The 138,807-nt window shown below is 30.7% G+C and overlaps 13 protein-coding genes and 1 non-coding gene across 22 annotated transcripts; 5 read left to right on the plus strand and 9 right to left on the minus strand.

The window, feature by feature from the left end:
* Positions 1–4,907: 4,907 nt before the first annotated feature.
* Positions 4,908–8,824, minus strand: LOC137816459 (B3 domain-containing protein Os01g0723500). Of its 4 annotated transcripts, none has more exons than XM_068619598.2 (8): positions 8,648–8,776; positions 8,308–8,560; positions 7,484–7,799; positions 7,256–7,381; positions 6,826–7,001; positions 5,862–6,351; positions 5,425–5,594; positions 4,908–5,331 (listed from the first exon to the last, which is right to left on the minus strand). In XM_068619598.2, the coding sequence occupies exons 2-8, from the start codon at positions 8,392–8,394 to the stop codon at positions 5,017–5,019; spliced, it is 1,680 nt and encodes a 559-aa protein (XP_068475699.1). In that variant the 5' UTR covers positions 8,395–8,560; positions 8,648–8,776; the 3' UTR covers positions 4,908–5,016. The 4 variants fall into 4 exon arrangements, with proteins under 4 accessions (XP_068475699.1, XP_068475700.1, XP_068475697.1 ...); XM_068619599.2 differs by having other exon boundaries at positions 8,308–8,537; positions 8,648–8,769; XM_068619596.2 differs by having other exon boundaries at positions 7,256–7,799; positions 8,648–8,824.
* A 1,888-nt stretch (positions 8,825–10,712) lies between these two features.
* On the plus strand, positions 10,713–13,585 carry LOC137816461 (signal peptidase I). Its single transcript, XM_068619601.1, has 3 exons — positions 10,713–10,979; positions 11,075–11,386; positions 12,661–13,585. The coding sequence occupies exons 1-3, from the start codon at positions 10,887–10,889 to the stop codon at positions 13,408–13,410; spliced, it is 1,155 nt and encodes a 384-aa protein (XP_068475702.1). The 5' UTR covers positions 10,713–10,886; the 3' UTR covers positions 13,411–13,585.
* Positions 13,586–22,599: 9,014 nt separating this feature from the next.
* On the plus strand, positions 22,600–29,018 carry PDE135 (Xanthine/uracil permease family protein). The gene is made up of 14 exons (XM_068619602.1): positions 22,600–23,076; positions 23,469–23,566; positions 23,671–23,847; positions 25,392–25,492; positions 25,619–25,694; positions 25,803–25,862; positions 25,954–26,141; positions 26,237–26,333; positions 26,559–26,645; positions 26,759–26,817; positions 27,543–27,634; positions 27,714–27,791; positions 27,880–28,040; positions 28,605–29,018. Exons 1-14 carry the CDS (start codon positions 22,923–22,925, stop codon positions 28,821–28,823), a joined length of 1,647 nt encoding a protein of 548 aa, XP_068475703.1. The 5' UTR covers positions 22,600–22,922; the 3' UTR covers positions 28,824–29,018.
* Positions 29,019–31,699: 2,681 nt separating this feature from the next.
* On the minus strand, positions 31,700–35,378 carry LOC137816463 (putative disease resistance protein At4g33300). The gene is made up of 5 exons (XM_068619603.2): positions 34,485–35,378; positions 33,478–33,872; positions 33,001–33,356; positions 32,678–32,889; positions 31,700–32,588 (listed from the first exon to the last, which is right to left on the minus strand). Exons 1-5 carry the CDS (start codon positions 35,182–35,184, stop codon positions 31,777–31,779), a joined length of 2,475 nt encoding a protein of 824 aa, XP_068475704.2. The 5' UTR covers positions 35,185–35,378; the 3' UTR covers positions 31,700–31,776.
* Positions 35,379–37,139: 1,761 nt separating this feature from the next.
* Positions 37,140–41,218, minus strand: ADR1-L1 (ADR1-like 1). Its single transcript, XM_068619604.2, has 5 exons — positions 40,367–41,218; positions 39,368–39,762; positions 38,771–39,126; positions 38,459–38,664; positions 37,140–38,034 (listed from the first exon to the last, which is right to left on the minus strand). Exons 1-5 carry the CDS (start codon positions 41,040–41,042, stop codon positions 37,214–37,216), a joined length of 2,454 nt encoding a protein of 817 aa, XP_068475705.1. The 5' UTR covers positions 41,043–41,218; the 3' UTR covers positions 37,140–37,213.
* A 5,206-nt stretch (positions 41,219–46,424) lies between these two features.
* Positions 46,425–49,480, minus strand: LOC137816466 (protein OSB1, mitochondrial). 2 transcript variants are annotated; one of them, XM_068619606.2, is made up of 4 exons: positions 49,038–49,480; positions 48,780–48,918; positions 47,746–47,821; positions 46,425–47,218 (listed from the first exon to the last, which is right to left on the minus strand). In XM_068619606.2, the coding sequence occupies exons 1-4, from the start codon at positions 49,349–49,351 to the stop codon at positions 46,950–46,952; spliced, it is 798 nt and encodes a 265-aa protein (XP_068475707.1). In that variant the 5' UTR covers positions 49,352–49,480; the 3' UTR covers positions 46,425–46,949. The 2 variants fall into 2 exon arrangements, with proteins under 2 accessions (XP_068475707.1, XP_068475706.1); XM_068619605.2 differs by having other exon boundaries at positions 48,768–48,918.
* A 2,806-nt stretch (positions 49,481–52,286) lies between these two features.
* LOC137816467 (mitogen-activated protein kinase kinase kinase 5) lies at positions 52,287–57,802 on the plus strand. 3 transcript variants are annotated; one of them, XM_068619607.1, is made up of 12 exons: positions 52,287–53,049; positions 53,893–54,011; positions 54,095–54,629; positions 54,737–54,824; positions 55,494–55,556; positions 55,653–55,816; positions 55,922–55,997; positions 56,182–56,241; positions 56,321–56,446; positions 56,623–56,838; positions 57,110–57,210; positions 57,306–57,802. In XM_068619607.1, exons 1-12 carry the CDS (start codon positions 52,724–52,726, stop codon positions 57,481–57,483), a joined length of 2,052 nt encoding a protein of 683 aa, XP_068475708.1. In that variant the 5' UTR covers positions 52,287–52,723; the 3' UTR covers positions 57,484–57,802. The 3 variants fall into 3 exon arrangements, 2 of the variants coding, with proteins under 2 accessions (XP_068475708.1, XP_090154046.1); XR_016518291.1 differs by lacking the exon at positions 55,922–55,997; XM_090297920.1 differs by lacking the exons at positions 57,110–57,210; positions 57,306–57,802 and having other exon boundaries at positions 56,526–56,701.
* A 717-nt stretch (positions 57,803–58,519) lies between these two features.
* Positions 58,520–59,139, minus strand: LOC137815339 (transcription factor MYB73). The gene is given in 2 exon segments (XM_068618484.2): positions 58,520–58,695; positions 58,697–59,139. Coding segments are annotated over 2 exon segments (567 nt in total). The 3' UTR covers positions 58,520–58,571.
* A 2,803-nt stretch (positions 59,140–61,942) lies between these two features.
* AR781 (DUF1645-domain containing protein) lies at positions 61,943–63,375 on the minus strand. Its single transcript, XM_068619609.2, has one exon. It carries the CDS (start codon positions 63,114–63,116, stop codon positions 62,286–62,288), a length of 831 nt encoding a protein of 276 aa, XP_068475710.1. The 5' UTR covers positions 63,117–63,375; the 3' UTR covers positions 61,943–62,285.
* Positions 63,376–72,351: 8,976 nt separating this feature from the next.
* On the minus strand, positions 72,352–76,594 carry LOC137816469 (uncharacterized). 3 transcript variants are annotated; one of them, XR_016518292.1, is made up of 11 exons: positions 75,984–76,462; positions 75,423–75,507; positions 75,207–75,323; positions 74,821–75,088; positions 74,571–74,704; positions 74,104–74,462; positions 73,897–73,996; positions 73,675–73,750; positions 73,476–73,559; positions 73,282–73,398; positions 72,352–72,684 (listed from the first exon to the last, which is right to left on the minus strand). XR_016518292.1 is itself a non-coding variant. In XM_068619611.2 (11 exons), the coding sequence occupies exons 2-11, from the start codon at positions 75,498–75,500 to the stop codon at positions 72,385–72,387; spliced, it is 1,617 nt and encodes a 538-aa protein (XP_068475712.1). In that variant the 5' UTR covers positions 75,501–75,507; positions 76,338–76,594; the 3' UTR covers positions 72,352–72,384. The 3 variants fall into 3 exon arrangements, 2 of the variants coding, with proteins under 2 accessions (XP_068475712.1, XP_068475711.1); XM_068619611.2 differs by having other exon boundaries at positions 73,675–73,734; positions 76,338–76,594; XM_068619610.2 differs by having other exon boundaries at positions 73,675–73,734; positions 75,984–76,580.
* Positions 76,595–90,757: 14,163 nt separating this feature from the next.
* On the plus strand, positions 90,758–96,133 carry LOC137816470 (serine carboxypeptidase 1). The gene is made up of 8 exons (XM_068619612.1): positions 90,758–91,270; positions 92,835–92,942; positions 93,718–93,992; positions 94,103–94,345; positions 95,119–95,225; positions 95,445–95,531; positions 95,622–95,727; positions 95,818–96,133. The coding sequence occupies exons 1-8, from the start codon at positions 90,886–90,888 to the stop codon at positions 95,965–95,967; spliced, it is 1,461 nt and encodes a 486-aa protein (XP_068475713.1). The 5' UTR covers positions 90,758–90,885; the 3' UTR covers positions 95,968–96,133.
* Positions 96,134–96,464: 331 nt separating this feature from the next.
* LOC137816471 (polyadenylate-binding protein RBP47C') lies at positions 96,465–100,692 on the minus strand. Its single transcript, XM_068619613.2, has 6 exons — positions 100,027–100,692; positions 98,466–98,931; positions 97,688–97,743; positions 97,466–97,596; positions 97,269–97,365; positions 96,465–96,987 (listed from the first exon to the last, which is right to left on the minus strand). Exons 1-6 carry the CDS (start codon positions 100,360–100,362, stop codon positions 96,826–96,828), a joined length of 1,248 nt encoding a protein of 415 aa, XP_068475714.1. The 5' UTR covers positions 100,363–100,692; the 3' UTR covers positions 96,465–96,825.
* Positions 100,693–105,428: 4,736 nt separating this feature from the next.
* LOC150029455 (uncharacterized) lies at positions 105,429–106,081 on the minus strand. Its single transcript, XM_090297080.1, has one exon. The coding sequence runs from the start codon at positions 106,033–106,035 to the stop codon at positions 105,700–105,702; it is 336 nt and encodes a 111-aa protein (XP_090153206.1). The 5' UTR covers positions 106,036–106,081; the 3' UTR covers positions 105,429–105,699.
* Positions 106,082–116,471: 10,390 nt separating this feature from the next.
* On the plus strand, positions 116,472–126,423 carry LOC137816472 (uncharacterized). Its single transcript, XR_016518293.1, has 16 exons — positions 116,472–116,780; positions 117,707–118,114; positions 118,214–118,439; positions 118,519–118,764; positions 118,887–119,002; positions 119,985–120,083; positions 120,202–120,289; positions 120,527–120,756; positions 122,372–122,553; positions 122,760–122,959; positions 123,728–124,060; positions 124,173–124,274; positions 124,424–124,721; positions 125,139–125,287; positions 125,363–125,647; positions 126,073–126,423. It is a non-coding gene; the product is annotated as an uncharacterized LOC137816472 (transcript).
* Positions 126,424–138,807: the final 12,384 nt, after the last annotated feature.

Raw genomic sequence — 138,807 nt, forward strand, 5'->3', positions numbered from 1 at the left:
TCATTAAATTTAGCAATTATAAATTTTATTAGTATAGTGTGATTTTTATTTTATAGTTTTGATTAGCAATTATTATGATTTTAGCTTAAATTTAATTTATCCTTTTAAAATTAGATGTTTGTGAAATTATATATAGATTATTGTTAAAAAAAGCTAGTATTTACTGTTTTGAATAAATATTAGAATGAATTCAGCTAAATATATGTGGTACACTTTGAGTTTTTAAATTTATTTTGCAAGTAGAAAATATAGATAATAATTTGTATTAAAAAAATACTATATATTACATTATTTATATGTCAAAAATGAAAATCGATGTAGAAAAATCTTCTTAGCATCGATTATTGACAAAAATCTAAGTATAAAGAAAAAAAAATTATGTTGGTTAGAACCCATTTATGTGCACTTAAAATATTTATTAACACCTTACATACGCCTAGAAAGAGAATAAAATTATAAATTTACACATATGGTAAGAGAAAAGAGATAGGAAAAAATATTTAATAAATATATATCAACTACATATGAATCATCAACCTATAAAAAAATAGATAGAGAACTAAATTTTAAAAAATTGGGAATAGTAAATATGCAATGTTTTTATTTGTTTTTTACTTAGACAATTTAAATTGTGTTGAAATTTGAGGCATGTAACTTTAATGTTTATTCATGTTTAATTTTTATGTTGGTTTATTATTATTTCGTAGTTAAATTATATTTTACCTAGGATTAAAGTTGTTATTTTATCTCGAATACGCACAAAGTAGATATAATATTAAAAAAAATTATATTCTACCTCGAGTATCATAATCCAGAAAAAATATAGATTATCTTTATTATTTTATAGATTATCTTTATTATTTTATAGATTATTTGAATATAAATGTAGAATGAGTATATATATTCCACGACCAATATAAAAATAATTGATGTAAAAATATATATTTTATTTTATATTTATATTCATGAGTGACGTTAAATATAATTAATATTCAACACCAGTGTTTACATTAATTTTGAAATCAGTGTATCATAATAATACTATTGATCTTAATTTCACTAGGTTTGAGAAGCACATTACACTATTTTTTGCTCAAACTAATTAAATTCAAACATAATTGTTAGTACTTTTTGAGACTTCACCTATTTTTTGAATATAAAATAATAGTATAAATTAAATGTCAATGTGGTAAAATTAAATAGTGTGATTACAATTAAACTAATTCTCAAAGCATCATCCTCAAATTCTGGTTACCATGATTTAAGGGACCAAATTAATGTTTTTTTTAAATTATAAAATATATACACACATTTTAAGCAAATGGATAAGTTTCACTCATGTTTAAAACAATTCAAACCTAACACTAATTAGAGTTTAAAGTAATCTCATTTAAAATGTTTAAAAATATTATATATATACCTATATATATATATAAAATATTTGAAAGTTAATTAAAAAAATAATTATAAAAAATTTGGATAAAAAAGATTAAAAGGTTATTTATTTGTATAGGGTTTGAAATATTTTAAATGATAAAAAATATGAAATTAAATAATTTTAAATTTTATTTAAATTAGAATTAGAATTCTTTTTTAAATCATATTTTTTACTTGTCCATGCATTATGCATTATGGATTCATTTATGATAATTTTTATATTTGATATGTTTATTGTGTAAAAGTTAAAATACTTTAAGAAAATCGTAAAATAGAAATTAATTTTTAGATACCAAAATAATTAGTTGAAATATTAACTAAATTAGAGACTATTTTAAAAATTAAAAAAAAAATGTTTCTAAATTAGTTATATTATTGTTAAATAGTTTTTAAATTGATATCTAATTAACAACCAAGGTTTTAACTACCAATTATTTAGATTTTAAAATTTTAGTTTAATAACAAAAAAATTGGATGCTAATTAAATACCAATTTAAAAACCATTTAACAATAATAAAAACTAATTTAGAAATCAAAAATTTATTTTATCCTTAAAATATCTCTAATTTAGTCACTATAACAACTCATTAATTTTTTTTCTCTAAACTTGATTTCTATTTCATGATTTCCTGATAGTGTTTATTTAAATAAAAAATTAAATTATAAATAATTTAAAATAAATAAAAATATAAATTCAATTTAATGTATTTGAATGATAAAAATTAGAAAACATGTTTAAACTTTTACATTATTTTTCTTGTCATCATTTCTAGGGTTCATCATTTCTAGGGTTCATCACTTCACCACATCCTCACTGCCACACACTCTGTCATCAAAACTCAGGTCCTATTTCCCAGAAACTGAATCTGAAGAAGTCACATTGATGCTACAATTCAGCACATTATTCCTCCACTATTCAAAACTCTAAAACTCTTTTTATGTTTTTGCTGTATAAACATCTTCAAGTATAAAAAACATCTCTACCAAATACCAAATCATGCAAAAAAACATTCTTAACTATAATATTTTTTTAAGAAAGAAAAAAACCCAGTTAATCAAATTAAAAGCACATAGTAAAAGAATTTTGTTGAAGATGATTTAGACATAGGAGTAAATGCTGTTTTATGGTAAAAATAGTTTCCTAAAAAGATGTGTAATTTGGTGTTGGGGTGTGTTAATTCAACGTGCAATTATAGTTGTGAAGAAATTTGAAAGTAACGAATTACGAAGACTTATCCACCCATTGAATCACCTTGGTTTCACTGCATGGCAGAAGAAGAAAAAGTTCATCATTTTAAAAATAAAATAAGTAAATTTAAAAGAAAAAAACTTCTGAAAATATCACTTATTTCCTTAAATTTGCAAAGAAGGGCTCAAATTATCATTTAATGAGGTATCATAATGTACAATTTCACAATGCAGCACTCAAAAAGGCTTTTATGCTTTCAGTGTTAAAAAGTTGACTAATTTATTATTTATTTATAGAATTTTTTTTTATTCCATTTAATCTGTTATTAGAATTTTTTATTAATAGGTATAGTCTACTTATGCATCGTTTTTGTTAACATATAAGTTTTGATATAGTTTCCTATATTTTTGTATTTTTTTTTTAATAATATTTATTTTATGTGATGATAAATAATTGTTGTTACTTGAGATGTTAACCTAGCTGAGATGTCAAGTAGTATAATGATCTCTAACATGAAAATTTTTTATAAAAAAATGAAAATAGAAAGAAAGTAAGGTGATTTGAATTAAGTTAAATAAAATATAAAATATAAAATAATTATGAAAAATTATAAATAATGTGATGAGTCTAATTGAAATTATATTTTATAATTAAAAGATTATTTTTCAGTGTTAGAGTTGTAATTGTTTATCAGTAAAAAAATAATAGATACAAACAACTTCAATAATCTTTGTAGATCCGTTATAAGAAAACACTATAAACAAACACACTCTTAGTTTGTTTGAACAGTCAAATAGAAATAATAATATATTTAGAAAAACGCTTGAGAGTGGGAATAATTGAATGCTTTAATGTAAAATAAATTATAGCATTTATTATTTTATTTAAATTTATAAGTAAACAGTGAATAAATAATCCATTAAAGGCCTTTATTCAAGCTTTGGAATAGATGGTATTTTACTTTTTAAATTTTGTTTAAAAGATCTATTACAAAAGTTAACTATGCAAAAAATATCATTAGCAAAAAGAAAAAGGTGAAGGGTTCAGTCACATGGCAAACTCATAGCTGGTAGTAATCATAAATTAAAAGACTATTTGTGGGAAATGAAACTTCAATCATGGTGAAGAGAAAGTGAGGGAGAAAAAAATTTGAAATTTTAATAGAATCAAAATTTGATAAAAAAAAATGGTTTTGTTTAAAGAAAATTTTGGTTTCTTTAAGCAAACCAACAATATATTATGTGTTTTGTGTCTTCTCTAATTATTTGCTAGCATCAAACATTCTTTGAGATTAACATTGCTGATGAGTTGAATATTGATATATAAAAATAATTAACGGATTTTATAATTATTGATTTTAATTGTTAATATTGTTGTGCATTTATTGATTTAATCTCATAGAATAAATGAACTGATCCTTATAAGAAGTGAAGGATTAATTTGATTCTTTAAAATATTAAATGTTAAATTAATTAGTACAGATAAATTTTAGATTTTTGTTAATTGATAGTTATTAAAATTATATTTTCCATATTACTAGAGATCGAATAATTTAAGAATGCCTAATTCTATGGACCAGATGTTTATTAATAAATACTATCTGCATTATAACTTAATCTAAATTTAATTAAAATTAAAAATATCAATAAAAATATAGAAATATAAAAAAAATGTGTAAGTAATGAATTCTAATAAAAAGGAAAATATAACTGGCGTTAAACATAAAATCATAAGATATATTTAAAATGATTAATAATTTTAATTAATATTAACATAAATATATAAAAAAACATTTTAAAAATTGAGATAAAATATACCAATATTTAAAAACCTTTAAATTTTAAATAAATAATAATAAGCTTTAGCTTTTTCTTAGTGCCATCTTCTTGCAACTCCATTTCCATATTCTTTTATGAAAAGTCTAATTTATCTTTATTATAATTACATTTCAAATTGTATTTTTTATGAAAAGTATAATTTATCCTTAATATAATTATATTTCAAATTCAGAAATAAAGAAAACAAACCAAAGACTTTTTGACCTAGGGTAATTTTAGAATTAAAAGAATTATGGAAGTGCATAAAGAAACTATGGAGGTGCAGGAAGAAAAGGCCTATCCAACACCTACCTCAACTTGGCTTGACTAATTAATAAACTGGTCCAATTAAAATAATTTAGTACACAAACTTAGTTTGAAGGTTTTTGACTTTATATTTGTGATTTTCCAACCTCTGCAAACGCCTTGTACTCTTAGATGCTTCACCCAATTTGCTAATATAATAGATCAAAGAGGATGAAATTACTGAAATATGTACATAAAACAAAAAATCTGAGTCTCTTAAGACAGACATCCTCAGTGAAGATTGATTCTCAGAAACAAACAAGAAGGTTAGCAAGTAGATGGAAGGTTAGCTAATCTATCAAGTTTTATGTGCCCATTTTGATGATCAGGCCCTTCCTTTCCGACCCCAGATATATACACCTGCATCTCAGATTGAGTAACCAGTTCAAAAATGCATGTGTCTCCAAAATTGATGTCATTGTCACGAACAAAGGCCATCCATCCCCCACAAAAGGTGTGAACTGTTCGGCCTTTTGCATCTGGGACAGAGTTCACAGTCCAACATTCACCTCTTGAATTACGTAGTATAACTTCAGTTTTGTAAGTTGGGAGATGTGCAGCTGAGAACTGGTATGGGATTTTCTACAATGTAACAGGCATTAACTAACTTAGCACTCATATTAAGTAAATTCATATAGATATCAATACAATGTAAAATAGTTGTGCATTACTCACCAAAGTGTATGACCCACTGACATTGAACTTCTTCATGATTTTAACAAAACTAGGAAAAGGGGAACTAAAAGCTTGAGCTACTCTTTGTTCATCCAATGCAAACAACATTCTCAAACCAGCTTTAGCCTGTGAGCTTAGCTCATCTTCGACCCGATGTCTTCTCGGAGTAGCTGTCATTGTTTAGAGTTCAAAACAGAAGTCATGATTTGGAAGGTAGAAACCTTAATAGAAGGAAAGCATTCAATATTTATCATTTTTGTTTTTCCTTTCAATAGCAAAGTGACAAAATTCCAATTCTAAAGGAATTGAGTTATGCGGTTTTCCTTTTTTCTGAAAATGAAAGAATTTCATAGATGTCTTTTGTAAATAAGATATAAATCGACATAGAATTGGAATGTGAATGGATCATAAATTGGGCAAACAGAGAAAAACCTTACCCAGCTTTTTATGGGCAACTTTGGACTGAGGGCAAAGACCCATGTGCTTAGAAGCATTTGAAGCTCTACCAGATTTCTTAAGGTCAATGGATAAAACAGTTTCTTGACCAATCTTGGGCCATTTTTTATTTGATACATCAACTTTTCTTATGCACTTTGAGTTTACTTTAGCATTAGTTGGCATATATCTGGGAGGTCCAACATGTCCTGCATTCACTCTTCCAACCTGGCAGTCTAACCCATCATTTCCAACCCCAGCAATGTGAACACGTAATTCACACTTGTGCACAAGCTCAAAAATACAGATATCTCCAACCGTAATGCTATTACCACGAACAAAAGCCATCCATCCTCCACAAAGTGTGTGACTAGTATGTACTCTAGTTGTTGGCACAGAATTAACAGTCCAATGTTCTCCTTTCAAATTATGAAGAATAATCTTTATCTTGCAATTGGGAAGGTGTGCCATTGAAAACTGATATGGAATATTCTGCATTACAAAATTTGTAAATCAGCATCAACAAGAAGTTGATCCGTGTGCACACACATAGAGAGGAACAAAAATAACTTCTTCAAGGTTAATGGCAGGCACATTGAATAAGAAAAAACCTTCAATTACTATACATAGTTTGACAGACAAACTTATTTTAATAAATATGCTGGGTGTAGGAAAATCAGTCCAAGATGTATTTATAAGTGAAAGGAAAATAATAGTTCCAATCTACCAAGGTTGGCATTCACTAATTAGGACTTATATGGATGAAAGTTTCATTGAGTTGAGGTCATCTTTTAATGGTATACATCTGAAATTCTGTTCATCCTCTGTATATGAAGGATGAATGACTTTCAAGGTAAAAGATAATATATATCAGTTCAATTTCTCAAGCCAATGAAACGCTACCCAAGTAACTTAGAAGTAAGTGCAGAGTCATAAAACAACAGTATTTGGAAACTAACAACTCACCAGAGTATATGAACCACTGACATTGAAGCTTTTCATGATTCTAACAAAATACGGATAATCTGAAGTAAATGACTGAGCAACTTTTTTCTCGTCTTGCGCTGATACGTTAGATAATGAAACTCCGCCTAGAAAATAACTACCATCTTCCTTTCCACTTCTATACATGATGGCAGCCTCTGCATTGCATTGAACAATTCAAGCAATCATGAGTTTATGACTTTGTCAATATATTGTATTTTAGACAGCATTTTCACATATAAAACTTAAAGAAGCAAGTATTAAAGAAAAGTATGATGTGGCATATATTTAATGATTTTAATGCAAAATAAGTTTTTCTAGACAGGTACAGACTTATTATGAAAGATTACATTACATCAATTTTAATAGATCATTTTGTGTGAGAACCAGAATTTGATCAAATTACTTGTACCTTCATTTCTATTGTCCGTGTGAAAAGGCACAAGGGCATCATTAGCCAAACACGCTTTAGAGGTTTCTTCAGTCTCTCTGAACATTCTAATCGGTCTTACTACCTCATAACGCAATAAATCTTTACCTACAAAACCGGGTTCATGTTCCTGATTCTCATATTTACAACCTCTCATTTTCTTTGAAACACCATCAAATGCAATGTCCAAAGAAGAACTCTCCTTCGTACCTCTTTTCTGTCCCGTAATTGCCTCAAAGTCACTCGAACTTTGACTGCATTCAGAAATAAATGCTGCCTCTTTCTCACATGCATCCTTATCAAATACTTGAACGGTAAAGTGCAAGTGACCTTCGTATCTGAAAACCAAAAGGTCACCACATTCTAGACTATGATCCACCACAAATGACGACCATCCATGATGGAAGAAAAGATCATTGTCCTGCTTAAGTAATTGCACTGTCCATACATTTCCACTGGGACCAATCAATGAAAGTGACCCATACGTCCTTCCCTCCATGCGACACACAAACCCATCCGGAATTTTCTGCAAACAAAATAACTTACTTCAAAACATAAAAATTTCAACAAGCAATTTATGATAAACATTATTGGATAAGAAGACTAAGCGACATCAAACATCTCTGAAGCCCTATTTAAGACACAGCAAGACTAGAACAAGAGTAGGATACTCCAACTAAGAGTGTATCCGTTCTTCAATCAACACATTTTTGTACACAACTGATAACAAATAGTGTCTTTCAGGAAAAAAAAAAAAAGTTTAGAACTTTCAGTAACTTAGAAAATTTTATTAAAAGAAAAAAAAACATTTTTTTCCCATTTAAACACACTTTCTTTAGCTTGTTATTGTTGTAGAAGCAGAAAGATAATGCATTGTGCAAAAAAGGGAAACCAGCGCCATAAGTTGTAAACCCTAATTTTCAGATTGAATCTCCTTGTTTCATTCATAAGGATAGTTACAACTATTAGAACATGAAGCTAGGTCTAAGAGAACAGCAGAGAGTGTGTGTGAGAGAGATAAATTGGAGAGTTACCAGTCTGTGAGAGCTGAAGGCAGAGGAAAAAACCTCATAAAAATGAGGCTTTCTCAAATTTAACTTCCCCCCACAGTCACACCCCATCAATCAAACCCTATCCCTCTTTTTCTCTATCGATTCCGATTCAGACAACGAATTTTTGAGTAATGTGTTGGCACTTCTCAACATCAACAACCCCAAAGCGTCTGAATTTACTTTTATTTCGTTTTCTGGATAATCACTGGGTCCTGAAAATCGCCAAATCACACATCTGATGGAAAGAAATGTGAAAAATTTAGGGAATTGAAAAACAAAAATAATAAAAATGAAAAGGAAAGAGAGAGTGAGAAGAAGGTACCTTTGGGTAGTTTCGTGAAGGAGCTTGCAGAGTAGAAGCTGTTTGATCTATGGAGCAAGCTTGGTGTGAAATTGGTAATGCTAATTTCTCTTTCTTCTTCGTTTTCGTTTTCATTTTTTTGTGTGTCTCATCCAATGCTTGTGCATCAAATAGTTTACCATTGCAATGCGAGCGCGTGCAAATCTACGCCCATGGAAACGACGCCGTCTCTATGCTCCGCAGCCCCAGCGCGTGAGACATGGATTGTCAATCCAGCGAGTAGAAGAGCGATGAGTTGCTATTATGAGAAATAATAAAAAATTAATTACTTATTTATCTTTTAAAATTATATATATATATATATATATTATTTTAATTTCTAAATATACTATTTTCTATTTTATCCTCTAAAATTTGTAGAAATAAAAGATAATAGTATAAGAATTAAAGTAATATTTTTTTTATTACAGAACTAAAAAGTAAAATTTGGACTAGTGATGATAATATAATACATAATTTATACCATAATAAAATTATAAAAAATATAGTTTCGGCTGTGAATTTTTTAATTATTTTATCAAATTTAGTTTGTAATAAAAGGTTTAATTTATTATTCATGATAATATTTTTTTTTTATTTTCATCTCTATGATACATCACATATTCTATCTCATATTTCTCTTTCTATCATTTTTTTATTCTTGTAAACTTTATCCTCTAGATAACATTATTCTTACTTATATCTATCTTATAATGAATGTATGAATTTTTTTTATGTAATGGTTGAGACCAAGAAACACTCAAACATTTACTAAGACAAAGTTGGGATTAAATATTGTGGTGAAACCTTATAATCTTGAAGAGTTAATTTTCAAATATACTTGGTAAAAGAATAACTTTTATGTTTTTTTTTGTGACAATGTATTTATAAAATTAGAGTTATTAACATACTTATTGTTGTCTATAACTAGTTAGGTTGGAACAATTGGGCCATTGTTCTTAATTAATCATATAGAACTTTTAGATAAAAAATTATAAAAAAACACGAATTTGTTTCCTTAATTATCTTTACCTAAAAAAAAATACCTCTATATCAAACTTATAATCTCCATAACTAGATGAAAATTAAAATTTTAAGCAAAGAATAATTTAATTATCACCTTAAGTTATATCAATTAAGTACGAGATGTGATTCCATAAGGTTAATAAAATTTAAATTTGAAGGCATGAAATTCAAAGTAAACATGAATATTTATATAATTTCAAGATTATTTTAAGATATGGTGTAATATAATCTAAATACTAAGCAATTTTATTTCTAAAAGAATAGAACAGAAATGTCCATAAAATATATAAAGAAGTCCATTACTAACTACACCCAAAAATTGTATATAGATACTAATAAGCTTCACTTCAAACAAGTACACATTTTAAAATTTGTTAATTATTAAAAAAATGGTACATGAGTTAATTTTGTGAAAAAGAGAAGAAGCAAGAAAACCATCACCAATCAAAAAATAAATAGAATGAAAAAAAAAGCTAGAAGAAAAGAAATACATGTAAAATGTAAACTTAAAAATTGTATAATTTAATAAAAAATAAAGAACCATGAATAAAAATATTTAGCAAATAATATATTTAGTCTCACTAAATCAATTCTATATTGATCCTTATCTCTTCCTCGTACCTAAAACACCATAAAATAAAGATAATTTTTCCTTTCACTCTATCATTTAAGACGAACACTTAACATAAAATTTAAAACTTTAACATTGTGTTTGACTTTATATTTACATATAAATGGGAAAATTTGAAAATATTGTTATATGTTTAAATTTAGATATGTTTATGTTTTATTTAAGTTTTTAGATGAAAGTGAGTATAAGTTTCAGATTTTCAGAAGAATAATATGTTATAAATAATCTTTAACTCATGTTTATTTACATATCTTAACATTGGGATAATCATTTATATCATCGCTTTTAAATAAAATCCGAAGTGATTTATTAGTTTCCTTTCGGATTTATATATAAAAAATTTCTGATTTATTCTACATATATAAATATCACAATTTTTTAAAAATCATTAAAAAGAAATGGAACATTTTAGATTAGTGTATTGAACATTTCACAGTGTAGATTTGAATTGATCTGCAAGCATAAGCCTAAAATAAATCATAATCGGAATTAGCTTGGCGAATCTGCAGTTCCCATCACGACACCTCTGCTTTCGTCGGAGCTATCCAACGTTTCGCAGCGAGGATGATAACAGCTCGTTTTCCTCTCTCCTTCTTCATACTTCTCCTTCAATTCACCGCCTTTGCATCTTCTTCCAACCTAACCCACATTCTCCAGGTACCCCATCACACACACACACTTCACTTTTCAATCTTTTTTCTTTTCAATTTTTTGAATCTGTTCATTCACTTTCACGATTTGTGGAAACCAAGGATGTTCTGAGGGCCGTGTCGGCGAAGCAGAAGTGGGATTCGAACGACGTTAGAGTGGCCAAGTTGGATGCTGCCAAGGTCAGATTCGGAACTTCCCAGAGCTACGAGTTCCGAATCGGATTGGGCACCGGTAACTTCACCCTCAAATTCGCCGACCAAGTTGCCACGTGGAACAAGTTCAGAACACCCTTTCCCGATTTACCCTCTCTTGTTCATCGTCTCGGTTCCTTCCCACTCCTTCCCACACTCAAATTAGAAGGCCCCTTTTCGTTACGTGTTGATTCCCTTCATAACCTCTCGCTATTCCTTCCCGTAAGTATTTTTTTTTCTTGTTCAGTTTAGATCTTTGTATGCTACGTCCTAAAGTTTTCTTCTTTTTTGTTTATTTTTTCATTTCGAATTTGTAGTTTTTTTTACTTTGATTGCTGAAACTCTTATCCAGAAACGAACAAAAAGCTTACACACCAACATGTAGTGAGAAGTTTTTATTTTTATGCCCTATAGTGTCAAACCATTAGAAATTTTGATATTATATAAGTCAATAAACTGACCAACTCACAAGGTCTGACCCAGGAAGCTGGTAGCGTGTTCCTCTAAGCATATATCAGTAGTTTGATTCTTAGCTATGCGAATGTAGCAATATGTAGGTGGCATAGTTGTATGTGAATTGGTACTCTACTTTCTCGCATGCATTAGTCTCATGACTTTTGGTTTGTGGGATAAACCATTGGGTTTAATCCCTGTTCTAAAAAAATCAATAAACTTGTGATTAAGTGATATTAGGCGTGAGGGTGTGTTATAGAGATCTACATTGATTAGGACATTTCATGATTTCATGATATTTAAGTGAGTGCAAAACTCACTTTATAAGTCGATTTTATGATATTGAGTTAAAGTTAAAAGTCCACTTCTTAATGAATGATAATATAGAAACTCTTTATATGGTGAATGCATACACCATAACTCGTATACATGTCTATGTGTAGACGTTGAGGGGAGTATGTGAGTGAGCCAACGACAGTCACAATACTATAAGTGAGATCAGTCACTAGTCCAATGAACTAGGAGAAACTCGTGAAAGAACAAAAGAAAAGTATTGAGAGGAGTAAATATCAGCCTTGTAATTAACATAGATGATTAATATTAATATTAGTTGTAACAATCTTGACCCATCTAAGTATGGACATATGGTCAAGATTCACTTCTATCACCACTCGTGCATCCACTACAGAATAAAGATTGAGTCTTATATAACAATAGGTGTGTTGAAGACAATGAACAATTTTGTTTTTCTTATGTGTTTTTGTTGTAGGCTTGTAGCCTTAACTATTACTTCAGATTTTTTATTGCTAACAGCCTAACATAAAAATTTTCGTCTGTAGAGTGATGTCTCGAAAGTTGAAGATAGTTTGCTATTTTTTTATGTTGTTCTGCATTTAGTTCGTTTGGCAAATTTGACGATTGCCCTGCTGTTGTTAAATGATTTTTTTTTTTCAAAGCAATCTATGATATGTTCAAGTTAATTCTATGGATAACGAGTGGTCTTGATATTTCAATAAAATCTGAGTTCTGACTCTGTCTGACAGATGAATGTTTCATACACTGGTTTGAAACAAATCCTTGTTGGTGAGGGTATTACAGTAGAAGTGAAAGGAGCTCAAGAAATCTCTCTTTTTTACTCTTCTGATATTGATCTACTAATGAATGGAAGTGCCATGTGTAGTGGGGGAAAGAGTGACATTTGGCCCTTTCTGCATTCAACTTGCATGGCTGTGATTCCCATACGCATATCAGGGTCTGCATCTTTGGTTGCTTATAGAGCTCGAAACCCTTATGCACACATAGCAACTACATTGATTTCAGAGGATGCTATTGAGATGCTTCCAGAAAAATGTTACCATGGTCGTATGTTTAAAAAACAAGCATGTCCACTTGATTCCGTAAGTTTGAAATTAAGTATGTTGGAGAAAGTTTTGAGGAGTCTTCTTGGTCGTAAGATTCTTCAAGGTCAGTCTTTTGGCCTTCTCAAAGCAAATATTAAAGCATCAGCTGTTGTAAAGTTCCGCATAGAATTAGAAAGAGACATAAGGAATAATGTTACTCTTAATCGTACGATTCCTGATTGGAGAACAAGGCCTAGTTTTGAAAGGTTTTGGTTTGAGATACTGGCCAGAGTGGAGGAAAACAGGCTCAAACCTCTTTCAATCAAGAAGGTAAAACCTTTTATTGAATCTGTTTCGGTTTCGTGGGCCAATTTGATGTCCAATATGTCATATACAATGTTGAGACCCGTTTTTCTTCCTCCAGAACCTCTTACACTGGATGTGAAATGGTAGGAGAAACAAAGTTATAATATCTTTTTTAAGGTGTTTTTAGATCATGTTTGTAGATTCTTCTGCTGATCTTGTTATATGCAAGAGTTCACCAATTCTTGTAAAATATTACTCATGCACTCATGATTGGTCCTGTAAATACCAACATAGGATAGGAGAAAGAAGAGATTTTACACAATTTATACAGTCTTCCAGTATATGGACTTAATTCTTTAAATGGTACCTCTGATGAAGCTGTGTGGACTAAGGTGGTGTGCTACACTGCAGTTATGCTAAGTGGCTGCGCTTCTAATGTGCTTTATGCATGATTACAAATATAATCTGCTAGAACTTAGTTATCCTTAGTGTAATATGTCACTGTTGACATGCTGAAATTTGTAGGAAAGTCTTGTATGGTTGCATATTGTATTTAAATGGGTTTTGGTCTTGGGTCTTTGTATCTGATCTAGAACATGATAGTATCTTTCCCTGTTGGCTCGTGCATAACGAACAGTACATAAAGACCTCAAAATAGATCCAAATTCAATGGCATGAGAAGTTGCAACTATTCACCTTCAATTTCAGCATGATTACCCTCTACATGGTAAAACACCTTGGAGGCTTATTAGATTCTAAAAGTTTGGAACTTGTCCTTCACTGGCCTCTATTCAACTTGGTACTTGGCACACCCTCTACTAACATTGTTGATTATTGTTTAGTAATTTAATGCCACTATCTAAGGAATTGCTATGCTTAGTGACTTCATCCCTGCTGGACTCTGCATTAAAAAAACTCCAGAACACCAACTGAATATACTATAATGGAAATCCAACATTTCTGTTGACATTTTGAGCCATTTGTGATAGAGGCATCTGACGTAAAACTGGATAATATACAGGATCTGATAACTATGACAGTATCAATAAACTTAAAGGTTAGAACACTCTCAGAATGCTGAAAACATGCACGAGTCTCTCTATAAACCCATGTAACTGTCATGAAAATAGCTGAGTGATCCAGATGTTCTCCAGATCTGCTGAAGGTGTGAAATTTTATCTGTAATTCCAATGATTCTTCTAGCAGATAGGATAAAAACGGTAATTCAAAGGATTAGGAACTAAAAAATCAAATGTGTTATAGATTAGGTTTAGGCCTAACCTATGTTGCATCTCTGCCAAGTCCAAATGCTTCAAAGGACTTAAAAAGCAAAAACATTGACCAAAATAAATACTCTAAGAAGTTTTTTTTTTTACTTAACCAATTTAAGGAAACAAAAGGGGTGATTTAGAAAGATGGAACAAGAAATTCAAGCCCCCTGATGTTGAGTTCTTGGTGGTGCTTTGTTTATAGACCTTTGGATGGAGCCAATGTAAACAAAATATATTCTCAAGTAACATTTGAAAGTTTTTTTTTTTAATAATATTTTTTTTATGTGATTACAAATTATTGTTGTTATATAAAAAAAATATTATTAGAAATTGATAGATGTCAATTAAAATAAATATGAATTTGGGTTTTAAAATTTAATAAAAAAAATTAAGGCAAATTTTTCTTGCAATGCATCAATTTGAATTTGTACCGATTTTTGACTGAAATGATGAAAATGACCTTAAATGAAAAATGAAAGGGATGTGGATTAAAAGATACTTCCAGACCCTTCCTATGAAATACATTATCGGTTTTGGATTTCTAGAACACATTTTTTAATTTTAGAAATATTTTTTCATAACGTATTTCTAAATTTTGTGTTTCAGATTTTTTTTAAAATGTATATGTTATATTTCAAATTTACTTTTTATTTTGATTTTCAAATTGTATTTTTTGGATTTTAAATTTTCAAATCTAAAATAGAGGATAATTTTGAAAATTTTGAAATGTAGTTTCAAATAGCTAGCAACGGGTCTGGATACTTTAATATCCACACAATATATTTTATACAAAATTTTAAATGCATTCAATATAATAATAAAAATAATAATAATCCGTAGATATAAACAGAATTGTGAATGATGGTGCTAGTACACAAGTGTAGGTACCACCAAAACTTGAATCCCATCCTTCAACTCATCCAAATAAATAATGTGGGACTACTAGGTCTCACTTTTTACAGATGGTGAGAATGGGTAATTTCTTTTAACACCTGGACCTTTTTTTTCACCTCCATAAATATAGAAAAACTCTAAATTATCTATACATTATAAACATTCTAAATTATATAATCTGAAAATCTATTCTATATTATAACAAATTATTATAAAACATGCTAATCTATTGGTCTAAACTTTTTACACATCAGAACGTTACTAAAACAACTAGAGAATTATTATGTATGCATGACTGATTTTTATACTATTATACAAATGATGATGTCTAATCAATTGCAGATGTAAAAGAGAATCACTCCTAATATTGTGAAAAAAAAATGCTATCTGAATCACACTATTTGATAATCGGAGTAGATTATTACCAAATCCTGCAGAATTTGTGTGCGGTTTGGTTGAATTCAGATGAGGAATGAGTAATGTTTAAACTTACATATAATATTGTTAGATATAATATTGTTAGATTCAATCATCGTATTTAAAATATTGTCTACACTGAAAGATGGTGTTATATTATAATTTTATCTTTAAAAATATCTTTATGAGTTAAAGGAGAAATAAATATATAAATTATTATTGATTTCAATTCCTAAACGATGTGAGTTATCGTAACAAATATCTTTCATTTAACCGAAGGACTTTCTTCCTGTTTTAACAGACGGTGTCAATATTACGATAGATTTGAAGTCGGAACAATTAATAAAAAAAAATAGATTGAGCATTGGATGGTCAAGGTCGGTGCCTGTATATCATGGCATTGAGATTGCAAATCTGAAAACAATAAAAAATTGAAGAGAGTATAGTGATTTGGTATTACACAGATAGCTGGGAATGAATGAAGCATTCCCAAGGATCACATGGCTCCTACATGATCCTGCCATTTTTAAAATCCTTCACAGAGTGTATCTGTCTCACCACAACCACACTTAATTTCCTTCTCTGCCTTCATTCTGCTCATTAAATTATCATTGCATGTGCATCATATTCTCTTATGATTTTAACTGTTATAAAGAATTTTTTGTAAACTGCACAACTCTGAGTGGTAAAAAGGACTTGAAAACCAATGATTTTGAACTGCATTCAACCTATTATTACACCAACTATTATATGTCCCAAGCTCAAGCACAAATTCACACTTTCTGCTACTCATTTTTGTAAGCTTTAGATACATTTTGATATACAAAACACTTCAAACAAAAGTGAATCTAAAACCTTTAAAACAACACATATTCAACATCATCTAAGCATAGTATAGATAACATATACTTAATTAGATGAAAATTTATTATATTAATAAAATTGTTCTTTATGAATAAATTTTTTTATTTATTATAAAAGGTTTTGAAAAAAATAATATCATTTTTTCATTATGATATCTCAATTCATGTAATTTATTAGGTTAAATATTTTTTCAGCTTTTATACTTAATATTACAATTACAAATTTCATATTCCAAATAATTATTTTTCTCAATCTAACATATTTCATTACATACATCAATTTATCGTGTATAAACATATCTATTTAAGAATTACATAAATATACATGTACAATAGATTAAATATTATCTCATATATTTAAAATATATATTTGATATTATTATTATATAAGCGAAATACTCTTATTTAAACAAAATATATTCATACAGTATAAGATTGTTCAAGTTGTATATTGTTTGAATAATTCTTATGATTTCGTTTGAGAGATAATAATTTAAGATAAAAGATAATTAATTTTATGTTCCTTATTTTAACATTCAAATTCACTTTTGATCACACATAGAGGATAAATAATATTTTTTTTTCTCAAGTATCACACACTCTACTAAAAAAATACTAAACATAAAAACTTTATTTGGGATAATATTTTAGGAAAACGAAATTTTTTGAAATTGGATTTTAATTAATATAGTTATTGTTCATTTTGGAATAAGCAAAGTTTAGTTATATTATTTGGTTATGTTACATATCTGATTCTAAAATTAATACGAGTTATTATCTAGTTATGTTATTAAAATTTATATTATGTTGTGAATGTTCATATATTTTTGTAGTGTGCATTATATGCTGAGCTTATTGTATTGAGTTTGGGATGTCCACTCCTAACAAATATATTATTTAATTCTTGAAATTTCATCTTTTAAGTTATTAAACTTGTATATTTATATAATGTTTAATTGAGAGAACCTTGTTTTATCGTCTTATATTGAATATAAAATTGAATATATCTTCAGTTTTAACTATCTATGTGTTTTCTTTCATTTAAAAAAACAAGATGAAAAAGTAATAACATGCAATTTTATTAAATATTAAATGGTCTATTTGGATAAAATAAATCACTTTTTAATAATCCACAAATGCAAATATATTTCATATACTTTGATTTATTCCATTTTGTATATTTGATTATAAATAATTTTGATATTATCATTCACTCGAACATTAATATAAAATACTACCGAAATTTTGTTAATTGATTAAAACCATGCACTTATAAACTATAAAAAAAAAAGTGTATTTCCCTATAAAAGATCCACTATTGGAAGATAAAAGAAGATATTATATTTAGTAAATATGAAATAAAAATACATATTTATTATTTATTTTAATGATTAGATATTGTTAAAAAATAGTTTAGAGTATTGAATAAATAATAAAGTAAGAGGTATCAAATACATAATAAATTATGATAATTTAAATAAAAACAACATTAAAAAAGATTCCAGTACATAGTACAAAAGTGTTATGATATCTTCAAAATTATTTCAGTATTAAAGTTTTTGTGGGAAAATGTTAATAATGAAAAATAATTAAATATGTGTTAAGTTGTTACACTATATAATGGTTGCTTCTTCTTGTACCTTCGTACATTCATTATTGTAGCACCTCATAAGTTTTCTATTCTAAAAATATAGTGTGTAATTTTTGGATTATATAATTTATAAGTTTTTTTATGGATTTAATATTAACTTCTCATTAATTTAAATTTATAAAAATCTTTTAGATTATATTTAGAATATCATTTTTAAAAACTTATATTTTAAATTAAATAATTTGGAAGATATTTTTTGGGAGAAGTTTTTATGGAATTTGAAATATATGTTTTTTTAAAATTTCTTATGAATTCTACAAATTTAGAAAACATTCCAAATCCAAAAATATCTTCAAAATTATATAATTTGAAATATTTTTAAGAACAAAAAAATAAGATATGCTCAAATAAGTAAAAATCAATGGAAAAAAAAAGGTGAAAAACAACTAAGAAACTAACCTTTCCAACCTATAACCACAAACAAACAAATGCTCCCAAATTATGTAAAAAATCACAAAAAAAACCTTCAATAAATACAAATGGGATGATGGGGTGGCTTGCGGTGCTTGAGATAACAAGATAAAATAAAGAAAAAATATAAAAAATATGTGAAAATTTAAGATTAATTAATTTTTTTAATTGAAGGACAATAATGTATTTTCACATGAACAATGAACAGCCTATGGTGGTACATGAAGAGCCTACGGTGGTGTAAGAAGAAGCAGCCTATGATAAAAATAGATATAAAATAGCCATTTATGATTAAAGTGTTGATAACCTAATTACTAAAGATAAGAATGAATAACTATTTTTTAAGTATTATTTACAACTTTTTTGTTTTATAAAAAAATCTATAAGATAATAATGAAATGAATGGATGATTATAACTTTATACATTATTTTATTTTATTATGAAAAAGTGGTTGTTAAATTTTATTTATTCAAAATTAAAATTACGTTAGTTAAAAACGTCACTACTTAAATATATTATGGCGTCAAAATCCTCTTCAATGAATATAAATTACGACAGTTATAACTGACACTATTTACATATAAAAATCGTCACTAGTTACACTACGTTCAAAGTGACGAGTATTGCGGCGGGTAGCGTAAAACTGTCACATCAAATTTGTAACAGCCAATTCTATAACGATTTGGAAAACCAAAATCGCCACAAACGTATATTGTGACAGATATAAACGTCAGTTTATACGAAAATAACCGTGACAATATATTTTTATTTTTAGTGTCACTATATAAAAATCTTCCAATCAATACCTAACCAAATTATCTACTGCAACTATTATTTAAACAAGTGAATCTAATTATAATTTGGATTAATTTAGAGTGACACTTAATTCATGAATATGGACAAAATAATCCATTAGGAAAGATTCAAGATCTTGAATTGTACATGTGTGACAAGACTATAAGAGAAAAAAATTCAAAAAAGAAATGAAAAGAGAGAAAGAAGATAAGAGAAATGATTAAAGTTTCTTACACCAGACAATGCTTTGATTGATTGCTGTTTTGTTTATATGTGTTAAACTTTTGATATAAAATCTTTTGAAAAAGTTATGTTTTTTTATTTGTGTAGTATTAATTATTGGTGCAATTTGTTAGCTATATATTAATTACAATGTTGATTAAGATTTCAACAAGTGGATTAACATGACAAAGCTAGTATTAGGATGAAGTGCACCTTTTCTTACTTTCAAAATAAATGCATAACTAAAAAGTATTCTAATATCTTTCTAATAAATATTTGAAACACTATTATGAAAAAATCAAGTTTAATTTTTTCATATTATAAAATTATCAATTTAGATTTTATATATAAAAAATTATTTTTATTAGTATATTACACTTTCATCTCGTGTTTTCTTATAATTATTTATTAATATGTATAAAGTATTTATATACTATTTTTTTTTAATATATGAATTTTTATGTTTTTTTATAGATATATATTTTAATAATATTTTTTTCATATAATAATAAATGATTATTATTATTTGAGTTACTTGAAGTGTCAGTGTAGTTGAAATGTCAATTAAATGATTATTATTTACTTGAAGTTACTTGAAGTGTCAGTGTAGTTGAAATGTCAAGTTTAATACTGATATTTAACATCAGAACTTAAATTTTATAGTAATTAAGAGGTTGGTAATATTAAAATTAAATTATTTATTAAAATATAACAAATAAATTTGGATGTAATACTTATAAATGTTAGTTTTAAAACATGTTAAAATAAACTGTTCCACTTCCATAATTTTTTTTAAAAATTAGCCAACATATTTCATAATATTTAAAGTAAAATTTAGAAATGAATTTTAGGTATGAAAAACTTGTGATTTTGGTGTGAGGGTATATATGGTAAAAAAAAATGAAAGGTTTGCATCAAGATTACACATAAAGTTTAATACCATTATTACTTTGGGACAAGTTGCTTTAATCATTGAATGTTATAAATTATTATTTGTTAAACAGTCGTTATTTCGATGACATACAAAATTGAAGGGATGACAAAAAGAAAAAATAAAGTCAAAAAATGATTTGGATGAATATTTAACAAATAATTTGTATTATATTTTGAAAACCTTTAATAATATTGTATTTTGTTAACTGTGTGAGTACTTTTTAAATATTTTCACTTAATTAAGAATTATAATGTTAAAAGCATTTGTGTGTATGTATATATTTTCAGTAAATAATATTATTAATGTGCCTTTTTTTCTTTTGTTATTTAATTAACTTCGCAAACTAAAAGAAATGAATCAATCTATACTATAGATTATATTAAGTATTATAGAATAACTTTATATAAATTGCTAATTGGAATAAAAAATATATAGCCTATGTTTTATTTTCATTCATGCTAATGAAATATTAAATAATATTAAATCAGTATAAACTTTTATAATTAACATAATATATCATTCAAATGGTATATTTTAGATGATATTATTTAATAAGAAATATTAAATTATATATGTTTTTTATAATATATTGTCACATTATATTGTTACTCTGATTTTCAATGAGGTGTATTTATTTTTATCAAAATATGTTATATACATAATATATATATATATATATATATCTAGTGACCATCATATTCTTTAAATACAAAGCAGAAAAAGAAAGAATGACACCCAATTATACACAATTTAATTCATTGTTTCTTTAAGCTTTAAACTAAATGTATATGAATAATTAATATATATATATATACATATATATTTGAATATTTCAAATTTTAATTGTTTTTTATATACTATTTTAAATAAAAAATGAATAAAAATAACAGTTTTTAATTAAATTTAATACATGTATTAATTTACATAATAATTCTAAATATACATTTTAATTAATAATTAATATTTGAATATAATACTTAGGTGTCTATTTTTTTACTATTTTTTTTAATTTAATATATAGAAAGTCACACATTTAATAAACATATATTACACTTGATAACATTATGAATACTAATTATATAATACATTTACTAAATACAATAACTAATATATTATTTTAAGAAAAAACTCTTTGGTTATTAATTTCTGTAAAATAATTCATCAATGCTAACAAGTACAACATTAATGTTCATGACCAACTCTGATTTGTTTTTTTAATCTGTTAAATGTGTTAGAGTAGTTCTCATTTTGAACTCTTCAATAGAACCATAGAAATAGTATTTGCATCCAACCCAGTTAATAAAGGATGTGAAATAATGTCACTTAATAATTGAATAGAGTAAACTATAGAGTTAATTATAGACTAAATATTAATCACACAACAGTTTCAAACAACTAAAATTTATACACTTGAAAGTGTAACGGTAGTTTTCACTGTTCACCACATGTTTGATGTTGCTGTGTTGTGTTGACTGGTTTGTGAATTTGTCAAAAGAGAAGAAAAGATGTGGACCATAACAGTTTATGCTTCATTAGATGCATGAGTTTATAACTCTTATTCATCACAGATAATTGCATTGTATCCTAAGAAAGAAGAAAAGAACATTGCAAAAAATAACATTGTTAGAATCAATAAGTGTTTGTTTTGGATGTAAGTGCTTGGTTATAATTTTGTCTTTGTAAAATGTCTCTGTGAAATGAGTTGAACTGTTTGAACAAACTACTGTCAAATGGTAATTTTTGGAGAAATGTTTCAATGCAAAGTGCGTGTAATGTGAGGAGGTTTGAACATCCTCGAAGACTGTAAAGAAACACTGCAATCCACGTGTTCAACCCATACTCTTATTAATAATCTCAAATCCGAAAAGAAGAAGAGAAAAAAAAAAAAACTTTCTTCCTGCAACACGACAACCAGAAAATGCAACCTTATTTACTCCTTCCTCACTATTTCCTTGTACTTTTCTGGAAAAAACAACTCTTATACTTAATTATTCTAATAAGCTTATAACTCCTTTTTTCGAAATCAGAAAAAGACTCAGCTTTCTATACATTTTAATTTCTTTCCTTTGTTTCAAAGTCACCCCTTTTGTTCAGCATAAAAAAAAGCCACACTTTCATTTCCTCCGGCATTTCTCTTCATTACCCACAAACTAAAACGGAACTCTTCTCACAAAGACTTTTTTTTTAACAAAAAAGGAAGATGGGTGAGGAGCACCACCATGCACCGTCACCAGTTCAGGCGCCTCCGTCTGCTCCACCGCCCCCAAATCTTGCCCTTTCTAGAGGTCCAGTGTGGAATCCAGCTGAACAACTCTTGCAACTTCACTTTTGCATCCACTCAAATCCTTCTTGGCGTTAGTATCTCTCACTTTTTTCCAACCTTTTTGATTCATTTTTGTGTGTCACAAAATGGAAAAAAAGATATGCTTGATTTCAAAAGAAGTTAGGAAACAGGAAGAATCTCTTCATGTAAAAGTTCCTTTTTTTTTACTCAGTTTGGTGTCTCTATCATAAATAAAAACAATTCTATGTAACTTGTATATTTGCTGATTGCTTTTTGTTACCTTTATTCTACTATGATTTGATTCTCTTAAGAAAAAAGGTCCTTTGTTTTTTGTTCTTGTCAGTTTTGAGAACCTTTTAGGTGAAAAGTTAATTAATTTAATTCTGGAATTCAATCTTATGATGGTATTGGTGCATGTCTCTTAAAGTTTTCACCTTTTGATTGCATAAAAAAATTTGGCAGCGGAGGCTCTTCTACTGGGTTTTCAGCACTACATTGTGATGCTTGGAACCACTGTTCTGATTGCAACCACACTGGTTCCTGCAATGGGTGGGGACCATGTAAGTGAAATTTATAATATAAAGATTATATTATAGCACTAGTATTCTTGTTTCTGTTGTATAAATTATGGTATAACCATAAGAAATTTGTTATTTTTGGACAGGGTGACAAGGCCCGTGTTATCCAGTCATTGTTATTTATGTCTGGGTTGAACACACTGCTTCAAACTTGGTTTGGGTCAAGGCTTCCAACTGTGATGGGTGGATCATTTGCTTTTTTACTTCCAGTGTTGTCCATAATAAACGATTACGCAGACAGGACATTTCCTTCTGAGCATGAGGTTTGTATATGATTATTTTGCTAATAGCTTTTAACTTGCAACATTTAATGATATATTTATTTTTAAGTAATTGTTGTCATGAGAATATCATTCAAAAAGTAAAACCTTTCATAAAGTAAAACGGAGAAAGAAATAAGTTTCAGTTGGGTCCAATTGTAGACTGAGTTTTGCTTCAGAAGCTCAGTTTGAAATGAAAGTATACAAAAGTTGCTTTTTGCTAACTCCATTTGCAAAATGAAATTCAGTCAAAACTTTTTGTTACCTTTGATCCAAACATGTGTGTTGCTGATGAAACTTTTGTTGAATTCAAATGTTCTAGGATATTCAAGAATATGGAACTTACTTATATTTTAAAGAAAATGAATGCTAATCAGTGCTATAAGATGCTTTATTCAAAATTCAAGAGTGAAAAGTTTATATTGGAATGTGTGGCTTTTTATTATTACCTATGCACCTCCTCCACCTTGATTTCCAAGAAAAGCTTTCTATTTATTGATTTTTCTATGTAGTTGGTAAATATTTGTTTCTTCTTTTTATTTCTTTGTCATCTTCTCATTGTTTCAAGCATTATGCTTGACTTTCTTCAAATGTTTGTTCTGGGTTTTTGTAACTTTTCCCTTAACTGAACTTTTTTTTTCACTTCAGTTTTGGTGGTGTACGGGCTAGGTTACTGATAGGAAAAACTGATCATTTTATCTACTCTACACTCTAGTGCTATAGGAAATACTTTCGAAATTCCATAAAATGGTTTCCTTACACACTAGAACTCTGGTAACAGAAAAAGAAAATCTAACAATAATGCATATTTGTGAATAAGCCTTGCCAATATATCATCTAGAAGCAGATATAGCAATATAATATATCATCTAGAAGCAGATATAGCAATATATCATATAGAAGCATGTTTAGCAATATATCATCTAGAAGCATGTTTAGCAATATATCATCTAGAAGCATGTATGAAATGTGACTATAGGTAATCACACAAGATCCTGCAAGTTGAGTTTCTTTGTAGTCATATTGGGTCAAAAGGTTTGGGCCATATTGCTAACAATTCCTCCACTGGAGAAAACACCTTGAACTCAAGGTTATCGTGTATGAAATTCTTCCCACTTCTCCCAAGTCATGTTTTCAGGAGGAAGGCCCAACTTTTCTGTAACATTGTCAGGCCCAACTGGTCTGTAACATTGTCAGGCCCAATAGGGACATCGACACAAAATATCACATTGTGGCCCATGTGCCAATGATTAGCTACCTGTACGCTTCAGTAACAGAAAAAGTAAATCTACCAATAATGCATGTTTGTGAAATAAGCATTGCTGAGAGAGAGTTATAACAATATATCATCTAGAGGCATCAATGAAACATTACTATAGATGATCACGGAAGATCTTTTCTGTAGTTGGGCTTCTATATGTAGTCATCTTAGGTTGGCCATGTTGCTAACAGTATGCTTTGTCTTGTTATTTGTTGACTGAATTGTTTTCTCTAACATGAAAATGGTGAATCAAACTGCTAATAAACTATCACACTGGCGCTTGTAGAGGTTCATCTACACTATCAGAACAATTCAAGGATCCCTCATTGTTTCTTCTTTTGTCAATATCTTCCTTGGGTTTAGTAAGGCATGGGGAAATTTGACAAGGTAAACCTCTTGACTTGTTTTCCTTTTTTATTTTAAGTTCATTGTCAATGTCTAAAGGAACATCGTTAGTTATTTTTAATTGTAAATTATTAATTAATCTTTTGGCGAGTCTTCTTTTCTGAACAGGTTGTTTAGTCCCATAAGCATTGTACCTGTAGTATGTGTGGTGGGTCTTGGTCTGTTCTCCAGGGGCTTTCCATTGGTAAATATTCCTAATGCACTTCCTTGAATAAACGGGTTATTTATTATTGTAAAAGTAAAAGACATAAATATGAAGAGTTCATAAACTCATCTTTCTTCTTCCGTGCAGCTTGCAAATTGTGTGCAGATTGGCTTACCTATGCTCATTGTACTTGTCATAACACAACAGGTTTATATCTTATCTGAAACAATTTCTTAAAAGAGTTTTTTCTCAGATACTAACATGCCTTTTTTTTTTTTTTTTTTTTTCTGTATGGCAGTATTTGAAGCGTCTTCTTCATCATGCTGCACATCATGTACTTGAGAGGTTTGCTTTACTTCTCTGCATTGCTGTCATCTGGGCATTTGCTGCTATCCTTACTGTAGCAGGTGCATATAATACTGCTAAAACACAGACCCAAGTGAGTTGTCGTACAGATCGCTCATACCTTATGTCTTCTGCCCCATGGTATGTTTGCAAAACAATCAATTCAACAGTTTATTTGAGTTCGAGTGCTGTTTCTGGATCTTTATAATAACAGTTAAATTGCTTTTTTATTGCAGGATTAAAGTTCCATATCCATTCCAGTGGGGTACCCCCATATTCAGAGCTAGTCATGTCTTTGGGATGATGGGGGCAGCACTTGTCTCTTCTGCTGAGGTCTATCAACTATTCCTTAATATTTTGAATTCTTCATGTAGCTCTAATAATTTATATGTTAATTCTTATCTTTGAAGCATTTGACAACTTTGCCCTCTGGAAAATTACCTTAACTTTATATATATATATATATATGTATATATATATGCCATTATTTTCTATCCATTGTCATCTAATTGATAATCTAACGTGGAGTTTTTTCCTTGCTGAAATTTTTGAAAGCAGTCAACTGGTGGTTTCTTTGCTGCAGCCAGGCTTTCTGGTGCAACACCACCACCTGCACATGTGCTCAGCCGAAGCATTGGGATGCAGGTGATTCTTGCTTCTTAACAATTAATTTACTTGTTCTTTTATATTGTTGCAAAATCTGGATATGCATGTAACTTTTATCACTGACTCATGTTTTTCACCCTTCCAAATGCCAGGGCATTGGCATGCTGCTTGAAGGCATATTTGGTTCTGTTGTTGGCACTACTGTATCCGTGTAAGAAAACAATGTCTTAAGAACTTCTCATGTCTGAACAAAGACAAAATTTCAGTGTAAAATTAGAGACCCTAAGCCTGAACATTTCTCCTCATCCTGTTGGTGGTTAAATTACTTCAAGGTTACTTTTTTAATCAAAATAGGTATGCAAAAGCATCAGTGTTGGCTGCAATTCTAACTAGGTTAGCACCCCAGTCAACAACTATCATTTGCAGCATACCTCAAATTTATAGAAAGTAAAAGTAAGAAAAACAGAGTACAAAAGACGGGGTGTCCAAACCAAAACCTGTAAAAAACTAAACAAACCTAAAGAAATGAAGGTTATATCTATCTCTGGAAAAGGCTAAACTAATGAAGGATGACATCATGGCATACCATCCCACCAAAATGATCCCTGGTCTCTAATACCATGCTGATCAAGACCTCCATTGCCTCTATACATGTGAGAAGACTGAAAACTCTAAGGCTATGTTTGAATATCAAATGATTAGTGGGATGTTTTGAAAATGGAAAGAGTTGGGAGCTGGAAGGAATAGAAGTCTGCACACCCTAAGCTTTTGTATGGTTAATTTGTAATAGACATACTTTTTGATATATTAGTTAACATTTGATAACAACCATTTTATATTTAATCTTAGTTTTAAGGAGTGTGAGCTTTTGCCAATTTCCATGTGCAAGAGGAATTCTATGAGTAATAGTATAACAAATCCTTTTGACAACTGCAGTGAAAATGTGGGCCTACTTGGTCTAACACATATAGGGAGCCGCAGAGTTGTGCAAATATCATGTGGTTTCATGATCTTCTTCTCTATTTTTGGTACTATATTCCACCTGAAACTCGTGTGGTTTCTTTCAGTTTTACATTTCCGGTGTAATCATTTTACTGTCTCTTTCAGGGAAATTTGGAGCCTTTTTCGCATCGATTCCCCTACCGATATTTGCGGCTATATACTGTGTTTTGTTTGGTATTGTGGGTGGGTGCTGCTGCTATCCTTACATAAATTACAATAATTTTTACTAGTGGATGCAGGCCTTTTATTTTATTATTGATTTTTTTTGCAGCTGCTGTTGGGATTTCTTTTATACAGTTTGCAAATACCAACTCCATAAGAAACATCTATGTTCTGGGCCTATCCTTGTTTCTAGCGATATCAATTCCACAATATTTTGTCACTAACACTGCACCAGATGGTCATGGTCCAGTTAAAACAGATGGTGGATGGGTAAGTGACTCTTAAAATATCTCATTTCTACATTCCATGTGATTATTAGGCATATCAGCTTTCCTCGATCCATAAGGTTATAATTATGTGTAACATGTTTGAGATTAAGTGGAACAATAAGATGCTACCTTTTAGGAAATAATTTCTTCCGACAACACTATTTTGTTAGATCAGTGAATAGAAGTCCATGAATTATGCAGTAGAAGCTCAGGCAGTATCTAGGAATTTTCCTGTTCCCAATGTTTAACACGAGTATGGCTGCCCAGTATCATTCACTCAGTCGTTTTTCCATGCAAAAAGACTGAAAAGAAAAGTGAAAAAAGATTAACATAAACAACCTTTAAGTTAAGGTTTTTTTAAATCTCAAGGACTAATTTAGGTGGTCACTCTTTGGGAGAAACATGGAAACATACTTCTAGATTAATTTGACAAACTGACTTGTTTTATATTTAAGTGATTTTCCTTGTAAAGTAAGATTGTTGTTGAACTGTTTATTTGCTTGATATTCTACCTTTTGGAAATTCATTCATCTGATTGATTCTACCTTGTTTTATGGCACAACAGTTTAATGACATTTTGAACACCATATTCTCTTCTTCTCCAACTGTGGCTATAATTGTTGGGATCCTTATTGACAACACACTTGAAGGCAAACTTAAAGCTGTCGACAGAGGACTTCAATGGTGGAGTCCTTTCCAGAATAGGAAGGGAGATGTTAGAAATGATGAGTTCTACCGTCTACCTCTAAGGATAAACGAGTATATGCCCACCAGATTTCTCTAAAGTACTCATATATGCTTGTACTTAACCCCCTTCTGTGAGCTTAATTCTAAAATTTTCATGTACAATGACAACCTTGTAAAATATGGGTAAACAAATTTTTCCTCAAGTGGTCAGAACAGAAGCCAAAATTTTACCTTGTATAAAGGGATTGGAATAGTAATTCTTTGGATAAACTACTCCAGAAAGATGCTGAAATTACTTTTCTCCTTTTATTTAAAATACTCTTTAATTTTTTTAGGAGATAAATGAGTTGCAGTTTAGCCCTTTATAATAGGGATGAACTTAACAGTAGTGAATAATTGTTAATGTGTTTCCTTTCCCCTATGAATGATGTTGTGCTTTTTCTAAAGTCTTAGAATAACCAATAACTAATCTTGAAACATTTTGTTATTGGTTTCAGTATGTCATGAGTTAATAAAGTGTTAAATACTTGTATTGTGTTGCTTTTAAAGCTTCATGTATGTGTTCTGTGTTTTGTTCTGAGTTTTCAAAGTTGTTGAAAAACTTACTGCTAACTTTGTTGAGAACTGTTGTGAGGAAAAATCTCTAATAATTTCATCTACATCAGAATAGACTTAATTGTAAGATATTCATCTTTCAAGTAAAAAGAATGTGTATTTCATAATAGCAGCAGAGAAAAATGTAATGAGCATTTTTTTTTACTGCAGGAGAGTGCAATTTATTCCAATTCTTTATATTGTAGTTTCTTTAGTGCAAAAGTTGACTTTGAGAGGGTAGATTTTGTTCATCACAAAGTTGGATGATGCTGATGTTCTAATCAAAGACTTGTAATAGAGTATACTATTGTATCAGTAACAGTGTTATTATTGTTGTTCTTAAGTCTAAACCTTTATCTATTTATAATCTATTTGTTTCTCTACATACTATTTTTTTCTTTGTTTGGTCTTGTTTAAATAATAGTTTGACACCCTAAAAAAACAATTAATAATATGTATACGAATTTAAATTAAAATAAATAAACAAAAATGAATATTTGTGTGAATGTTTTTTTTTGGTGTCATAATATTGCCACTTTCTTGTAAAGTAGAAAAGGTTGTGAAACTTTTGACTATAAACATAGTAAATTTAAAAAAGATATGGTAAATCTGACATATAATGTTCAAATTCATATGTTTTATTTATATATTAAGTTTTAGATCTGATTATTGGTCAGATCATAATCATTTAATAAAGTCTTACTCTAAAAAAATAACCTGACTAAAATAATTTATATTCAATTTAAAAATTCAGTATAATCAGTGTATCTATCACCCTAATAGGATGAAAGAAAAATCAATAAATTGAGTGGTGATTATTTATTTTTCATGTCAATTGTGTCACTGTTTATGGATTGATATATTTGTCCTAGATGCATCATGCATCAGACATAAGCATGGCGTAAGGCTACCCTAAGAAATAAAAATTATTTGGAAAATTTTATGAAGATATTTGTCATTGTAACTTCTCAAATGAACGTTAGCCACTTATTTTTAAATAACATAATATCAACTTAGAAGAAAGAAAACGTTGATAAATAATTTTAAATTCATGTTTTAATCAAATCGTTTACTTTCTCATGAAAACCAAACAGAATTTAAGAAAGTATTTAAGAAAATTTGTGTTATTCATTAATGAAAATATAACTAAAGCATAAAATAAACCATTTTACTTTTTTTTCTCTAAAAATTAGATAATTAGCAAAATATATTTTATAATTTTTTTTATAAAAGCCTTCATGTTAGGTATTATTGTGTAACTTGACATCTGAGTTAACTTGACATCTTAAGTAACAACAATCATGAAAGAATTATAAAAAAAATAAAAGAAATATGAAAAGATTAAATCAAAATTTAGACTATACCTAGAATTATAAGAAGAGATTAGATAGAACTCTATTATACCAATGAAATGATTCTGTATAAAAAAAAATCTTAAATTAGTCAACTTATCAACACACGAATTTCTTTAACGAAAAATATGAGTAATCATAAACTTGATTTTTTTTTAATATTTTATAAATCTTTTAATATACTCCTTATTGGTTAAATGATTAAAGAAATTGAGAATTTTTTATTATCTAAGTATAGAAGAGTAAAAGATATTGTTTTGATTTGACAAACAATGCCTCTGTTATGGTTCTTATTCTATGGTAAAAATTGTTTGAGACTACTCATACACAAGGGTATAAGTGTCTTTGAGAGTTAGACAAAGTTGATGCCAAAAATATTTAGTAGTTTTGATGATGATGATGCTGATGTCGACTTTTGACTTGCACTATATAAGGATGAACAATGAGTGAAGATAAATAATCAAAGAAAGACATTGACCAAAACAGCAACAGTGAGAAAGAAGATAGATAAGAAATGGGGCAAGGAAGCTTCAAGGTAGACACATGACAGCAGCTACTGTGGTGAACTAAAATCCAAAGGTTGCTTTCAGTTTTTGTTTTTGTGCTTCTCTTTACGCGTTTTCCCATCTAACTCTAGAACATGGCCTTTGGGTGGAGGCATGTGATAGGAACTGGTCGCACATGTACATTGTACATGTACATAGATAACGATGGAGGCCTCAAAATTCCAACATTATGGTCTCAACTTTCCAACACAAATGGGAAAAGCAATTCCATTTGGAAATCTGTCTTTTCCATTTTCATTATTTTCTAGCCGCCCCCAGTATTTGTATGTATAATCTTGTTTAACTTATCTCAAACATTGATGGTTTTAGAAATTGAAACTTTTTGTTTGTCATCTAACTAAAGTAAAAACAACCTTATCACTGCCTAATACCAGCAGCAATTCTAGGAATCTATGGCGTCTGAAATAAGAATGGTTGTTATGGTGCTTCAGACTAGTGAAAAGATTGTGCCATACCATGACTTTTGGAAGAAGAAAATTTCCTTTTCAGAATAGATACTATGAACAAGTATATACAATGAATTGGGGGAAGTAATACTTCATTCTTGAAGCCAGCACAGATCAAATTGTGGTTCTCGTACTTGAATAAGGACATTTGACTTGGCCATCTCAACAACATCTCTCCATGTACCATACAACTCCTCATCACAAATCACAAGCTGCAGAGATTGTAGTGACACTGCTGACTTTGGTAAATGCCTAATCATGGGGCATTCTCTCATGTCAATCTTCTCTAAACTTGCTAATCTACCAATGTCATTAGGGAAGCAGGTGAGGTTAGTACACTGAGAAATGTCAATATACTTCAATTTCTTCATGTCACACATGGTAGGAGGAAGTGTTTCTAGGTATGGACAAGCATATAAACGGAGGATCTCTAGAGATTTTAGTTTGCCAAATTCAACAGGTAGTTGAGATAAATTGTGGCAGTCTGTGAGGCTCATGTTTCGGAGTGACTTTATTCCACAAATGCTTGAGGGCAAGTAGGTTAGATCAGCACAGTGATCAAGAGTGAGCTCAGAGAGGTTAGGGAACTGTTTCCCATCCAAACTATTGTTAATCTGGCAGAGGACTATGAATAGTTTGCCCAAGTTTTGCAGGACAGTGCCTGACAACTGAGGGGTGGAAACCTTTTCAAGCCAGAGACTCCTCAAGTTGGTCAAATTCCTAAGAACTGAAACATTGTGAAGGCGGGCATATGAGGTACTGTAGTTTATTATTATCAATGCCCTCAAATTTGGCATCTTGCGGATGAAGGGAGGTAAAAAGTAATCACTGGACGTGAAGTTGATAATCAACACTTCAGCCTTGGGAAAATCCAGTTCATACCAATCCATTTCTGTCATTTCACCTGCAATGTCAAATTCATCACACAACGAGACAGAAAATATTAAGAGTGCTTGAGAGACATTGATACCTGTGTTGATTTATAATACATACCTGTGTTGATTGAAACAATCTGAGCTTCAAAGGGTCGGTTCTGGTATCTTGACCATTCTTTGGGGAGTAGTCCATTTTCTTCTCGTTGAGCCATAACTAACCTTCGGTGTTCTTGAATGCTCCCACGCTTGCTCAAAATAAGAGCAAGGTCTCTCAGTGTATCATGTTGAGTCACAGAAATCTCAAAGGAACTGCTATACATGCCCCCGGCACTGAAAAATTAAAAATGGCCAAAAGGGTATTAGAATAATGGTTATTTTGATAAGAGATAAATGAAATGAACACATTAAACGTGTTGAAATGCATGTTTGCGATTTGCATACCGTGCTTCTTTCACTAAGGTTAGAAGGTTCTTGTTGGAAAGCTCAACCACAATGGCATATCCTTCTGCCTCGCGAATGTCATGGATTTCAACCCACATATTGATCAGAATTTCTAGAGGGATCTTTCTATCCTCAGGAAAAGCGCACAGGTCCAAGAAGCACTCCTTGATCTTTTCTGGCAGGTATTCAGTACTAATTGCCATTCTATCAATCAGATTGATTTCATAGGACTCACCAATGCTGTGACCCTGAGACAGATTACTCTTAACACTCAACCAAAACATTTCGTTCTGGTCACGCAAAGAAGCTCCAATCACCTTCAGTGCCAGAGGAAGCTTTCCACACTCAGCCACAACCTGTTGTTACAAACACAAAACAAGAGAGAAGGTAAGCTAACTTCATATATCACAGGATTCTGGTTTGAAAACTTAATCAATAGTCAGGGACAAAGTTCACAACTTCAATTCCAACCATTACCTGCTTCACCAAACTCACATTAGCACCCAAAGGAATTGACTTCTGTCCAAAAGCATGGTGGCAAAACAAAGAGAGGGCATCCTCTTCACCCAGCAATTCCACATGATAAGTGGCACTAAAAAATGTTGTGAATCTGAATCGAGACACCACAAGGTATTTGCAGCCAGGAATTTTCCACACAAGCTGCTCTAGCACGGAGAGTGACCACACATCATCAAGAACAACAAGAACTTGAGCTTCCCCTTTGCACTCAAACTGTGGCATCCTTTGTGGAACCACGTAATCTCCATTGAAGCCTTGGTTGCCCATGATGTGTGCCCAGATCCTCGCTCTCAGCTGCTCCACATTCGGAGACTGTGACACGGCCAAAAACAAAATCCTGTCCTTGAAATAACCTGCAAAAACCAACTATTACACTCTTGAAACACTTTCTCTCACAAATACAGATTAAACAAATAACAACAAATGCATTCATTCACCCATTCCGAGTTATAAAACTGCAGTCTTGTCACATCTAAATCAGTTAATACACATATATACAAGGATAAGATTTGTTGATTACCATTAAACAAAAAACCACAACTGCAACAATTGCAGTTGTCATCAAACATGAAACTAACACATGACTAAAAGTATTTTTCACTGATTATTATTGTTATTTGATATGTTAGTCTAACTAAGATGTTTGCATAGTGATACCTAACATACATGAAAGCTTTTATAATAAAAAAAGTATTTTTCACGGACTAATCCTGCTCAAGACCACTTATTAAACTCAAACAATTTTGTATCAATTGATTCACGAGAATTACTTGTTAAAAACTGAAACAAGTCTGTGTCAGTTGATTCACGCAAACCCCTTTTCAAACTGAAACAATTCTGTGTCAGTTGATTCATGCGAATCACTTTTTAACTGAAACAACTAATTCAGTGTTCCATCAGCTGCATTCACATTACCACGAACAAAAAAAAAACTCTGTTTTGATGATGAGTGAAGGTGGACTTACATCGGACTTGGTCATCTCTGAGAAGCTCTCTGGCGAGGGTGGTTTTCCCGGAGCCACCAATCCCACAAATCCCGACAATCCAATCAGCATCATTCCTGGAGAAAACCATCTCCATAACCTTGTTCTTCCCGAAGTCCAACCCAACCCCGAAACCGTTATTCCCGTTACACCCTTCCACCCACGTCTCATCTTCCTGCATGCTCTTCACAGCCTCCTCCACCCACCCACCCCCGTTCACTCCGATCTTCATCTCGCCGAGAAACCGCTCCATGCGCCGGTTCGACGCCTCCACCCGGTCGAACCGCTCCGCCATCTCGAACCGCACGTGATGCACATCAGCGAGTATGTGCGCCTGCATCGGAATCTGCAGAAACCTCGTCACATGCTTCTCCAGCTTCTCCATCTTCTTCGCCAGCTGGAAGTTCCGGTACACGTTCCAGCGGCTGGAGGAGAGCGCCTGGTGCGAAAGCTCCACGCCGGAGCGCAGAATCTCCGAGAGGCGGTCCAGCTGCGACTGCCTCGGCGCCGGAAGCTCCACGCCGGAGTACTTGACTTCCTCGATGGTGGGAAGAATCTCGCGCACGTAGGTGATGAGTTGCTCGGCGCTCGATTTGCAGCGCAGGGCCTTTCGGGAAATTGTGATGAGCATTTTCCAGAGATCGGAGGCTATCTCTCCGGTGAAGAGTTCCGTGAGAGCCATGGTGGTGCTCTTCTTCTTCTCTCTTTCTTCCTTCTTTATTGCTATTATAGGAGTCAGCACTTGATGGCTTTGGAAATGACGATGTTGTCCTTCAACTGCTAATCATGGTTTCTCAACTCTCTCACTGCACCAACAGTGTCCAGCCACACGTGACGTTACCAACACCACAAACAGTTAGTTAACTCTCGTACTTTGTTATGTTTAGTAACTTGGACTATTTATTGTTAAATAAGTTTTTTTTTTTCATTATTATTAATTTGGTTTTATATTTTGTAAAAAAATAATTAATGTAATTCATTTTATTTATATTAACTTAGTGTGAAATTTTTTACTTGTAAGTGTTTGATCTCAAGTCCGTTGTGATATCATTGTTAAGAGCAATCACATTTTTAAGGAATTGTTTGTTTTAAAATTTTTGAATTTTGTTACGGTTTTATCTTTAAAAGTCATCTCGAAGATAAAATCGTGAAACACCGATTTTCAAAACAAACAATATCTCGGATGCGGTGATTAATCTTGGTGAATATAATATTACATCGTTTAGGAGTTGAAGATAAAATCAATTTAAATACACATTTCTTCCTTAAGCAAACAATACCTTAGATGCGGTGATTAATCCTGATGAATATAGCATCACGTCGTTTAGGAGTCAAAGATAAAATCAGTTTAAATATACATTTTTCCCTTAACTGATAGAAAAAAAAAATAAACCATTACGGAATTCAAAAATATTATTGATTGATTGTACTTAGATTAGAATAGTAACCATTAAAATTAGATTAAAAGAGAAATTATGATAATTCTTTCCATTATTTAAACATATAATGAGTATGTGTAATTACGTATAATCATTTGCTACTTCTATTTATTATTATGATAAATTATGTAATCCATGTCTCTTTTTATCTTCAAAATTATTTTTTTAGAAAAGTGATGTTACTTCTGTCTTGAAATTCAAAAGATAATAATGTTTATTTCATTTTCAACGATGAGGGCAGGGACTCAAATGTGTAATTTTGACCTAATTCATGCACCCCATTGGTATTTATTTCCAATCATGAATGATATTGATAGAGACTCTCAGTACCAAAATGTTTTGTCAAACTGGAAACAAATTTAGGATCAAATCTTTGATCGCCTTATCATTTTCACTTTTCTAATAACAAGGTCACATGGAAACTTTATTTTATTTTTACATCAAATTTACCTTTTTAATTTAAAAATAAAAACTGCTGTAGAAAAAGTTGAGTGATTAAAGTCACACATTATTTATATAAAGACAAATTATAATCGCACTTTATGCATTTCCACGAAAGTTCTCTTTTGGGGCGCCCTTCTTTGTTTCTATCAACATAAATTTCAATTACCTTATACAATAATAATAAGATAATATTCGTACCATTTTTCCGACAAGAGAGATATTTTTCCAGTAAAAACAAAATTATTCACTCAATTTTATATAATCACTTAAATATTCCTATATCTAAGCTCTTACTTAAATATAATTACTTAAATATTTCTATTTTATTATGGAAGGGGTTGAAATCAAGTGAACGATTGTCTTCCTCTTTAGTCGGTCGGTTTACTCTTCCTTTCTTCGAATGAATTCCTTGGCTCTCCCCACCTTTTTTTTCTTTGTGTCTCCGTGAACATCGAGTTCGAATAATACATGCAAAAGGCACTTTGCCATTCAAGTGAAATTTCGGTACTCAACACTTAGTTGTATTTAATATTGGATGATGACGCACCTAATTCTTAGACTATGTGATTACTATGGATCTTATTATTGAATCGGATTAAAAATGTGATCCATAATTAAAAATGTATTACTTAATGTTTTTTATCATTTATTAATCTTATTAGTCTTCTTTAGATGCGATGGTGTCGATGGTATTTCATTCAGACAAGCGAAACTGGTGGCATGATTTTGAGCATTAGGGGAATTTGGTTTTTGCAGAAAGATAATTTCCATTTGAAATAGAAGTTATGTACAATTTTTCACATCAAATTGGAAAGTAAGACACATGAGTCACTCTTTAAGCCAGTTCAAGTCAAAGTAGGGTTCTGATACTTGAATATGCACATTAGGCTTGGCCTTCTCAACCTCTTTCCAAATCCCAGATACCTCTTCATCACAAATCACAAGTTGCAGAGACTGCAGTGACAACACAGACTTTGGTATATTTCTGATCATGGAACATTCCCTCATGTCAATCTTCTCCAAGCTTACTAGTCCACCAATCTCTTCAGGGAAGCATGTGAGGTTCACACATTGAGAAATGTCAATGTACTTCAATCTCTTCATGCCACATATGCTATTAGGAAGTGTTTTCAAATCAGGGCAAGCATATAAACGAAGGATCTCTAGAGATTTTAGCTTTCCTAGTTCAAGAGGTAATTGAGTCAAATTGTGGCAGTTGGTGAGACTCAAGTTTTGAAGTGAGTTCATTCCACAAATGCTTGAGGGCAATTGGGTTAGATCATCACAATGATCAAGAGTGAGGTCAAAGAGGTTTGGGAAGACTTTGGCTACCTCTTTTTCATCCAAACTGTTGTTAATCTTGCAGAGAACAACAAATAATTTTCCCAAGTTTTCCAAGACAGTGCCTGATAGCTCTGGGGTGGAAACTTTTTCAAGCCAGAGGCTCCTCAAGTTGGACAAGTTCTTGAAAACTGAAATGTTGTGAAGGCAAGCATATTTTGCACTGTAGTTTATTATTATCAATGCCCTCAAATTTGGCATTCTATTGATGAAGTGAGGTAAGAAGTACTCAGAGGATGTGAGGTTAATGATCAAAACTTCTGCCTTTGGAAATTCCAGATTACACCAGTCCACCTCTTTCATTTCACCTGCAATGTGAAATTCATCACAAAAAAGAACAAGAGAAGCAAGAAAAGATAAAATAATAATATAGATAATAAATTTTTTTTAATCAGCAAAGAATAAATAAATTAAAATGAGACACTTCGCGAGTATCCCAACGCTTATACAAATAATTCCAACACAAGCTTCTTATCCCCTACCAGTTGGGGATCCCACAGACATTACAACACATCAGCCACATTAACATACCATAGCAAAAGTACATCAATATATAATTACATCAATCCTTCAAAGGAACACATTCTCAAGACAAGACACAAAAGTCCAACAACTAAACTCAGTCTTTGCCAACAAACTTAAGTAAACCAAACCAAACACCCAAGTGTCAAACATCAAACCCACCCATAACAATGATAATAAAAGCCATTTTAAAGAGTATTTGGGATATACCTGTATGAATTGAAACAATTTGAGCCTCAAATGGCTTGTGCTTGTATCTCAACCACTCTTTAGGAATTCCATTTTCTCTTTTCGGCATTACTAATCGCCGGCGATCATTAATTGTAGCACGGTTGCTCAAATTGAGGGCAAGGTTTCTGAGTATATCATGTTGAGTAACATAGATCTCAAAGCAACTGCTATACATGCCTCCAGCTCTGGTAGTTCAAAAGGGTGTTAGAGTGACCCTTTTTCTTATTCCAACAGGAAAAACAAGAAAAACAGCTAATGAAATCAGTTAAGAAGATTTTTCATGTTGCATACCGAGGCTCTTTCATTAAGGTGATAAGATTTTTGTTGGAAAGCTCAACAACAATGGCATAAGCTTCTGTTTCAGGAATATCATGAATTTCCACCCACATATTGATGAGAGCATCCAAAGGGATTTGTTTATCCTCAGGAAATGAACACAGGTCCAAGAAGCATTCCTTAACTTTTTCTGGAAGGTAATTGATACTGATTGCCATTCTTTCAATCAGATTGATTTCGTGGGATTCCCCAATACTTTGGCCTTGAGATAACCTGTTTTTAACACTTAACCAAAACATCTCAGTTTGATCTCGCAATGAAGCTCCAATCACCTTAAGAGCCAAAGGAAGCCTTCCACATTCAGTGACAACCTATTTGCCATTAGACACAAGAAACAAAAATTAAGTACATAGCACTATACTTATTTAGTCACTAAAGTTGCTTCAATTTTTGGAACTAAAATAATTTCTTAACATAGAAACAACCATGTGTACATTCACCTAAAATCTTTTAGATGGTATTTAACATGATTCTGCATCATCTAATGGGAATCCAAACATGCTATTAATCAGCATGCAGTTGCAGGGTTTACAATTACAAACCACACATTACCTGATTCACCAAATTCTGATTAGCAGCTAAAGGGATTGATTTCTGGCCAAAAGCATGGTGACAGAACAAAGACAGGGCATCCTCTTCACTCAGCAATTCCACTTCATAACTCAACAACACCGTTTGGAATTTAGTTCTGGACACCACAAGAAACTTGCAACCAGGTATTCTACACACAAGCTGCTCCACCACAGAGAGTGTCCACACATCATCCAGAACAATCAGAGTTCGAGCTGCTTCGCTTTTGCTCTCAAACTGCGGCATTAACTGTGGAACCACATAGTTCGCATCCAATCTCTCGTTGCCCATAATATACCCCCAAATCTTTGTCCTTAGTTGCTCCACGTTTGGAGACTGCGACACTGTCAGGAACAAAATCCTCTCCCTGAAATAACCTGCAAAAAAATGTCAAACAACTTTCCAAAATAAGCAAAAAAACTAAGCAAGAACCATCACTTCATAAACTCCATTTTCTCACACCAAGTCCCATTATCTATTCTTCTGACATCTAATTCGATACTACAAACCAATCACATATACATAACTTATTCAAAAATGGACTTTAAGTCTAACTAAACCTCACAAAACCGGCTTATAAGGTGAAATTTGCACCTACTTATATACCATCCTCATCTCTAGTCGATGTAGGATCTCCAACACCTCTTCACGTCGAGAGTGACAACTCGTGCGTGGAACAACATTATGGATAGTTCGATAAGGGTGGTCTGATAAGCCCACCAAACACTCGATTGAATAAGCTTTAAATGACTCTGGTACCATATTAAGAAGTGGACTTTAACCTAATTCAACATCAGCCTATGAGGTTGAGTTAGGCTTAATAAAACTATATGCAAGTTTTTTTTTTCATTATTTTCTAATTAGAACTAAAATTTCATCTTGGTCATATTGCACGAATTACGAAGAAAAACTCTGATTTTGATCATAAGTAACTTTCATGAGCTTAAAATTAAGGAACTTTACTCCACGAGATGAACTCACATTTAACTTGTTCATCTTTGCAGACCTCTCTAGCAAGAGTGGTCTTCCCGGAGCCGCCAATCCCAGAAATCCCGACAACCCAGAGATCCTCCCTCCCGACAACCATCTCCCTTACCTTAATCTTCCCGAACCCCAACCCCACAGCGGCGTTGCCATCAACAACATCCTCATTCACACTCCTCACAGCCTCCTCAACCCAGCCGCCGCCGCCGACACCAATCTTAATGTTCTCGAAGTACTGTTCGAGGTGGCGGACGGAGTTGTCAACGCGGTCGAAGCGCTCGGCCATCTCGAAGCGCGTGTGGTGGACGTCGGCGAGGATGTGGGCCTGCATGGGGCCGAGGAGGAATTTTGAGACGGTCTTCTCGAGCTTGTCCATCTTCTTGGCGAGGTGGAGGTTGCGGTAGACGTTCCAGCGGCTGGAGGCCAGGACCTTGTGGGAGAGCTCCACGCCGGACCGGAGAAGCTCCGATAGACGGTGGAGCTGGGACTGGCGCAGGGCGGGGAGCTCGACGCCAGAGTACTTAATCTCCTCGATGGTGGGGAGGAGCTCGTGTATGTAGGTGATGAGCTGGTCGGCGCTGGCGCGGCAGAGGAGCGACTTCCGAGAGATGCTGATGAGCATTTTCAGAAGCTCCGTCGCAATCTCGCCGGCGAAGAAGTCGTTGATGGCCATTCTGTGGTGTTAGCCGCCGCACTCTCACTCTCTTATGCTCTGTTTTCCTCTGTTTTCTCAATCATTCTTAACACCTTCTTTTCTTTTCAGTTATTTCTCTCTTCTTTCCTAAACTAACTTCTTTCTACAAGTCACTTCCAAAACTTCATTTTTAGGGAAATCATAATTTTGACATTGAACATTTTTTTACATTTTCATTGTAATTAAATATATTATTATTTTATTTCAAATTTTATTTTTATTAGTTAAACATAATATTTTATTTTTAAATAAAGTTGTAAAGTAAAAGTAAGAAAAAAAATGAGAATATAAAAAGGTAATCAACAATTATTCTATTTATAATTAAATTTGGATGGTCTTAAAAATAAGTTTAGTACATTATACACTTCATATCCAACCTTAGTTATCCAAAAATTTAAGCATAATCGTATAATAATAATAATAATAATAAATAGTCTCAAATAACATACATGCAAAAATCAACATGAACTTTTTTTTCCCAAAAGCAAAAATGTTTAGCCAAAAGTTTACTTGTCAATGAAGATGACTCACTAAGTGTCCTTCTTCTTTCTTCTTTTACACTTTCTATCTCACTTAGATATATTTAACAACTATTTTTATAATCAAATATTATATTAAAATAATAATAATAATAATAAATAAAATAATAATTTATGGAATTATTATGATGGTGTGAAATTATCATCATCCTTTTCATTTTTTCTAGATAAAAAGGACATTTTTACCTGTTTGAATGAAGAGGGATGCAACATTCTACAAGATGGTTTAATTTTTCCAAACAGAATAAGTAGATACCCAGTTTAATCTTAAAAAAGAAAAAAAAAAATTAATAAAGGGGAAAATAGATTTAATTAGATATTATGTTTTAATGCAAAGAAAGAAATATTAATAAAAAGAGAGAGTAACCCTTTTCATGTTTGATTTATGAGGAAATGAAAGAGATTTAAAAAATTAATTTATTTCTAAATACTTATAACTTTGTATTTCAAATAAATAGATTTATTTTCATTTTAAAATATTTTAAATAATGTATTTCCTCTCCAAATCCCCTACTATATAAAGGGAGCAAATTTTGAATGAGAAAAAAAAAATACTCATCTATTTTGTGTTTAAACTAAATCAAACAAAATATTTTTTTGAAAATATCTCCACTCCATTCTTTTCTAACAATATAAATAAGAAAAATATTATTTTGATAACCACACAATAAAAAACACAAAAATATAATATGAAATAATGTAATTCTAAAATTATTTTATTTTAATAAAAAAAATCAATTATAATTGATACAATGAGTTTTTAACCTAACCCAAGAAAATGTTATACAATTTTTTTAACTAACCCTATTTATGAATTTGTCTAATCTCATAGGACCATATACTACTATTTATTTTCCATAACAACCACACAAAAGTTGAATTTGTGAGTTGAGTTGAATTGAGATGAGAATGATGTGACAAGTGAGGGTGCATAATAAAAATTCTTGATTGTGCAAAAAATGATAATATAATGAAAGCACACTAACATTACATAGAAAATATAAAATGAAAGCATTATCACTAACTATTGGAAGACATAATTGTTGAAGGATAAGTCATCAATCCACAAAGGACCACTTGACTACTGCAATGACCATTGTGCCCTTCACCAACCCTACACCATGGAAGATGCCTAAACACACACTTCAAACTCCATTGCTGAATTCTACAAAGACATTGATGTGAAGTTTTGTCCAAAGTGATGAGTTTATTATAGACCCATGGAATTTAGGTCCAATTACCATATCAATCACTAGAGGATGAAAGTTTTATTTGAAATTCCTTTGTGAACCTCCTATTTTATACAAACCAAATCAATATAGAATATTTAATTTAACTTTGTAAAGTGTTAAATATACACAAAACTATATTAGGGCAAATTATAGAGAGAGATGAAGAGGAATATTTATGTGTTCTCCTACATATTGGAAGAAATTGAGAGAACGATTACTTTTCTTCTTGGTCGATTGTTTTTTTTTCTTTTTTTTTGTCTTTTTTTTATTTATTTTACTAAGTTTCTTCATTACTCTCTCTGTCATTTTCTCCTTCGCAAACTTCTAATTTGGATGGTACTTGCAAAAGACAGTTCGATACTCAAGTGAGATCTCGGTATTCGGTGCAATTAATACGGGATAATAATATATATTTTTCTTAAAACTTGTGACTATTTATATGACTACCAAAGACCTTTGTTATTGGATCGGATTAAAATTTTAAATCATAATTAAGAACGTATTACCTAATATTTAATCGATGTTTAGTTTTGTTAACATTATGTTAAAGTTAATGAATCTGGTCATGTTAATCGGTACTAATTAAATATTAAATATTGAAACCTTCATCTGTTGTCCGGTACCTTATAAAATATTGGGAAAAAATACATGAAAGTTTGTATATAGAAGCGAGTCTTTAGTGATTATTAATAGAACATTGATACTTTAATACTTTAAACATTAAAAACACTTCTTTGTTGCTGTTTGTGGGGTCAAAGAATCTTTGTTGCTCTTAATAATTAGTTTTATGAGTTTCTTTATTTCTAATGCAATCTTTCTTGTATTATTTATTTATTTATTTGATGTGATGTATAACTTGTTAGATATAGATTCTATTATTCCCTAATGAATCAATTTGGTAGCTTTTAATTAAGACCATATAAAGTGTTTATTAGCCCTTGAACGAGTTTACTAAATTATATCACTCACGCTAAGTTAATCTAAATATAAGTTATTAATATAAATTATTAATCTAAATGTAAATAATTAATATAAATAGTATAACATAATACATAACTGGCATTAACTAATTAATTAGAATTTTAAAATTTCTACCAATAAAGGGAACATGTAAAATAATTGCTGCCAAAATTTTCATTAGTAAATTTGAAATTTATGTATTAAACACCATAAATGGGTGTATGAAAGAAGAAGGGTAAGTTTTCATTATTTATATAGGTAAAGGTGAATGGAACTAGTTTTTTTTTTTTTCAAAACAAAAAATAATTTTGAATAGGAATGGGAATGTGAATCCCATGTGGTTCATCAAAAATAGAAATTGAAATGAATTGATCCATATATAATTAGATAATTGTGAACTTACAACTCAACCTACATACATTTTAAAATCTTGAAAACAAATAAAATTCTTTATAATTTTTTAATTCTAAATTTAAGTGAAAGATTTATCATAGATATAATTATTAAAAGAAAATTCTAAAGATTAATACTATCTACTATTTACAATGAGTAAACAAAGAACTTTTAGGAAAAAATATTAGAATAAATTATAAAATAAAATTTATACTCATACTTGTAAATACATAATATTAATTAGGTGATAAATAAATTATTTAATGATATTTAAAAATATAAACATCTTTACATTAAAAGATTAAAAATAATTTAATACAGGTAACAAAATGAGGTGGATTGGGCATTATCATGTATAATTTGGAATATTTATTGACATATGTGTATATTTAGTATTTGAAAATTATTTATCTTAGAAAAAAAGATATTTGTGAAAAAAAGATAGTAGAAAGAATCAACCTTTAATTTATTTTTGAAAAATGATAAATTCAATAAAATAAATAAAACACAGTTAGTACATGTAAAAAAACCTTCATCAAATGCCAATATTACAATATCTTTTTTTCATTTTTTTTAGTAACAAGTCCACTTCATTATAACATACCTAAATAGCAAGTTGAGAATGTTATTTTATCTCATCGACTTTATTTTATTTAATCCACAATTATATCCAAAACATGATTTTTTTTTTCCTTAGATTGTGGAGCAGTCAAAATTAAGGTGAACCATTTTTTAAGCAGCACACACACGAAAGTGCATACCCCCCTAAACATTGATTAATATAGTTAGCATCAGAAAAGTAAATGTATTAAACTTACCCTTAAAAAGATCCTTAGGGTTGGCATAGCAATAGATGACAGTTTCTTCCTGCACCCTGCGTTTTTCGTCTTGCACCCCCACAATGTCATGCAAAGACAAACTTATCCCTAATATTTTGTAAAAGACCCTAAAATGCACACAGCACCCACATTCTACTATTTCTTCTTTCTTTGCACTCTGCACACACAGCAGAGACCGCATTGTTTTCTCATTGACCGCGCTACTCCGTCTCTTGGCACAAGAAGACGTCTCTCTTGGTGGTGGTTTGGTGATTTGTCTTGACGGTTCTCTATTAGGAGAAGAAGGTAAGTAAATTTTTGTTAGTTTTCAAATCTATAGTTTTGATTTTATTGCGAATTTTCGTTTTTGCAGTACATATGTTGTGATTCCAGACAGTTTCGTTTGTTAGGTTTATGGAACAGAGAATCCACACTTTGTGTTTTGTCTTCAAAATATTGAATTCACAAAACTCCCAGATTGATGTATCCGTAAATCTTCCAGATTAGTGAGTTCGGTAATCTTCTAGATTTGCGGATCCATAGTATGTTTCTGGATTTCAGAATCCATAATACAAAAAATTACATTTCGGATTCACAAATCCGTAATTTAAAAAAAATGCAGGTGCCTTTTTCAAATAAAAGATCAAGGCTAATTTTGAAATTTTAAAAATTGCGGGGTGCAGGAAGAAACTCCCGTAACAGATAGATGTTATTCTGTGTCGTGTGAAAACCGTGTCAGGTGAGTGTGGTTCTAAGAAAATAATGTTATAGATGATTGGTGAATATCGTGTAACAGTACAAACGAATAACTAAATTTTGAAAATAAGTTATGAATCTCTCTAGAATATGTTTTTTCCTTTTAACGACTTTGTCTTCGGGGGGAGGTAGGTTTGCATTTGGTTCCCAGTTGAAGCAACACCATCCACTATAATGGTAAAGTCAATTGAAAAGGATTGAACACGACCACGTCCAAGAGTTCATAATGTGATAACTTTAAGGTTACATTTGCACTAACGTTCAGGAAACTTAAAAAAAAAAAGCACTTCATAACAAGCAACTAGGACAGAAAGTAGAACCACCTCCAAAGAAAACTATGTTGACTATATGTGATCATGATATTGAATTTCCAAGTGATGACCATCCACCAAGACACATTTCCACCCCTAAGTCTTCAATTGAGAAATCAAAGAAAAACAGTATGTGAAGCTTCCACCATTTGAGGATTGACAAACATCATCTTAAGTTCTCAACCTATTTAACAAGGAGTTTGCAGGATTTGAAACCTCTTATCACTGATGCAAGTTTATAGACAAATGTGGTATATTACGGGTTTACCTTACCATACCTGACAATAAATTATCATGATTTATTTTTTATAGAAATAATGTGCAACAGGTATATTGAAAGAATGAACACAAATTTAACAAGAAAACAATTCACAGCATCAAAATTGGTACAAGAGAGATGAAAAAACAATTGTTATAGCAGTGTTACATTAGTGTTTATAAAATCCTAACCCAAAACATAAAGGTCCAAATCACAGGGATGGAGCATCGCACCCCCGCACAGGATCAGTGGCGGGCTCTTGTTTCGGGCCTATGAGCCCGATACAGCAACTAAAACAAAACACTACAAAAATATTTTTGAATATTTCTTCACCAAATTGGTCACATCACAAGCTTTTCATGTTAGACCAAGAATTCGAGTCATCAACTTTACCTCTTTCATTCTTTCTGGCTTCTGAGTAATTATCAACTGGGCCAAGCTTTCTTATAGCTGAGCCCATTGAATATGGTCATCATCATTATCAGCGATTTCCCTTCTCTTACATAAATGGTGCCACCATCACTCTGTTGTACATTTCGTTCCAAATGGTGAGAGTAAGTACAAAGCTATCATGTATAAGTTCCATTACCCACATGCAACGTCTTTTATCGATATCGACTAATCATCATAAACCCAGTTGGTGACACGAGAATGATGATGACCTACTGATCCTCCTGCCATTTTTGAGTCTAGCAATTGGAGTTGTCTTCTAACCCATGGAGGATCATATGTACTTAGCCACAGAACTTCGCCAGTATACTTGTTCTTAAAATCAGGCTGTTTTGGATTTAACTTGCGCTTTCTTTGATCCCACCACTCATTTGGATTGGCAAAAAACACTTGCCAAAGGTGTAGCCGATTTTGATTATTTTGCGTGCCAACATTGGCTATATTTTGTTTATGATAAGGAGAATAGAAACAAAGAAAATGCATTAAAAATTGGAAATAAATCAGTTTAAGATGAATGAAGCAACCACAAAAATTGTACAACCAACTCAATCAAGAACAACAAGAGAAGCCTGTGTGCAAGCAAAAATTTAAAAATAGTTTATCCCAAAATATAGCCCACCAGACTTCTCTGTCTAGAAGTGCACAACAACGCCTCGTCTAGTAATATTACTTCCCAAAAAAAGTGATTACTTAATATGCATAAAAATGCATAAGATATTCTGCAGATTCTTTTTCCTCTGCACTCACTAGATTTACAAAACTAATCAAATTTGTTCTACCAATGGAAAACAAATATTGCCAGTGCTAGAAACTTTGTAAATAAGAATTTGTCTTAATTCTTTGACATCACTAATTACTGACCTAGTTGGGAAATATGTTTTGGCACTTCCAAACAAGATGAAAAATCAAAGAAAAACAACAGTTCTTGGAATTTGTGTGAACTTAAGCAACCAACAAAACATACCTTCAGCAGATTCTAACTTCTTGTGGCCTTGACGACCACACCTTTGAGTAACAAATTTGAACTCCTTCACATCTAGCTGTAGGGAAGTAAATGCAAAATTTACACACAAAAGAGGGAAAAATATCACAGGATGCAGGTTAAAAGAAGTGTGATAATAAGTGAGGAATTTGAGCACACGAACACCATTAATACATTTTCAAGGATAGGAATTTCAAAACATGAACATAAAAACTTAATTAAGAGGCAATTCTCAAGACGTTGAAACAACAGGAAAAGGAGGAGTGCTTTGGTATGGAATATCCATTTAACAATATGATATTGAGAGGGGATAGAAAATCTATTGAGCGAGAGGATATTAGCCATCTAATAGCATCTTTGGGTTTGCTTAAATTACAAGAGAGGATTGCTTTCTTTTTTTCGTTTCTTGTTTCTTTTCAAAATGTCTCTTCAAAAGATATTGAGTACAACCTATTTTGAACATAAAATAAACTAATCCAACCACACACTAAATGAGATATTTATCACAAAAGACTTATTATTTAAAGGATAGAGCCACACAAAGAGAACTTCGTACTGTAAAGTTCAAACCCGATTCATGAGAATATGTAGTAATGCTTTAAACTGAGTAAATCTATGATGAAATAGTCCCCCAAACAGAAAATCCAGGGATAAAATTGCACCGATGGACTACTATTGGTTACAAACAGAAAATGACCAAGTAACAACATTTCAAAATTTCAAAATTTCAATTGTCACTCGTGTATATTGTTTCCTATGGTATTTCGTAAAGATTTTTACTCTATGTATCCAATTAAAAATCATTCCTAGATGCAAATTTCATCAAATTGCCACCTAAACTAACCCCTCTATTTGATTTAAATACATTACACTGATCAGCATCCAAGAAACACATTGACTACTACAATCGTTAAAAGACAATATCACATCGGGTATAAATGTAGTTTGCTCTAATATCTAAAGTAATTATCCCATAAGTTATCAGGCAACTATGAATACATAACTGTGTAAATAACCTTGTAATTCAACCCAGGGATTCCATCTGCACCAGGTTTAGTGTAAGACCCCAAAGAACCTGAAGCATAAATAAAATCATTTGGTTTCAAGTGTTCCAAAGCAAGTTCTGCTACACTGTTCCACATCATCAGAAGCACACTGGTAAACAAAACGCACAGCACAATGTAGTTTCGGTCACAATCTCCCAACCAAATTAATAAAACTGAAAATTTCATCGAATTGAAAATCATGATAATTTCAGGAGAAAAAAAACGCACCGGAAAAAGGAGCTATTTGGTTGGTTGGATCTTCGAACCCTGAGCACAGTATGAGCTCCTAAGTTACCGGTTTTTGAGTTAACACGCGCCGGCTCGCGCGTGACATAGCCGATAAAGCTAGCCGTGTTCTCCAGGCGCGGGGTCCACCGAATAGTGGCAGGACGCTGGAATTTGAACGCGTGGCTATAAACGGCGCTGCATCTCGTAACGGAGTCGTCGAAGGAATGGCGATTGTGTGTGGAGAAGGGAAAATATCGAGAAAATATCGATGGAATTGGATATCGTTTCGAGAAGATGAACGGTTCTGGTTTCATAGGCTCCGACGAAGCACGACGATTCCGGCGATCAGCTTTTCCGGCGTGTCATAAATTTCGCCGGCGAATTAAGGGTAGTTGCTCTTGAAAGTTACACCGTGTTTACACATTTTCCTTTCTCTTTTGGGTTTTTTCGGCTGGGTGGCTGAACTTGTTGGGAGGCTTTTACCTTTTGCACCTCTCAAGATGTCTCCATGCACCTTCATAATTGTTTAAATCCCAGCTCTGCCCCTGTTAATTTTAATTTGAAAAGCCTGCGTATTATTTTTGAAGCTGGTTAGTATGTTTCAATATTTGAAAATGGTAGAAAACTTGGGGGTATTTCTTTCTGCACCCCTACATTTTTTCCCACACCGTACTTTTTCTGAAATACCAGAATTATTCTTGATAATTTTGGGTGATTAGGGAATAGAATTTTTGTAAACAATTTTTTTTTCCAAAATAGGGTTCTATAAGCAAATTATATTTCTAAATTAGGAAATTCAGAAGACAAAAAACTATTCCAGAATATCCTTTTTAAAACACATTTTTTTAATTCTTGGAATGTTAAATTCAGAATTCAAAAATTTGTTCTAGAAAGTATGTTATGAAAATATTTCGAAAAGAGTATTATTGAAGTATTCTTAAAAGGGATAAAATGATGGGGTGCAGGAAGTCATTTGCTGGGGTGCAGGGAGAAACACCCAAAAGTTAGTTAAGTATGTTTCAAAAGCCTACATGCTTGAAATAAAGATAAAGAGTGTGTATGTCAAAATGGGTAACTTAACTTTAATATTTGAGCTCGATTTTAACTCAACAAATAAATTAATTTAATCTCCTCATAAGTTTTTAAAATATTGGTTATTCCGAGTTATCATGAGTTAATAGGTTAGATAAGTTAATTAATTTAATTTAAAATAAATAAATATTTTTTAAATGAAATTAAAAAAAAAATCTCAAATAAAATATAGTTTTAAGTCCTTTATTAACAACATACTAAAAAATATCAGAAAAACAATTTCCTCATGTTAGAGTTCTTTGTGCATCAATATTAAACAACATTGGAATCTTGAAATCCTGGTCATATAAATTTATAACAATTTGTCATTTTTAATATCTATTTTATCTCAATTTATAATAAAAAATAAAAATAGTGTTTGGTAGAAAAGCAACACAAAATTATTAAATGATAAAAAAATAATAACAAAGTAGTGGTGATAAGTTAAAAAAAAATAGTTGGCTCCTCAAAATCGTGTAACAAATTTTAGATTAAATTAAGTAATTCAACATTCTCATGAAGAATGGAGAAACTCCTTCATTAACCTGACACGAAAAACATAAAAGGGAAAGTTTAATTGTATTTTAACTAAATTTAAAATAATTGAGCAAATATCTTCTAGTGAGAAATATGCAAATGATAGTTTTGTTCATCAAATGTTAAAACTGTAGCTCTTCCGTCGTGATAAATTACAACGCAATTTTGAAAACTAGACTAAATTACTTAAAAAATATGTTTTTATATATATTTTTACAATAATTCTCATTTGTAAGTTAGTACACAAACTAATATCATTATAACATAAGATCATGAGGAACTAATATATAAATTATAAGTGTATTAACCATGAATAACTATAAAATCATGACTTAATTTTTTTTTATGTATTTCAAAAATAACTTGTACTGACCAGTTCTCGGATATCGATCTCAGGGGTCGACATCGGACTTCGCTAATAAAGGGAGAGATCGGACGTCGGTGGTTTGAACAACTATAATGAGTCACGTAAGGTGGGCTCCAGAATTACACTAGTTACCGTTATAACATCAGATATGAGAGGAAGTTCTAAGACATGAGAGATCCATGCAGGTGGTGTGCATAACACATTCTGGCGCAGCACGAGTAAATAGTTCTTGGAGGCGCTAAGGCTCGTTAGGGTTAGGGTTTCCAAGGGAAGCTACATGCATGACACATGAACACTTAGGGCACCCAAAGAACAGATGACCCCAAAGATCTGGTACACAAGTTGGTACCCAGGCGGCCACTATGTTAGTCGTTGCACTCCAGTTAAGGGAAGTCCTATGTGCCAGATTATGCTAAGATTGTGTAATAGCGGCGCATGGACATTCTCCAAGGAACCCTATACATGGGTAATAGAACAAAGGTAAACCCTAGTTTCAACCTATATAAAGGAGCCTAAGAACCCTAACAAGGTACACCGTTTCTAAGACTGAAACTACTTTATACACTTATTGTTTCTTTGCCCTAATACTTGAGCGTCAGAGTGCAAAAGACCGTCAAGACGCTCTCTTTGTCTTTGCAGGTGAGACATTATTCCACCTTGAAAGTGATTCTCAGTTGAAAATAAACATACCAGTAACTACTATTCGAGACAACCGACAAGCGAGTCAACCAACGACAACATAACTCTTTCTCTTTCGTTGTAACTAGTAATAATATACTATAAAAATGTAGAATTGACTTAGTGAAAAAAATACATATATTTTTAACTGACAAGAGAAGATAAAAGATAACTTTACAAAAGAGAACCTAATATAATCTAATATAACTTTAGATTAAACCAATATAAAACAAAGTATCTGTTTGGTTGGAACACGTAGATTTATTTAGTTGAAACTATCAAACCTGACTTGTACTTCCTTATGACAGCCATTTTCCACGAATCCGTGTCAAGCTGTCGGTGGTCTTTCCATACGCTCATCATGTCCCTTCAAAAACTTCATTCTTATCACCTTTTTTCTTTCTTATTTTATTCATAATTAAAATTTTTGAAAAAAAAAAAAAAATATATTATATAGTTATGAATTATATAAATTGATAATAAATATATTTTTTTATGTTTGTTTAAAAAGATTTATTTTTTACTTTTATAATCGTAATAAATTTTTTACAAGTATTTTTTTTTAAAAAATAAATCAATAATTTTTTTATGAATTTGGGCAATGTATTTCATACCAACATAGATACACAAAGGATTGTTCGAAGTTGAATTAAACACTTAAGTGATACGTGTGATGGGAGACATAGTATATTATCCCAAAGTAACTATGTGTGAATCTTTTCCTGAGTTAGACATATCCCAAAGTTATGTGTGAATCTTTTGGTGAGTTAGAGATAGTAGAAGGTAGTTAGTGTTAGAGTTAGTGTAAGAAAACACGACTTCAACAGAAAGTCAAGCAGTGGAGTATGCATTATTCAGACAGAAGAAAATCCTGGTTGGAACATGGAAATTATTAGCAATCAAAGTCCACACAAAACACCTTATACGTTCTTTCCATGGTTTTGCTTCGTAATCTTCTGCTGCATTTCCAACCAAACGTTAAATACCCTTCTGCGTGAAACGCACCTCTTTCTCCAACAACCACTACTCTCCAATGACTCTTTCTCCGAACTCGCTTTCCGCCGGACCCCATCAACATGCTCCGCCGCGCCGCTTGACCCGCCAGAGGAAGCTCCACCACCTCACCGACCATGACATTGGTTTCTTCTCCTTCCACTCCGCCAACTCTTCTTCGTCTTTTTCTCTCTCGCCGGAGCCCCGCTCCCACGCCGCTTCCGACCACCGCTCCTTCTCTTCCCTGCCGCAACCCCTGCCTCTTCCCGTAGCGCCGTCCACCCGTCGGGCCTGGTCTGTCGGCCCCGGTTCCTCACATCCTCCCCTCTCTCCTCCCTTAGAACATCGTAGTTTTTCTTCTTCCGGGTAAACATTGCTTCATCGTTCAAACCGCTTGAAACTCTAATTCAACGTCGAAAATTGAAAACAAGCATGCAAGTGAAATAACGTCTTTGAATGAAATTCAGAAGATGTTCTTAAAATATAATATGGTTGAAAAGAAGTGCATGTTAGAAAAAAAAATATAAAGAAATCAAATTAGTTTATGTCTTTTAGGCTAGAAAATGATTCTGCAGAGCTCGTGGAGCTAAAAGGATAAGATACATTAACTAGTGACACAGTTGGTAGGTATTTCACTTTAATAACCTATGCATACCTAATTAAACCAGTATACTTTTTGTTGGTTAGAAAAATGATTCTTGCGTAGCTTGTGCCAATCTATGCCTAGAGATAAAGAGAGAGAGAAAAATTGTAAATGTTATGGGTAATTTTATGTGATGAAGAAAAAGAAGTAGCAGCTAAGAAGGTGTATTGTGTGAACTTTCATATACTGTTATCATAAGCAAAAGGAAAAGAATGTTCTTTATACATTTTACTTTTCTTTTTGTTTCTCACTTTTCCTACCCTAATGGATCCCTCAACCGGCTAGAGTTTGTCATTACTGATGGAAAACTGTTTCCTTTTTAGTGCCATGGTACAATCTGTACACCCATTTTTTTGCTTATATAATAATCAATCTGTAGAATAATTGAGTCTTTGATAAGCAATAAAATTGGTGTGAAAATGGGTGTGGAGTGATTAATCAATGAAAAGTTATTGTGAAATAATGTTCTAAGGCAGTCTAAAATTGTGTATGCTGTCAAATTACATGAATATTTTCTGAGGATTTGGTGGCTCTTTACATGTTGATTCATTGCAATGATTTATCAGGAAGGCATTGCCTCATGATGTAGTGACACGTACAAAACCTACACTCCATTTGGATTCTACTCTTGCAAATTCAAAATGCAATCTGAGAGAGCATATTCCTGCAGCAAATTTCGTGACAGGTATTTTTTTTTTCTCTGTTGTTGTTCTATGCCTCAAGAATTGGATATTTAACATGCTATACCTTCTTATGTTGTAAATACAGATCATAGTTCATTGATAAACCGAAGAGCAGTGTCTCATGGTTATGACTCGGAAGGTAATCCCCACTTGCATTTGGGTGTTTGTGCCAAGCCCAAGAGTGCTCCAACAAGTGTGGTCACTAGTCCTGATACTAGTCCATATAGATCAAATAATAGAGATTTCTTTGATCCTACCTTCACCTTCTCTTTGGAAGTTAATGACAAATTGAGAATGTTATCAGCTAAAAGTGTACACAGTCTAGACCATTCCCCTATTCAGTGCCCACTAAGCCTCACTCGTCACTTCAATCCTAAAATTGAGGAGGGATCTCAGAGCAATAAATTCTTGTCCAAGGTGAGTCCTGAAAATAACCATGTTGATGCACATCCCTTGCCTCTTCCTCCTAGAGCTTCACCGCCTGCACAATTATCTGTGCTGCATCAATCAAGTACCATCTATCACGCTACTGAAAGTATACCTTCAGTCAAAGGTCAATGGCAGAAAGGAAAACTTATTGGACGAGGAACCTTTGGAAGTGTTTTTCATGCAACCAACCTGTAACTATTTAATTCTTATTGTTTTTCCAATACTTACTAGTCTACATCTGCTATAAAGTATACCTTTTTGTATAGTTACTCATGTGCATTACTATTTTATCTAACAGAGAAACTGGAGCCTCTTGTGCAATGAAGGAGGTCAGTTTAATTCCTGATGATCCTAAATCTGCTGAGTGCATGAAACAACTTGACCAGGTTCTTCCCTTAGTTATATATATGTATAATAATCTTATTGAAAAATATGGGTACGAGAAATTAGTATTTAGCTTGTGGTAAGAATTTACCCAAGTCAACCATTGACCCTAACTATTGGTCTACAGTTTTTATTGAAGTTAAACACCAACAACTGCAAGTTAACTTCTAATGTAAATGGTACACAAGAAAAATTCATATATGTTATGGAAAAGTTGGAATATATGGAACATAGAAAGAATATTATTTTCATCCTTAATCCTATGTAATATTGGCAACGACTCTGACTTGTTATTAAGAGAGGTGGACTTTAAACCTAACTCGACCTTATAAAATCGGTTAGGTTTGCACCACTTATAAAATGTCTCTTTAGTCGATGTGAAATTTTCAACACTTGTTTACATCTTTCCCTCGTGTCTACTTGTCTCGGTTTCTTCTTTTACTACATGATGTTTTCCAATTCATTGTTCTGTAAACTAGTATAAATAATCCAAAAAATGATTCCTGTAGAGAAAAGTAAATAGAAGCCTAGAGTTCGAGACCAGGATGATAATTTAGTTTCAGCTCTATAGATCTTAATATTTCCTTTTCCATTGTGATTATATTATACTTTTGCACATTCGTCAAATGCATGGTACATAGACTGCAATCATTAAAAGTTTCTTGTTACAGGAAATCAAAATTCTTCACCAACTAAACCACCCCAACATTGTGCAGTATTATGGAAGTGAAATAGTGAGTTAATTGTTGGTTTTTTAACCTCTTGTTTCAAGTATAATGTATGCTACGTAAAATATAAGATTTTAACTTTTGAGGCATTTGTACTTTCAGGTCGGCAATCATTTGTACATATATATGGAGTATGTCCATCCAGGATCAATCAGTAAATTTATGCGTGAGCATTGTGGAGCTATGACAGAATCTGTGGTTCGCAATTTTACAAGGCATATTCTCTCTGGATTAGCGTATTTACACAGTAACAAAACCATCCACAGGTAACAAGGATTGTTTAATGAATAAAAACCACTCTGTTGTGCTAATTAAACCTGATAGGCGTTGCAAATTGAAGTTTTTTTAAAATGATTGCTATGGTTCTTTAGAGATATCAAAGGTGCAAACTTGTTGGTCAATGAATCAGGCATTGTGAAACTTGCAGATTTTGGGCTGGCAAAAATTGTGAGTTATTAAATTGTATACTTTTAATTAGAAGTACATATACTTTTAGTTGGGCATAGCTGTTCTACTGATCTGGTTATAATCACTTCATTCATGTTTTTTATGGTTTGCATTATTATTGAAGCTTGTTTCTTTCACTTTTGTTTCTGGTGGTTTGCAATCTGACCAATCTGCTTTTTTCCAGCTGATGGGGAATTCATATGATCTTTCTTTGAAGGGTAGTCCTTATTGGATGGCTCCAGAGGTATTCTATCCTCAAATCATCTATGGTGTTTTAGATGAGTAATGAAATGCCCCTTTTGACTCTAATTTGTGCATTGAAGGTCGTGAAAGGTGCCATAAAGAACGAATCTAATCCTGATATTGTCATGGGAATTGACATATGGAGCTTAGGGTGCACCATTATAGAGATGTTAACAGGAAGACCTCCTTGGAGCGAAGTTGAAGGGGTGAGTACCTTCTTATTCTTGTTGACTCGTTTTAATCAAGCCTTATGCATGTTAACTATTGGTTCTCCTTATGTATCAGTTCTCCTTTTCACTTCTTTTGGCATGACTTCATGTTATAATTCTACTCAAAAGAAGAATGAGAAAAACTCTACACTTTATTGTGTTTCATTTGTTAGCCTTCAGCCATGTTCAAGGTACTGCAAGAGTCCCCGCCCATACCTGAAACTTTATCATCAGTGGGAAAGGATTTCCTCCAAAAATGCTTCCGAAGGGACCCTGCATATCGACCATCTTCATCAACGCTTCTTAAGCATGCCTTTGTGCAGAATCTGCATGATCAAGATGTTTTAGTCCATCCACAATCCTATCCTAGAGGAGACCTTGGACCAGGAGTAAGTGCTAATTGTGCTTCATTAATTCTTTCATCTGAATCATTGACAATGTCCAAGGTTATCACCATGAAGAAGGGTCTGATACATTCCCTCATGATGGTTGAAATCTGTGTAGGTCTAACTAGTTTGTGCATGAGAAATTTTATCTAATTGTATTTATCATGCATGATAATGCACAAACCGACACATGCTTGGTGCTAATGCAAAGAGAAAGAAGAAAATGCTACAATAATTAGTCCTTCTTACGTTGTTCAAATTGTTTGTTCTGTAGGGTAATTCAGCTGGTCCTAGAGACACTACCACCAATAGAAGTTGCATAAAACAAGCCTCCATTAGCTCACGGTGTTTCAACAAAATTCAGAAACTAGCGGGGTATTAGTTTTGTGAATAAAAAATGTAAATTTCATAGATTTCAGAAACTGGTGTCTGATTGAGCTTCATTCTCTTTGATGTTTTGCATTTTACAGCGATACTTCCGAACAAAGCAATGCCAAGAACTCTAATCATATTATACCTTGTAGTCACTCTCATGCACCAGAAGTGAGCATTCTTCAATCTTCATTGAAACCTGGTACCCTCAATTACATGTCTGCTGAAAATTCCAGAAACATTTCCACCATGATGAGAACGATCACAAACTTCTGAAGCATGTCATCATAAAAGTTGGAGGAATATTTGCAGCTTAAATGTGTGTTCGTGCTGCTGGGAATGGAGCAGGTGAATGAATCTTGCATAAATTCAACTGCTGAATAAGTACTGCAGGGATTTAAAAGATGGTGATTCATGATTTTTTATGTTTATTAAATGTACTCTCAAAGATTAAGAGGCAAAAGAAATCATAAAATTCATATTGGTTTGTCTTGAGTAATGTTTTTGCTGTACATGAAGAAAGTGAGGCTCTGTTAGAAATTCACGTGTAAATATACATTGAATTATTCGGTAAAACATTCTTTTATACCTTTGACTTTTTGAGTTCTTCCAATACTGTCTTTCGCTTGTTTCAATAGTAATTTATAATTAGGTAAAAAAGATAGAGCATGCTTCGAATTTTGTTTCTTGAATAAAAAAATAAATGTACATGCCACTATAGGTTAGTGTTATTTTTCAATTGATGTTAGATAGAAGTTTTATTTTATAATATTATGGTTTTTTTTACTGATGTTAAACACTACTTTTTTTTTATTAAGGGTTTGCTTTATCAACAATAATGAAATAATATTACGGTCAATGTAAGTAAAAGTTTTTTAAGTCAATGTGATGGATGTTATTTTTTAGTTGAAATTATTAAGATTATTTTTCTTCGATGTAGGTCAAATTTATTTATAGTTATTTTTCTTAAACAACATTAATTGAAATGTTGGTTAAAAAACTAATAATATAAAAAATAACCTCATTTAGTGTTAATTACTATAAACAAAATCATTTAAAAGTAATATTCACCAATATCAATAAAAATGATCTTATTAACATTTGAATAAATCTTGCTCATTTAGTCGAAGAATAACCTCAATTAATATTGACCATAAAACACATCAATATATATTATTGAATTATTATATATTGCTTAATTTTGAAATAAATATTTATTATGTTTCAATAAATTAATATTGACCACAACTTCAATTTGTTTATGTGAATTTCAACTTAATTTTTTTATCAACTTCAAATTCACAATCTTATAAAAAATAACATTTAATATTATAATGCACAAAAACTTATTTCTTAATACATAATTAAAATGGTAATTCCTTGTTAGAGCCAAAGTTGTCGGAAAACGAGTAAGAAACACATTCCCTCACTTCCCGAAACCCCGCCGTCGAACCGCCGCAGCCACTTCCCGGCGGCGCCAGAGTCAACAGTCAACGGTTCATCTCCAAAACGACATCGTTGGGAGGGCACGCGCTTGAGCGTGGCGTTCCAGTGATTCTTAACGGCGTTATCGGTCCGGCCCGGAAGCATTCTCGCAATGGTGGCCCACTTGTTCCCTAACCGATCGTGCGCGTGCAAGATAACCGCGTTCTCGCGCGTGGTGAAGGGTCGGTGCTCCACAGCGGGACTGAGCTGGTTGCACCACCGAAGCCTGCACGACTTCCCAGACCGGCCCTTTACGTGTCGGCTTATCAAGGCCCAGTTTCTCGGCCCATGGGCCTCCACAAGCCCAGTGAGAACCCTATCTTCTTCCACACCCCATGCCCCCTTTTTTCTAACACAAGTATTGTTATTATGATCATTATTACTAGGATTGAACTCGGAAGTAGAAGAATGAGAAGATGAAGAAGAGCATTGTTTGGTTCCTCTCATTTTCATAATCTGGATTTGGTTTATGAGTGACACTGATTGTGGTTATATATGAGAATAATAGTGTGAGGTTCATGCACGAGTGGAATTAAAGGGACCTTCTAGGAAGGTGGGGGTGGGATTATGAAATTTAGGGTTTGAAATATGTGTCTTGCATAGTCTCTTCAATTATTGGAAACTTTAAGTAAGGATATTTAACTCGCTTTATTATTAAAATTAGTATTTTTATTTAATTATATAAATATGTAAGTCTTGTTAATGTAACACGATTTTTTCATACGAGATTGAAATAATTTTATTAAAATAAAAATGAATTCGCATTATAATGTATAATATAATCACTACAAGAAAATTATTAAATAGAAATTAATTATAGAGAAAAAAAATTAACAGCTATAGTGACTAAATTAGATATCATTTTAGAGACTAAAAATTTATTGGTTTCTAAATTAATTTTTATTATTGATAAATAATTTTTAAATTAATGTCTAATTAACTACCAAGATTTTTATGAAGATAACTTTAATTAATGCAACATATTGTTAGTATTAAGTTATGACGATTTTCATTTGCTAAAATTTAATATTGAAGTTGTGGTACTATTAGAAATTTTGTGTAGCACAACCATTATTTTCAAAAGTTATTAATAAATTTATTTTTTAAAAATATTTTACTGCTTAAATTTTTATAATATATAATATAATATTTTTTTAAAAATGAGATAATTTAGGAAAATTAAGTGAGTACTATTCTTTCATGGTCTCCTCTTTAATTAGGAGACTGTTTCAAACACAATTACCTTAAGATAAAGGAAAAGCACTATTCTTATTTCTCCTCCAATTTATTACGCAGAAAAATTTAAATACACTTACGTAAGGTTAGAATAACAATAAACACGTTTTTTTTTCATATAATTGTAATTTCATGACCATATAAAAAGGAAAAAAAAACATTTCATTATAATCTTACAAACAACTGTAGCATAAACCTTAACTTATTACACATTGTTTAATATGTTTTTTAGCACAAATTTTATTGTTAACTTAATAATTTAAACTTTGAAATTAAGTGAGAGATCTATCCAACAAGGAGTAAAATTGATTAAAATATTTGTTCTCGTGTATGAAATTATAAACTAATAGTTAGACTCAATTTTTTTATCCAAAATCACTTAATAACACTTTTTTCATAGAAAAAAATCATATAAAAGATTATAACATCATATTTAACTAAAAAACTTAAAATAATGAGTTTATCAAGTTTTTTTCTTTTATGTTGTTCAACTTCCCAATTTTTAAACAATGTACAATTAAACTCACGTTTAAATTTATTATATTCATATGATAATCATTAATATTAAATTATCTCGCATAGTCATAAGTAGGATTTAAGTATCCGTAGAAAACATTTTTTTTATTCTTTTTGACGGAAAGCAACTTTTATCTTTTTTAGAATTGAAATTGAATCTATTATATAGGTTAAAAGTGAGTGAGATCTTAGTAAGTTAGTGTTAGAAATAGAATCACAAAACTATTTTGCTTTCTTAATTATCTTCCTTTTGGGACAGTCAATTAATACTTATTTATTCAAATTAACAACTCTATGAATCTAGTTTGTTTTTTTTTTTCCTGCTTTAGGTTTAAACTGTTTTTTATTTATTTATTTCTACATCTAGTTTCTCACATAACTGCAATAAAATATTGTTTTTTTTTGTTAATTAGGTTACAAAATAGTCATAATTGTTTAAGATGTAAAAGATTTAAGTTTTTGGTTGAACTTGATTATCCAATGACTAAATTGATTTTGATATTTGTTCTTGTTTGCAAGTTCTTAATAGATTTTTACATGGTCTTATACATATTATTCAACCAAAAGTTAAACACTCCATGCTAATTACGTAACTCAAAATTGATTTTGATTCTAACTCCTCCTTGCCGTAACATATAATCAAACATTAGACTCTCATTAATACCTCAAATTTTAATAGTAATATATATATATATATATATATATAATAACTAGGTCAATTTGAGCTCAATCCAATGGGCCCAATGGTCCATGTAACACACAACTTGTAAGAGATTCCAGTGTGGCCCAAGTCCTCTTTAATTTTAGATGTGTTAGACTAACTCAAACCAACTCATTTGGTAACTCTAGTTAGAATCATTAGATATTTAATGTCATTAAATTATTTTCCGAACATGACATCTGTAAAATTATTAAATAAAAACTAATTTTATAGATAAAAAATTAATTTTTATATTAACTAAATTAAATACTATTTTAAAGATTAAAAAATTATATCTAAATTAGTTTTTATTGTTGATAAATAGTGTTTTTAATTTTTTATCTAATTAACTACCTAAGTTTTAACTACGTACTAATTATTTAGATTTTAAAGTTGGTATCTAAAACCTTGGTATCTAATTACTTTAAAAATTATTTATCAATAGAAACTAATTTAGATAATTTTTTAGTCTTTAAAATAGTATCTAATTTTGTTAATATAGCAACTAATTATTTTTTGTCTCTAAAATTGATTTTTATTTAATAATTTTCTTATAGTAACACACTAATAACTCTTACCATCTTTTTTCCATATACTCAATTTATTGACGAAAAATTAATAGAATACAAGAAGAATGAGTATTTTAGGCTACTCCAACTCTTATAAAAAAAAAATACAAACAAACTATTTAAACCTTTTCCCAAAATTTAGAAGGACAAAGGAAAGAAAAAAAAGAGTTATATGGAGAGAAACTAGTTAAAAAGTAGCACAAACCCTACCACACAACTAACACAACTAAAAGAAGGAAAGTCCTTATACTGTATAAAAATAATATAAACAAATATTTTACTCTGAGTAAAAAGACCTACAGAGATATCACAGAAACCATGTTTGGTTTCTCAGGGATAAATTACATGATTGCTTTGTTCTATATTAATGAAGTAAATGTATACTGATAGTGATGATTTGCAAATTGCAACTCACATCGCTTATAATAACTATCTATACAAAAAAGGAGAAATAATGATTGGGTTCACACAACTTAAACCCACGTATCATATTACAATTTCAACAAAAGAATGCAACATTTTTTAAGAAAAAGAAAAAACCAAGACGTGCTTAGAAACTTTGATCATGGTAGCTAGATTCCAAAACCAGCCAATCTTCCGAGAATCCCTTGTCTGTAAGGCAAAAAGGTTCTCTTCTTCATATCCTCTGACTCTGCTCTCTTCATGGCATAGTGCAGCTCATGTGCTGACTGTCCCTTTCTTCTCGAGGATTCCGAGGATCTGAAACTCGCTGACCCTTTAACTTCCTCGTTCCCATTCTTCTTATAGTACTTCTTCAACGGGTCCTTGCTCGACCCTCTCCCTTCAGAAGCACTTCGAAACAGCAGAAGATCCCTCAACCACCACCTCTTCGAAGAGCCCTTTGAAGAAGAGCTCGAGGACAGCACACTCGATTCATCTTTGTTGATCCTAGGTTGTTGCTGCTGTTGCTGCTGTTGTTGCTGTTCTTTTTGTTGTTTTTCCGCTTCCCATCTATAAGGAGAGTGTGATCGTGTCACCCTACGACCCGAGTTCGACGAGACCTTCTCTTTTCCTCTTCCTCTTCGAAGAGCATCACCGGATTCATTCAAGGGTTTGATTCTTCCGCCGTCGAAGAGCTCCTCGGCTGAACGAGATGACTTGTCGGATTCACAACTCACGGAAAACGCAAAACTGTAATCATCTTTGTCTTCCTCATCATGAGTTTTATTGGCAGCTTCGAATGAAGAGGTATCGGTGGATGAAAAATATTCAAACTCGGAGTATAACTGAGAGAATCTAGAAGGACTTGTGGGTGCGCTCAAGAAGTAGTTTCCAAAACCTTTGGGTGAAGAAGGAACACTGTGATAGATCGAACCCATGTTGCTTCCAAAATCGAAATTATCCATAGTTGGACTACTGGGACTTTGTATCACCACTTCCATCTTTCTTTTCTTCTTCTTCGATCCTAAATTTTAAACTCTAAACTTGAATCTGATAAGAAAGTATCTGAAACTTTAGAAGATGATGAAGTTGTGAGTTTGTGTGTTGGGTTTGTAGCAAAAGGTTTGTGTGAGAGGTGTTGGTATTTATATAAGAGATGGGGTGATGATGGTGAAGGGGTGGGGGAAGGTGAGAAGAAACATCATTGGATGTGGGAAAATTAGGGTTGGAGATTGCTTTGTTGACCATTGGCGTGGGTTGTTTGTTGTGTCATACGTTAATTTAGCCGCCTTTTAATACCGTTTGTTTTTCTTTATGTCAAAAATCTCTCTCATTTGGTGCAAGCTGTGACACAAAATTGTTGACCCACATGCCTCAATTTTATATGTTTTGGTTTGGTAAGCATCTATGTAATAATGGTGTTTACCCTTGCTAAAAATTCATATATAATTACCCATTCCAAATTTTATTCATGAGCACGTTTAAGTAAATGGAATATTTAACAACGTAGCAAAATACTATTTCACCAAACAAACTTATAAACTTTGTTCAATGAGGAATATATTATGTATCAGTACGACCGGATGACTCAGTGAGTCGATCAATACTCGAACCAGTTAACTACCTAATCATGGTGAGAAGGTCACATGACGACCCTTGTCGACGAGTCATGAGTTGACTAAGTCAGCAGGATTAATCCATAATTAAGGGTTGTTTAGCGCAACCATAAACATGAACCAACCTCCTCATCCGGTCCACCAATGAAGACCCATCAAGGTAATATAAATAATACACAAGGAAAAAGGTACGTCATTATCTATAGTACTCTGACACCGAGTGCTAACACCCAAATTGACTTAAGTGTTGGAGTCCATTCTGCAGGTATCACTCTCGCCTGTGGAACCAGACGACTGAGAGGAAGAAGGCGAAGCAGGAAGCTTGGAAAGCCAGTAACCGACCGAAGGTAGAGATAGAAATAATTGTTCTCTAGATCCCAAATCCGTTCGAAAAGATATTAAAAACATTATCCAATAAATCTTATATATACTATTCTCGTATTTAAGTGACGAGATTTACGTGGAATTTTAAAATGTTTAAAAAAAAAGTCGTTGTTATCGTTCCCGTTGCATGCTTCGAGAAGATTTTGATGTGAAGCTATTTATAATTTCTAATGTATTATTTATGTACACGTGTGTGGGTGTATAACATTATTGGGCAGTTTTCAATTGGGTGTTAATAGTTAATTTACGTGATTACCCTTAACTTGGTCAATTGGAAGCTGCTATTAAATAATATAAAACAAAACAATGGATTATTCTCATCTTTGGTGACGGTAAGGGTAGGGGTGTCTTATATAATTTCTTATGATCTAGAACTACTTGCCAATTCAACATGAATAGAAAATAATTAAATAAATAATTACAAAATCAAAACATTATATTTATTTTTTAAAGGTTGTCTTCTATTTTATGGAGTTTGGATAGTGTTTGATTAGGATGATTGTGAAATTCCTGGCTAATAATATAAAATATAAAGACATGGATGTGACGAGCATTTTTTTATTAAATTATGAATAAATACTTGAAATAGAGTGCAATGTGGATTTGCATGAGAAAACAAAGTAGTTAAATACATTTACGTGAAATAAAAATATATTGAAACCTTGTTGTTTGTTTATGTATTAGTTATTGTTGTGTGGCGTGTTGCTTTTGACAATATCGTTCCCACCTTAGGGCTCACAAACATGTGGTTAATGTCTCAACAAAGACTTGTTCAGCACAACAACCCTTCTAGAATTGACCCTTTACTTGCACTTAGTGCAAAACAAACATTATATCTTGTCTACAAAGAAAACAAAATAAAGTAGTAACAACAATGCAAGTGAAACTTCATCAAACCACTAGGGTTTATTTTCAAATGAGGAAATTATAATGTACACACACAAAATTATAGTTTCTAGACTTAATTTTTGAGACTTTTTTATTCATAACTTGGTAGAAAAAGAACTTCAGTTCTTTTAGGTTAGAAAGATCAAATTATTTCATGGAGATGTCACGTGAACTAGTAATAAAGGGTTTAATTTATTCAATATAGTGACTAATTATTTTTTATCTTTGAAATTATTTTCTATTTAGTGATTTTCTTATAATGTATATGCAAACCACATTTTATAAACCAACTTTGTAAAATTGAATTCGGCTTAAAGTTCACTTCATAATATGATAGCAGAGTTATTTATAATTTATCCTAATGAGATATTTGATTTATGGTTTCACTCGTTATCATACTACTATTAAACCATCTATAAATATATAGTCTTTGGGTAGAAAGTAATAATATTTCCGGCTTCTATTTTATAAGTTGAGTTAGATTATAGTATATTCTTCAAAATTGCATTAAATATAAAATGGAGAAATCTGTAACAACAATTAATATAAATTTATGACATAAAGAAAATATGACTAGTTGTGCAATTGTGCTTGGTGGAATGGTTCAAGTCAAAGTCAACGGTTGGACTTTCTCATAATTTATTGATCTAGAACAGGGCAGCATGTGTGTGTATTGCGGCCTTTTAGGAACTAATTGGGCTTTCTCAATTTCCTCCATTACACCTTTTCTTTACACTTCTATATTTTATTAATACACATCTTTTTCTAAAATAACTTTTTCATATTTTTTGTAAAACAAATCAAATTCCAATATTTCAGAAAATACTTTTTAAAATTTACACATGTAAGAAAAGTACTTTTACGGAAGCTATTGTTAGAAAAAAAGTACTGATTTCAGACATCTTTCGACATAGTATCTCGTCTGAATATGAAAACTTAGGTGTAAAAAAAATTTACACATATAATTTTTCTTGTTTAAATATTATCTTGTTTTTGTGGTTTTAAATCATGCACTCAATAACTACTCATTCACTCTTTCAAATTTTATTATATTTATCATCTAATTTTATTAAATTAAAATTTAAAAAATATTATACTATGATAAACTAATTGAGTTTCAACCCATTTGTCACATAATGAAAATTGTAAAGATAAAAAAAACTAACTAATATTTTATACTTCATTTGTTGTTTTTAAAATGTTGTTGTATCTTTGAAAGACCATAACATTAGACCTGAGGTCAAAATATTGGTACCCACTATGGGAATAAAACTCGTTCCCTTAACCCTCGATTGGATAACTAATAATACTTCAAATACGATGATTAATCTTAATGATTTCATCTCAACGAATTTGAAACACAACACTAATTCCTTAAAATTTGATATTTGTATATTATTTTAATTTTTTATTTAAAAATTTCTTTTAAACAAATTGAAACACATGAATATATCAATACATAACAAACACAAACAATTTGTCCTATGAAAAATACTTTTAGAAATGTGTTGTAACTTAATATATCATGAAAAGAAGTTTTTTTTGAAAAAGTTTTTTATAAAACTGAAAAATTATATCATAATGAAATACCTTATGACTTGGAAAACCTAGAGTGGTTTTGTTTGACTCAAAAAGTGAAAGTCACACTACACAAATAATTTTCATTAATTAGTCACAAAATAAAGTTGCTTCACGTGCAAAGAATTTAAAATCAACAACTTGTGTAATTTTCTTTTGGACACATTTTGAAATGCTAATAATAAATTATATAGTAACAAAACGTGCGTTTCATAAAAAACAATTCGGAGCTTAATTTTGACCACTCTTGTAGCTGTAGACTAACCACTATTAAGACATCTTCAAACAAATGAACGAATATAATTTTAAATTTAAATATATTATTGTCTATGAAATATATTCTCTTTTGTTAAAATAATTAAATGATCCTCGCAAAAGATATTTTTTCTAATTTAGTTTGTATTATTTTAGTTTATTTTTTTTGTAATATATATTTTTTGTTTAATATCTGTAATATTCTATGCATTTTAGTTCTTTTTGAAAAAAATGATAATTATAAAATTAAATTATTTATATATATCATACCAAAAAATGGGTACTTTACAAAGAAAAACATAAAAAAAATTACAAGTACTACCATTTTGTAAAAACAATTATATGGACCAAAGTAAAAAAAATAACATGTTTAAATGTAAATTTTGTCACTATGAAACGGTAGGTGAGCCAATAAATTAAAGTGTACGTGAACTGGAAAATAATACCTCTTTTTATTTTATGGATTAATATTAATAAATATACTATATCCTTCTCATAATTATTGACAATATTTTAGAAATTCAAAATCTAAATGATTATTTTTTTAAATTATATATGTATTTAATAATTACAATGTGAGTAGTTATTGTAATTACTAATATCATATTTAGTAGAAACATTTTAATATAAATATAATACTATTATATCTACTAAATATTTCTTAATTCATATATTAATTTTAATGACTCATTTAATAGAGATGATAAAATGTTGTATTTATTCTATTATATATATATATATATATATATATATATATATATATATTCTTGACACAAAAAATAAAGATTCAAAATTAAAGTTTTGTTATTCAAATTTTGTAAGAAAAGTATTTGAATCATAATATTAATTTAAAATATATATTTATATCATAAATTTATATATAATATTACTTAATTTTATGGTTAAGTATTACTTTTGATATTGAATGGTGGTATATTCTTTTATGATCTATACTAATATTTAACTTTAGTCTCATTGCTAAATGTTATTTAAGATTAAGTTTGCATACTATTTGATATACTTTTGATTTTTATAATGGTTGGATATTAATTGATGTTATAAGAAAAGTTACTTACATTATTAATGTTCAATTTTTGTAAAGTGAAATACTTACATTGAATTTCAATCATGTTTTCCTTAAAAATTTATGTAATAAATATATTAAATTTTAAAATATGTCTCATACATTATACAAGTAAAAATACTAGTTCTTTTATAGACAAGGGATGAAAATAAGAAGATAACTAATATTGAAGGTTCTGATTTGAATTTTTATAAACCGTTAAGAGACTTAGACTAGAACAAACATATTATGTTATATGTATTTGTATTTATAATTATTATGAGACATAAATTTAAATTATATTACTTGCTAAAATATTAAAATTAAATAATTATTTAAATAATTTAAAAAATATTATTTATAATTTTAAAATTAGGATGATAAAATGGGTCGGGTTCAGTGGGTCGGTCCACCATCATTTAGGTAGGACGGGTTAACTTTTTGAATTCACCACAATTCGCCAACCCAGCGGGCCAAAAGTGGGACAAGCTAGTCCGTCGGTCTATTCTTCTTTATTTTTGACACTTTTAAAGAGGAATATCATACTTTTTGAATTAAAATTGGTGGTGGTCCACTACTAGAAAATCATCAAATATAAATTAATTTTAGAGACTAAAAATAATTAGTTGCTATATTGATTACATTATATAATATTTTAGAGATTAAAAAAATTATTGATTTCTAAATTAGTTTATACTATTGGTAAATAGTTTCTAAATTGGTATCTAATTAGCTATCAAGGTCTTAACTACCAATTATTTAGATTCTAAATTTGGTAGCAAAAACCTTCGTAACTAATTAGATACCATTTTAGAAACTAATTATAATAATAGAAACTAATTTAAAAATTAAAAACATTTTTTAGTCTCTAAAATAGTATATAATTTAGTCAATATAGCAACTAATTATTTTTTGTCTCTAAAATTTGTTTATATTTAATGATTTTCTTGTAGTGGTCAATATTTTATATAGAAATTTATTTATATTGATTTCTTTATAAATAATTTTATTCTTTGAGGTATTGTTAATATTTATTTTATTTTGTTAGGTATTAAACCTTCTTTTATTCAAATATTAAAGTTTGATTCAATTTCATTAGTCTTCCTTACATTTTTATTGTCCAAAAATTAATATCAATCACTACAATTAAGTAAATAGATCCAAAACAAAAAATATAAAAAATAAAATAAATAAAATAAAAAAGTGGTGAGCTAGCGGTCAACCCACCAATTATTAATTTCAGCTTGTATCACCTTGAGAGCTTCATTTTGCTTATTTTTGACGGGCAACTGATGAATTGTGTCAAAAAGCCCCTATTTAAAATATTATATAAACTTCTTACAGTATTAAAATAGTCACATCAATAATACAATTTTTATATTTTTCATAATTTGCATAAATATATGAATTAAAATTCAATTTTTAGAAAATTTAACATAGTTTTAATGAAAAAATTAATTTAAATATAATTATATCATATCTCTCCATTATTAACAAAAAAATTACATTAAATATTCTTTTCAATTGTTTTTTTTTCTATTCATAAAATTTGAATTGGAAACTTTGTTTATGAGAAATGAATAAGATGATTGGAACCAAAGTCCTATGATTATTGTTTAGGGTTTAGGATTTAAGGATTTTAGGTTTAGAACATTTAAGGTGGTCAAGGATAAGTGTACCCTTCACCAGTGTGTCTTAGATAATCTTTTTCTATAGAGTGTTATCTCATATATGTAGGGAAAATCCTAACCTCTCTATCATAGTCATGATTCTGTTTTAATTGAGTAATTAAGGCTAATTAATCAATAGTCATTACGTTGGATACACAGATTGAAAGACTAGCCATTTATTATATATCATTAGACTAGAACATGCCCCAGCCTTAGATGTAGGTCTGCTACTTGTCTTATTATTCTGTTTGTATTTAGTTATGTTTTTGTTTTTCTTGTAGAGTTTTCCAACTGTACAACACTGTGAGAGGATGATTCTTTGGTCCATTAATACCAATTGGGGTGTTATGTAATGGTTAGACATGGTCCATGGTCATCCACTGTTGCAAAAGACAAAGTTAGGACTACTTAATGCTCTTTTCAGTACAAATATATATCTTTTTTAACTAATTCTTTTAATCCAGAATAAAGTGGTACCTTCAATCATAATTCATTATGAAGTGAACATCAAACCTTAATCTTTAAAAAAAACATATTGATGATTCTAGGAAAGTGATTTAGACATTCAAAAATGATGAATGAACCATTAAAATTGGTGAATGATAGTGTATGTTGAAAACTCTTATAAGATTGGTCAATTAAAAATAATCATTGGCATCAACTCCAATGTCTAAGTCAGTATAATATGAAGTTAGAAGCGATAAAGAATCAATGATTGCATATCTTATAATATTGAAAAGGAGTTCTTTATAAATCTTTTCACATATCATTTGCTTGTAAATATTGTAATCAATGCATGGTTGATTTTTCTTCTTCTAAATATTCAAATAAATTCTAACCCACCACATTAAGTATATTAAACATGAATCCATTATTGCATATTTGATTAAAGATTTGTGATTACTTCACAACAAAACACATGTAAATATATTGGATCAACTAATTAAGGATTATGCAAGATATTAAAAGATTTAAATGTAGAAATGATCATGTAAGTTTGATGGTTTCTAAGCAATATAAGAAGATAAATGGTCATTCCCAACCAATATGCTAAATGCACTTATAATTCTCTAGTTTTAAAATAAAGATTTACATGATTAAAAAATAATAAAGATAAATACAATTTTTAAAAAATTATAAAAAAATGTGTATAAATAAAATATTGATTGTTGGAGATCCTATATCGATTAAAGATAAAAACATTATTTTATAATATATAAGTGAGTGCAAACTTATATCAATTAAAGATAAAAACATTTTATAATACATAAGTGAGTGCAAACTTTAATTTATAAGTTAGTTTTATAAGATTGAATTATACCTAAAGTCTATTTTTTAGTGGTATAAAAACATTTAGAATATATTTTGTCATAAGTTTATTTTTTTTTTTATGTAGTCTAAAACTCTGTCTCATTCTCCTATCCATTGAATATTCAAGTTAAAAAGAGCATTTGAAGAATCCAAAACTACACTATAACTTTCCTACCTAACTCTCTTAAAAACTCTTGGTTTCTGAAATTTGATTCCTTCGTATGAATATGTTTGTGCATAGAACTAGAGGGGACCATGTGAAACAGAAACAAAAATTGGGGTTTGGTTTATGACTACAACTTGGCCGAAAATTTTTCATAGAAGATCAAAAGAAGTGGTGTGGTTCCATCTTAAGCATGTGGGTATGGACCAGTAAAATCTTAAGGAATCCAAATCTGGTCATCTAGTTGGGGTTCTCTTGGTAGTTGGCAACACAAGAATACAAAGAGAAAACTTAGTTAATGATTTTTCTTTTATGTGGCAAAGGATTCTTGCTGCTTCCAAGCAATCAAAGCATGTTGAATGCCATTATGGAACTGCAGTTAGAGCACTTTAAGGTATCATGTATACTCATTAATTGAAGATCACTCTTCTGCCTCACCATAACTAACCTGCCATGAAATGGACCACATTTGCATACTGGTTTATAATCTTCCCTACCTGCGAACGCACCTTTGTTCATTGATTGACATGTAACAGATTTGGTTTAATGTAGACCCTCATAGCTTTATCTGTCTTTCAATGCAGTCACAGATCAACATTTGCTTGCCCACAAAAAAATGATCAAGATTTTGAAGGGTGGGAACATTCAAGTGAGGGTTTAAATTTGGTTTAATAATAAGCCTTCTAGTTTTAAGTGATATGTACCGGTCGGACCTGTACGACAACTAGAAGTTAAACATCCAGTTAAGACTGACCGAAACAACCAAATTCATTACGTCTAAATAGAAGATTAACGAGACTAATCAATGGGTAATCATTAGGTAATACACTCTTAATCATGATTCAAAATCTTAATTCGGTCTAATAACAAAAGATTCATGATAATCATATAAATAGACACAAATTTTAAGAACCAGGTACGATATCATCCAGTACTAATAGCACCGAGTGCCGAATACCAAGATCTCACTTGAGCGTCAGAGTGCCTTTTGCAGGTACCATCTGAACTTGGATTTCACGAAGACAAGAAGTGGAGGAGTGATAGGAGAGGCAGTAACCGACCGAGAAGGAGGGCAATCGTTCTCTCGGTTTCAACCCTATTCGAGAACATGATATATCATTGGTTTAACATGGACTCAAATTTAATTGGAATGACAAGTAGCTTTTGTGGAAAAGCTACACACTTGCATAGTTCAAATTCCATAGCTTATACAGTGATTGTTTTATTCACTTTAGTTAAGAAGGAATCTGAACATTTCTACCCAAGGTTGTCTGTATGTATGATCTACAGTTGTATAAAGAGTTGCAGTGAAGCAATGTACATGGAATTACTAAAGTGAAATTATGTGCATATCAAGTATCTAAAGCTGAAATCATATGGCATTATTTGTACAAATTGTGAGAGGGGCTCAGTTTTTCTTTCCTCTAGGAGTTTTATGGCTTGTTTCCCCAGTTCACTTGGTAATTGGAGGCAGATCCAGTCCAGCAATGATTCCAAGTCTTTTGCAAAGTTCAGCAAATACCAATCCAGTAACTTAGGGACAGAAAACTTTGAAGTTGAAAATCCAATTGCTGCCTGTAAGAACTCTCTTTTGGCCACTTCCAGTTCATTCTCAACCTGGGATGCAGTGTAAACTCTCACCTGCATTTAGCATAGTTCATGACAGATCCATAAATAGATACATTCAAAAAGGTATAGAGTTATCAAATCTTGACATGATTGACAACATGATTCCATGATATCCATTAATACAAAAATGAAAATCAATGACAACATATTATTATGACTGATCTAATCCACCTGTCATAATAAATATGAGGATGACAAAATTGTAAATAAGATGAAATTTATATGTAAGTTGTTTTTATAACTGATATAAAAAAAACTATTATGTCAGTTACTATTTTAAATGACATAAAATATGTTTATTATGTTGGTAAAATCGTTACAAAAAGTTCTATAAAACGTTCTGTTTGCACTAGTGATCGTTTGACGCATGTTGCCAACCCCACCTAATGGCAAACAACTTGGTTGTTGAATGGTAAGTATATTAGCTTTTATTAATCTGCTTTAAAAGTCATATCAATGATTTGTTTTTATTGAACGACAAGTTAAAAATGCATGGAAATTAATCTCGTTTTCAAATGTCTAATGATGCAAAGAGACAAAATGTTAATCATAAATGAACAGAACCGAATGTGGGTCTATGAAAGATTACATAATTCTGTGTAAACTTACAGCAGGAGAGGACCATGTTCCACAAGAGAGAGCAAATGTCACTAGAGGTTCTGACAGTTCCAGTCCATACATGCTTCTTGCTGTCATTTCATGATTTTTTGTTCCCTTGGAAAAGGTCTGCTTGAAAATTTGGTGGTTAACTCTTTATTCTTCTCATTCATGGAAAAGCTATAGAGTTGAAATGGAACACTTACAAATCTCCAATGATAAGGAAGTCTAAGAATGAAATGCTCTATGGTTGTTGCACTTAGCACGTGTCCACCCACATTTATTGTTGCCTGAGTAACAAGAAAACCACATAAATTGTTGAGAACACACTCATGCTATGTTTTACTAAACTCAAAGAACAAGCAAAATAAGAAACAAAAACTACTCTAGTTGTCCATCGTGTACCTTCCGCATCAGTGCAACAGCCATTTCAGGACTTTCTGGTATGCCATTTTCTATGAATGCCTGAAGCAAAGTAAAACTAAAGTACCATCATTATTATGGTTTGAGAAGGTAATTAAGTTCACCACATAAGATCATTGAGGAAAAGATATAGAAATTGTGTTGGAAAAAAAATTTAGACACAGATTACACTAAGTGTTGTTGTAATGAACATAACTGACATACATTCATCATACAGGAGTTGTAGATGTTTATCCAGAATGCAAGCTTCTCCTGATGGTTGAGGTTTTCTAGGTTGACAGAGGCTAGTTTCCTAAAAAGAAGTCTGCAAATTTTCCAGAGTCAAAAAACTAAAACTTCTAATTTGACAAATAATAACAAATTAAATGTCATGGAAAAAGTAGACACAGTAAATAGAAAAATGTTACATACTTCAAACGGTGTAGTAAAAACAAAGTATTTGCAGTTCGTTTTGGATTGAAAGATTTAGCATCAATTGCACATAATTGCTTGTATGGACCAATATCCCTCTTCCCAAATTCCAAACAGATGCCATATGGATCCCCAAACACTGTTTCTTCATCACACATTTTGGGTTTTAGATCCCACAAGTGTGGAATGTCACATGCAGAACCTGGATTCTTCACAGCACTCATTCTCATGAGAATGCTTGATAAGCACTTCACAATATTTTCCGAAATTATATTTGGTCTCTCAGCTTCTGATGAACTTTTATGTGGACTATGGTTTCTCAAATCTGCAATTTGCTGGCTGTTCAACCTTGGTTCTTGCTGCACATTGTGAAAGCTCATATTCATCGACTAAGAAATAATATTCTTCAATTTCATTATCACACACAACTTAAGAATTATTTCTGAAGTATACTAAACATGACACACCTTTATTTTTGGATGATCCAACCTTTTCTGGGGTGATTTATTGTGAAGTCTTTTGATTGCATATTTGTTCATATGGTTGGATGATTGGTTCCTGCTCTTGGAAGAATTACTACAGGATTGATTCTCCTTATCCTCTGGCAATCCAAAAAGAGAGGAAGTCTGACTAACTTCTTTTGCCACAAACTGAAGGCTCAAATCTGAAGCAGCAATTAATAAATCAGAAGCTGTGAAACATAATTGAGTTTCTCACCTGTGAGAGTTGTGGTAGGCCTTGTTGCAGATTCTGCAGCTGAATTACCAACTGTTTGGGATTGAAGCTTCAATTTTTCCAACTTGGGACTATCCATGGTTGAATTTGACTTGTTTGGAGGAGCTGAAACTGAATGTTCAAGTTTCCTCATAGAAGATGACATGTAGACAGCTTCCTGGTACAAATCCTGTCTGAAATGCACAACCTTCTCTTCAAGCCTAACAATTTCCTCTTCCAGAACCGCCACTTCAGCCAGAAGAGCTAGTATCTATAGTTTTGAAAATCAAAGTTCAACTCTCAAATTTCATTTTCAATCTCTTTCTAACATATCAAAGACTAGAGTGCTTGTGTTCAGAAAAAAGAACTAGAGAAATTCATATACTAACATATGGAGGGAGATATGGAGGAAGACGAGGCAAAGCTCCCAATGGCCTGTTGAAAGCCCTCTCCAATGCTCTATGAATGTTCTCTTCATGCCTAAGCTTCTTCTTCAACCTATCCACCTGAAAAGTTGGAGAATTCAGCTCAGCTGCCAGCTATAATAGACCACAAAGTCATACCCCAAACAAGGACAAGGAAAAGAAACAGTGACACTGCATTACATCTTGTTTCAAAGCCAATTTTCTTTCTCTGCTTGAGGCTTTTCCACTTTTACTTGCAATTCTCGAGCTTCCCTGCATCCTCTACCTTCTCATTCAATGCAAAAAAGTCAGAATCCACCAAGAAAAGAAGACAAGAACGAATATAAAATCAAATCCAATACGCTAACAAAGGGAGAAACAGAGGACTTTAGAACAAATAACTAATTATGGATTATGAAACAGTTTTTTCCTTTTCTCTTAACACACCCTCTTTTAACACCATAAACTGATCTGTGTCATGTTTTTTCTATCTCATTGAAACCCAAGCCAAAGTTTGTGAAGAAATTAAGTTCCTCAGACACTTTAATAATAAAAAAAATGATTTTGGGCTATTACTGTGCAAACTGTTTTTCAAACACAAACGGCATGAATGCACCCTTCTCTGACTTCTGAATTTACCAAACTTCAATTACTTTTTCATGCGCTATTGAATTGGAACTACAACTCATACCCAATAGCAAAATTTCATAGCCAAATTCATTGAAACTGTGCTCAATTACTCTGGGTGATTAAAGATCAAACCTTTTTTTTTTATCTTGACATTAAGAGAATGAGCTGAGTGATCCAGAATGAGACTGAAACACCATGAGAAGAAGATGCCAAACTGTTTAATTCACCACTTCACAATGAAGATGGTGAATACAAAATCAGAAACAGTCAAATACTATACATGGTTTGAAGAAAAAGAAGAAGAAGAATAGGAAGAATAAGATGGATGGTGGTGGAGAAGAGTGTTCCACCCCTTTGGGATAAAGAGAGAGATGTGTGATGAAGGTGCTTGTGGTTTGGTTATGGTGAATGGAAGTTGGAAGAAATGGCTGGTTGTGTGAAAAAGACTAGAGAATAGAGGTAGAAAGAAGAGCTTCCAATTCCAACCTGGTCCTGGATGCAGAATAAGACACAGCTAGCTTCTCAGATTCAATTATCAATATCATGAAAAGCCACCAATCTAAGCTTATGTCATCATGAACCGACATGCATATTTCCCTGTCTTCAATTTTAACTCCAAAATCTTTGCGCTTTAACTAATAACTATTCACCTCCACCATTTGCTTTTAACATCTTCTCTTCTTCCCATGCTGTTAAGCTCTCTGCGTGTGTAATTAGTGTACTGAAACTAATCATTAACCTCCTGTTATGGTGCTTTTAAGCACCATTTGAAACAAGATTTTTGGTGGGGATTGGTTACTTTTTACTGTGGATAATGTGTTGCAGTTATTTTATGCAGTAAATAAGTTTATGGGGTGCTGGTTTTTCAGCCAAAAGCTGCACAAATCACATGCGTTGCCAAGTAAGAACTTCTTTTCTTGTTTCCTGATAGATTAATAAGAATCCAATTTCAATGAACTATCATATATTTTTCACCTTTTTTTTTGGATTTAGATCTAAAATGGTGTAGAATCATAGTATCAGAGATGAACACAATAAACCACCAGCCACTGCAAAATTATACAATTTAATCCAAACTTCGGAATAATCTAATTTATCAATTATCTCTTATATTTTTATATTAAAAAGTTTTTTTTTATTTTACTTCTATCACAATTTTGTTTTTAAAAGACATTTTAGTTATTTATGAATTAAAAGACTAAGATATATTTAAACTACTCTTAATCTCAAATCCTAATAAATGATATGAGACTATATATTGAATGAAATAATTTCGATCTTCTACTACTAAAATCTAGATACATAAAAAGAAGAAAAAAAACTAAATAAATTTAAAGTTCTCTTTTTTTATCCTTTATTTCAAATTTTATATTTTTCTCTTTTTCTGCCATCTAAATCAAATGAATAAATGATGGATTGTAGGAAATATAAAATAATTTTATTTAAGATTTTAATTGTATTTAAATTAAAGTTAATAAAAATTCACCATTTTTACCCAGGAATAAAACATGTAAGGTCTTCATCTTCAAAATTGAAAGCAACTTTTTTTTCCAACCTTTTCAGTACATTCAAAAGTGAGAGGATATATCATAAAGTTTAATGATTATTTGCAAATATAGTAGAGTGAGGACAAAGAACTATAAGCACAATTAGATTCTTAAATTAAATAGTTTCTATAAATATTAGGTGCCAATTGAATTTTTCTTCTCTAATTAAGCTAATTTAATAGGCAATAATCAAGATTTTGGAAACTTCAGTGTTGTTTATTCTTTGGATAGTTTTTAGTTTGCACTTTCAAATTAAGCTAATTGAGTTAACTTCTGAAAAAATTAATTAAAATAATCAAACTTAAGTGCAGTAAAAGTTTTGTTCTCATTGTATTAAATTTGATGTTTTGCTTTTTTTTCATCATAGAAAGTTACATGCATGTTATGGTTAGATGAAATATATTTTCTATACCCAAAAATAATTAGACACTATAATGAATTAGAATATTCCAACTAGTTGCTTCTCTATGTATAGTAATTACGTGGCCAAATGATAGCACTGGGGTTATATTCTCATACTAAAAAAAGTTTATTTTAAAAAATAAATATCAATGGTTAATAAGTACATTGAAATATAAAAAAAATTATTCTCTAATTTAACCAGTTTTATATTAGACCTAAAACATATAACATAAAAATGAAAATTTACATTAGTTTCTTAAATAATTTGAAATAAATCACTACAAGAAAATCATGAAATAAAAATCAATTTTTAGACACCAAAATAATTAGTTGCAATAATAACTAAATTAGAAATCATTTTAGAAACTAAAAAAAATTGATTTCTAAATTAGTTTCTATTATTATTAAATAGTTTCTAAATTGGTATCTAATTAGCAGTTTTAACTACCAATTATTTAATTTTTAAATTTGATAGCAAAAACTTTGGTTACTAATTAAATATCAATTTAAAAACTATTTAACAATAATAGGAACTAATTTAAAAACCAAATTTTCTTTTACTTTTTAAAATTGTCTCTAATTTAGTTATTATTGTAACTAATTATTTTGGTATCTAAAAATTGATTTCTATTTCATGATTTTCTTGTTGAATTCAAAATAATCTAACCTAAATAAGGTCAAAATATTTACAAATATGAATTATATTTATGTTAGTCTGACATTAATGGATCAAATTTACATTAGTATGAGTTGTTGAATGTCACCTTAATCTCAACTTCAGATTTTAATTATCTAATTAACTTTTAAATTGATTGATTTAACTTGAGTTTAATATGTATTTGACGTGAAAAGGAAAGATGTATCCATTAGGTTAGGTCACCATTCATTGCATTTGCATAACATTTTTTATATAATTTGCATGCATTTTGTTGTTGGTTTGAGTTTATAATAAATAAATATAGTTTATGGAGACAAATGATTTATTATCTAATACTAAAAAATATTTCTTTAAAATTTCACGCAAAAAGAAATAATTAATTACCTTTTTTAGTTTTATTATTTATTTATTTTACTTAATCTGATTTCACTGTTATACGAAAATCCAATTAAATATCTCAATTTCTTAGACACAATTGACCACTTTCTATTTAATTAGCAGTAAAAACTATTTTGATGTTTAAGTTAGTATTTAATATGTGGTAATTAAAAATAATAAATATTATTTAATAATATTTTTATTTTGATTAGAATGTATATTATAAGATAGTAATGAGTTTCTGATATACTGAATTTGAATTAGAATGAATTATCAAGTTAATCTACAATAATATTTGGTATTATAATTATACCAACAATATAAGAAAATCATGGAATATGAATTATTTTTTTGAAATAAAAAATAATTAGTTGCTATAGTGACTAAATTAAAGACCATTGTATAGACTAAAAAAATTTTGGTTTCTATATTGATGTCTAATTATCAACCAAGATTTTACAAATTATTTATATTCTAAATTTGGTAGCAAAAACTTTGGTTGCTAACTAGACATCAATTTAAAAATCATTTAACAATAATAAAAACTAATTTAGAAACTAATTTTTTTTTAATCTCTAAAATGATCTCTAATTTAGTCACTATAGCAACTAATTATTTTTTATCTCTAGAAATTGATTTCTATTTGATGATTTTAGTGTAATCATATTATAAAAAGTAATGTTTATTAATATTTGACCATGGTTAGTACTACATCGTACAACTTCCAATGGATATAATAGAAAATAAAAATAATAAAAGAGAGAGATAATTGTGTATAATGGTGAAAAAGAAAAGGGTCCTAATGGTGGAGCCTCCCCAACCAAATCTTTCTCCACACTTCTTGTGTCAGATCAATTTTCCATCTCAATTTTTTCATTTGAAAATGACACAAAATAATTAACAAAGAAAATTCGTTAAAAATTAAAAAGATTATTGAAAAATGTAAATTTATCTGTAATTTTGTATCGGTCAATTAATAATTTTTTAATATATATATATATATAATATGAATGCATACTATTCATATTTTTCCACCTTTCTTCCTTGTAATACAACTATCACTTTAATTTTTTTACACTTTTTTTCCATGTAATATAAATACACACGATTCATCATTTCAAAATATTTATTTTTTCTTTGCAACTTTATATTAGTAAAGGAGTATTTAAGTAAATGTATGTTAATGGATATTGCAAGGTTATTACTTCATTTACAAATTCATAAAAGAACATTTAAATTACTTGTAAGTATTCATTTAAGATATCAATTTTTATGTGTGACATACCCACAAGTACATCAAGAATAAATTTTGTAGGCATGTGTAAATATGGATCACCAATCATTATGCTCTAAATCCAAGTGTTCATAATTATATTCGCTACATTAGGGTTGAACTCATTTTTAGAAACTGAAAAAAGAAAAAACGATTGACACCAAATTATAAAAATGGTTGAGTTCTAACAAATTTTGTTCGATTTTTCCTTTTCATTATTCAATTTGTTTTTTTTTTCACCTATATCCTTGGTATTCCTTTAAAACAAGCTCAATTTAATAAAAAAATGGTTAAATATATTTTTCATCCTGTCACTACAAGAAAATCATGAAATAGAAACCAATTTTTAGAGACTAAAATAATTAGTTGCAATAGTAACTAAATTAGAGACCATTCTAGAAACTAAAAAAAATAGTTTCTAAATTAGTTTATATCATCGTTAAATACTTTCTAAATTGGTATCTAATTAGCAACCAAAATTTTAGAAACTAAATAATTGGTAGTTAAAACCTTGGTTGCTAATTAGATACCAATTTAGAAATTATTTGACAATAATAAAAACTAATTTAGAAACCAATTTTTTATTTAGTTTCTAAAATGGTCTCTAATTTAGTTACCATTGTAACTAATTATTTTGGTCTCTAAAAATTGGTTTCTATTTCATGATGTTCTTGTAGTGTGTACTGTAATATAAAATTAGTTAGTTTTTGTCTCTGCTTCAAATTTTAGACCATCTATTGTAGTATAAAAATACAAAAATGATTGAAATAGATCTTTCTGTATGTGAAATTTGATTCAATTTGAGATTTTACTTCATCAAATCAACAAGGAATCTTAAACAAACTATCAATATATCTTTGAAAAAAAAAACTAACAATCATTTCAAAGAAAGATTCATTCTAATCATTATCGAAAGATTAAACTGGAAACGAAAACTAATTTTGTATTATAATACAAGGACGAAAAACATATTTAACCTATAAAAATATACTATATGTTTGAAATAAACTTGTTTTAAAAAAAATTGTTTAATTTTTACTGTTTACTTTTGTTTTGGAATGTTTCAATCCCTGTCCTATAATGAAACATATCATGTTAAGAATTAAAGTACAACTAGGAGTCTCAAAATGAACAGGAAGGATAATAAAATAAAACTCCTAAACTTATCATAGCTGCTTATTGATATTAAATCTCAGTAATGTATAATCTAAAGTTATGCACATTCTTGTATTGAAACATCACTGCATGTGATATCAAAATTTCTATATATTAGTTTTTCTTTCTCAAAAATTTACTTATTTGGTCCAGTTCTAGAATAAAATTTTATCCTAAAGTTTATTTAGTTCCGTATAAAAATTCCAGTAGAATGTAGCCTATGTTTCCCCTACTGAGCAGTGCTATTAACCTAGTGATATAGCTATACGTTACTATATAACAACTGTTTATCATTATTAATAAAAAATCATATTTAAATTATTTCTAAATTTTATAAATTTCATTACAAGATGAAATAAAAATCAATTTTTCGACATCAAAATAATTAATTGTAATAGTAACTAAATTAAAAACCATTTTAAAAACTATTTTTTTTTAAAATTAGTTTATATTATTGTTAAATAGTTTTTAAATTAATATCTAATTAACAATCAAGATTTTAGAGATTAAATTTAAAAATTAAATAATTGGTATTTAAAACCTTAATGACTAATTAGATATCAATTTAAAAATTATTTAATAATAATAGAAACTAATTTAATTTTTTTATTTATTTTTAAAATAGTCTTTAATTTAGTTTCTATTTTATGATTTTTTTATTTTGTTTGGATACACAAAATTAAAAAAAAAATTATTTTAACGTTATGGGAAGTAAAACAGGGACGTATGAAGGTGCAGGAAGAAGTCTGAATTTTCTTGTGTCCCGTGATCTGTGTCGGTGTCTGAAAAATTGTAAATGAATACAAAAATTAAACCGGAGCTTAGTTTCCGTACAACTTAAAACGTAAGATGTTTCCAAAATAAAACGTGAGGAGTAGTGTTTCAGTACCATTTTCATTGCCCCAACATTCGTATCTACATTCATATTATATGTTCAATGCCACTGAATAGATAAAGGAACAATTTATGTGTGTTGTAAAAAGTGAACAATTTTACCTTTTCTTTTTCTTCCAAAACTTTTTCTAGCTAGGTGGGGACTGATTTGATGACAAAGATATGAATTTAAATGGTTGAGCATTCAAAATCATTGTCCTCATCACTCACTTTCAACCATGATTTGCACCTTCTCTCTCTCTCTCTCTTTTCAATTCTATATCAGAACAGTTGAGAAACATGGAAGTAAAAACAAAGAAAAAAGATTATATAATACAAAAACTTCTAATATATGATTTGCATGTTCACTCACTGATTACATGTGCAATATGCAACTTTTTAGGTGAATATGCTAATTAACTAACAAAAGTGCTTGTTAAATAAACATCACTTCTCCATTGCATTGTACCAGTTTCAGTGAGGAATATATAGCTTCATCATCTACCTAACCCTTAACCATATGTCTCCCCTTCATGAACTCACATGGTAGGGATATATATAAATATATATATATATATATATATATATATATATTAGCATTTGAAATGTTGTTGGTGGGATGAAGTGGTAAAGCTGAGTGAAATGATTCAAAAAAGTAAAATTTGGTTTGGAATTTGGCACCATTGAGATAAAAAGGTGAAAAGTTTGAAGAGGGGGTCCATGTGTGTTGAGAATGTGGTGAGTAGTGTTGTGCATGTTCATAGGCATGGGTTTCTGGATTCACAATTTAGATGGTTGTCTAGGTGAAATGGGGAATTCGAAGAAGAGAAGGACTCTTCTGCAACCATTCGTCCTTTTCTGTTATTAAACCTGAAAGGTAAAATGAATTTTCATTATATATATACAATGTGTTTGATTTTTTCATTTTAAAGACATCAATCATTCTTTTACATATTTTATAACTAAAACCAAAAGCATTAAATATGATGATACATGGAAAAGACATAAAATTTTCCAAAACACACCCAATAATATATAAAAGAAAAAAAAATTTAGAATTTCGGAGTAGTTACCTATTCCTAACTCATTGGGTGTATAGTTAGAGAGTGAACAACCAGCAAGCCACCCAGATAGGACATCTGCATCTTTTTTTTTACAACACATCATATAGTTGGAAGAATTGACTCTTTTGGAGATCCCACATCGATTAGAGGGTAGAGCCATTCATAGTATATAAGTAGGTGTAAACCTCATTCCGTGAGTCGGTTTTATGGGGTTGAGTTAGACTTAAAGTACACTTCATAATATGATATCAGAGTCATTTAGAGTATTACAAATCTTGATAATAAAAGTTGAATAAATTTTTAAACATTATTTAATATTCATTGGCCTTACACATGGAATGGAAAACGTACCAATTGAGATAGTTTCAAGAAAAATACTTTTGTGATTCAGTCCATCCATCCATCTTATTGACTCTTGCCTAGATATCACTTATGTGGTTCATCAAATATGGTGTTTTTCTAAGTAACAACAACATTCTTCAACTTAAATCCTTCAGCGATTTCGATTGGTCATTTGTTATCAGACTCGCAAATCTATCACATGCTACTTAATCTATCTAGGTGATTCTATTATATCATGGAAATCAAAGAACCAAGTCATTTTATCCAAAAATTCTTCCGAAGCATAATACCATGCACTTGCTACAACTACTTGTAAAATTTAGTTGATCACTTATCTTCTTGAAGGCCTTATGTTCTTTTTTTCCAAACTGATTATTCTTTATTGCGACAACCAATCAATATACAAATTTCTTCATATTCCACAAGCAAACAAAGGATATCAAAATAAATTGTCACATCGTTTGCGAGAAAATAAACATATTAGATTACTAAAACTTATTTCCATTACCTATTCTCTTCAAGTTGCATCCACTTTTACTAAAGTCCTTTATATTCAAAATTTAGTTTTCCAAACTGAAAATGAAAAATATATATTCTTAGCTTGAGGGAGCTAATAAAATTGATGTAGACGATCTTACTCTAGACTCTTTAATCAGTTTGTATAGAATACTAGACTATCTTGTTTATTTGTTTACACTAGACCGTCTAATCTGCTGACAGATTGTCTAGATCATCTTGTGTTTTAGTTTTTTTTATATATATTTTTTTGCTTATTCTTCTCTACTTTTCCTCTCTCTCTTTTCTCTTTGTGTTATTTTTTTACTCTCACAAAGAATCAACAAACCAACTCTTGAAAGGATATATTGCCTACCATATTGTTAAATATGCTGGTATTAAACCGTTTAAAGAGACTTCTGTAGTCTCAATAAACATTGCTTATAATTAAATGGGAGAAACTAACACATCATACTACACTACAAGACAGCAAAATGATACTATAGGACAGGTTACCTTTCTATTGGTGCATAAAAAAATTAAAAAGATAGAATGTGATGAGAAGAGAAAAGGGAAAAGAAAAATTATAAAAATTTTAGGTAAGAAGTTGCATCTACCTTTATGTGATGAATGGTAGTAAAGCTGTTAAGTAACAATGATAACTGTTACATGGGGGCATGCACACACACACAGAGACTGTTAAATGCGACAAAGTCACATAAAATAAAACACAAGTTTTGATAATTTTGTGGTGTGAGGTTGTATATGGGTCTACCTTGGACTTTGCCAGCTTTTGTTTTGGGACAACCAAAAAGAGGGTCCCCTTTCTCTTATGTCCCTAAAAGGTCAATACCTCAACACACACATCAAAATATTAAAATATGCAACAATCATAATCAACAAAACACATCCTTCAACACACTATTTTATTCCTCGATTCAGCCATTTGAGTTTTTCATTCACTTGTTTATTCATGTTACAAAACCTTATGCATTTGTCTTTCTGTGTGTGGATCTTGAAACAACTTTAGTTTGAAGATTTAAATTCTCACCATAGTTATTATGAAATGGACTTTAAGTCTAACTCAATCCTATAAAACCGGCTCATAAGGTTGAGGTTTGCACCCACTTATATACAATGAAAAACTCTAATCTCGAGTCGATATGGGATCTCCTACAATAGTTCCATCTCATGTGTTTATTCATTCCTAGGTAAAGAGTCCGGATATTTTGATAGCATGACACATGTTTGATATTAAAAATAAGTTGCTAGTAATTAACCAAAAAGTTTTGTTTTCATCAAATTTTAGAAATGAGTTATTAAAAACTTTGCTGAATATAAAATAATGGAACACGATTTTGTGTAGTTTTTTTTATTTGATGAGAAAAAGTACATTTTAAAATTATTTTGTAATTTAATCTTTTTAATTATTTTATTAATTAAAGGTATTGATAAAATACTAAAAATTATTAAATAAAAACCAATTTTAAAGACAGAAAATAATTCATTTTTATATTAATTAAATTAAATACTATTTTAAAGTCTAAAAAATTATTAATATATAAATTAATTTTTATTATTGATAAATAATTTTTTAAATTTTTATCTAATTAAATGTTAATTTAAAAAATATTTATCAATAATAATAAAAATTAATTTAGTTATTAATAATTTTTTTAGTCTCTAAAATAGTATAATTTAGTTAATATAACAATTAATTATTTTGTATTTTTAAAATTATTTTTTTAGGGAAGTTAAATAATATTTTGGACAAAATTTATGACTACAAGAGTTCAATTTTTTTAAATAATAAATAAAATGTTTTGTAAAGCTAGGCAGGCAATATTGACTTTGCTAATAAGTGTAAAATAATATAAAATGACAGTAATAATTACTTGTATATAACTTAAAATTTGTGAACTACATATATTTTTCAAATAATTATCGGCTTTCATCTTTTAGTTTAAATAATTTATCGTCTAAAGAATTATGATAATGATTTTTTTGAATTTTAATTTCACTTTTTAATTTTTGTATTAATGAAATGAAAAAATATATATGAATTTATATCATAATTTTGATTTTTTATATTATAAATAAATTATATTTAGTTAATGAGTGAGAGTGAAATAAAAGTTTTTATATACAATGTTAAGAGATGATTTAGTGGTTCATTTTGTCAATAAAAGGAATTCGTTAAACTCAAACAAATAAAAACCTATTTTTGGGCTAAAGAAACTGTATGATGGGCCTTACAAAGTGGAAGTAATAAAAAAAAATTATACCATCTTCCAAAGTGTTAATTCTTTCTGCACCTCCATATTCTTTTCTTGCACCCATACTTTCAAAAATATTAAAATTATTTTCATATTCAATTGACATTTTTCTATAATTCAAAAAAGTTAATATTTATGATTTTTTTTTATTGTACAATCCAAAATATAAAATTTGTATTACAATTTAAAATACAATTTTTTTTTAATACAAATATATTTTTTTAATACAAATTTTGTATTTTAGATTGTGAAATAGGAAATGCAAATTTTCTGAAAAACTAACCGAGAAGGTATAGAGACGTAGAACTTGACACTTTTAACTACAATGAAATAACTCATGGTATCTTATCACACTTAAAAATATTAATTTGTATGTTTATGGACTTAGGTTAGAAGTTTTAGGGTATTATCTCAATCAATATATAACTAATTCATTTATTATGCAATGAATTATATATATATATTATTTAAAAATGATTTTAGAATTACAAATGAATCTAGTTATGAATATAATCGATAAATTAATTTTAAAAAATGATAAATTATTTTTTCGCAACACCACTTACAAATACAAAAGAATACGGACTTTAGTTTTGAGTTTTATCTTTTTAAATTAGAAAAAAAGAGAGAAAAACTTGAAGTAAAACATGATACCGAATTTTTCTTTTTTAGGATTAAACGTGTTTTCAAATCAAGTTTTAATTTTAGTTAGATGAAATTTTTCTGTTTTTTATTTTTGTAAATTTGAAATGGATTTTTTTATTATAAAATGTGTGAATTTTTGTTTTAATTCGTGTAAAATATTTTTTATCCCTCCTAAATTTTAAATCATGATTTTTAGTTCATGCTATTCATTTTAAAATGATTGAGAAAGTATTTATTTTATGATTCTTAAGAGATTTTAGGTGATACATGTAAATATTAGATTATAATCACCTAAAATAATCAAAAGTATTTTGTAGAAACAATATTAATTCTGAAATAAAAAAAATATAAATAGGTATTAAAAATACAAAAGTGTCATTCGGCCCAAAAGAAAGAAAGAAAAAAGTGTTTTTACAGTCCAAACTAGCTTATTTGGCAAGTTATCGTTTCAAAACTTTAAAATATGAAATTTTTAAGATTTTTGAATTTTAAATAAGACTTTAAATGATAAGATAAAAATTTATTTTAAATTCTAAAAAGTTAAAAAATACAAGTAAAAAGTTGTTAAGATATGAATAAATCTTTTACACTTAAAACAAAAGTTACAAAACCTTAAAGATGATACACGTAACATGTCATTAATAATTGAATCTTTCTTTTAAAAGACTTTGTGCTGCATCATCATCATACCCATCTCAAAAGCTCTTTCAAATATTCCACTAACAATTGCTTACCACAAATTAGCCCTTGAAAAAGACTAAAGAAATTAGTTATTCAAAAAGTTAAAATGGTTGAACATTCAACATCAATTAAAAATAAAGTTATTTTAATATTAATATATTTATAAAGTTAAATTAAATTTAAAATTTATTTTTTAATATTATAGACCTTGTTAAACCTATCATGACATTTATTATTAGATTGTTAAGTTAAATAGATAGACTCCGGCACTAGATACAAAATCATTTTATAATATATAGACAAGCGCAAACATTACCTTACAAATTAGTTTTATAAAATTAAATTAAATTTAAAGTCTCTTTCTCAATAAAAAAACTATCATAAATAATAAAATGAATTAATATAATAATTAAATATTTTTCAATCTCATTCTAAAAATAATTCATGTAATACAATTTTTTTACCACTGTTATATAAGAAAACTTAATGAAGAACCTCATCATATTTATCTTGCAGTTTATTTTGCATAAAGCACCCTCGTAAGTTAATTCAATTTTGGGTATTATATGGACTATGGGATTTTGAGCCACAAGAATAAACATATATGTAAAGGTAAAATGATTGATCATTCTAAAATTTTTTTCTTGATTCAACTGAAGGCTTGGTCTTGGATAATTTCAAAAGTCTCTTAAGCTTGTTTCTTTCTCATATTGGTGCCTTGATCCCCTCATTTGTATGTATTCAATTAGATTTGTTTTTCTTAGGTTGGTTAGTTGTTTATTATGCAGATTGTGAGGATGATCTGTCTCTGATGGTAGAATTGAGTGACAGATAATAATGATATATAAGAGTTAGATCACCCTCGAAGTGATCCATAATTATTTTTTATTTTTTTCTTATGATAAAAAATTAAAAACGAAAAATTATTTCCAATCTCATATTCTAAAAATGATTCATGTAATACAAATTTTTACCATTGTTATATAAGAAAACTTAATGAAAGATACTATCATAAATATTATTTTGTATTTGATATATTAGAACTAGAATGAAAAACTATAGAAGATAAAAAAAAATCACTAATAATAAGTCATAATCTTTTTTTGATGGGACAGAGAGTGTCCATGTACATGCATAGATGCATGAATTACTTACTCCACCACCATTTTCTATTTCAATCTTATTAGAACAAAAACAACACACAAAAATAAACACAATGGTTTCGTTAGAAACTAAACTTATGTATATATGCCTAATGTTTATGTTTTGCAAGTTTCATTTTTCATTTTGTTTGGTTTTATTTTTTGACACCAATGCACCATATGTTAGGGTAATGGCACACGGCACCTTCATCTGAATATTTAATATTAAGAACCCTAAAGTGAAAACCTAAATTTATGAGATCAGCTTCATGTCAATGTTACACTTACTTGTAGTAAATGAGTTGCTGAACTAACCCTCTTTCAAATTAATTCAACACCACATCATATCTTTCAAAATATTTACTCATCTTCGCATCATTTAAATTTTATAAATCTAATTTTATATATTTTTATCAGTAATAAAAAATAAAATAAATGGGAATGCTAATAATCCAACCCATATAAAAAAAATCTATATTTAGATATAATATATATATATATATATATATATTTACACTACAACAAAATCATTAAATAATAATTAAATTTAAAAATAAAAAAAAGTAGTCATTATATTAACTAAAATAATATTATCTAAGAGACTACAAAATTATTGATATCTAATGTGATTTCTATTATTAATAAAATATTATAAAATGATTTCTAAATTGGTACCTAATTTATCTATCAAAGTTTTAGCTACTAATATTTTAGATTCTAAATTAGTCTTTTAGATATTAATTTAGAACATAAATAGTTAGTAGCTAAAACCTTGGATAGCTAATAGTTAAATATCAATTTAGAAACTCCTTTATAAATTTTTATTAATAATAGAAACAATTTTAAATACCAATAAATTTTTATTTTATAAAATGGTGTCTAGTTTAATTAATATAGTAATTATTTTGAACTCTAAAATTAAATTATATTTAATAATTTTCTTGTAGTAGTGTTATCTTAATCTATTCAAAATATTCACATATCATTCTCATTTAAAATAACATAGAAAATACAATATATTTCTTGCAATTTAATATATCATTCTTATTTAAAATAACATAGAAAATACAATATATTTCTTCCAATTTAATATATATGACATACTTAATATGAATTCTCATCAATGAAACTAATCATTTGATGTTTACATACACCACTTTCATAATTTCTACATTCACAACTAACTGAAACAATTTGACATGCTTGCATTTAAATTCAATAGTGGTTATATACGCCTTCATCTTACCAAATAATAAAATATAATAACATTGTGTTCACAAAGTCAGAGCTTGAACTGCCTTCCATTAAATACTGTTCATTGTTTATTCAAGGGTTTTGTATAAGTTAAGAAAAAAAAAGTGTGAATGTTGAATATACTAGAGTTAATGCATGTAACATCACTTTATTCAATATAACTTTCTCATAACCACCTTCTTTATATGGACAACACATGCAAAAAGAGAAACAAACAAGACCCATGAATAATATACATTGATTTTTTTTTTTATACACTATAAGAAAATCATGAAATAGAAATCAATTTTTAGTGACCAAAATAATTAGTTTCAATAGTAACTAAATTAGAGACCATTTTGAAAACTAAAACAAAAATTGGTTTCTAAATTAGTTTATATTATTTTCTATTATTGTTAAATAGTTTCTAAATTGTTTCTAATTAGCAACCAAGATTTTAAAGACTAAATTTAGAAACTAAATAATTGGTAGATAAAACATTGGTTGCTAATTAGATACCAATTTAGAAACTATTTAACAATAATAGAAAATAATAGAAACTAATTTAGAAACCAATTTTTGTTTTAGTTTCTAAAATGGTCTCCAATTTAGTTACTATTGCAACTAATTATTTTAGTTTCTAAAAATTAGTTTCTATTTGATGATTTTCTTGTAATGATATAACTATATTTTCTTAATGTGGAGTATTTATCAAATGATTATTGGAATGTTATATTTTTCTATTCAAAATACTATTTATGGGTTTGCACCAAGGATTCAAAATATCATTTAAATTCATGGATTTGAGATCTTGAAAAGGTATATGTACATATATATATATAACACAACACTACTCAGAACAACACAAGGATGAGTCGAATGTTGTCCATGAAAGTTGTTGTGTGGTTCATGTTTTTGTCTTGGTGGCAGTTTGCGATGCCATGTGAGGGGAACCAACAAGGGGAATATCTGTACAAGTTAATTCGATCAAAGAGGGGTGAGAAAGTGAGGTCAGAAGAAGCTTCAATGGCGACAAAGATTGGTGATGGAGAAATTTGGAAGGTTGAGGAAGAAAGGGTGTTGATGGAAGATGACAAGGTGAAGGGTTTGCCGGGAGAACCAGAAGGGGTGGATTTTGATCAGTATGGTGGCTATGTAACTGTGGATGCCAAAGCAGGAAGAAGATTGTTCTACTACTTTGTTGAGTCACCTCACAATGCTTCCAACAAGCCCCTTGTTCTATGGCTCAATGGAGGTAACTCTTTCATACATTTTCTACCCTTACCCTTCTTTCTTTAAATATGTTAGGTATAGTTTTTTTTATCAGTAAAAAAAAAAATAGAAATATTTTAGGAATATCTCGTCATACAAGAAATTAAAATTCAATTTTCACATTAAAAGGCAACATGAGCGAATTAAATAACACTTTTTTTATCAACAAAAATTAATGATTCATTTCAGGAGTGATCTAACTCTTATACAAATAATGAAATTAAAGTTGACCTTACCTCTAGCAATCCATCCACCAAAAAAAAAGAAAAGTCAGCACCTAACAAAAGCAAACTAAACAACACACATTCTACACAAAAAAATTATTAAATAGAAACTAATTTTAGAGATAAAAAATAATTAGTTGTTATATTGACTAAATTAGAGACTATTTAAAGACTAAAAAAAAATTTAATTTCTAAATTTGTTTCTATTATTTATAAATAGTTTCTAAATTGATATCTAATTAGTTACTAAGGTTTTTGCTACCAAATTTAGAATCTAAATATTTGGTAGTTAGAACATTGGTTGCTAATTAGATACTAATTTAGAAACCATTTAACAATAATAGAAACTAATTTAGAAACCAATTTTTTTTTTAAGTTTCTAAAATAAATAGTCTCTAATTTAATTATTATAGCAACTAATTATTTTTTGTCTCTAAAATTGGTTTATATTTTATGGTTTTTTAGTGAGGTTAATTATTTAATTATGAACAGACATTTATATTTGCATAATCATCAAAACATATTTATTATTTAAAATATTTGGGCCAGTGCTGAATATATTTAATTATTCGTTATATCTATATTTCTATTTCTCTTAAGGGTAAATTACATTTTCTGAAATTGGAGGATTTTGCAATAACTAAAAATTATATATAAATAGTAACTTTGTAATAATGAATAGATGTTAAATGAATATTTAAACAAAATGTGATGAACAAATAAAAATAATATAAAATGCCTTTTTCAAAGTATTCCTTTTGCCCCCAATAATCATAAAGAGACTCAATTATGTTTGGATAATATGACACCATGACCCCACCCTTTATATATTCTGTGGCAATAAATGGTAAAGGTAGCAATTAGTTTCTTTTATGTTAATATTTCTTATTCATGATTAATTGATATATAGTATGAGATAATATATTCCCAATCAATAATGACAACACAACTTATATTACTCCAATACAATTCTAACACGGAAGCCATTATTCATGTCTGCCAAAAATAAATTATTAAAAATTCTTTAACAATTTAATTATCAATAAATTATTGAGTTTAGATAGGGATGATAAATAAAACTTTCGAGGTGTGTATTATTTGAACCTGTTTTAATTTGATAAAAAAAGAATATCTTTATATTAAGAGTATGAGTATATATCTAATCATATTTCAATTAGTAAAATATTTTCAATTTATTAAGTAACTGAAAAACATATATTAATATTTTTTGTCTTTAATTTGTAACTAACTTTTAGATTATATATTAACTAATTTTTTGCCTCAATGGAAAAAAAGTATGATGACTAAATGTGTGATTTTCAGGACCTGGGTGCTCTTCCCTTGGATATGGAGCCATGCAAGAATTAGGACCTTTTAGAGTGAACAGTGATGGAAGAACACTTCGCAAAAATGAATATGCATGGAACAATGGTAAGCATTCCTTTCTACACATACTAGATACAAAAATGTCATGAAATCTTAAATATCACTACACGGTCAGAAAAAATAAATAAAACTCAATTAAAGAATGATGTACATAGAAACATACACACCCCTTACGTCGAGGCTACCAACTCGTGCGTGGAGATATATGTTATAGATGGTCCGATAACGATCCGATAGCGGGTGACCTGATAAACCCAACAAACACTCGTTAGGATAAACGATCGAAATGACTCTGATACCATGTTAAGAAGTGGGTTTTAAATCTAACTCAACCCCATAAAACTGGCTCATGGGGTAAGGGTTGCACTCACTTATATACGATGAAATGTTATAATCTCTAATCGATGTGAGATCTCTAACAATTCAGCCAACCTAAAATCATTATAAGTTTTTAATGGAGAACATACATATCAGAAGTTCTAAACACCGATTTCAGAAGGAAAACAAACTCACAGAAGGTAACTCTGATGACATACAAGATCAAACATTTAATTGTGTTAAGAAAAAAAGTTTGGAGTGGTCAATCATTCTACCCTTAAACATATAATTATTTTTATGTCTACAAATCTCATTTATCACCGAAATTCAAATATTACTCATAGTACGATTAACGGTCCATAAAAAAAATAACAGCATAAAATGTGACTCAGACGTCAATGAAGTGAAACTCCAATTGAACAATAGCATGAAAACACGAATTTGAGAAATTAGAGCAAAGTTTTGTATTAATTTCTAATGAACTTTTTTATGAGCTTTGCAGTGGCAAATGTTATTTTCCTAGAGTCTCCAGCAGGAGTTGGATTCTCATATTCAAACACTTCTTCTGACTACTCTGACAGTGGAGACAAGAGCACAGCCATGGACTCTTACACTTTTCTCATAAACTGGCTCAACAGATTTCCACACTACAAATCTCGAGACTTGTTCATCACTGGAGAAAGCTATGCTGGACATTATGTCCCTCAGCTAGCTCACACTATTCTCACTCATAATAACCTCACAAATCACACACTTCTTAACCTCAAAGGGGTTGCGGTGAGTCATCAAATTTTCTCTATACTTTCTCACAGACCAAGTTCATATTCCATAACTCATTTATCATGATGAACTTGATAACATTTTTCTTACATTTGTTGATGATGCAGATTGGAAATGGTTGGATAGATGATAATATGTGTGGAAAAGGAATGTATGAGTATTTCTGGACACATGCTATGAACTCTGATGAAACTCATGAAGGAATTGAAAGGCATTGTGACTTTGAGAGTGGGAACTTAACAAGTGAATGCAACAAATATCAAAGAAGAGGGGATGATGAGATTGGAGTGATTGACATTTATGACATATATGCTCCCCTCTGTGATCCAGCTGCTCAAACTCCACCTTCTGTAAGTTCCATGCCTCTTCCTCCTCTCTCTATTGTTCTTATTAATATATTTAATTATAGTCAAATCCAGATTTATCCTCATAACTATTTTATCACATTCTTACTTTTCATTATAAGGATGAAGTAAATTAGTTCTAAAAGATTAGTGTTTCATGTGTATTAGGGGGTTAACTTCACTTTAAAGTAACGTGTTCTCTTTTAAAGTTCATGTGTATTAAGGTTTTTTTAATTTGTTTTTGCTAAAAAAATATTATTTATAGGATTAAGAGACGTTGTTCTGTTTATCAAAATTAGTCTTGGTCTTATTCACGTTAATTTTATTTATTTTAATATTTATATTTAACTAATGCTAATTTAATCTATTTTAATATATTGTGATAAAATAATCACACTATTTTTTCTACTTTCTTTTTCTCTCGCACTTTCTAACCAACTATAAAAAACATTGACTAGGTGTTACATAAAGATTGTCAAAGATTATAATTGCATGATAGTTTGAAGAGAAATTCTTGCATAATTAAATACTATCATGCTCTGGGTATATTTTCACTAACTCAACTAAAGAGACATTATATATAATAATTAGTTAGAACCATAAATACAGAGATTGAGACTATTTAATAATTCTCATTATCTAGACTTTCTTTCCTTTTATTTAAAAAAAAAAATACTAAGAACAATGAAATTCTTTTCTGATAAAAAAAAACGATGAATGGAGTAATATAATTATGGTGAAATCTAAGCCAGAAAAGTGTTGAACATGGAATATTGTAGGACAGCAATTTCGACCCTTGTTCTGACGAATATACCAAATCCTACTTAAATCTGGCCCAAGTACAAGAGGCTCTTCATGCTAAAGTCTCAGAATGGTCTTCTTGCAGGTACTCAAAATTCTCTGATTATGTTTTCCTCCCTTTATTTTCAAAATGCATGAATTGTAATTACTCTATTTATTAAAAAGTGATATTTAAACTTAAACCTAATTTCTCATAAAACCAACTTATAAAATCAACTTCAGATCAGATTTGCATCTATATATATACTATTAAATTTCATAACTCTAACACTGTTTCCTGAATACATGTGATGCTTGTTTTCAGTCCGGTGGGATGGACAGATAGCCCAGCAACAATTCTACCCACTATAAGTGGGTTAATATCAAGTGGCATAAGAACATGGATATATAGGTGATAATTCATACACTATACAAATTGCTTTGTTACATCCAAGACAGTACTGTAATGGCTTTTATGTAACATTGTTGTTCTATAATACAGTGGTGATACAGATGGGCGTGTTCCCATAACATCGTCTAGGTATTCAGTAAATGCCTTGAAACTTCCAGTGGAGACAACATGGCGTCCATGGTATTCTGGAAATGAGGTAATCACTTAATAAGCATTTTCATTTACCTTATATAATCAATGTTCAAGCAGCATCTATGTAAGGTAATCTTCTGCATACAAAATGCAGGTCGGAGGATACTTGATTGGGTACAAAGGGCTAACCCTCATCACTGTAAGAGGAGCTGGCCACATGGTTCCAAGTTACCAACCAAAGCGAGCGTTAACCATGATCTCTTTTTTTCTTCAGGGAGAACTTCCTCCCGAATCAAACTCTTAGGTCTACTTGGTCTCAGTACCCATAAAATTGATGCCAAATTTGATTAGTTTCATAGAAATTCATCAATAAGATTTTCGCCTCTAATTAGGAAAAGAATATAGCAACATGTGATTATAAAGGTAACAAAATTCAAGGACAAGTTTATACAAGTAATAATTTACACAAATACTTATCTCTATTTGAATATTAATATTCTAGCAGCAAAATATGAAACTTTTGTCTCCTTTGAAACCTTTTCACGCCAGAGTTCAACTGTTTAAGCTCAAGCAACTCGATTGCAAAGTTTTCACTGCCTTCTTCCTTCCGCTCTCATTCCAAATATGAGACGGAAATAAAGATTTCAAACTAAACCAAAGAATACATACGCACATTCAGAAACTCGAGCAAAGTAAGCTCATATTTCCGATCCATCGATTACAATAAAATGGACAGGATCTCTTACATAAGATGAACTCGAATTCTATAATCGCTTCTGAATAGCAGACATGCAAGTAAAATTTGGCAAAGAAGAAACAAAATGACCCTTAAAAGCTAACAAAGCAAAGCTTTAATGTCAAAAACAAATAAAATGAAAGCAAGCACACACGCTGTCATACATAAGACAATTATTCCTATAATAAGTTTAAGCTCCTCTTTAGTCATTACTCCTACAAGGCCTAAACAAATGACTAATTGAATCCCTACAGCGCTACCTCAGGCTATCAAAATTCATTTCCGCTCCACAATTAGGAGGGATTCTTAAAAATTCAATTCAACAGATCAGGCAAGTTACAAAGGGAGAGAAGTTAATTTGCACATTCAAGGGTGATTCTGTGTAACTTGTTGTGAAAGCTACTTCTCCATTGCACTGCACTGCATTTAGCTTACTTGTTGTTGGTGGGCACCATAAAGAGGGTAAGCTCCATAAGCAGCAGCATATATGCTGGGATCATGACGAGGAGGCAATGCGTAACCATAACCATCATAAATAGGGGCCCCATAATATGCCCCAGTCCAGGGGTTGCCGAAATCCATTCTAAACTGCAATCCAAAGAAATATCAATTGAGAATGAATCATCACAAATGTAATTTAATGATGGGCAGCATGAAGTCAATACAGTACTCTAGCACTACCAACATATTTTATTGAAAAATAGAATTCACAAAACTGAGTTTTAATCCGTTGATCTTAAAATAAAATATAATATAGTTCGTTTACATTTTAAATGATTATAAGAGGCCGAATAGAAGCCAAATTCTTTGAACAGTACTTGTTTTGGGTTAAATGACAATGTGGGATTCTATCTGATTGAGGGTTTTACCTGCTTATTTGCTGGATTACGGCCCCAAGAAAGTCGGACTGTCTGCTTTCCAATTGTTGTCCCGTTTAGCTTCTGCAATGCCTCTTCAGCATTATTTCTGAAAAAGTTTATCAGAATATGTTGTTGCGAGTACACCAAAAAGAGATTAAAATTATGTTATCTGTCAATATGAAAAGTTAAAATATCAGAACATGTACCTGTTTGCGAACTGGACAAAACCACACCCTTTTCCAACAGGTATCTTAACAGAGACTATCTCACCGTACTGGGAGAATGGCTGTCTGAGGTCCTCATCTGAAACATTAGGGTCCAGTCCTCCAACAAAAATCTATAACGAGTAATTGGTTACATATATGAAAGTAGTAGTAGTAGTAAATCACTAGATTGCAACTCTTTATCCAAAAAACTGGAAAACTCACTGTTGTGTTGGTAGAATCTGCTTCAGATTGGCTGGATGTGCCATTTGACTGACCTCCTAAACAAGGAAACTTATAGATTCAATACAAAGCTGTCAAAATAGCAAGAAATGGAAAAAACAAAGCAAACAACCAAGATTTTTCTCACTGGTGGGATAACCAATAACCTAACTTTACTCACTTAGGTGAGGATCTAAACACAATCAAAGACAAATTTGGAGGAAAATAGAGTGAGATGTATTAAAAAAAAGAAATGAAGGGGTCTAAATCAATAAAAGGGGGAAATTAACGGCCAAGCATATGTTTAGAATAGTTTATTTTGAAGCTTAAAAAATCAATTAATATCATGCCACTCCATAGTCGACCAAATTGACAGTTCACATAATCAGAACCTATGAATGGGATCATTTTTTAACTACCCCAACTCCTATTAATGAAACCACCATCAAACATATACATTAGTAAACAAACGTAGTAATTGTCTTTTTTCTTTCTTTTAAAGTGAAAACTAAAAAGGCATATCTTACATGTATTTCAAGGAATTTACACCAATTTAGAAAGACATTGAAATCGTCATCTAAAGCACAAAACTTTGATTTCTGTTTATATTAGTAAGAAATGTAGTTCTCAAATTGAAGAACAGCTGAAAATTGAGAATGAAATATGTGGCTGGAAGCATTTTATTGGTACGAAATGCATTATGTACTTATCTTTTCCTTTACCCTCCCAAATGAAAAGAGATATATCAGAAATCAGAAGCGAGCAATGTGATTTGGCATACCCTGTTGATGGCCAGATGATTTTCTTGGAGTTGCAGCACCAATACGCATAGGCCTGCTGGAACAGTAAACACCATTCATCTGAGTCATGGCCTGGGATCTCTCATTGTCATCGCCAAACCTGACGAAACCATAGCCCTTTGAACGGCCAGTATTGGCATCGAAAACAACTTTTGCAGCTTTAACAGAAGGAAACACACTAGCAAAAGTTTCATGCAACAAACTATCCGTAACATCTGCAGCTAAATCTCCTACAAAAATAGAAAGGTCAGGAACATTATCTGAACCCTTGTCTCCTGTGCTAAATGATGCCCAGTTTAGACGGAATGCTTGCTCTGTATTGGGCATCAAAATTCCAGCATAGTTTTGCAGAACTTTCTCAGCTGTAGCATGTGAATAGAACTCCACAAATCCATAACCCTCTGATAGGCCAGTTTGCTTATTGCGAATAACCTTGATGGAGGAAATCTGTAAAATTATACAACACTCAGAAGCTTGGATATGAGAAGCACAGTCCACATCTTTGTTAACAAATTAAGTCTCCAAAATGCAGAATTTTTTTTATGTAATTGACTGGCTTTTCATCTAATTAAAATGAGAGTTCATTAATGTGCACACAAGTACGAAAATAAATGACATCCACATTTCTATTTCCACTATTCAACCATTAAACAAGTACGAATCTATTTTCATCAATTATGTGTAGGACCATTTTATTTTATTCCTGCAAAGGAAAAAATTTCATTCATTCCACTAAAAACAATTTTGGATAGCACCTACAGAGTTAACTGAAATCAAAATATCATATATCTAGTAAACGCATATATAAAATTTCCAAATTAAAGTTATTGGTCAGACTCTCTATGCAAAAAAGAACTTTTCCTCATAGAACTTTTCCTTTTCAATATATCAATGAAGTTGACATTTCAAACATGCATGCGTTGATGCGTTGACACCTTGTATATTACCGGTAACACAGAAATTAAACCCCACACAAAAAAAAAACATGTAAGAACCCAAGCCTCCGAAATAAACCACACAGCAAAATCCAACCAATAAAAAAATGAAAAATCTTAAATGCAACTCCCTAGATTTTTTTTTCACTGACACAATCTCTATAACACAAAAATCGAGATAAACTCTAATTTAATTTTAAAAAACCTAAAAAATACTAAAAAAAACAAAATTATGTTAAAAACGGAGTTTTTACAACGTTCTCGAAATCAGCTGATAATGAAAAATGCAAAAAGAAAAAAACACTCGTATCAAGCCTTGTCAACTACAGCTCTTCTACATACGTTATAAATATAAACAGAAATTAAATCCGAACCCATTATCATACATATATAATATATACACACACATCCTCATACATATATATCTTGTAACAAAAACACCTTTAACAGTTCCCATTGTAGAGAAATTAAACAGCATTATATCAAAATTAAACAACAAAGAATTACAATTATTTTCATCAATTTGATGCATACGATAACAGTTCCCATTGATTCATTCTCTGTGTGTTTATGTATGTATACGTATATCGAGTGTGTATATGTATACCTCGCCGGTGGAGGCGAAACAGCGATGGAGATAATTCTCGTCCATCCAGTGATGCAAATCCCCGATCCAGACGGTTTTGTTCTCGCCGCTGGATCCGTTCTGGTGCTGGTGCGGGACGTGCGGCGGCGCGTACTGGTGGTGGTGGAAAGGCACGTACGGCGGCGCGTAGTGCTGCGGAGGCAGCATGTGGTGCGGCATTACCATGGCCGTCGGATACTGCATCGGAAGCCACTGCTGCGGCCGCGCCACCGCCGGAGACGCTGCCGGCTGCCGCGGAACGTTCTGCTCAGCGGACTGCGACTGCAACGAGGAATCGGAGCCGTTCGATTGTTGCATCCTAAATCAATGAATCAAAAAACCAATCAATCGATAAAATCAATAAACCGTGACCGAACAACACTTCCTCTTCCTCTCTCTCGCTCGCGCTTTCTCTCTCTCTCACACTCACTCTCTCTGTCTATTTTTTCTATAAATGGATGTGAGTGAAGTGTCGAAGGCCAAATAAGGAAAAAGCTAAAAACGGAAAAAGTAGAAGAAGCGCGAGCGAAGGTGGTTTCTAGAGAGAGAAAGAACGAATCTGGAATTGCGAAGAGAGAGAGAAGAGAAGAGAGAAGTGGGCGCGGCATGGAAGGGTATAAGAGGATGAAGATTTCTTATTCCTGGGTTACCTTCGTAAACGCGGTTCTCCTTTTCGCCGTTCGATCACTTTGCTGCCTTCGATTCCAGCCGTTGGATCTCATTACGAGGGATTTGGATTGCAACACTATTATGCTTTCTCTTCTATCTCATTCCGTGCCGCCGCCACCTTTCCTTTCTTTCCCTAATTAACTCTTCTCTTGGATTTTTTTTTATTCAAACTTATATATCTTTAAATCAATATAAAAATATATATCTTTTTATGCTACATTGCAATTTTGCATGCTTTTAATTTTTTTTATCTGATATTTTTGGTAAAATAGCAAGAAAATCAAAATAATATTATAGAAAATAATTTTAGTCTAAAAAATTTAAATTCTTATTTTATTATCATATTTTAATTTACTAAATTATCCTAATATATATTTTAAATAATTGTGTAGGTTTAGAATTATTACAACTATTAAATTACTACAAAAATATTAATTTTAGAAATTAAAATAATTAATTATTATTTAATTAAATTAAATTATAAATTAAGAAATCTACCGGACACGCAGTTTTATTAATAAAATTTTATAAAATATTTTTTATATTAATATTTAATTATTAACTATCAATTTTAATTATTTATTATTTTATATTATAATTTATTTTTTATTAATTTTTTATAAACTAATTTAAAATCTAAAATATTAATATTTTTTTATTCTAACTGAAGAAAATTGCATCTAAATTTGTTTTATTGTTGTTTTTTTTATTATCTTGCAGTACTGGATTTGGTGTCAGTGTTCTTAACATTCAGACATTCACCTCACGTCAATATTTTCTTTTTCACTTGTGACGCTTGAAATTCATTCTGGATAAAAACGACGTCGTTTATAGCATACAAGTCAAAATAACTTATAACTGCTTAAGATTCTAACTAGTTACATTTTTAAAAGATATGGACGATAATTTTTTTACACTATTTTGCCTTTGATTATAATTTATTAAAAATCACATAATTATATAAATTTTATTCCTTATTTATCATATTTTATAGTTTCAATAAATTTTAACTAAAATGTTTTTTAGGGGACAAACCTAATATTTTATCACATGATAAATGATAATGTTATTTATTATTTATTTTATTATGTTTTCTTATTAAATTTAACATGGTTTGATAAGTTCTTTCCCCTCCCTATACATATAATATTTACACATAAATATATACTGTAATTATATTATTTACTGTAATTTAAATTAAATTTTGATTATTTAAATAACTTTTAATATATTAATTATATTTATAAAATCTTAAATTTATGTGTATTTGATTGTAATAATTATATTTAGCATAATAAGAGGAAGTAAACAATTTTTCCGATAAGAATAAAATTTATTGTATTAAAAATACATGTATTTCTTAAACATATACATTAATAAATACATAAATTGTATTAAATATATATGTATTTTTAAATATATATTAAATAAAAAAAAATTGTAGATGATATTAATTAATAAATATATTAAATAACATTACTTATTAATTAAATTTATGTGCGTATGATTTTGTAGTAATTAAAATTATTTAATAGTAGTAGTTTTTAATTTAGAAGTCAATAATAAAAAGTCCTATTGAATAATCATTCATTAATATTTTGAAACAAGTTATATTTATTAAACACTATATTTAATAATATTAATTATTTTTATTAAATATTACATTTAATAAAAAAAAAATTTATTATTTATATAAAATATTACATTAATAACACTAATTATATACCTTTATTATTATCCTATTATAAATTAAAGTTATCATTCTTAAAAAAATAGAATAATTGAAATATTTTTGGTCATTATGCTTCTTATAATAGACTAGGAGTAATAGAGTAAATAAAGTAATAGATAAACTAACAAAATATCTATACATGTATGCTTCATCTACTAAATAAATAACATTATAGTTTTACTCTTAAGCCCTTTTACATGCACTTCTAAATTTTTTATCTCAATGTATTTATACACTCAATATATTCATAGCAAGTTATTACATATATAACAACAACACAAAGGAAATTTATTAAGAATAAACATAAAAACATTAAAATTTTATGTCATTGCATCCACAATGAATTTCATAACCCATTTCTAATCACCATCTTCTCATTAGACTTATACACATATGTGTTCGCCTATCAAGAATATTCCACAAGGAATATTTATCAATATTTTAAAGGATATTTTTTATAAAATATCTATCGATATTTTATGAAAGATTCATATTAAACAATTCCTACTTGAAACTAACATTATTCCCATATAAGCATTACAAAGTTCATTTTCATGAGTATAAGATAAGTTTAAAGCATCCGAAATTCGAGATCCATAGTGTGTCAGATGTGCAATAAATTTATCTCAAAGTTCTCACCACTTGGTGTAACTTAAACCATTAGTAATGTTAAAGATCTTTTGTAGATTCTCATACTTAATACATAATCTCACACTACAACTCATGAATTGTCCCAAATTTAAAACATATTATTCATATTTTATTTCCATATATGTATGTTCTTTCTTTCTCTCTCTCTACATATATATATATGGTTGTATGTATTTATATGTATGTATACATCACAATTCACCTAAATTAAATAAACTAAATTAGTTAAGCACACAACTCAGTAATTTTTACATATAAGCATAAGAAACCTACTAAAATATGAGAATTAGATGACATCTTTGCTTGAGCAAATAGAATTCACTTACACAATGGTATCAAATGAAGTCCTCACTACAGTGATTTAGATGATACATTCACTAAACACATATGCTTTCATTCATTTAACAAAAGTATCAAACAAAACGATCACTATAGTGACTCAAATAATACATTCACTTAAGCATGTTTACTTAAATAATATATCATTTATTGTACATATCATTTTCAACATCTCATTCATATAGTATATTACTAATTAGTAATGTCTACAAGGAACATTAACTATATTGCAAAGTATTATTAAAAATATTTCAAAATTCATCATCACGTATACTATTCATATCAAAATTCAAAACACTTTAAATATTCTCAAACAAAATACAATCTATGCACAAAACTCAATATTATGACAAAGTTTTACTTTTAAAACTTGCTTAAACCTTAAGTTTTCAACTTCACTACTCTTACCAGAAGACTAAACTTGTATATAAGATACTCTGATCAACAATCTAAACATATCATCAAGTTCCTACATTAATAGAGATTCATTTTTGTTCTAGAAATATCACAAAGTCTTACTCATACATGCATTCCTTCCATAAAACCAACTCAAGAATAAAAGGACAAAGAAAAATTTACTAAACAACTTCTAATTAGAGAGAAGTGGTCTACTATCCATTAGGATCTTTAAGATGGACTCAAATTTATGAAAAGACAAATAAATCACTTCAAAATTCTAAAGAGAAAACAAAAACAAAATATTTTTAAAAGATGATGATTTTTGTGAAAAGATGTTTAAATAATTAATATTTTTATTTATATAATTTTTAACTTAAATAATACAATATTCATATAACATATCACTTAAACCACTTTCATCCGTTAAGCAAATTAAGTTATGACTTGGTAAACCAACTTATTATATTACAAATGCTTGCTAAACTAATAAACTATTTCGTAAATATAAAATGACATAAAATAATATAACTACATAAACTTTATTATATAAATGGAATTTGTGTTCATGAGTAGTAATGGAAGAAAAATAAATAAGCTACAAATTGTAAGTTAATAGAAATAGCTTGTAGTTTATAGTCAAGAGATAAACTAGTTTCTTATATGTAATGAAAATTAAATTACAGCAGCAGTGTTCATTTTACAAAATAAAATGAAAAATATTTTTTATTATGTATTGCACTAGGACACTTTTCATTCCATTTTATGGTATAGGATAGAAACTAAAATCCCATTCTATATTTTGAAACTGTTAAATGTTTAAAAAATTGGGATTATGAAATGTAAAAAGGGGTGCAAATAGGAAAACCCTTCGGGTCGAGTCTCATTATACGATATAAATCAATTAGGGAATATCTCCCTTCACCTCCATATTTTTTCCCCGTTCCACCATATTATTAAAAAATAAATTTTAGATTATTAAAAAATTAATTAAAATATAAATATTACAGAAGTTAGTAGTTTTAATAAACTCATAGTATTATATTATGTTTCTCTGGACCTGCACCTCATTATGGAGTTGTATTGGGCTTTCTCTAGTTAATTGATGGAAAATTCTTCCTGCACCCTATGGTTTCCTCCTGCACCTCCATGGGGTGATGAAAAGACAATTTTACTTTTAATAAAAAAAATCATATTTAGTACTTTGCGATTCATTTTTGTGTTGGAGACCATGCACCTCTTTTTTCTTCCTATAATCCTAACAGTGACATTATATTTGTTTTTGTGTCTTTTATTTATTATTATTTTATGTTTAATTGAAATGCAATATTCATACTAAAAAAACTAAAAATAATACCGTTTATATACAATTAAATGTATATAAATAATTTGAAATTATAAATATCTACCAACAGAGATATTTCACTGCTCCTGTCTTGTTAATAAACAATTTATTTTGATCTGAACTTTTTCACTTTACGATACTTCATGTGTTGAAACTATTACCCACATGTATATTCAAGTACTTTTAAATAAGCATCTTTGTAAAAGTTCAACTCTTGTGCCAGGAACTGCACCAAGAAGTGGGAACAGAATATTAAACCAACACTAATTATTTTTCATCACAAATCTTTACATAAATATTCCTCTGACAAATCAAAGTCAGAACTATATATGTAGCAGCAACACCATAATCTACAAAATACACACACAAAGCACATTTAAACTACATGTTCTGTGACATGACTAATTAATCAGCCACATTGATATTAATTAACATTAATGCATGAAGCATATAACTATATCTATATGTATATATATAGATATATCCATTTTATATATCTGCAAGAGAATAATGGTGTATATGTCTAGGGCTTTGGGGCACCATTATTAGTAGCTGCTTCCTTTGGTGTAGGGGAAGAATGTCCAGCACCAGGGCTGTGACCAGGATCCGTTGGTCGGAAATCATTGATCCATTTGTCCTCATTATTCGGAGAATCTAACGTTGTTGTTGTTTTTGCGGCGTTTTCCATTATGCTGCGCCGCCAGAGGAGATTAATGTTGTCTTCCACTGCACCCATTTCGTAGGTTCTCATCACATGCTCCTCTTTCAGTGCCCTTGCCTTAGCTGAAACAATTCCATTGAGAAAAAGCAAGCACAGAAGAACAGAAGTGATGGTGAACACGAGTTTCAAATTGGTCATGTGAAAAGTGATGAGAGAGATTGTGTTGTAGAGTTATAGATTCGAATTGGTTGCAGAATGTTGTGTGTGGAGGTAGCTATTTATAGGCCACGGGGTTTAACTTTTAATGTAAACTTAGGACAAAATATATATAGTTATAATATTAATTAGTGATATAATTTTTAATGTAAACTTAGGAAAATATATAGTGAGAATATTATAATGGTGAATGAAAACTTGTACATCATTATCATTATTATGCTTCCTAAAGATTCTCTTTCTCTTTTTCAATGGCGAATCTTCTAACTCTGGGACCACAGGTACCCCACTTTTTTTGCTAACATATGTTCATTTATTAAATTTTGAAATTTGTTTGAAGTGGAAATTTTGAATATTAATTTCATGTTCATGAAATTTTCAAATACTAATACCATTAGAAAATTACTAAATAAAAATATTAAATAGAAACTAATTTTAAAAATAAAAATAATTAATTAATATATTAAATAAATTATATATTAAAAAATTATTAATATTTATTATTAATAAAAATTTATAAATTAATATTTAATTAACTATTAAGTTTACTTACTATCTATAAAGAGTATAAAGTTATTGGTAACTGAGAATTTTGTAGTTAATTTAATATTGATTTATAAATTTTTATTAATAATATATAAACTATTTTTAAATATTAATACTTTTTAGTCTATAAAATAATATTTAATTTGATTAATATAATAATTAATTATTTTTTATCATTAAAATTAGTTTTATTTAATAATTTTTTTAAAACCTTCAAATGAATAAAGAAATATAATTTAAGCCTACTACATAATAATTAGGAGTGTGAGGAAAATATACTTTAACTGACTACAAAAGTCTTTAGGTACTTTTCTTTTGGTGCTTTTATTAGAGTATCTTCCAGTACAACTCTTCCTATTCTTGAATATTTCTTTTGCATGACGTGGTCTAATATTTTAAGTGTGTTGTGCAATTAAGTGGAGTTTGATTTTATGATCTAGCTTTTACAATGAAGTTTAAATTAAATATATTTTTAATCTTAGAATTTTATTTACAATAAAAACAAGTAATTTTATTTTGATTCTATTTTATGTAATACTCTATTTTTTATCTTTCTCAATTTAAATTACAACTTTCTTTTATCTGTACCACTTATTTTAAGGTGGAAAAAATATTTATTTTAGAAACTAAAAAGTTAAAGTATTTTCAAAGATCACTTAAGATAATATCATAATTTCTTTTCCATTTTTACATATAAACCAATAACAGTCATACATTAAGAGATAAAAAAAAATGAATATTTTTAATAAGAAAAATATTAAAAGTACCTTATTTTATATTATAGTTAATACAAGTATATTTAAGGTAATTAAAGTACCATCTAAACATTTATAATATAATATTTTCTAAAAACAACATGTTAAATTATATTATTTCTCAATCATTTAAATAATTTAAATTGTAGTGAAAACTCAATAGCACATAAGATATTGGCTTGATTTTTTTCCGAATTACATTCAATCATTCCAAACAATTTGACTTTGTGTTTTTTTACTACAATTTTGAAATATCCAATAAACACTTATTTAACTAGATTATGATAAAAGTAAATAAAAAATATACAACTAATATACTATATCAGTCATATTTATTATTATTATAATTATTATTATTATTGTTATTATTATTATAGTTATTGTTATGATTATGATTGTTATTTTTATTATTATTAATAATAATAAAAATAAAAATAAAAAATTTGAATTTTGAATTTTGACTTTAGAATAAATTTTGATTAGAATTTCGATTTGTAAATCAATAAAAGCTTGTGATTTAGATACGAGAACATGTAAAAAAAAATGAGAAATAACATAAAAATATATCGTATATTTAAATTCCAAAAGCATCATTTTTTATTTACTTTTTATTATTTTAATTTTATCATTATATTAATTAAATATGCTTTAAATTATCAACAATTTCATAAATATGGACCAAAATAACCATGTCTTAATAATTATTGCTTATATTAAAGAAAATTTGTAATTAAATATTGTTTAAAATATCATCAATTAAATGTCCATTTTTATTATTTTAGGTCATATTTTTTTAATTTGGTTTATTTTTATAAAGATCATTGTCACAAAAATGTGGTTTAAACATTCATGACTCAAAAAGTGTGTGATTTATAGTGATTCATAAGTTACATTTAATAAAATGTTACTTTTTCACTTTTTAGGTCACATTTATATACCTATACTCACTTTTATACCACATTTTTATTGTTTAGTCCATACATTCTTAAAACAACACTTAAAAAATATGGTATAAATAATCAAATGGTTTTATAAATGTGTTATTTTGTCATCCTTAAACCACACTTGTAATGTGCGACCTAGTTCAATGTTGTTCAAAGTAAAAAACGGTATAGTGAGATAATATTTTTTTCATGTGATGGCAAATGATTGTTGTTACTTAAAGTGCCAGCCTAACTGAGATATCAAGTAGCATAGTGATGTCTAACATGAAAGCTTTTTATATAAAAAAAAGTAAAAAAATGGTATAGTGAGATAATATAAACACACAATTACCTACTTCACACCAAACACAGGTGCACAAATTTTAAATTCAAAGTACAAGAAAAAAATACAAAAAGATATCACATATGGTGTGACAAATTAAATAACAAATCAACTTGATCAACATGATGAACCTTTCAATATTTCTTTCAAAAAAAAAATATTTATAAATATTCTTCCAAAGATTTATAAATCACAATAAAGATCACTTGATTTGAAAAGTATGAAAATTGTTTTCTTGAAAATCTTTCTTTTCAAAGAAGTTTTATCGTTTGTGTTAACATATGGGTTTTGGTCTAGTCCCCCATATTTTTGTTTTTTTATTTTTTTTATTTTTTTAATAATATTTTTTCATGTGATGGCAGATGATTGTTGTTACTTGAGGTGTCAGCTTAGCTGAGATGTTAAGTTGCATAGTGATGCCTAACACGAAAACTTTATAAAAAAAAATATAATAATTGATTATTATTAAAAATAATTGATTAATTTGTTCGTTCATCAATATGAAAAACACTTCTTCAAGATAATATATATAAGTTGTTCTTTAATATTTTGAAAACCCTAATTTAAAACACTTAATGACAATTTTGATTGATTATATTTTCATAAACTTTTATCTTATTTATATATATATATATATATATATATTTCTTTTGTCATGATTAATCAGAAAACAATTATCTCTTAAAAATTTAATTATATTAATAATTTGATTATACTAATGTGTTTTAAAAAAAGAATACCTTACAATTAAAAATCTAAAATGTAGATTAAAAAGTCCATTAATAGAATTCAATCAAATATTAATTCTTACATCAACAAAGATCTGCACATAACTAAGATGTTAAGTTGCATAGTAATATCTATCATGAAAGCTTTAAAAAAAACAAAGATAAAATATGAAAATTATAAGCACAAAATCGCTGCATATTCTAATTTTTATCATCTACTTGGAAAAATGAAGTGTGTAAAATTTGAAAATGAATTTAGGTATGTAAAACAAAACAAGAAAGTATAATGTGAAAATTGTAATATATATATTAATTGTTACATTAAGAAAGAATAGGAAAAGTTGATTGAGCATGAATAGTGTGGGCATTACTAGACACACCCCACTATGGTATGTTGTGATGAGACGTTTCTGGTGAGAATCCAACTTGACATTCCAAATTGTTGGCAGCCATAGCAAGATTGGGAACACTGAAAAGAGAGAATCAAGTTGTGATTGGAAGCAACTATGTCATTCATCACACTTCACGTGTTATTGCCACCCAAGTGAAGAAGAAGTGTAGAAATCGAGAAGTGTTAGTGTCCTACACACTTTGAATTCAACAAGTTTTTTTATTAGTTCAACCCCCATTTCCATTTTCCTACATGCTAATCTCACAACTCTCTCAATTATGGAACCTAATATGGAACACGTTTCTCTTCTCCCACTCACTCCACTACCAAATCCCATCTCAAGAAAAAAACACAGCATCTACAACAAGCAACCAATGCAAAACCAGAAATTTTCTAGTGAAATCACCATGAATCGTGTTCCTAGTCTTCTCATTGTTGGAACATGCGTTCACGTACGTTTAATGTTGATTTGTGATTTCAGTTCGTTTGTCTTGTTACAAGATATTTAAAGAGAAGAAGAATCACAGTTTTAAAAAGGAAATTTCCCACAAAGAGTTAGAACCAACGTGGGAATTCCTGTGCCAATCTTTTCATCCACATTGGTGGATTTCACATGTTTGAAACACAACAATGAGCTCCACTTTTACTTAATTGCTTTTTTCCACGTCAAATAATTTCACGTACCACTATAAAAAAATATTAAATAAAATTTGATTTTATTATTACCGGTCGGTACCTGACAAGTTTGTCTCGGTTTCGATGACCGACCACCCGAGTCAAAAAACATTTCAAGACATGTAATTAATGACAATAACGACAATTGCAACAACACTTAATGAATCACATTCATGTCCCAAAATATACGGGAAATATCCCTGACAAATCATCAACTGGAAGACTATACAAATATTTTTCAAATATTCCAACGTACCTATATACCAATATACCTCCCTATGCACAAAGTACTTACTTGATCGTCAGAGTACCTATTTCAGGTCTCCTCCGACTGAGCATCAGCATTTGAAGAAGTAGACTCGAATGAAGGAATCAGAGGATCACCGACATATCAACAATTATACGTCCAACTCACTGTCTAGGCCCTCTTTGTGTATAGAGGTACAATAACCATTAGCTACTTACTACTTTATGTTCTAAATTAGTCTCTAATAGTCTTTTACAGACCAATTTAAAATCTCAAAATATTAGTCGTTAAACTTAGGTAGTTAATTTAGATACAAATTTATAAACTATTTTATAAATTTTTATTAATAATAAAAACCATTTTAGATATGAATAATTTTTTAGTCTCTAAATTTGTACCTAATTTAGTTAATATAGTAAATAATTATTATTTTCTCTAAATTTAGTTATTATTTAATTTTTTTTAGTGTCCGTTAAAAATTCGGTTAAATAATAATATATATTATAAACTATCAATTCATTAGGAATTATATTAGGAATGTTTTCAAGATAACTATTAGCCTCAGATATATGGATAGTAAAATAACTAATAATGCGAAAGAAGGGTGTAATATTTAACAAACTTTGCTTAATAAATATATATAAAAAGACTTAAAAAGTGTTTCATTAGCATCTTCCTTTCTCTTTAGAGTATATGCACACATCTTATATTCTTTTAGAATTTGACGATGTACGTTTACTTAATTTAACTATTATTAATATGCATTTGTTTGTGCTAGTGGGATTTGGAATCATAAATTATTAATATATATCATGGTTTTTAATTAATTATGATGACATAAACACACTTCTCTAATTGACTGTTAAATACGCATTATGAGGAGAATCTAAGTAAAGATTTGTGGGGAACCAATTTGACCAAAGCATCTTCTTCTGAGGCTTGAGAGCTTATGTAGAGGAAGTTATTTAATTCCTTTTAAATTCCTCATTCTGGTTTCTATTCATTTTCACTATTTCAAATTTTAGAATGTTCGATTTTATAAATACTTATTTCTCTTAATTATATAGATGTTTTACTCGTGAATAAAGGGTTTTGTTAAAAGGATCATAGACATTGGATTTTATAAGCCCCGTTGATTAGAAAACGTTGATTTCACAAAATTTAAAATCCAGAATTACAAAAGTAAATTTATTTGTTTTGAAAATATATATTTCTATTAGCAATTCATTATAACAAGAGTTAAATATATTTTTCTTATTATATTATAACTCAAAATTAATTATTGTTTTTGTCAAACTTAAACTATTAAAATTAATTATTATCAGTTTTTTTTACTTAACAATCGAGTTTTTAGAATGAGCTGTATTATAACATTCAATCAATTATGAGTCAAAAATATATTTTAACATTTTAATTCACTAAAAATCTGTTGGTCACTTAAAAAAATCATAATAATAATGCATTCTAATAATTTTTTATTACAAATACAAAAGAAGTCTAAATAATAAACTAAGAACGAAAATCAATTTCAAATAACTCATGAAAAAAAACATATTTAATCTTTATAATAAAAATTGTAAAAAGATATTAAAAATTAAATAACATAATAAAATTCAAAAAAGAATTTGAGATCATACATGATAATATCCTCTCTTACAATTAGGTGTATTTTTCAAAATAATTATTGTAAAAATAAAGTCTTACCTTACATTATAAAATCATGATAAGATGAGTATAAAAAATTTACCAAACTGTTAATACATTTTGAATTATCTTAAATAAAGAGACATGACATTACATAACCTAGAATATGCTTTCCCCAAACCCCTAGTGTGAAAATGTGTTATAAAAGTGTAAGCAATCTTTACCAAATTGCGCACAAAAGCCTAAAACCAAAACCAAATGGTAGCAAAAGGAAGAAGGCACTAGGATCCTGTGGGGTTGAGAATGAACGTATGATGATTTTCTACGAGAAACCAAAATTATCATACATAGTCAAATGAATATGATGATTTGAGTTTACTTTGAAGGTGCTTTTTTCTCTCTCCATTAAAGGACACATGAAACGTTCATGGAGACTTGGGGTTTCTTCCTCAAGCTGGGGAACTTTGTTTACCACCCAATAGAGAGAGAGTGGACACCAAAGACCACTATTTCATCTTTGTGGTGTCAAATCATTTTACAATAACAAAATGTGTTTTAATATTATACCTTTTGGACTCATGGTAGGTTAGACAATTTTTTTTTATGAGTAATAAATAAATAAAATAAAATTAGGAGTGTCTCAATCCTTATACAGACATTTCAGGGTATCTTAACCCTTATACATACATTTCAGGGTATCTTAATCCTTATACAAATATTTTAAGAATGTCTCAATCCTTATACATAAAATGACTAAAGTTAACGTGCTGAGCACCTGATCAATATATATTCTTCCAGCTCTACATACCTTCAAACCAAACCTCATATGAAATGAATGTGAAACAACACCAAAATAAAACCGCTACTACCTAAGATTTGAGAGCACTGGTGAGAATGATTCATAAGAAAACTTTTATGATTAAATATCAATATTTTCATGCATATTTTTAGTTGTCCTGAAGTTCTACTTAACATTCTCACCGTGATCTTAAGTTATCTTCACTTATTTCTTTGTATATATTTGTTCTCGAGTGAAATTAGAATTGTTAGTGTTTTGATATTATCTATCTATGACTAATTGTTCAATTACCTTTTCATCAATTGAAGTTCTTTTTTATAGATCTTTTATATAAGTGATAGTGTATATCAAGACCTCACGTTGAAATAAATTACTTACCTTCTCTTTTTCTTTCTTTGATTTTCTAAAATCAAATTCATACTTTTTATTTAAGTTTTTACTATCAATAAATAAACTACTACAATACAAAAATACAAGTAAAACATTTTTTAAAATATAAAAAATAATTTTAAAAAAAGAATGAAATAATAGAACTAGAAAATTAATTAATGTTTAAAAGAATATGAAAATAAATACAAAAAATAAAATTAATAATATATACACGTGAACACTATTAAAGAAATTATTAAATAGTAACTAGTTTTAGAAAAAAATAATAATTAATTACTATATTGACTAAGTTATATATTTATTTTATAAACTAAAAAGGTATTATATCTAAAATAATTTTTATTATTAATAAAAAATTAAAAATTAATTTCTAAATTGATATTTAACATTAGTTTAGTGGTGACAAGATTTTAGTTACTAATTATTTTATATTTTAAACTAATTAATATAGAGATTAATTTATAATCTAAAATAATTAATAACTAGAACGTTGATAACTAATATTAGATACCAATTTAAAAATTAGTTTATAAATTTTTATTAATAATAAAAATAATTTTAAATACCAATAGTTTGTTAATTTATAAAATAGTATCTAATTTAGTCGTAATTAATAATTTTTTTTGTAAAATTAATTGTTATTTAGTGATTTTTTTTTATATATAAATATAAGTTTTATGTAATTTCAAATTATTTGAAATTTATTATATAACTTAATTTTAATATTTAACTCCTTGGGAAACGAGTTGTACCTTCAAATAATAATAATATATTTTGGAAAACATTGTTTCCTGAAAATATTATATTTTTTAAAGTAAAAATATGGGAAGAAATATTTTTGCAACTTCATATTATCAAGAAATAAATTTCCTTATAAATTAAAAATTCAATAATATTTTGTATTACTGAACTTTATTTGTTACCTTTGTATTCTGTTCAGTATATTTCGCAATGTCATGTTAAATGAATTGAAATATATAAATGACATTATAAGACCCAGTAAGAAAACGCACTATACAAGTTGAGTTCATAACTTATTTTTTATATAATCACGTGTTGCAATATTCATACAATTTAATTTAAATAATTTATCTATTGTAGTAAATAGTTTCTATAAAAAAAATACGTTTTTATGTTATTAATTAGTTCATTAATTTATTGGTAATAACCATATTTATTATTTTTTAAAAACATTGTAATTTAAAATATTTTATATTTTAAGCTATGTTACTTTTGTTAATTGAACCTCCATCAGTTTTTTGTTTGTTTCTGAAGCTATCTACCCATCTGGGCTTGGGATTGGGCCTGGACGAGATCAAGGGTGAATTTGACAAGGCAAATTCTTCCTGCACCATATCAGGTTTAACCTCCACCATATCAATTTTATAAATTTCCAAAACTACCCTCCTGCACCATATCAATTTTATAAATTTCCAAAACTACCCTCCTGCACCATATCAATTTTAACCTCCACCACCATATCAATTTTTTAAATTTCCAAAACTACCCTTATTCCAAATTAAAAAATCCAAAATAATAATTATAATTGAGAAATAAAAAAATACATGCTGGAAAAAAAATTCTGAACACAACTAAACTGGATAAAAAATTCAGAATTCAAAAATATGTTTCGAAAATTAAAATCCAAAATATTTCAGATAAAAGTTTCAAAAATAATTTTTCCCATTTTTGTGTAAGGTTATTTTCATCATTTAGGAGAGGTATTTTTGTCATCTTCTAGAGCTGATTAGGTGCATGCTGAAATTCATATGGTGGAGGGAGAAATTGCCACAACTCTTTAGTATTTATTTTTGCAGAATGTATTATTATCTATTCTGGATTTTGATTTCTGGAATAAAGGGTATTTTCGAAATTTTAAAATTGTATTGGGTGCAGGTTCAAAAATGTTGGGTGTAGGAAGAATTTGCCATTTGACAAAGCACGGGCTCTTTTTGGGGATTCTATTTGCATTTTTTTTTATTAACTGTTATTTCTTTTTACATGAGTTAACTTTTTTGTTTTTATTTTTATATTTTATTCTATATTTGTTGTTTAGTCATGTGAAAAACTGTCACAAAATGAAGAAATAAAGTCTAAGACGTAAGAAAAATCCTTATAGAATGATTAAAAAGTATTTTCATTACATTAATGCTGCGTATTATACTCTTAGGTATAAGAACTAGTTTTCCAAAAACAAAAATTTTGGATTTTTGGTTTGGGCCTTGGGCCCAAGTAAAAAATGTTAACCGTCCTACAACGATTGCTTCTTCCTGCACCCCATACCTTCTTGTGTCACCCCATATTAAATGTGAAAATACTTTTTTATCCTTTTTGTACCACCCCATATATAATTTGGAAGATGTTTTTGGATCAATAAATGTTCTTTAAATTTATAAAATCTAGAAGTCTTTTTTTGGATTTGAGATAAGTCTATGGATTATGTAATCCGGATATATTCTGAATTACATAATCTCATATCCAGAAAAACTTTCAGATTATGTAATCCAGATATATTTTAGATGAAGCTAATCTCATATTCAGAAAAGACTTTCGGATTATGTAATCCAGAAACTAACAACGCATTTGAAAAAAAAAATCAAATTACATAATCCAAAACCTAATCTCGTATCTAAAATAACTTATGAATTATGTAATCCGAAAATTTATCAAGAAAAGAAATTTATAAATTACTTAATCCAAAAGTTAATGTTCTATGTCAAAAAACTTTTAAATAATATAATAAAAAAACTAATAATATAAGACTTTCAACTTGCATAAAAGTTTGCAGTTTCAGCGAGTCAATAATAGGACGGTGATGATTGGGGAAAGAAAACGAAATACGCATGTTGGGACTTTGCGAGAGGGACGCGGAACAAAGCGGCAGAAACTTTGAACGAGGTTTGAATGGAAAGTGTTTGGGGAAAACCAAGCCAAACAATGCCTTATATTGGACCTCCATCTTATCCGCAATTGAAAAAAACTGAAAAATACAAATAATCGCGGTTGGCGTGTTTAATGTGTAAAATTAAAAAGTAGGTTGGTTTCGCGGCGCGTTTGGGGTCAATGTGCAATTAACGGTTTTTAATAGAATATGCCGTTGCGATGTTCCTTGCAGACATTCTCAGATGCCAAGTGGGTCTGAGTGAGAAACCGAGAGAGATAGAGATAGATAGAAAGATAGACGCACCTGTTAAGTTTTCTTCTCTTTCGGTTCTTTCTATTGCACGTTCTTCTCCTCTGATTTTTCTTCTTCTTCTTTCCATTTCGCTCTCTTTCGCCGTTCAAGGTACCTCTTCTCTCTCTCTCTCTCTCTCTCTCTCGTAATTTCCGTCGTTTAAACATTGGAAACGTCGCTTGCAATTGATTATCTCTGCAACTTCTCCTGTAACGATTTCGTTCATTGTTGTTTTTTCCTCGATTAGCTTTTGCTTCGCGTCTTGTTTGTGGCTTGAATATTCTGTTTCCTGTTGCGTTGCTTTATTTGGTTGCTTTGCCGCGATCTTGTACGATAAGGAAAGCGATAACGGAAAAAAAAAACAAGAAATGAAAAAGAAAAAGAAAAAGAAAAAGAGAGAGAGGGATTGAGATTAGGGCTTCGTTCTCTCTTACCTAGTTTGATTGATTCAACTGTATATAACTATTCGGAGAAGTTCAGTTAACTGCTTGATAGGGTTGATTTCGTAGTTTTCGTAACTCTTAGTTCGCGTTTTGACGGTTCGTGTTGTTGATTTGATATTAATGACTTCGGTTAGGGCTTTTGGTTTCGTTCTTCGCATGTGCTCAGATCATATGAGAAGCGTGAAGTTCATGCGCGCGCATGTGCTCAGATCATATGAGAAGCGTGACGTTCATGCACGTGTGAGAATGTTTGAATATGGAAGTGCGATGGAATTCAAATGAATTATCATCGGGAAAAAATGAAGGAAGGGTAAAGAAGAAGGATGGGTAAAGAAGACGTGAGGCCGAATTTGTCGTGGTGGTGAAGGAGAATTGATTTTGTTGTTGAAACAGGAAAACGACAATTCTTTTGTTTTTTCATCGAGTTTTTATTGCTTTTGTTCAGCGTTCATGCTTGGTCGTTATGCTATTACTTGAATGAACATTTAACTGCTTATTGAATGGTTTTATCGTCCCTCTTGTTGTCGATGATGTGGGGTTACCTTTTTGCAACAATTACTGATATTACTGCCTTTTTTAAAACATTTGGTGCAGGATTTCTCTGGTGCTGCTTTCTATGGTTTCCGGGAGCTCATAAAGTGAACTTCATTGCTAGAAATTTGATACATAATATTAGATTTTTTTAAAAAAAAAGTGGATCGGAATGGGCTCCAGTAAGCAGTCTGCTCGTATTCTTGATACGTTGAAAATGGAGAGGGTTAGAACTATTCTAACCCACACTTATCCATACCCTCACGAGCATTCCCGTCATGCTGTAATTGCTGTTGTTGTGGGTTGCCTCTTTTTCATCTCATCTGACAATATACATACTCTTGTAGAAAAATTAGACAACAATGTTAAATGGTGGTCTATGTATGCCTGCTTGTTTGGGTTCTTTTATTTCTTTTCATCACCATTTATAGGCAAGACTTTCAAACCGAGCTATTCAAATTTCAGTCGATGGTGAGTTTCTTTGGCGAATGTGTTGCCATTTATATGCTATTGTGTATCTTTCTGAAACATTTTATAAAACTAGAAATAATTAGGCATCCATTTGTGCAGGTACATAGCTTGGATTTTAGTGGCAGCTGTGTATCATCTTCCTAGTTTTCAGTCAATGGGAGTCGATATGAGGATGAACCTATCTTTGTTTTTGACCATATATCTCTCTTCCATCTTGTTTCTTCTTGTCTTCCACATTATATTTCTTGGCCTTTGGTATATTGGTTTTGTTTCTCGTGTAGCGGGAAAGAGACCAGAGATCTTGACCATTCTTCAAAACTGTGCAGTAAGTTTTTGGAGATTATTATTAGTGTCCCTTGAAGTTGCAATATTGTTCTGATGCTGTTTCTTTTAATGAATAATAGGTACTTAGTGTGGCATGCTGTGTATTTTATAGTCATTGTGGTAACCGTGCCATGTTAAGAGAGAGACCACTTGATCGAAGAAATTCTAACTGGTTTTCTTTCTGGACGAAAGAGGATAGGAACACATGGCTTGCAAAGTTTCTTCGGATGAATGAATTGAAAGACCAGGTTTGCTCATCTTGGTTTGCTCCAGTTGGTTCTGCAAGTGATTATCCTCTCTTGTCAAAGTGGGTTATTTACGGCGAGGTAATTAATATAATAATATAATTATTTGATTATAAAGTCTGCAGCCTTAATTTGTTTATAAATATATATGTATGTATGTATTCACACAAAAGTTATGATGCCAAAATTATTTTATGTATTAGATAGCTTGCAATGGATCGTGTCATGGTTCATCAGATGAAATTTCTCCCATTTACTCACTTTGGGCTACATTCATTGGACTTTACATTGCAAATTATGTGGTGGAGAGGTCAACAGGGTGAGTTGATTTTATGATGTGCTAAACTTTCTTATCTTCCTGCTTGTAGTACGTTTGATTGTTTTAAGTTGTTCAAAGTATAAATTTTTTCTGACATTAAGTTTTAATGGAAATTACTGACATGAAAAAAAAAATTATTTGAATACTCAGATCAATAAATTATGTCAGTTTTTATTCATGGCAGACGACTGCTGTTCAACTTTTTTGAAATTTTGCATCTGTTTCTTGTAAGTTTTTTCACTTGAGAAAACGTTATTTCTTCTTATATTCATTGGACTTTACATTGCAAATTATGTGGTGGAGAGGTCAACAGGGTGAGTTGATTTTATGATGTGCTAAACTTTCTTATCTTCCTGCTTGTAGTACGTTTGATTGTTTTAAGTTGTTCAAAGTATAAATTTTTTCTGACATTAAGTTTTAATGGAAATTACTGACATGAAAAAAAAAATTATTTGAATACTCAGATCAATAAATTATGTCAGTTTTTATTCATGGCAGACGACTGCTGTTCAACTTTTTTGAAATTTTGCATCTGTTTCTTGTAAGTTTTTTCACTTGAGAAAACGTTATTTCTTCTTATATTCAGCCAACCAAACAGATTTTTCAGAAAAAAAAAAACTTTTTAAATTTTTTTTATCTGTGTCTTGTAAGTTTTTTCACTTGAACAACGTTCTTTTTTCTTATATTCAGCCATCCAAACAGATTTTTCAGAAAAAAAAAACTTAAGTTTTCTTATGTATTAGTCTGTTTTGGTAATTTTAGTTATTTTATTTTTGTAATGCTGTTATTCTGGATCATATTTATATTTCCCTGCAAAAATAAATGTGTAAAGGGGCCATGAGACTTGTGCAACAGTGCTTATTGACTGATAAAAATTATTGTGGTTGGTATCACATTTTCAAATTACATTTATTGAGTGTCAACGTTTTTTCCCTCATTGTTTTCCTTTATTTCTTCATTTATATGTCCGAAAAATCAACAGGTGGGCTCTCACTCACCCATTATCTGTTAAAGAATTTGAGAAGTTGAAGAAGAAGCAAATGAAGCCTGATTTTTTAGACATGGTTCCTTGGTACTCTGGGTATGTACGTATTCGTAAAATATCTCCGTTCCAGTTATTTTTTTTTTAATTTTATTGCTTGCAAAGGGGATATTGAAGGTTGTCTTGAATGTGTGGTTACACTTGCTAAATGATGCAGAACATCTGCTGATTTATTCAAGACTGTTTTTGACCTCCTGGTATCAGTGACTGTCTTTGTTGGGCGTTTTGACATGCGTATGATGCAGGTAACAATTTTATTGGCAAAACTTAGTAAATAGTAATCACTAACTTCCTAGCATTAGACCCAAATTAATCAACTATCATCCTAACACTAATTACACAGCAAGAAAAATGGGACTGTTACTGATTTTTTATAGCTCTATGATGTGAAGAAGTTTGCTTTATGTTCATCCTTAGTCTTGTTGCTGGAATTTCATTTGCTTGTATGTCAGTATTAATAACGAGTCTATTTTCATTTACAGGCAGCAATGAGTAGGGTTAGTGATGGAAATCAACAAGGTGACCTTCTATATGACCATTTTAGTGAGAAGGAAGACTTTTGGTTTGACTTTATGGCTGATACCGGTGATGGTGGGAACTCATCTTATGCTGTTGCCCGACTACTTGCCAAGCCTTTCATTCGAACACTGAAGGATGATGCTGAGGTTACCTTACCGCGGGGAGACTTGCTACTTATTGGGGGTGATCTTGCGTAAGTTGGCTGCACTCATTATTGTAAATTGCGGCTATTATCACATGATTTGGTCAATTTTGATTTGTTAGTTTCTTTAGAATAATAAGTTGACACCATTTAATGCCATGGTTCTTGATTGAGAATTTTGGATACCAAGCTCTAAAGTTAAATTGTGAAAATAGAAATTACAAGTTTTCTGTACTTCATTTTCTACATTTTTGCTGAGGGCTACCAACCAGATGCCACATCATATGCAACATATATTTTTAAGTAATGATGTACAGATTGAAGGCAAACTGTATGTTGATTATGGGTTTTGCTTTTATAAATGTTTCCATTGAATGTGTTACATGCGATCAAACATGTGAATATCATCTTAAGCTTATGGACCATGCTTTTGCAATTATCCCATAACTGCCTTCTTCCTTTTGAAAGACTCTAGCTTGGTACTACTAATTTTGGGCCTTAGCATGCTTTGATATTGATTGCTGCTATTTCCTCTTCATCCCTTCTTAATGGATTGGTTAGTCACTGATGTAAACGAATTCTTTTGAACCAAATATTTTGAGTTTGAGCTTATCCTGTGAAAAGAGAGACAAAGAGGGATTGTTCAAGTCTGACTAATTTCTTCAAATGAGCCAAATTTTAAAATTGAGCTTGACTTAGATCACTTCATTTTTTTTACCTTTTATATGAAATAGATGTTTATCAAACTTTAGTATTTAGTAGGCACCTTTACACTAGGTGAAGTAAACATAGAAATAAAATATAATAGGTTTAAATGTGTTTTTAACCTCTATAATGAATAGATTTTGATTTTAGAAGCTGTAAATTTTTTCTGATTTTTAGTCCATCTATAATTATAAATCAATATTTTTTTATCCCTAGTATTTTGTGACGCTTGTTTACTCCTTATGTGTTGCGTAAAAGTTTAAGTAATCATCCTAGGTGACCCTTCTAAAATTATTTCAACATCCCTAAAATAAATGTTACTTATCTATAAAGCTTAAAATGAATGTTGGAGACCAAAATAGTGATTTCAAATTTTAGAATAATAAAAATGAAATAAAAGTACTTTACATTGACTAAAACCAACATTTACTCATTTATAAGAACCAAAAATAACTATTTCAAATTTTTTAGAGGGATAAAAAAAGATGACTTGAGACTGGAAATTAAAATTTTAATTATAACTTTTCTAGTTTATGGAAATCCATTTAAAATATGAAACTTGATGATAATGATATGTATAAGACATTAATATATATATATTTTTTTAGTAAATAAAAATTAACTAACATCACAATCATGGGCTGTTAATGTCAATCATGGAAAAATAATTGAACACAAGTTTAAGCTTGGGCTTGTTTGTTTTATATTGTTAAATGAGTTTGATTGTGCATTTAAAAAGGCAGAATCGAATAATTCATGCTTAATTTAACTCATTTATATCCCGTAGTACTTTTGGGGCTTAAATAATATTAGAAAGATTTCCTAAATTTGTTTGAAAGGTCAGCTGATATAAAACTGCATTTTTTCTTTGTAGTGTCGTTTAAAGTTGTAACTAGCTGTCTCAATGTTCTATATCTATATTTATTTCCTTGAATGACTTATTTTTTTTGTTCTGTTGTAGGTATCCAAATCCATCAGCATTCACATATGAAAGGCGTCTTTTTGTTCCTTTTGAGTATGCTCTTCAACCTCCTCCTTGGTATAAAGCAGAGCAGATAGCTGTGAACAAGCCGGAGGTACCCTTAGGAGCTCCATTGAAACATTACAATGGACCTCAGTGTTTTGTTATTCCTGGAAACCATGGTTAGTTTTAGCTCCTGGATTGAGCCTTACCAAATTACATGTGTTATTTTTCAATGAGATCATTTAATGGCCATAGTTTCCCCCATTTTTGTATCTTTCTTGCTTCTTATTTTTCTTATATTATATTTGTTTTAGTTATTTTACCTCATCTTACTTTTGCCTAATGCCAATACGGTTGATAAAGAATAAAATTGTGTTCTCATCAGACTGGTTTGATGGACTCCAGACCTTCATGAGGTATATATGTCATAGAAGTTGGTTAGGTGGATGGCTCATGCCCCAGAAGAAGAGTTATTTTGCTTTGCAACTCCCTAAACGGTGGTGGGTTTTTGGGCTCGATCTAGCTCTTCATGGTGATATTGATGTGTACCAATTCAAGTTCTTTTCAGAACTGATAACGGAGAAAGTAAATATCCTGCCTGTTTTATCTTTTTCTCTTCATTTCTATGAAATTGTGAAGTTGCATCACAAATGCTCTGTGCATCACAAACCGTGTTTTATTTAAGGAACTGTGCACTAATTTTTTTATTGTTGGATGGAATCATTAGGATGTGATTATATAATTATAGATAAATAATTAGGATGTACTTGCTGATAAAGTGTTGTTCTTGACTAAATGCATATTTACTAACTTAGGAATCTGGAGAAATAATCTTATTTATCAAAAGCTCTCAAGAAATTTTTTAAAGTAGTCGGATTTCTTCAAAATAGGTTGAACCCAACACACTAAACTCTTGACTGTTCCACTCATTTCATTGAACTGTATTTTCTGAAATCTTGATATATTTTAGGAGTGTCTGAGTGTTTTTCTTGGTCACGTGTTTTTGTTTTTTTAACGTACTGTTTGTATTTGGACTATTAAAGTTAATGTCAGCTATCAATCCGATTGACCACAACATCTATTTTGATAATCTTTTTCATCAAGGTTCAAGAGGATGATGACTCTGCAATCATTATTAACTCATGAACCTAATTGGATTACTAACTGGTATTGGAATGGTGTTACTGGAAAGAATATTTCACATCTAATTGGATCATTATAACTGTGTCTTTGACTGTTGTTCACGGTCACCGTGTTTTTGTTCTTTTGATTTTTTTTCTTTGGACTATTAAAGTAATTGTCAGCAATCAATCTGATTGACCAAAATATCTACTGTGACTGTTTTTTGTCTAGGTTAAAGAGGATGACTCTGTGATCATTATAACTCATGAACCCAATTGGATCACTGACTGGTATTGGAATGATGTTACTGGAAAGAATATTTCACATCTGATTTGCGATTATTTAAAAGGAAGATGTAAGCTTCGAATGGCTGGGGACTTGCATCATTACATGCGTCATTCTCATGTAAAGTCAGATCGTCCTGTGCATGTTCATCATCTTCTTGTTAATGGTTGTGGTGGAGCATTTCTACATCCTACCCATGTTTTCAGTAAATTTAACAAACTTCATGATGTCTCCTATGAGTGCAAATCTGCATATCCTTCCTTTGAAGATTCGAGCAGGGTATGTAGAATGTTAATAACTAACTTGTAGTCATATCCTTGTTTTATATATATATATATATGTTTGTATTTGTATTTTACTAGCACATTATATATTTTTATATTTGATGCAGATTGCATTGGGAAATATTCTAAAATTTCGAAAGAAGAACTGGCAATTTGATTTTATTGGTGGCATTATATATTTTGTTCTAGTCTTTTCAATGTTTCCACAAGTGAGTTCCTCCATATCTTTATGTTTTTTAGTTTTTTTATGCTTTCAGTTCAATGAGTAATTGGAGATGAGTATTTTGTTTATCATTTAAGGTACAAACATCTGTTACTATTTGCTAAAGACACGATTGTTTTTGTACTTATTTTCTAGTGTGAGCTGAATCACATCCTCCAAAGTGATACATTTTCTGGCCACATAAGGAGTTTCCTTGGTACTGTGTGGAATGGATTTATTTATATTCTGCAGCACTCTTGTGTGTCACTAGTGGGAGCTATACTGTTGCTATTTGTGGCATACTGTTTTGTTCCACCCAAACTGTCACGGAAGAAACGAGCAATAATCGGAGTTCTTCATGTTTCAGCTCACCTTGCTGCGGCACTAATTCTTATGTTGCTTCTTGAAATAGGCATTGAAATATGCATCCAGCATGACTTGCTGGCAACTTCAGGTTTGGTTTTTCTATATGATGAATGATTTGTATTGATATAAACTTTGGTAACTTGTTCCACTCAAGTTGATAAATAATATATTTTAGCTTAATTACTGTGGATTCTTTTAGTATCACAAAATTTCATTTTTGTAATTCACACCATATTGGCATATCCATAAGGGCAAGTTTCATTGCTTATATTTCAATTGTTGTAGCTTTATTTGAATGCTGGAAGCTAGATTCGATAGGCTTATAAGTAACGGCTGGACCAATAGATCTAGTTATATTGATAAAACTCTTTATTTAGTGAATTTTGGTCCAAGATCCTGTGACTATACAAATATTATAGAAAAAGATTTCAGTACTTTGTAAATTGTGTGATGATAATATTTGGGTTATAATGTCTGAGTTATTTTTTTTTTGCGTGTAATCCAGGGTATCACACTTTATATCAGTGGTATAGATCAGTGGAAAGTGAGCACTTCCCCGATCCAACTGGACTCAGAGCTCGGATTGAACAATGGACATTTGGACTTTATCCGGCATGTATAAAGTATTTAATGTCTGCTTTCGATGTCCCAGAGGTCAGAAAATGCTCTGGATTATTTCATTTTTTACTTTTCTTGAAACGGACCCTGTCACATAGATTGTTTTCTCAGGTCATGGCAGTCTCTCGGAGCAATATTTGCAAGAACGGATTAGAATCTCTTTCCCGGGGGGGTGCTGTAATATATTATGCTTCCGTCTTCCTTTATTTTTGGGTCTTTTCGACCCCTGTTGTTTCCTTGGTGTTTGGGAGTTACTTATACATTTGCATCAACTGGCTTCACTTACACTTTGATGAAGCCTTTTCGTCTCTTCGAATAGCTAATTACAAATCATTCACTCGATTTCACATCAATTATGATGGTGATCTTGAAGTTTATACTATGGCTGTTGATAAGGTAGGAAGTCATCACTCATTCAACTATTCTTCGGTAACTCTTTTCTTTCTCTTCTAAGAGTGTGTTACTTTTAGCTCAATCATTTAAACCCCTTCTCTTCTGCGAGAGAAAGTCTGAATATTATTATTAATAGATGAAGAAAATTGAGTATGCATTTGTTAAATAACTTCCTTTATGTAGTGAAAAGTTGTGCATATTTCTAGTCAAAAGAGACATGCATAACAACTGTTCTTTGCAATTAATGAAAGCTTCAGGTGCCCAGCTACTCAATGATTTGCTTAGAGATGACTGCAACTATCTTGGGGAATTTTGAGAAGAAAGAAATTGAATTTCATAACTATCATGTTTGGTTGCTATGGTGCTGAGATTTGATCAGTTTTTTTTTTTTCTGTTTCTTAATCAGTGTTAACATTTTCAATGTGTAGGTTCCAAAGGAGTGGAAGCTTGATCCGGATTGGGACGGAGAGGCGAAACATCCACAAGAGTTGAGTCATTTTAGAAGGTTTCCCAGCAAATGGAGGGCAGTCACCGCCCATCAGGATCCAGTACATACGGTCAAAATTGTTGACCATTTCGTTATTTCACGGACAGAAAACAATGAGTAATACTGCATCTAATGGGCCAGTTCAATGATTTGTTGATTTGGTTATATCCTATTTGTAACATTATTTAGGAAGCAATTTGAAGTAGTGGAAGAAAGAAAAAAGATTGGTGTCTGCATATTTGTTTCACTTATCATCATCTATTACTGCTAAGTGAGATCAACCCATGCTCAAGTGCTGATTCGATTGCTCGGTCTTTAATGCCAGTCCCTGACGAGGGTGCCATTGGTAATCAATTCAATCTTGATCCGTCTAAATGTAGAAAAACTAAAATCAGTAAATTTAGATAAATTGAATTAATGTTAAAATAACAAGTGTCTGATTTTGTAGATTCAAGTTTCTCAAGTGTTGGAGTCATCAAAATTCAATTCACATGCAAAGGCTTTCACTCTGTCACCTACGTCAACATTTTTCTTGCATAAAATATCTACTTCAGACACACCAAGCTAATTTGAAACTTCAACATACTTTAGATTAAAGTTTCCAAGAAGTGGCTCTAGGTAGCTAGTCAAAGAATCTTTCAAAGTAATCCTATTGTGTATTGCTGTCAAAATCAGCTATCATGGCCAACTATATTTGATTAGTCTGGGAAGAGAAAAGTCCCAAACCATCCACTCCCTGATCTTTGCATCAATTGCAAGCACATTCATCCACCAATCACTCTATAGCTAAATAATCAAACCCACATCACAAATATTTGAGGCAAATTGAAAACTTGTTCTTCCTCAAAGTATATTTATATATATACTAAATCTTCAGATAAGTGCACGAAATTATATATGTCAAATTAGTTATATTTGGTACGAAAAATATCACACCAAATAATGTATTGACCGTGACTTCGGTCATAAAGCTTAATCTTATTTCTTCTTTAATTTTGAATAACCAACAAAAATATGATAATTTAAACTTTTAAATTCAAAATAAAACATTTTAGTTATATATATCAAGAGGAGTTATCACACATTCAACTCATAATAATTAACCACTTGTGAAATTTCTAATAACATTTAGATAAAAAAAAATCAAAACCAGTTTTTTTAAACACTAAAAATATAAACAACTTCAAGTCATTAGAAACATTTAAGTAAATTTCCCTGTAATGGAACACGAACAAAGTCAAAGAAAACAACAGATGTTAACATGTAAACGCGCAAATCTTTTTAAACCAAGGCTATCTTCTATCGAAACTTATGAAATTTCGACCTAATTTTTGCAATTTCATTCTGCACTGTATGGCGCTGAAAAAAATTCACACAAGCACTTTCGTATGTTGTTTGCACTCAAGCAAGGAGGCACGTCCATAAATGAATCACAAAAAGAAGATACGGGGAAGAAAAACCAGGACGTTTTATTTTCGGAAAACCGGTTTTGTTCACTCTTGGTCTGGGACTTACTACGCCTTACTCCTTGGGTATTTTGATATGAAATTTTTACCAGACATTCGTCATTGTGTCTATTGAGTTTTGGCTGAGGTTTGAGCCCCAGATTCGTCCCACAAGATTGACAATAAATTTTTTTATTCGTCACTGCTAAGACTGAAAGGAAGGTTCGTTTGTGTGTGAAACTGTTTGATTTTTTTCGTGGGTGAATACTCATCCGTTTGACCTGAAATTTTTGCATTTCGTCCCAAATTTAGTGGAGATTCTTGGGTGGAATTTCAGGAAAAATCAATTCCGGGATAATTTTTCAGAAATTTTGTGCAAACCAAGGCTATCCTCTACCGAAACTTGTGAAATTCTGGCCTAATTTCTGCAATTTCATTCTGGGTCCGTATTGCGCTGAAAAAAAATTAACACAAACACTTTAGTATGTTGTTTGCACCCAGGCAAGGAGCCACGTCCATAAACGAATCACAAAAAGATGATACGAGGAAGAAAAGCCAGGACGTTTTGTTTTCGGAAAACCGGTTTTGTTCACTCTCGGTCTGGGACTTACTACGCCTTACTCCTTGGGTATTTTGGTATGAAATTTTTACCAGACATTCGTCACTGTGTCTATTGAGTTTTGGCTGAGGTTTGAGACCCGGATTCGTCGCACAAGATTGACAATAAATTTTTTATTCGTACTGCCAGGGCTGAAAAGAAGGTTCGTTTGTCTGTGAAATTGTTTGATTTTTTTCTTGGGTGAATACTCATCCGTTTGACCTGAAATTTGTCGCGTTTTGTCCAAAATTCAGTGGAGATTCTTGGGTGGAATTTCAGGAAAAAACTTATTCTGGGAGAATTTTTCAGAAATTGTGCACACCAAGGCTATCGTCTACCGAAACTTGTGAAATTCCGGCCTAATTTCAGCAATTTCATTCTGGGTCCGTCTTGCGGTGAAAAAAATTCACAGAAGCACATTCGTATGTTGTTTGCACCCAGGCAAGGAGGCACGTCCATAAACGAATCACAAAAAGAAGATACGACGTTTTGTTTTTGGAAAACCGATTTTGTTCACTCTTGGTCTGGGACTTACTACGCCTTACTCCTTGGGTATTCTGGTCTGAATTTTTACCAGACATTCGTCACCGTGTCTATTGAGTTTTGGCTGAGGTTTGAGCCCCATATTCGTCCCACAAGATTGACAATAAATGTTTTATTCGTCACTGTCAGGGTTGAAAGGAAGGTTCGTTTGTGTGTGAAACTGTTTGATTTTTTTCGTGGGTGAATACTCATCCGTTTGACCTGAAATTTGTCGCGTTTTGTCCCAAATTCAGTGGAGAGTCTTGGGTGGAATTTCAGGAAAAAACTATTCCGGGAGAGTTTTTCATAAATTTTGTGCAAACCAAGGCTATCATCTACCGAAACTTGTGAAATGCCGGCATAATTTATGCAATTTCATTCTGGGTCCGTATTGTGCTGAAAAAAATTCACACAAGCACTTTCGTATGTTGTTTGCATGCAGGCAAGGAGGCACGTCCATAAACGAATCACAAAAAGAAGATACGGGGAAGAAAAGCCATGACGTTTTTTTCGGACAACCTGTTTTGTTCACTCTCGGTCTAGGACTTACTACGCCTTACTCCTTGGGTATTTTGGTCTGAAATTTTTACCAGATATTCGTCACTGTGTCTATTGAGATTTGGCTGAGGTTTGAGCCCCAGATTCGTCCCACAAGATTGGCAATAAATTTTTTATTCGTCACTGCCAGGGCAGACAGGAAGGTGCGTTTGTGTGTGAAACTGTTTGATTCTTTTCGTGAGTGAATACTCATAAATTTGACGTGAAATTTGTCGCGTTTTGTCCCAAATTCAGTGGAGATTCTTGGGTGGAATTTCAGGAAAAAACTATTCCGGGAGAATTTTTCAGAAATTCTGTGCAAACCAAGGCTATCCTCTACCGAAACATGTTAAATTCCGGCCTAATTTCATTCTGGGTCCGTATTGCGCTGAAAAGAAACTCACACAAGCACTTTCGTATGTTGTTTGCACGCAGGCAAGGAGGCACGTTCATAAACAAATCACAAAAAGAAGATACGGGGAAGAAAGGCAGGACGTTTTTTTCGGACAACCTGTTTTGTTCACTCTCGGTCTAGGACTTACAACACCTTACTCCTTGGGTATTTTGGTTTGAAATTTTTACCAGACATTCGTTACTGTGTCTATTGAGATTTGACTGAGATTTGAGCCCCAGATTCATCCCACGAGATTGGGAATAAAATTTTTATTCGTCACTGTCAGGGCTGAAAAGAAGTTCGTTTTTGTGTGAAACTGTATTATTTTTTTCGTGAGTGAATACTCATCCGTTTGATCTAAAATTTGTCGCGTTTTGTCCCAAATTTAATGGAGAGTTTTGGGTGGAATTTTAGGAAAAAACTATTCCGGGAGAGTTTTTTCAGAAATTTTGTGCAAACCAAGGCTACCCTCTACCGAAACTTGTGAAATTCCGGCCTAATTTCTGCCATTTCATTCTGGGTCCGTATTGCGCTGAAAAAAATTCGCACAAGCACTTTCGTATGTTGTTTGCACCCAGGCAAGGAGGCACGTCCATAAACGAATCACAAAAAGAAGATACGACGTTTTGTTTCTGGAAAACCGGTTTTGTTCACTCTCGGTTCGGGACTTACTACGCCTTACTCCTTGGGTATTTTGGTATGAAATTTTTACCAGACATTCGTCACTGTGTCTATTGAGTTTTGGCTGAATTTTGAGCCCCAAATTCGTCCCACAAGATTGGCAATAAATTTTTTATTCGTCATTGCCAGGGCTGAAAGGAAGGTTCGTTTGTGTGTGCAACTGTTTGATTTTATTCCTGGGTGAATACTCATCTCTTTGACCTCAAATTTGTCATGTTTTGTCCCAAATTCAGTGGAGATTCTTGGGTGGCATTTCAGGAAAAACCTATTTCGGGAGAATTTTTCAGAAATTTTGTGCAAACCAAGGCTATCCTCTACCGAAACTTGTGAAATTCCGGCCTAATTTCTGCAATTTAATTCTGGGTCCGTATTGCGCTGAAAAAAATTCACACAAGCACTTTCGTATGTTGTTTGCACCCAGGCAAGGAGGCACGTCCAAAAACGAATCAGAAAAAGAAGATACGGGGAAGAAAAGCCAGGACGTTTTGTTTTCGAAAAACCGATTTTGTTCACTCTCGGTATGAGACTTTCTACGCCTTACTTCTTGGGTATTTTGGTCTGACATTTTTCACTTTGCCTATTGAGTTTTGGTTGAGGTTTGAGCCCCAAATTCGTCCCACAAGATTGGCAATAAATTATTTATTCGTCTTTGCCAGGGCTGACAGGAAGGTTCTTTTGTGTGTTAAACTGTTTGATTCTTTTCGTGGGTGAATACTCATTCATTTGACGTGAAATTTGTAGCGTTTTGTCCCAAATTCAGTGGAGATTCTTAGGTGGAATTTCAGGAAAAAACTATTCCGGGAGAATTTTTCATAAATTTTGTGCAAACCAAGGCTATCCTCTACCGAAACTTGTTAAATTCCGGCCTAATTTCAGCATTTTCATTCTGGGTCTGTATTGCGCTGAAACAAAACTCACATAAGCACTTTCGTATGTTGTTTGCACGCAGGCAAGGAGGCACGTCCATAAACGAATCACAAAAAGAAGATACGGGGAAGAAAAGGCAGGAAGTTTTTTCCGGACAACCTGTTTTGTTCACTCTCGGTCTAGGACTTACTACGCCTTACTCCTTGGGTATTTTGGTCTAAAATTTTTACCAGACATTCGTCACTGTGTCTATTGAGATTTGGCTGAGATTTGAGCCCCAGATTCGTTCCACGAGATTGGCAATAAAATTTTTATTCGTCACTGTGAGGGCTGAAAGGAAGGTTTGTGTGTGTGTGAAACTGTTTGATTTTTTTCGTGAGTGAATACTCATCCGTTTGATCTGAAATTTGTCGCGTTTTGTCCCAAATTCAATGGAGACTCTTGGGTGGAATTTCAGGAAAAAATTATTTCGGGAGAATTTTTCAGAAATTTTGTGCAAACCAAGGCTATCCTCTACTGAAACTTGTGAAATTCCGGCCTAATTTCTGCCATTTCATTATGGATCCGTATTGCGCTGAAAAAAATTCACACAAGCACTTTTGTATGTTGTTTGCACCCAGGCAAGGAGGCACGTCCATAAACGAATCACAAAAAGAAGATACGACGTTTTGTTTTTGGAAAACCGGTTTTGTTCACTCTCGGTTCGGGACTTACTACGCCTTACTCCTTGGGTATTTTGGTATGAAATTTTTACCAGACATTCGTCACTGTGTCTATTGAGTTTTGGCTGAAGTTTGAGCCCCAGATTCGTCCCACAAGATTGGCAATAAATTTTTTATTCGTCACTGCCAGGGCTAAAAGGAAGGTTCGTTTGTTTGTGGAACTGTTTGATTTTATTCCTGAGTGAATACTCATCTCTTTGACTTGAAATTTGTCATGTTTTATCCCAAATTCAGTAGAGATTCTTGGGTGGCATTTCAGGAAAAACCTATTTCGGGAGAGTTTTTCAGAAATTTTGTGCAAACCAAGGCTATCCTCAATCGAAACTTGTGAAATTCCGGCCTAATTTCTGCCATATCATTCTAGATCCGTATAGCGCTGAAAAAAATTCACACAAGCACTTTCGTATATTGTTTGCACCCAGGCAAGGAGGCACGTCCATAAACGAATCACAAAACGAAGATACGGGGAAGAAAAGCCAGGACGTTTTGTTTTCGGAAAACCGATTTTTTTCACTCTCGGTCAGGGACTTACTACACCTTACTCCTTGGGTATTTTGGTCTGAAATTTTTACCAGACATTCCTCACTGTGTCTATTGAGTTTTGGCTGAGGTTTGAGCCCCATATTCGTCCCACAAGATTGACAATAAATTTTTTATTCGTCACTGTCAGTGCTGAAAGGAATGTTCGTTTGTGTGTGAAACTGTTTGATTTTTTTCGTGGGTAAATACTCATCCGTTTGACCTGAAAATTGTCGGGTTTTGTCGCAAATTCACTGGAGATTCTTGGGTGGAATTTCAGGAAAAAATTATTCCGGGAGAATTTTTCAAAAATTTTGTGCAAACCAACAAAAAGTTGTGAAATTCCGGCCTAATTTCAGCAATTTCATTCTGGGTCCGTATTGCGCTGAAAAAAATTCATACAAGCACTTTCGTATGTTGTTTGCACCCAGGCATGGAGGCACGTCCTTAAACGAATCACAAAAAGAAGATACGGGGAAGAAAAGCCAGGACATTTTGTTTTCGGAAAACCGGTTTTGTTCATTCTCGGACTGGGACTTACTACGCCTTACTTCTTGGGTATTTTGGTCTGAAATTTTTGCCAGACATTCCTCACTGTGTCTATTGATTTTTGGCTGAGGTTTGAGCCCCAATTTCGTCCCACAAGATTGGCAATAAATTTTTTATTCGTCACTGTCATGGTTGAAAGGAAGGTTCGTTTGTGTGTGAAACTGTTTGATTTTTTTCATTGGTGAATACTCATCCGTTTGACCTGAAATATGTCGCGTTTTGTCCCAAAAATCAGTGGAGAGTCATGGGTGGAATTTCAGGAAAAAACTATTCCGGGAGAGTTTTTCAGAAATTTTGTGCAAACCAAGGCTATCCTCTACCGAAACTTGTGAAATTCCGGACTAATTTTTGCAATTTAATTCTGGGTCCGTATTGCGCTGAAAAAAATTCACACAAGCACTTTCGTATGTTGTTTGCACGCAGGCAAGGAGGCACGTCCATAAACGAATTACAAAAAGAAGATATGACGTTTTGTTTTCAGAAATTCGGTTTTGTTCACTCTTGGTCTGGGACATACTACGCCTTACTCCTTGGGTATTTTGGTCTGAAATTTTTACCAGACATTCGTCACTGTGTCTATTGAGTTTTGGCTGAGGTTTGAGACCCGGATTCGTCGCACAAGATTGACAATAAATTTTTTATTCGTACTGCCAGGGCTGAAAAGAAGGTTCGTTTGTCTGTGAAATTGTTTGATTTTTTTCTTGGGTGAATACTCATCCGTTTGACCTGAAATTTGTCGCGTTTTGTCCAAAATTCAGTGGAGATTCTTGGGTGGAATTTCAGGAAAAAACTTATTCTGGGAGAATTTTTCAGAAATTGTGCACACCAAGGCTATCCTCTACCGAAACTTGTGAAATTCCGGCCTAATTTCTGCAATTTCATTATGGGTCCGTATTACGCTGAAAAAAAATTCAGACAAGCACTTTCGTATGTTGTTTGCACCCAAGCAAGGGGGCACGTCCATAAACGAATCACAAAAAGAAGATACGACATTTTGTTTTCGAAAAACCGGTTTTGTTCACTCTCGGTCTGGGAATTACTACGCCTTACTCCTTCGGTATTTTGGTATGAAATTTTTAGCAGACATTCGTCACTGTGTCTATCGAGTTTTGGCTATGGTTTGAGCCCCAGATTCGTCCCACAAGATTCGCAATAAATTTTATATTCGTCACTGCCAGGGCTGAAAGGAAGGTTAGTTTGTGTGTGAAACTGTTTGATTTTTTTAGTAGGTGAATTCTTATCCGTTTGACCTGAAATTGGTCGCATTATGTCCCAAATTCAGTGGAGATTTTTAGGTGGAATTTCAGGAAAAAACTATTCCGGGAGAATTTTTCAGAAATTCTGTGCAAACCAAGGCTATCCTCTACCGAAACTTGTGAAATTCCGGCTTAATTTCTGCAATTTAATTCCGGGTCTGTATTGCGCTGAAAAAAATTCACACAAACACTTTCGTATGTTGTTTGCACCTAGACAAGAAGGCACGTCCATAAACGAATCACAAAATGAAGATACGACGTTTTGTTTTCGGAAAACCGGTTTTGTTCACTCTCTGTCTAAGACTTACTACGCCTTACTCCTTTGGTATTTTGGTCTGAAATTTTTACCGGACATTCGTCACTGTGTCTATTGAGTTTTGGCTGAGGTTTGAGCCCCAGATTCATCCCACAAGATTCGCAATAACCTTTTTGTTCGTCACTGCCAGAGCTGAAAGGAAGGTTCGTTTGTGTGTGAAACTGTTTGATTATTTTAATGGGTGAATACTCATCCGTTTGACCTGAAATATGTCGCGTTTTGTCCTAAATTCAGTGGATATTTTTGGGTGGAATTTCAGGAAAAAACTATTTCGGGATAATTTTTCAGAAATTTTGTGCAATTCAAGGTTGTCCTCTACCGAAACTTGTGAAATTCTGGCCTAATTTATGCAATTTCATTATGGGTCCGTATTGCACTGTAAAAAAATTCACACAAACACTTTCGTATGTTGTTTGCACCCAGGCAAGGAGGCACGTCCATAAACGAATCACAAAAACAAGATACGACGTTTTGTTTTCGGAAAACCGGTTTTGTTCACTCTTGGTCTGGGACTTACTACGCCTTACTTCTTGGGTATTTTGGTCTGAAATTTTTACCAGACATTCGTTACTGTGTATATTGAATTTTTACAAGATGGGCAATAAATTTTTTATTCGTCATTGCCAGGGCTGAAACGAAGGTTTATTTGTGTGTGAAACTGTTTGATTTTTTTCATGGGTGAATACTCATCCGTTTGACCTGAAATTTGTCGCGTTTTGTCCCAAATTAAATGGAGATTCTTTGGTAGAATTTCAAGAAAAATCTATTCCGGAAGAATTTTTCAGAAATTTTGTGCAAACCAAGGCTATATCCTCTACCGAAACTTGTGAAATTCCGGCCTAATTTTTGCAAAATTATTCTGGGTCCGTATTGCGCTGAAAAAAGTTTCACACAAGCACTTTCGTATGTTGTTTGCACAAAGGCAAGGAGACACTTCCATAAACGAATCACAAAAAGAAGATACAACGTTTTGTTTTTGGAAAACCTGTTTTGTTCACTCTTGGTCTGGGACTTAGTACGCCTTACTCCTTGGGTATTTTGGTCTGAAATTTTTACTAACATTCGTCACTGTGTCTATTGAGTTTTTGCTGAGGTTTGACCCTAGATTCGTCACATAAGATTGGCAATACATTTTTTATTCGTCACTGCGAGAACTGAAAGGAAGGTTTGTTTGTGTGTGAAACTGTTTGATTCTTTCGTGCGTGAATACTCATCCGTTTGACCTGAAACTTGTCGCGTTTTGTCCCAAATTCAGTGGTAATTCTTGGGTGGAATTTCAGGAAAAAACTATTATGGGAGAATTTTTCAGAAATTTTTTGCAAACCAAGGCTATATCCTCTACCGAAACTTGTGAAATTCCTGCCTAATTTCTGCAATTTCATTTTGGGTCCGTATTGCGCTGGAAAAAGTTTCACACAAGCACTTTCGTATGTTGTTTGCACAAAGGCAAGGAGGCACTTCCATAAACGAATCACAAAAAGAAAATACGACGTTTTGTTTTTGGAAAACCAGTTTTGTTCACTCTTGGTCTGGGACTTAGTACGCCTTACTCCTTGGGTATTTTGGTCTGAAATTTTTACTAACATTCGTCACTGTGTCTATTGAGTTTTTGCTGAGGTTTGACCCTAGATTCGTCACATAAGATTGGCAATAAATTTTTTATTCGTCACTGCGAGAACTGAAAGGAAGTTTCGTTTGTGTGTGAAACTGTTTGATTCTTTCGTGCGTGAATACTCATCCGTTTGACCTGAAACTTGTCGCGTTTTGTCCCAAATTCAGTGGTGATTCTTGGGTGGACTTTCAGGAAAAAACTATTATGGGAGAATTTTTCAGAAATTTTTTGCAAACCAAGGCTATCCTCTACCGAAACTTGTGAAATTCCGGCCTAATTTATGCAATTTCATTCTGGGTCCGTATTGCGCTGAAAAAAATTCAGACAAGCACTTTCGTATGTTGTTTGCACCCAGGCAAGGAGGCATGTCCATAAACGAATCACAAAAAGAAGATACGGCGTTTTGTTTTCAGAAAACCGGTTTTGTTCACTCTTGGTCTGGGACTTACTACGCCTTACTCCTTGGGTGTTTTGGTCTGAAATTTTTACCAGACATTCGTCACTGTGTCTATTGAGTTTTGGCTGAGGTTTGAGCCCCATATTCGTCCCACAAGATTGGCAATAAATTTTTTATTCCTCACTGCCAGGGCTGAAAGGAAGGTTTAATTGATGTGAAACTGTTTGATTTTTTCGTGGGTGAATACTCATCCGTTTGACCCAAAATTTGTCGCGTTTTGTCACAAATTTAATGGAGATTCTTGGGTGGAATTTCAGGAAAAAACTATTCCGGGAGAATTTTTCAGAAATTTTGTGCAAACCAAGGATATCCTCTACCGAAACTTGTGAAATTCTGGCTTAATTTCTGGAATTTCATTGTGCGTCCGTATTGCGCTGAAAAAAATTCACACAAGCACTTTCGTATGTTGTTTGCACCCAGGCAAGGAGGCACGTCCATAAAAGAATCACAAAAAGAAGATACGGCGTTTTTTTTTCGGAAAACCGGTTTTGTTCACTCTCGGTCTGGGACTTATTACGCTTTACTTCTTGGGCATTTTAGTCTGAAAATTTTACCAGACATACGTCATTGTATCCCACAAATTTGGCAATTAATTTTTTATTCGTCACTGTCAGAGCTGAAAGGAAGGTTCGTTTGTGTGTGAAACTGTTCGATTTTTTCTTGGGTGAATACTCATCCGTTTGACCTGAAATTTTTCACGTTTTGTCCCATATTCAGTGGAGATTTTTGGGTGGAATTTCAGGAAAAAACTATTCCGGGAGAATTTTTCAGGAATTTTGTACAAACCAAGGCTATCCTCTACCGAAACTTGTTAAATTTCAGCCTAAATTCTGCAATTTTATTCTTGGTCCGTATTGCGCTGAAAAAAATTCACACAAGCACTTTCGTATGTTGTTTGCACCTAGGCAAGGAGGCACGTCCATAAACGAATCACAAAAAGAAGATACGGGGAAGAAAAGCCAGGACGTTTTGTTTTCGGAAAACCGGTTTTGTTCACTCTCTGTCTGGGACTTACTACGCCTTACTCCTTGGGTATTTTGGTATGAAATTTTTACCAGACATTCGTCACTGTGTCTATTGAGTTTTTGCTGAAGTTTGACTCTAGATTCGTCACATAAGATTGGCAATAAATTTTTTATTCGTCACTGTCAGAGCTGAAAGGAAGGTTCGTTTGTATGTGAAACTGTTTGATTTTTTTCGTGCGTGAATACTCATCCGTTTAACCTGAAACTTGTCGCGTTTTGTCCCAAATTCAGTGGAGATTCTTGGGTGGAATTTCAGGGAAAAAATATTATGGGAGAATTTTTTAGAAATTTTGTGCAAACCAAGGCTATCTATCCTCTACCGAAACTTGTAAAATTCCGGCCTAAATTCTGCAATTTTATTCTGGGTCCGTATTGTACTGAAAAAACACAAGCACTTTCGTATGTTGTTTGCACCCAGGCAAGGAGGCACGTCCATAAACGAATCTCAAAAAGAAGATACGACGTTTTGTTTTTGGAATACCGGTTTTGTTCACTCTCGGTCTGGGACTTACTACGCCTTACTCCTTGGGTATTTTGGTCTAAAATATTTACCAGACATTCTTCACTCTGTCTATTGAGTTTTGGCTGAGGTTTGAGCCCCAGATTCGTCCCACAAGATTGGCAATAAATTTTTTATTCGTTACTGCCAGGGCTGAAAGGAAGGTTTATTTGTGTGGGAAACTGTTTGATTTTTTCGTGGGTGAATACTCATCCGTTTGACCTAAAATTTGTCACGTTTTGTCCCAAATTTAATGGAGATTCTTGGGTGGAATTTCAATAAAAAACTATTCTGGGAGAATTTTTCAGAAATTTTGTGCAAACCAAGGATATCCTCTACCGAAACTTGTGAAATTCCGGCCTAATTTCTGGAATTTCATTGTGGGTCCGTATTGCGCTGAAAAAAATTCACACAAGTACTTTCGTATGTTGTTTGCACCCAGGCAAGGAGGCACGTCCATAAACGAATCACAAAAAGAAGATACAGCGTTTTTTTTTTCGGAAAACCGGTTTTGTTCAATCTCGGTCTGGGACTTACTACGCCTTACTTCTTGGGAATTTTGGTCTGAAAATTTTATGAGACATTCGTCACTGTGTCTATTAAGTTTTGGCTGAGGTTTGAGCCTCGGATTCGTCCCACAAGATTGGCAGTAGATTTTTTATTCGTCACTGTCAAGG

The sequence above is a fragment of the Phaseolus vulgaris genome, chromosome 1 (assembly GCF_051622355.1).
Source record: "Phaseolus vulgaris cultivar YP4 chromosome 1, ASM5162235v1, whole genome shotgun sequence".
Lineage (NCBI taxonomy): Eukaryota > Viridiplantae > Streptophyta > Magnoliopsida > Fabales > Fabaceae > Phaseolus > Phaseolus vulgaris.

Coding starts and splice junctions, on each gene's coding strand:
- LOC137816467 (XM_068619607.1), top strand. CDS start 52,724: ATGACTCTTTCTCCGAACTCGCTTTCCGCCGGACCCCATCAACATGCT. Junction 56,447..56,622: donor CTTGGAGCGAAGTTGAAGGG/GTGAGTACCTTC, acceptor TTCATTTGTTAG/CCTTCAGCCATGTTCAAGGT. Junction 57,211..57,305: donor AAAATTCAGAAACTAGCGGG/GTATTAGTTTTG, acceptor TGCATTTTACAG/CGATACTTCCGAACAAAGCA.
- LOC137816471 (XM_068619613.2), bottom strand. CDS start 100,362: ATGCAACAATCGAACGGCTCCGATTCCTCGTTGCAGTCGCAGTCCGCT. Junction 97,744..98,465: donor ATCATCTGGCCATCAACAGG/GTATGCCAAATC, acceptor TTCCTTGTTTAG/GAGGTCAGTCAAATGGCACA. Junction 97,366..97,465: donor TTTGTCCAGTTCGCAAACAG/GTACATGTTCTG, acceptor AAACTTTTTCAG/AAATAATGCTGAAGAGGCAT.
- AR781 (XM_068619609.2), bottom strand. CDS start 63,116: ATGGAAGTGGTGATACAAAGTCCCAGTAGTCCAACTATGGATAATTTC.
- LOC137816466 (XM_068619605.2), bottom strand. CDS start 49,351: ATGAAACCAGAACCGTTCATCTTCTCGAAACGATATCCAATTCCATCG. Junction 48,919..49,037: donor CCAAATAGCTCCTTTTTCCG/GTGCGTTTTTTT, acceptor TTTGTTTACCAG/TGTGCTTCTGATGATGTGGA. Junction 47,219..47,745: donor GAAGTTAGAATCTGCTGAAG/GTATGTTTTGTT, acceptor AACAAAATATAG/CCAATGTTGGCACGCAAAAT.
- LOC137816463 (XM_068619603.2), bottom strand. CDS start 35,184: ATGGCTCTCACGGAACTCTTCACCGGAGAGATAGCCTCCGATCTCTGG. Junction 33,873..34,484: donor CAGAGATGACCAAGTCCGAT/GTAAGTCCACCT, acceptor TGGTTTTTGCAG/GTTATTTCAAGGACAGGATT. Junction 33,357..33,477: donor ATGTGAGTTTGGTGAAGCAG/GTAATGGTTGGA, acceptor TTGTAACAACAG/GTTGTGGCTGAGTGTGGAAA.
- LOC137816459 (XM_068619596.2), bottom strand. CDS start 8,394: ATGGGGTGTGACTGTGGGGGGAAGTTAAATTTGAGAAAGCCTCATTTT. Junction 7,800..8,307: donor CCTTCAGCTCTCACAGACTG/GTAACTCTCCAA, acceptor TTTTGTTTGCAG/AAAATTCCGGATGGGTTTGT. Junction 7,002..7,255: donor CACGGACAATAGAAATGAAG/GTACAAGTAATT, acceptor AATGCAATGCAG/AGGCTGCCATCATGTATAGA.
- LOC137816470 (XM_068619612.1), top strand. CDS start 90,886: ATGAGTCGAATGTTGTCCATGAAAGTTGTTGTGTGGTTCATGTTTTTG. Junction 95,532..95,621: donor ATAAGAACATGGATATATAG/GTGATAATTCAT, acceptor TCTATAATACAG/TGGTGATACAGATGGGCGTG. Junction 95,728..95,817: donor CATGGTATTCTGGAAATGAG/GTAATCACTTAA, acceptor TACAAAATGCAG/GTCGGAGGATACTTGATTGG.
- LOC137816461 (XM_068619601.1), top strand. CDS start 10,887: ATGATAACAGCTCGTTTTCCTCTCTCCTTCTTCATACTTCTCCTTCAA. Junction 10,980..11,074: donor ACCTAACCCACATTCTCCAG/GTACCCCATCAC, acceptor GTGGAAACCAAG/GATGTTCTGAGGGCCGTGTC. Junction 11,387..12,660: donor ACCTCTCGCTATTCCTTCCC/GTAAGTATTTTT, acceptor TCTGTCTGACAG/ATGAATGTTTCATACACTGG.
- LOC150029455 (XM_090297080.1), bottom strand. CDS start 106,035: ATGACCAATTTGAAACTCGTGTTCACCATCACTTCTGTTCTTCTGTGC.
- PDE135 (XM_068619602.1), top strand. CDS start 22,923: ATGGGTGAGGAGCACCACCATGCACCGTCACCAGTTCAGGCGCCTCCG. Junction 23,848..25,391: donor CATTTCCTTCTGAGCATGAG/GTTTGTATATGA, acceptor TGGCGCTTGTAG/AGGTTCATCTACACTATCAG. Junction 26,334..26,558: donor CACTTGTCTCTTCTGCTGAG/GTCTATCAACTA, acceptor TTTTGAAAGCAG/TCAACTGGTGGTTTCTTTGC.
- ADR1-L1 (XM_068619604.2), bottom strand. CDS start 41,042: ATGGCCATCAACGACTTCTTCGCCGGCGAGATTGCGACGGAGCTTCTG. Junction 39,127..39,367: donor ATCAGAATTTGGTGAATCAG/GTAATGTGTGGT, acceptor AATGGCAAATAG/GTTGTCACTGAATGTGGAAG. Junction 38,665..38,770: donor ACCTTAATGAAAGAGCCTCG/GTATGCAACATG, acceptor TTGAACTACCAG/AGCTGGAGGCATGTATAGCA.
- LOC137816469 (XM_068619611.2), bottom strand. CDS start 75,500: ATGCAGGGAAGCTCGAGAATTGCAAGTAAAAGTGGAAAAGCCTCAAGC. Junction 75,324..75,422: donor AATTGGCTTTGAAACAAGAT/GTAATGCAGTGT, acceptor CCAACTTTTCAG/GTGGATAGGTTGAAGAAGAA. Junction 72,685..73,281: donor GAACATGGTCCTCTCCTGCT/GTAAGTTTACAC, acceptor TGCTAAATGCAG/GTGAGAGTTTACACTGCATC.